We start from the raw sequence: 144,179 nt of genomic DNA on the forward strand, positions 1-144,179 counted from the left end.
ACACAGTCTGTATGCAGCAGAGGTGGGTGGGAACTGATTCCTTCTCTATGGCACTTCACAGAGGCCTTCAAATATCCTCCACTCCCACAGCGCTTCCCAGGCCTGGAAAGCATCCAGTGTTCCTGCAGCACCTGACTAGGTGACAGCAGCAGCAGTGAAAACAAAGCCAACTGGGGTAGGGGTCTTCAGAGACAAAAGGTGGAATTCAGTTGGGGTGGGGTGGTCCTGGGCTGCCACTTCTGCCTCTGTCAAATTAAAGGGGGCCAGGTGTGATGGCACCCTAGTGTGAGCTTTGCACAGCTGGACCTGGGCTGGGAAGTGTGTGGAGGGAGATGCTTACATCTCCTCCCCTTCCTGGAAAAATAACTTTGCATTTGAAGGGAGAAAGAAAGAATGAGTAAATCTGTAACCAGGATTTGTTGGCCTGGGGATTTCATTTGGCCCTTTAAAGGCACAAGGCCTTGCCTGTGTGTGTGTGTGTGTATTGGGGCGGGGGGGAGGGAAGATTACATGTGATTTTTTAAATTGGACTTTTATTTGAAATAAATGAACGTCATGGCTGCTACCATTTATGGGGGGCCTATTATGTGCCAAGCATTGTGCTGGACGCTTTAGAGGTATTATTTTTATGTGAAGAAAAAATAGCTTAGTGTATTGTTTTCATGCAGGTACAATCAAAGACATCGAGTATTTTTTCCCTTTCAGTTAAAATACAGTCCTCTACACTGTGATCAGATTTTGGGAGACGCGGGGAAGGCTGTGAGGACGGGCAATGGGCGGTCCCTGCCTCGCTCGTCTCCACCTTTTATTTTGACCCGTCCGAGGCGACAGGCTCGCACTAGGACCCAGGCGCCAGAGCGCCTCCGTCTGTCCTGTAGGTTCATTCAATCTCCCATACACACAGACCCACTGCGAGACCGACACACACTCACTCACAGTCAGGCACGCAACTGCACTCAGTGAGGCTTGGGAAGTCAGATCGCCTCCTCGCCTCGGCGCCTCCTCCGCTTCAGCCAGCCGGGTCTCCTCTGGGGCCCGGAGCTCCGCCGGGCCGCGCAGCCCTAGAAGAGGACGAGCTCGTCAGACCCCGGTCCCACCATGGGCAAACGCGGGCGGCCGCGCAAGGAGGCGCGCTGCGAGGGCGCAGGGCTGGCCCCCACCGCGCCCCCGGCTGTGGCCGCGCCTCAGCCCCCTGCCCAGCCCGAGGAGCCCGCGGGGGCCAAGCTCAGGTGCCCCTTCTCGGACATTTTCAACACCAGCGAGAACTCGATGGAGAAGCACATCAACACTTTTCTGCAGAACGTGCAGATTCTGCTTGAGGCCGCCAGCTACCTGGAGCAGATCGAGAAAGAAAACAAAAGTAAGTTTGGGTCCCCCGCTCCTCCTCGGCGTTCGGCTCTTTCTTCCTCGCCCACTTGGGCGACTCCTGTCGCCTGCTCGGCCCGCGTCCCCCTCCCCCCAACACACATCCAGCACTAGGCAGTAAAGCCGATGACACGGGAGAAAGGACACGCACGCACAAAGCTGCTAAAGATGTAACAAAGACGAGCGGGGGGGGGGGCGGGTGGAAGGGGGGTCTGTCCGTGCGTCTGTCTGTTCGTTTCCTGGAGGCTGGGAGGATCGCCCAGCCGAGAAGCAGGGGAGTGTTGTTGTTTTCTGACAACTGAGCCGAGAGCAGCTCATCTCTTCGAGGTCGCCTTTCTTCCTTTTTTTTTTTTTTTTTTTTTTCCGGAGCCTTCTCGGGCAGACAAGTGTTGTTTTTCTGTGCTCGTTCCTGGGTGGGGTGGGGAGAATTAGAAGCCGAAAGTTGGAAACCGTAGGCAGTGCTCAGCGGTTTCAGAAAGAAAACACAAGACACACAGGACAACAATAACAACAGCCACCAAAAGCCCCTCACGGCGTGGGCTCGGCTGGCTCGGCTGGCTCGGCTGGCTCGGCTATGCTTATCCCTTCTGTCTACTTCGCTTTTTCCTCCCCTGCAAGCCGGGCTGGGCTCAGGCCATCGCGTCCTCCGGTACAGTGCCCCTGCGCCTCTGTTGCCCTGGGGTGCCACTGCTCCGCCTCCCCCCCCCCCCCCCAAACTGGCTGGCTGGGCCATGCAGCGCCAGCAGGTCGCCCGGGACCCGCCGTCCTACGGGGAAACTTGGCGAGGGGGCCGTAGCTAGAAGGAAACTTTGGGATCTTGCAGGAAACAATAGTTGGGGAAGAAGGTGTGGGCTGTTGTGTGCAGTTTCTTTATTTTCCTAGTGAGCGCTCAGTGCTAGGAAGGCAAACGCCTTTCTGATCGATTTCTCCGTCCACCCTCACCCCTCACAACCCCCCCCCCCCCTCAGGTGGAGAGTTATGCGGTGGGGGGGAGGGGCTGGGAGCCCCACCCCGGCCTGGTCTCTTTTTTCGTATTTGTTTGTTTCATTTTTGCCCCTGCCAGCCGGGTCTCCCAGCCCTCCCCAGGCAGTTGACTCTGCGTCCTAACGGGGGCACGCGTGTGCGGTGTCTCCAGCATGGTCCTCACAAATAATAGCTGCGAGAAGGGGGAAGGGGCCTGGGCAGATAGAACGACAGGCTAGAGAAAAGCAGGCTGTTTAATCTGTCCAAACAAGTAGGAAGATCAATGAGAAGAGGGGAGAAAAAAAAAATGGCCCGATTGCAACGTGTCAGATCTTGTGATATCCCCCCAACCCAACAACAACAACCCTCAAACACAAAAACACCTTAGCAGACCGACACTCCAGTTCTCCCGGGATAAAGTAAGCGTGTTTTGGCAGCGCAATTGTGCAGAAGCCGTACGGGAAAAAGCAAGGATTTGTGTTGGGAGGTCGGTGGTGCGTTCTTTTCTTTCTCTTCTCTCTTGTTTTCTCGGAATGCTTGCCTCGGTTTCGAGAAAGGCGCATCGCCGGCTGTGTAGCTGAATCAGATTGTGGTTATTGGCGGGCCGGTGGTCGTGTCGGTTGTGCATTCGTCAGGAGAATAGTTTATGAAAAGCCAGAGCCTGTGGGGATCTGGGTGAAGACACGGTTTTGTTTGGTGTTTGCTTTTGTTGGAGGGGGAGGGGTGAGATTTTTTTTAGCGGGGCGGTGGGGGGATGGCGCGCCCCGGGTTCCCTGTTCTCTAGAATCTGTCCCGTAGCGCCGGCTCCTGCTGGGGGTGCACCCTAACAGGGCACCTTGGAAGTGTGTGGCAAACCTGGTTTGACCCCCTCCCCCAGTGAGGTGTACTAAGGAGGTTGCTGGAGCTTCCACCGCGTCCCACCACCCTTTCTCAACAGCAGACAATCGGAGACGTTCTCCACCTCCCCCCCTCCCCCCGGCCCCCTCCCCCCCGCCTCCCTGGCCGTCGCCACCTTCTTGTTTACCCCGTGCCGGGGCTCCGGCGTGGCCACCAGTCACGTAAGCAGAGGGCCGGGCGCGCCGGGCCGGCTGCCCCGCACGGGGCGGGACAGAAGCAGCAGAGCTGGGCTCCCGAGGCTGAGAAAGCCTAGGGGCTTCCTCGTGGTTCCTCTCCCGAGGCGTTCGCTAGCCCCCGAGAGGGGCTCGGAACCTCAACGCTCCAAAGTCAACTTCGAGTACGTAATCAGTCCCTCGGCCTCGCTGCCCCCACCTCCAACCGGCTCCCCGTGGGAGTATTTTTAGCTCTCTTGCCTCTTTTCGCCGCCGCTGTTTGGCTCTGCATGACGTGATGTCAACGGCCCCCAGATTTCCCCGAGAGCGTGGGACGCTGCGCCGTGCCCGACTCGGCTACAGGGATCCTACTCCAGGCCTTCGCTCCCCTCCCCACCAGCTCACGCAGTCCAGGGCGACCTCCAGCAAACTACCGGCGACCCTTTGCCGGGCCTCTATGATCCCCCTTGCAAACTGGAGAGACCCACGGTGGGCACTTTATCCACTCCACCCCCCCGGCCCCCCTCCCAGTGTGGGTATGGAAAACCGCGGACCCTACATCTGCCTTATTTTATTGGGGGCGCTTCTTCGCGCTGGCGGCGCTCCCCGTTGTTTTCTGCTCGCTGCACACAATGCCCGCGCGTCACGGCGCTCCGCGTGTGCACAGCAATAACGCGAGTCTGGGGGCGGGTCGTGCGTGCTCCCGGCTCGGGCACTGCGGGTCGCTCCGCGCGCGCGGGGCTTGTTTTGCTTCTGAGCCCGGCTTTCCGAAAAGCTTACATCATTCAGTTGTTGGGAGGAGGGATGAGGATCTGGGCGTTCCGATAGGATTCCAGCATTTCCCAGGTCCCTGTTTTTGGGGAGGAAGTAGGGATCCTGGCTTTTTAATTAATTTTATGAGGGGAAGGTTCAAGTTTTGTTTGTTAGGCAAGTTTTGGGTTTTTTATTTTAGGTCGCTACTGCAAAGGGCATTGCTGGCCGGCTCAGGTGCACAACCTCCCCGCCTTCATTTCAGCCAGTTCCCCTGTAATCACTTGATCTTAGTTTCTCCGCCTCCTCCTCCCCCTCCCCGCTAGAGACACATGGTTTCCACATGGAGACAAACTTCTTTCCTCTGACTGGACTTGACCTAGCTGCGTCGTTCAGCCAATCGGCAGCTGCAGCTTCCTATGACGTCACGTGTTGCTGAGCCCAGAGACAGGGGGTGGGGCCAGGAGGCAAGCCAGGAAATCTCTGGGAGCTGTAGTGCGGCCAGCTGGTACAATCCCTTCTTAAAGGGACGCTCTTCTCCCTGGAGATGGCTGTTGAGTCTCTATTCCATTCTTCATTTCGGGTTCTGTAAGGCCTTCCCGAAATGCACCGATAGACCCTGGTCATAAGTCCACACGTTCCGTTTTTACTGTTGTTTGCAAAGTACTTAACTTGGCAGGAGCTTGCCTTATTTTCCATTGTCGCCAGAACTGCTTTTCATTGACTAGCTGAGCTTTCCGAACTAGGAGTGTTCACCGAGTTGTCGCCACAGTGCTGAATTATTTCCAGTAGATACGGTGCGTTTTCTTGGGGGGAAGGTATCCAAGTTAAATCACCTAGTATTCACTGCTCTTTGCAAGGCAAAGATTCCCTATGCAGGTACATTCTCAAATTCCAATTGATGTGAATCCTTAAGAATCTCAAAGTCCTCCAAAAACATTAATCATGGAGACTGTGACCCTGTTTTCACAAACTCAGAATTTATATATAAATAATCTCGAGCATCAACACCTATTTCGGTTTGGGATCCAGTGGAGGGGTGGCAATTTAGGATTGACTGATAAACAAACATTTGCTTCCTGTTTTGGAAAAGGTTAAAACCGAGAGAAAAAGAAAGCTTCACAAAGGGATGGTGTTCATAAAAGCTGTTCAGTAGGTAAGTGGAAACCACTGTAACAAGTAGAGGTCTAGAGGGCAAAACTGGGCTTCTCAGTGTCTGGGGAAGGTGACTTTTGGGACAATGCTTAAGACAGAGAAAAATGACTGGATGGAAGTAGGGGGCATGGGTGGCTCTCTGTAATGGACTGCCTGGGTTTGAGGGTGAGGTGCTTTCCTCGGGGCATAAACTGGCCAAGGAGCTGCCTTTTCCTCCTCCTGGAGGGAGCTGCTGCTGTGTGGTACCATTCGGCCCTACCCAGCCCTCCTGACTTAATCTTTTCTGCTCCTGCCCAGCAGGCTCACCCGCAAGCAGGTTCACAGTCATGCCTCTGTGCTCAACTCAGACGCTTCCCTCTGTCTAGAGTGCCCTCATTCTCTTATTTCCTTGGGTTTAGGTGCATCTTACCCACCTTTCAAGACCTAGGTCAGTTCCCGCCTCCTCCAGGAAGCCTCCCCTGGCTATTTCTTAAGTTGGGGTAGTTGAGAAAATGAAAACTTCACGGTCACAAGAGTGGGAAACAAATCCCTCCTTCCCTGCTTACTGGCTGTGTGATCTTAGGCACAAGTTACCTAACTTCTCTGAAGTCCCATTTCTTTTCTTTGTAAAATGGGGGTAACAATAGCGCCAGCCTCACATAATTGCTGAACGACTAAATGAGGCACTCCCTTTAAACATTTAAAGTACCTGGAATATAATAGGTGCTCAATAAACAGTCACCTTTCTGTGCTTTGATAATCAGTACTGTGCAATTCTCTACTAGCTTCCTGTGTTAGCATCTTAAGGGAAAAAGATCACCTACAGCTCTTCAGTATATGTCACTGTTGCATATAGCATATCACTGGGCATACAGTAGATACTTAATATACATTCTTTGATTGGTTGGATGTGTCATTTATTGACTATGGCACAGCAATCAGGTTTGCAGGCCAGGAGACATATGACAGACTTTCTGAAGACTTGGAGAAGAGTTGGAAACGCTTCTCTCTCTTTCGAGGAGGAGGGTGTCTCTCATAATCTACACAGAATTCCCTTGGGCTGTAAAGACCAGGGCCAGCAAGGAGGTAGTAGGTAAGGCCTGGAGAGCTGAAAGCACATACTGAAGTCAGCTGTGACTGAGAGTGAATCAGTTACTGGCTTGGAGAGCAGGTGACTAGGGCAACTTATGCTGAATTTGAGGGCTTTGATGGCAACTAAGGTTCAAGCAGGTCATACTTCTATGTGGCAGGTGTGTTATGATTCATTCATTCCACAAATATGCATTGAACACCTACTATATGCAATTGCTTTTTTTTTCCTGAAAACTCTCTGGATTGATTTATGCTGAGGGTGGAGTGGGATATTTGTTTTTGGTGGAGTTGTATAAAGAACATTCTTAAATGCGGCTATTTTCTCTGCATCCTAAATTATATTCCCTGGATTCAGCTTTTTTTTTCTTCTAGTTTTAAATATGATCTCTGCCCACTGGTTAAGTGCCAGAAGTAGATTTTCAAGGATATTGTTGTGGCTTTTAGAGTCCCAGGATTCCCAGGGACTAGGTACTCTGTGGAGGGGACCCAGGGGAAAGGGAGTAGGGCCTGAGGAAGTTGAAGTCGAATTGAGACATTCCTGATTTTGGGGGAAGGGTGCTCCATCAGCTACAAGGCAAATCGACTGCTGCCCTCACCTACTTTCCCCTCTCTGACCAAAACACGCTCCCACTGACATACCCAGAAATGGGCATTTTCACCTGAAGATGGCTGAACAAAAGTCTGGGGGTAAGAATGAAGGAAGTGAAGAGGGTGCCAGCGTGCAGCAGCAGCAACTCATTGCATTGCATAGTATCAATACTGGCTACCATTTATTAAGCACTGACTGTATACCAAGTATGGGGCTAAACACGTGCATCATCTCCTCCAATCTTTACAACAACCCCTTGATACAAGCACTTTTATTACACCCATTTACAGAGGAGCCAGGATGCTGGGTGACTTACCCAAAGGTCACATGGCTAGTAAGTGGTAGAGCCGAGGTTGGAACCTAGGACTCGGGTTCCAGAATGAGCCTGAGGTCTTAACCATTTATGCGGGTATGGATTTTACAGCCAAGGAATGAAGTCTAGAGAGGTGAAATGACTTGCTCAAGGTCACCCAGCAACCTGGAACAGAGCTGGTATTTGAAACACCCTGTTGATTATCAACGTCTTCCTACACACACCCTGCTCAAAGAAGGTTGAGAAATGAGGATGGAGTCAGAATAGCTAACCAGAGAGGTTTTCTTGTTTTTCAGAGTTGTTCAACGCTCCTGGCCCAAACTTGAGTTTATGCTCCTAGTAAACAACACCCCTGCCATGCTGTCTCTCCCAAGTCTGTCCTCTGGACATATTAGAGGACTTGGGGCTGTTGCTATGGTGCTGGAGCCAACAGCAGGTTCATCAAAAGCTGGGTCTTTTGCCTTTAAAAAAGCCTGGCCCTGCAGAAACGAATTGGCCACAAAGATTTGCATCAGCCTTTGTGGCTTGCTCTGTTTTAGATCCCCCTGCCTCTCCATCCCACCCCCTCTGCCCTACCACCACCACTTTCTATAAATACAGTTAGATAAATATTGATTTAAACTGGGTTTCTGGAGGAGGAGCACATGGTTGCCCTGGCCTGGTCCTAGATACCACCAGTATGCCAGGCCTGACACACCTAACCCCTGACAGCTCTGGCTTTCAAATGACCCCTTTGGGGGAGGTGAGTTGTGGTTTTGTGGCTTTTGAGTTTAGAGAGAGGGAGGGAGTAAGAGAGAAAGAAAAAGAAAAAGAAAGAGAGAAAGAACGAAAAGAAAGGAGAGAGAGAGGAGAGGAGAGAGAGGGAGAAAAGAAAGAAAAGCACAGCAACAACCCAGGAAGAAAGGAGGCAGAAATGGAGGGAGGTTTATTGCCGTGTGGCCTTCTGAACTATTCTCTTCCCTTCCCCATTCTTCCTTCCACTCCATTTTGGATTTTGTTTAGAAAGGAGGCAGGTGGTAAGACAGAGCTTCAGGGCCAGAAGGAGCCCCAGAGGTCACAGAACATCCATCATCCTCACTATACAGATGGGGTGGCTGAGGCCCAGAGAGGGACAGTGATCGCTCAAGAGGACACAGCAGAGGCCGGACCAGGTCCTTCTAGGCTGTGTTCTCTCCTTCCTGACATGAGAATGGGTCCCAGGAAGGGCACCAAACTGGGCTTCTGTTTTACAGGTCAGGTGCTCATAGTGTCAGCAATTCTCAAACCTGGTTTACGGATTCTAGGGTGTGTCCGGTTATTGCAAAGGTCATTGCAACATTCTCAATAGTCTTTCAAAATGAAGCTCATTTGCATTTGCCATTTAGAAAAAAAAAATATTTTCTTTTATATTGGGGTTGGGGATGGGGACCAGGAAGGCAGTGGCAGTGACAGGATGGCTACCCAAGTCTTAACTGAGGAAAAGGAATTCAGGTCTTCCCAGAGGGGCCTCTTGCTGGGGGTGGAGGGTAGAGCTCCGGGCTCACACTGGAGAGAGGCTTCGGTTCTGCAGGGACAGACACCTGCTCTCTCTGGCTCTTCTGCTAAACTAAAGGGAAGTAATTATCTCTGATATGATATCATTGTCCCTGAGTGGCCTGGCTGGAGGTGTTAAAGCTGTCAACAGCTGACTGGATTTCTCTGGCCAAAAATAATGGGGCATTTGCCACCATCCCCCTGAGCTAGAGGTTCCTTCTTTACTTCCTCATCTTGGCAGAATGCTGTGCTGGGCCCCTCACTTATGAAATATTTTGAAAGTACAGGTGCCTCTTGCTTTGAGCAATAAATCTCCATGAAACATATGTAAATAAGATCCCTTTAAAAAAAATTTTAGAGAACCTCTCCTTAAAAGGCCCTTGTGGCAAATACTTTTATAAAATGTGGGATTATGTCACGTGCCAGGAACTCTCCCTAATTTCTTCTGTGAGTTTATTCATTCATTCATCCAACTGGTATTTAAGGACACATACAGCTTACGTCAGGCACTGTGTACAGGCCCCTTCCTTATGGCGTGTGCACTGTATTCCAGCACCAGTTGTCCGAAAGCGAACCTGAGCAAGGTAGGGTTTTGCATGTAACTTGGGTTTTGTGTCTTTGGTTCTAACCGTCATTATAGAGAAATCAAAAATGTATCTTGGGCTTCCAAAAGGAATCGTTTCTGCCCCCATACATGCTCCTCCAGTGTTTAAAATCCTTTGTGTTTATCCTTGTAATTTTTATGGATCTGACTTTAAAAAGAAAACTGCCTGAGCTTAGGAAACTATGTATCATGTAAGCAGCCTGGTAAATAAACACATTCCACTCTTAGTTCTTCACAGATCGGTGCAGTCTGTACTTGGAGGACTGTCCCTGCCAGTGTTCCCACCAAAGCCTGCGCTTTCATACAGCATGCCCTTGGCCACGTACCTCTAATGTCCAGCTCCAGTGTCTGCTAAGGGAATTTTAAACACTGCAAAATTAGAAAGATAAACAGTGTACTACGGGTGAGGGAGATGGGGAAACTCAAACTAAACCCAATGAAAGGGGACTTGGATTACCTACTATTTGAGATATTTTACTCTGTATTTAATTGCCATTAGCAAGGATACTCGAATAAAGATGCTACAACAGTATTAAAATAGAGGGCATGCCCGGGGCTGCTGCGTTTCTGGCCGTGGGTGGCAAGTAGGAGCTTGTGTGACCTTTATTTGTATTTCTACAGGGACCCAGAACTACCCTGTCATGTCCCTGTGTCATCTCCTTATCTTCACCACACCTGACCATCTTTACCATCTTTCTTTCTTTAAAATTTGATTTTGGAGAGAGAGAGGGAGAGAGAGAGAGAGAGAAGGGGGAACTCATCAATTTGTTGTTCCAGTTCATTTACAAATTCACTGGTTGATCGATCCTCATACGTGCCTACCCAGGGATAGAACCTGCAACGTTGGCGTATTGTGACAATGCTCTAACCAACTGAGCTTCCTGACCAGGGCTTTACGGTATTCCACAACTCCCAGGACTCTGAGTGTCTTGCATACAATTTTCTTTCATTCTTCCTACCAGCTGTAAAACTTAGCTCAAATCCACAAATAATGTCCGTAACCTGCCAGGAGCTAAGCACTGTGCTTGGTGACCCCAAAAGCAGTATGTGTTGTGTCCAGTTCTATATGCCAATGCATGTGGTAGACAAATAGAGACCAATAAATAATTCTTGTCTTCTGGGAGTGCGATAATCTGTGTCCAAGGAGCTGCTGAAAGTCTGTTTTCTAAAGGAATCCTGATAATGATACCCCCTTTTACTGAGCAGTTACTTTGTGCCCATACAATGCTAAGCGCTTGATATTAAATCCTCACAACCATCCAATAGGAGGGTGCTTTAATTATCCTCATTTTACAGACGAGGAAAGCCTGAGCCTTAGCAGGGCTGACTGACTTTCCCAAGGGCACATGCTGACAGAGTGGAGCTGAGACTCAAACTCAGGTTTCTTTCTTCCTAGGAGAACCTAGGGCTCTAGGAGAAACCTTAGGAAGACAAAGGCAAGACATGGAATCTAAAACGTTTGAAGTTTAGGCTGAGAGTGCCCCCCTGGGAATGCCTTCCAGGAGTGACTTCTTTTATTTCCCACTCATCCTAGGGCAGAGAGAAGGCAGTCAAGATCTTCCAGAGCTCTTTGGGTACGGCCAGACAGGGCCCTTTTCAGGAGGGCCGTGGTCTAGGGTATCGCTACTTGCATATGCGTACTACCTTGCCCAGCACCCCCTAGGGAGCTCACCCAACCAGTAGGGCTCCTGTGGCTCTGCATATTAGGATGTCAGGGGTGTGAATCCATACCCTGTCAGGTGTCCTTAGGGCTTCCAAGATCACAGACAACTGGTCCGGCCCTTGCTTGGAGCCAAGGGCTTCTGCCAGAGAAGCCAGAGGGGAGAGGCAAGTATGAGCTGCAGGGATGAGCCTGAGGCCCTGGCTGCCACCGCGACAGCACGGGCCAGCTGGTTCCGGTCAAACGGCGTAGGTCCAGCCTCTTCCTCTCCTCAATCAAGATCTAGGAAACCACAGTAATGGTAAATGTAACTGGGTTCATGTCACTTACTTGGTTAAAGCCCTTCAATAGTTTCCTTCCTGGCTCCCTTAGAACAAAATTCAAATTCTTTGTGTGGCCTTCACCGTACTGTTTAGAATGAGTGCTCTCTGCAGATGGGGAAACTTGGCGTCCCCCGGGAGCTGGTCAGAAATGAGGCTCCGAGCTCCCAGCCCAGACCTGCTGAATCCAAATCTGCATTTTACCACAATTTCCGGGTGATTTGTGTGTTCATTAAAGTTTGAGAAACTGGCTTAGACAGCCCTTGTCATTTCCCTAATCCTTCCACCCACCTAAAGCTACCCCCCCACCCTCATTTATCCCTTATCCAACTTATAACAACTTAACAATGCTTTTACTTGCATATAATCAGTCTGTCAGACTAGAACACAAGAACCTTGACAACAGGGACCATATGTAATTTTGTTCATTGTTCTATCTTCAGCATCTGGGTTAGTGCCCAGCACATATTAGATACTTAAGCAATATCTGTTGAATGAATGATGAGTTCTCTGCCTTTAACATTCTGACCTAGTGTCTTTCAACAAGGGGACTATCGGTGAGAGAGTTTTTGTGCAGATTTATCCAGAATACTGCAGGATTTAACATCTTTGCGTCCCACTCACTAAATCCCAGTGGAACTCCCAAGTCATTGTGACACTCAAGGAAGACACTGCTGCACATTTCCAAAGCCTTCTAGGGGAATGATACTACCCCTGGTGGAGACCACTGTCCTAATTACTTTTGTTTGACCCTGTGCAATTGAACATGCCCTGATGTATGCTGTGGGGTCCAACAGTTACAAACTCCGGGTTTGAATCCATGCACTACCTGTGTGACCTTGGGCAAATCGCTTAGCCTTTCTGGGCCTCATCTGTGGAACAGGAATCTCAAAGGCATGCTAAGGAAAACAGGAACCGACTCTAGAAGCAGCACCACGCACATGGTTGGCTCTCATGACCTGACAACTAGTAGGCAAATGGAGGCATATTATTCTAAGATCTCTGGAGAATCCCAGAATCCTGGAGTCAGAATGCTGGAGTTGGAAGAGATGACAAGATCACTGTCCTTGAGCAGCCGAAGACCTGGTGTTTTTATTCTAAATGGTACACCTGAGGCTGAGAACTCAGCCATAAGGCAGCAGGGCTGGGTGTGTGATTTAATGTCCTGGCTGGGCTTGAGAGTGACCTCTGCAAGTTTCTGCTGCCTGGAAGGGAGTGTTGATGCCAGGAGGTGGGGGCAGGGCAACTCTAGGCAGGCTCCTGGCAGGGGATGGAGGGTTACCCAGGGCTGTGGCAAGAATGTGGGACATCCTCTTAGCAGCAGTGGAAGGCCTCTGGCAGTGTTTTTATTTTTCTTTAAGGTTTTAAAATCAAGTTGCCTCTAACTTGGAATAGGTCATTGCATCCAAAATCCAGTACATGCCACAAAAAAATGTGTAGTATAATCTTACTTTTGAATATAGATGCAAACATTCTAAACAAAATATTAACTCATGGAATGAGCAATGTTTCAGAAGAGTAACATACCATGGCTGACCGGGCTATATGCCAGAGATGGCTGAAAGTCACAAAATCTACTACTATAAATGATTATAACCAAACATTAAAGGAGAATAATATGTGAGTGCAGCAACAAATAATGAAATGTCACTTGAAAAAAATATTTGGGAGGCATTTGTAATGAAGGAAACTATGTTCTTCCATACAATAAAGATTACTTACCTGTGGTGCTCTTTTAAATAAAGTGGTGGATAGTGTGAGGCCGAGCCCATGGCTTGTGAGCATCACCAGCAGAGGAGTTGATTCTGACGCCATCCTTTCCTTGGGGAAGAATGAACCCTGAACAGAAAACAAAAGCACAGGCCTTGGATCCCTTTGGAATGTAACTTGATCTTGATATTTCAAGAAGTGGGGCTCCACAAATTTAAAAGACCAGAAAACTCACTCTATTCTATTTATGTATTTTTAAAAACATGAAGTCAACTAGAAAAAGAAGAATGGAAATAGATAGAGAGCACAAGGCAAAAGTCTGTAGGCCTGAGGCCTAACCCTTGCTTGATAGCTCTGTGGCCTTGGGTAAGTTACTATACCTCTCTGAGCCTCAGTTTTCCCACCTGAAAAATGAAGACTGGATTGAGCAATAAGCTTAATAATATAAACTTCTACGAAATAAACCATGAAATACTATTTGGGGGAACATTAATTTAGCACGGACCTAGCAAAATCCTCCCAAATTACCTTATTAGTTGAACCCCCAAATAGGGTGTTCCAGAGTAAGCAAGCTTCTTAGAGGTGAATAATAATTGAGCCCTGCAATGCAGATTTCTTCTTGGATGAAAGTTAATGCAAAAAAAAGAAGGAAAGTGCCCTGGCTGGTGTGGCTCAGTGGATTGAGTGCGGCCTGCAAACCAAAGGGTCTTCGGTTTGATTCCCGTCCAGTCAGGGCACATGCCTGAGTTGCACACCAGGTCCCCAGTGGGGGGTGCGTGAGAGGCAACTGCACATTGATGTTTCTCTCCTTCCCTTTCTCCTTCCCTTTCCCTCTCTCTAAAAATTAATAAAATCTTTTAAAAAATAAAAGAGACTCCAGAAAGCCCCCTCCCCTGTTTGGAAAAGAAAAAAAAAGGACTATTTGATTTGAGAGATTAACAAATAACAAATCATTGAAATACATTGCTTATTACATAGGGACCATTTAATAAAATGTAAGAAGCCCCTTTTGCCCTGGCTGGGTAGCTCAGGTCGTTGGAGCATCCTGATATGTCAGGGTTGTAGGTTCTATCATCCCCAGTCGGGGCACACATAGGAGTCAACCAGTGAACGTGTGGGTGGGTGGAGCAATGGATCAATGTTTCTCTCTCTCTCTCTCTCTCTCTCTCTCTCTCTCTCTCTCTCTCTCTCTCATCAATATATTTAAAAAGAAAAAAAAAAGAAAAGAAGCTCTTTTCTTTACTGGGAAAGAGATAGGTCAGGATGCACATCAAGTGCAGCTGTTTGAGCCTCTGCCAGTGGCCTGATCTCACCAGAAAACTGAAGTTAAAAACAACAAACTTCCAGATTCAGAGAGCTCGGATGGAGACTGCCTTCCCCTGCTGTTTCCTCCCACCCCCTCGTCCTTTCTTTCCCTTTCTCCCTACCTCAGGCACCTGGGTCGATTGGTGCTTTTCCCTGTGTTTGGGATGTCATCCGACAGCCCTGGCGACTGGAGCTCTGGGAGGCAGCAGCTACCTCTCGGGTTTAGCATTACGTCATCCCTTCTAGACCCAAATTTATCTCGGCTGCACACAGACCCACAGCTCTGAGCTGCTGCTGACTTGAGGAGAGCTTACGCATGAAGTTAGGCAAGGCTGACTCACTGGGCGGAGGGAAAGGTTTTCTGCTGCCCTTCACGTTTCTGGGTTTTAAGGGGAGGGGAGAAAAGGAGGCTGCATTTGTCATTTCGGGGTGGGGAGATGAAACGATGTATAACTGTTACTGTTCTCATTTAGGAGCTCGGGACTCACCCACTTCCCTGTCCCCAATCTTGATTATTTGAAACCCCCTTCCTTAAAGGTAATTGCACAAAACAGTGCCCTGTACAGTAAGCACCTTGCAGTTTCAGGGAAGTTCTCTTAAACCCCAGATGTCACCAACACAGTGACTTTCACCTCATGGTCCCTTCCCTTTTTTTGATCTCTTTCCATCTGTGTACAAGATATAACACAGACCAGCCTCCATTGTTCATGAATATGCAATAAATCATCTGAAAATTTGCACTGGGTAAGCTGTGCAGGGAAGGGACCCCTAAGAACAGAGAGTTTTGCCTGGTTCCTCCAGAAGGCAGATTGTTCACATCAGGCTATGTTTGTTATAGGCTTGGGGGACTCTGGGGGACTTTTTCCATCTTTAGTGAGACTTCCTGAGAGAGATACTTTAAGGATAGGACAAAACCAGAGACTGTAGGTAAGATTCCAGGTTCTTTTGTGAGTAGACTTTGGAAGCCATGCTTTTTCCTCAGTTTCCCCATCTGCATTTGCAGTGCAAGCAGATTCATGTGAACAAAAGAAAGGCCACGGCTGCCTCTGGGTTCTTCTAGGCTGGGACTGATGCTGAGGGATGGTTTGTGGCTGGCATCACTCTCGAGGCTAGAGCCTCAAGCTTTGTGTTTTGTGGGAGGCCCTTATGGCCGACGTCCAAGCAAGAATTCCAGAGTCACCCAGAGCAGGGAGTAGGTAGTGGCACCTTCAGTTGCTATTAGAAAGGGCTACATATTTCTGTATATAAACCGGTCTGTAACACTGTCCACTTTCCACCATCACCATCATCTCATCTCTTTTTCAATATATGCAGGTGAGCTTTTGGTGGCTCTCATCCTAGCTTTCCATCTCCTAATCTCCCTCTTGGCTATGGCTCTAAAACAAAGGACTGGTTGAAAGCAACAGTTTACCCCGGCTGGTGTGGCTCAGTGGATTGAACACTGGCCTGTGAACTAAAGGGTGGCTGGTTTGATTCCCAGTCAGGGCATGTGCCTGGTTTGCAGGCCAGGTCCCCAGTTGAAGGTGCATGACAGACAACAATACATTGTTTCTCTCCCTTTCTTTCTCCCTTCCCCTTTGTCTAAAAATAAATAAAAATAAAATCTTTAAGAAAAGAAAAAGCAACAGTTTACCTAGTTTATACATACTCACCCGTTTTGAAATATATACTAAAAGACAAGGACATAGAGTTACGACTTTTAGTTTATCTGCATGTTTCTCTTATTTCATACTTTTTATTTTATTTTATTTTACTTTATTTTTATCATTGTTCAAGTACAGTTTTCTGCCTTTTACTCCCATTCCAGCCCACCCACCCATCCCTGCCACTTCCCTCCCATTACCACCCTTATTTCATACTTTTTATATAAATTCACTTTTTATATAAATGATATTGTTAAAAATCATTACAGAAATGTTGAATCCAGCTTAATCCTTATGTATCTACTTTATAGGATTTCCAGTAATAATTATTCTTTCTAGGCTAAATGAAATTTCCAGTATGTTTCAACTAAAAAAAACTGATTATTTTTTCCCCAATACGAACAATAAAAATTTCAGGAAGAGCCTTGCCTGGTGTGGCTCAATGGACTGAGCGCTGGCCTGCAAACCCAAAAGGTCACAGGTTTGATTCCCAGTCTGGGCACATGCTTGGGTGGCGGCAGGTCATGCCCATGGTTGGGGGCATGCAAGAGGCAACCAAATAATGTTTCTCTTGCACATTGGTGTTTATCTCCCTCTCTTTCTCCCTCCTTTCCCCTCTGTCTAAAAGATAAACAAAATATTAAAATTTTCAGAAAGACAAAAAAGAAGGATTGGTTAATTCATCTGGAAGTCAACTGAGAAAGGCCAGGCATGTGCACCAACCATCCCATCTTTCTCTTAATAACCTGGTAGGGCTTAGGATCTATAAATTCAAACCCATCTTGAACCTCTGTGTGTTTTCAGCTTTTACTTTTTTCTTGATTCTATTTCACATGGTTTACCTCTCACTGGCTAGACTTTTATTTGTCATAAAACTACGGTACATCTTTTAGGTAATTCAGGTAGCCCTTAGCAATTTGGGATCTAAAACTTAAAGGGGTTCCACAAGTGGCAGAAACTAACTCTCAACCTAATAATTTCTATCCTCAATAACAGATGTTCTGAGCGAATAGGTATTTTCTTTTAAATTATTCTATTCTTCCCCTACCCAACATGTCCCTTTTGAGTGTGGGGGTTGGTTGTTACCAACACCCAATGGGAAAGCCCAAATCTGAAGCAACTTAGCCAACAGCTGAAAAAGCATAGTCCCTGTTTTAAAGTCTTTACAAAAAAAATTAATTCTCCTGTGGCTTGTGAACACTTCTCATTTTGGGTCTCCCTGCACTTGATGGAACATCTCTTTGGTTCTTAAATGTGGTGCCAAGTGTAATATTTAAAAGGGCTGGCAGAATATTACAGTTTTTGACCTCATTAGAAATCTTACTCACTTTGAAAAAAAAAGAGAGAGAAGGTATTAAAATGCACTCTGAGGCCCATGACATTTTTGAGAGTAAGATTTTCATCCTGAGATGGTATTTTCTGCAGTAGCCACTGGAATTTCTCCCCTCACCAAGAGCTTCCTGTTATTTTGGATATCTACCAGCAGGTTAAAATAATCAGGGTGGGGGAAAGTTATGGATGTTTACAAAATTCCCAGCTTGGCCCTAGAGCTTTCAACATTTATGACCTTCTTGCCTTTTCCTCTCCTTAGATCAGTAGTTCTCAAACAGGAGTGAGTCAGTGCCTCAGAAGACATTTGGGCAATGTCTAGAGACAATTTTGGATTTCACATGTGAGGGTTGGTGGTGTGCTACCAGCATCTAGTTGATAGAGGCCAGGGATGCTGCTGAACCTACCACAATGCACAGATAGCCCTCTTCCACCTCCCAAAGGAATTATTCACCCAAAAATGCCAGTAATGCTGAAGCTGAGAAACTCTGGTCTAGACTTTTGAAGGCTTGTTAAATTGAGGACTTGGAAAGAGGGTGATGGTGAGGACAGTCTTTTAATGTGGTCCCAGGAGTCATTAACCACTGCTTTCAGTTCTGTGTCTGGAAAACATGAGAGGAAACAACTATCATATCTTCCATTTATTGAGTGTCATGTACTAAGTGTTGGAATTATTTTCATTTAATCTTCAAAATAAATCCTACCAACTATATACTCCTTGAAAGCAGGGTCCATGTCTGTTTCTGTCATTACAGCACACTTTATGTCTAGTACAGTGCCTGGCACATGGTAGGCCTTCAGCGTTTGGATATCTATTTTACACAGGAGAATGATGAGGCCTGAAAGTCCACACAGCTAATATAAGTAGCAGAGTCAGGATTTGAACTGACCCTGTGTGACTTCACCAGATCGCTTACCCGCTGAATCATATCCTTCACTTGAAGCACCGGGGAGGTTTTTTAGCCTTTAAAACCCCTAGTGAGGGGAGAGAAGAAAGGTTAATAAAATAAGGTTTAAAAGAAAACATCCACCTCTGTGTGGAAACTGAAGTGGAAGAAGGGCCTTATGAAGCCATCTCTGGTTCTGATAGCACCTTCCTTCGTTTCTGAGCAGCGACTTTGGCTTTTCAAGTGTTTCTGTTTGTGCTGTCCCAGCAGCACATTTTGCAGAGGGAGAAACTGAGGCACAGAGGTTACGTGAGAAAGTAGTTGATGACAGATGACTTGAAACTTCGGAAAAAGAATGCTCCAGCTCTTGAGCACCCGCTGGGAGTCGTTGACAAAAGGGCTTTTTGGGAGTAGACACTCAGCTAGGTCAAATCCTTCCTGACGGACGCAAAGTCCAGAGAACTTAGTGTTTCTACCCTGGGTAGAGAAGCCAAGCAGGACTACACGTCCCAGTGGCCCTTACGGAATTCGGCTGGGCGCAAGAGTACTAAAATAGTGTGCATACTACAATTCCCGGCGTGCAATAGGCGGGGGGGGGGCGGGACTACATTTCCCAGGAGGCAGGGGAGGGGCGGGAGGGGGCGGGCCGCGGCGCTGCTCCCGCCCCTCCCCCGTGCTCGCGCGGAGAGGTAAACAAACCACGCGCGGGCTGCCGGCTGCGCGACCAGTGCAGAGGGGCGACAGGCGCAACTGGACCCGGGGGGCGGTGGACAGCGCGCCTAGCTGCGGCCGGGCTGGCCAGCCCGCCCGCCGCGCATGTCCCGGGGCGCTGCTGGACTGTACTGGCCGCGGCGCCTCCTGTCGGCCGGGGAAGGGAGCGCGGAGAGGCCCTGGTAGCCGCGGTGGTGCCGATGGAGCGAGTGCGGATGATCAACGTGCAGCGCCTGCTGGAGGCGGCGGAGTTTTTGGAGCGCCGGGACCGAGGTAACGGCCGGGCACCACCGCCGGACCCCGAATCTGCTCCGCGTGGGGATCGCGGTGCGGCGTGTGAGAGGAGGTGCGCGTGTGAAAAGGGGTGTGCGCATGTAAGGGGAGGTGCGCTTGTGAGGGGAGGGGTGTGCTCGGGTGAGGGGAGCTGCTTGTGTGAGGACGCCCGTGAGCGTGAGGTGTTTGCGCCTGTGAGGGGAGGTGCGCGCTCGAGGAGGGTGCACCTGTGAGGAGTGTGCGCGCTCGAGGGGAGGTGCGCGCCCGAGGAGAGTGCGCGCGTGAGGGGAGGTGCGCGTGTGAGGAGTGTTGCACGCGGGAAGGGGGTGTGCGCGTGTGAGGGGAGATGTTTGTGTGAGGTGTGTGCACGTGTGAGGGGTGTGCGTGTGTGACCGGGAGGGGTGCGTGCATGAGGAGGGTGCACGCGTGAGGGGAGATGCTCGTGTAAGGAAAGGCGCGCACGTGAGGAGGGGTGTGCGCGTGTGAGGGAGGTGTGTGTGAGGGAGGTGTGCTTGGGAGGAGGCGTCTGTGAGGTGTTGGCGAGTGTGAGGAGGGTTGCTCTCGTGAGTGGGGGTGCACCTGTGAGGAGGAAGGTGCGTGTGTGGGGGGAAGTGCGTGCGAGGGAGGTGCACAAGCGAATAGGGGTGCACGTGTCAGGGTGGCCGCGCGTGTGTTTGTGAGGGGAGGGCTGTGTGAGAGGCCCCCTGTGGGAGGGGCGGGGCGGGGCGGGCGTGAGGAGCTGCAGGGGGGACCCGAGCTGCGGAAGGTGAGGGCGGGGCTGTGGGCGGCGGGCAGGTGGACCCGAGGAGGGAGAGACCGGAGACCGAGGCCCTGGAGGGGGTGCGGGCGGGGGAGGCGGGGCTGAGAGCGAAGGGAGGGAATGGAGAATGCCTGCTGAACGGTGGGGAGGGCGCGCACCCCGTGGGGAAGGGGACCTAGGTGCTGTGACTGGGGGTCCCTTTGGGGACGGGGATACTGGAGGAGGCGCGGAGATGGGCTGTGAAGAGGAGGAACTCTGGGAGTGGTGGTGTGAGGAGGGAAGGTGTCCTCCTAAGACTGGGTGACTGAACTAAGTACAGGAAAGTTGTGGGGCTTGGTGTGACGCTTTCTGGAATACAAAGAGTTGAAGGAAAAGGGGAATTTTGAAGTAAGGGAAATAATTGAGGTGAGTGGTAATCAGGCTCAGAAATTAGAGTGTTTAAGTCCAGAATTCTTGGAGCAAAGCATTTTGTAGAGGGATAAATTACTTGATTTAGAGGAAGTACCGGTACACCTTTCAGGCACTTGGTTGGGTCTGCATGTAATGTCACAGGATTGATGTCCAGGTAAGGACTGGAGATTATTTTGCCTTTTAACCGAAAAGAGTGGAAAAGTATGACCTCTTTTTCTTCTGTTTTAACAACCTGTTACTCTAAGGACTTCAGATTTGTGGTTCCATGGATGTGGGTATATCCTCTTATCATATCTTTTTTTTTTCTTGCTGTCTCTTTAGAGTGTGAACATGGCTACGCGTCAACGTTTCCCTCCATGCCGAGCCCCCGGCTGCAGCATTCAAAGCCCCCACGGAGGTTGAGCCGGGCACAGAAACACAGCAGTGGAAGCAGCAACACCAGCACTGCCAACAGGTAGCAAGCTGGGGAGGTTTAGGAAGGACAGGGGAGGGAGGGGGAACACATTGGGGCAGACGTGCCTCTAATACCAAGCCTGGAGCAACACGGAGAGCCAAATGGGTCCCTTTACCACCACCTCTGGGGAATGGCCCTCTTAAAGTAATAAAGCCTAGGAGTAACCCGAATTTGTGTGGAAGGAAAGGAATAGAATCTGGAACGACAACCGAAGAAGTTCTTGCTGAGATTATTTAGTGGGGAGATCTATGATTTAGAGGGACAGTAAGTTGAGAAGTTTTGCAGTGTGTGTCTATGCATGCAATTACATGCTAAAAGTAATTTGGGCCATGTTTAAACTTGGATGATCCAAGAATTTTTAAAATTCAGAAATATCTCAGGAAGTATACAAAGCAGAATGAAGGGTTTTGTTAAAGGAACAGAAATACTACTAGGTAGAGCAAGGTCTGTTTGTTGTTTAAGGATGAAGGGGAAGACTGCTATGAAAGTTTTGCCTTTTATTGAATGATAAGAATGGATTGCTCAGGGAGCCTCCTCCCCGCCAAATTTTATTTATTTTTAGAGCGAGAGGAAAGAAAGGAGGAAGAGAGAAACATTGATGTCTGGGAGAAACATCAATCAGCTTCCTCTGGCATGCCCCAACTAGGGACCTGGCCCCCAACCTAGGGATGTGTCTGTTGGGGCATTGAACCAACAACCCTTCAGCTCACAGGCCAGTACTCAGTCCACTGAGCCACATGACCCAGGGTAGTAAGGGAGCTTTTAAAACAAATAAAGAGCCCTGGCTGGTATAGCTCAGTGGATTGAGCGCTGGCCTGTGAACCAAAGGGTCACTATTTCAATCCCTAGTCAGGGCACATGCCTGGGTTGTGGCCCAGGTCTCCAGTAGGGTGTGTGTGAGAGGCAGCCACACACTGTTTCTCTCCCTCTGTTTCTCCTCCCCTTCCCCTCTCTCTAAAAATAAATAAAATTGTTAAAGAAATAATAAAATAAAGAGAAAAAGGAAAGGTGCTTATATTTTATTCAGAACAGATACCTAGAAAATGCTTATCTGGATATACTCAAGATACAGTTGATTTCTGTTTAAAAAAATTTTGGTAGTGTGTGGCTGTTTCTTCTATGGAATCTAAGGAATCATCTCATGAGGTTTTCAAAAGTTTGTTTTAAAAGAAAATCAACAGATGCTGCCGTTTCCATTGATAAAAGGAATTGAGACCTTTTTTCCTGATTCCCAAAGTTTTGTGTGGTGAATATAAACATTCATTTTGGAGGGGCATAGAACAACCTCTGGGTAACTAAATTTGCTTGAAAGCTTTGGAGAACTCCAGACAGGTAGTTGGGTAGTCACCTAGGAAGGCAGCAGGACTGGGAGCTCTTACTAATTGATGCAGAAAATCTGAAGCTCCTATAGATCACATTTAGAGCTCAAAAGGTTAGATATTTTTTTAAAGATTTTATTTTTATTTTTAAGCAGAGGGGAAGGGAGGGAGAAAGAGAGAGGAAAACATCAATGTGTGGTTGCCTCTCACACACTCCCTCATGGGACCTGGCCTGAAACCCAGGCATGAGCCCTGATCTGAGAATCGAACCTGTGACCCTTTGGTTCTCAGGACGGCACTCAATCCACTGAGCCACACCAGTCAGGGCTAGATCTTTCTATTTTGCTTTTATTCTGCACTGAAGCAAAACTAGGATTCACCCTTTCTCTTCGACTCATCTTTAAAGCTGTATATTTTCTCTATGGGCTTTTATTCTTCAAGACTAGGTATTTTTTAAACTTATTCTTAAAAATAATTAGCTGTAAGCTTAGTATGCCATATTTATGTGTATGTGTGGGCCTAGAGGGTTTGTTGTGGTATGGCAGGTTTGGGATGAAAATTATATAGTATGTTACATAGCATTTAAAAAATAGAAGTATAAATTTTCTTGCTCTTTGTAGTTTTTTCTGGTTAAGGTATGAACAATTAAGACCTACAGTATGTTCAGGAATTTATGGGTTTTTCAAGCCATGTGTAGATTTAAAAAAAGGTGTTTTTTTTTTTTTAATTTGGAGACTTGGGAAGAGTACCAGATAGGACACCAGACCTAGGTTCTGTAATGCTGTATGTATTTATTGTCTTTTTATCTTCTAGAAATCAGGTATATGATTGCATTTTCTTTCTGTTCCTTACCATTCTTATTTGTAAAATGAGGGAATAGAGACTATATACTTCCCCAGGTCCTTTCTTCCCTGAAGTTCTTTGACAAGTGATTTATTGACAGCTTTAGAGATCAGTTACTATATTGGTGATTCACTATACCATCCCATCATTGAAGAGGTGACATTTTTATTAACAACTCAAAGATTACAGAGACATAAATAAATGTGAATTTCTAGATTTTACCAATTATGTTACAGGTCATTAATGAGTCTTTGAGATCTTTGACCCATACTTTGCTCAGCTTGGGGGTTTTGACTAAGAGCAGTTTCTCTTTCATTCTAGTGTTCCTGTTAGGATTCTAATATTGTATGTGACACCACAGTGCTAGTTATTGTATGTTTTAACATAGCATGTCAGAAAATTTGTAGAACTACAAGCATGCCATTTTCTTACAGTACCCAAGGGAAAATAACTACATGTACATTGGACCACTTAAGACTAAGGAAGGTAAATTTTCATGTGGATATAAGTAGAAAGGGAGATTTTAGAATTTATTGGCTCAAGGTTTACTAATGTGTGGGATTTAGGCTGGGGCCTATAGATAAAAACTAGTGTGTTAAGGTGAAACACTAGAAATTATTCCTCCTTACTATTTAAAAAATCTGCTTCACGAAGTAGGGGAGCCAAGTATCAAATTCTAATACTGGGGTACTTGGAAAATAGTGTTGTTAGTCCATTTGTAAGGGGAAACTGTGAACTTTCTGTTAGCTTTAAGCCTATTACTGGATTTAATAGAGATTTTTGTTATACTGGTTACCTAAAGCAGAAAGAAAGACAACTTGTAAAAATTTTTCATTTATTAGTCATCTGAAACAAGGAAAGGAATAGACTTGATGAGCATGTATATCTTACTTTCCTGATTAAAAAGCTACCTATGTGGAAGTTGCTTTTCCTGTTATGCATTTTGAATATTGGTCTTATATGTCATAAAGTAACATTTGTTTCTTTGGCATGGTAGAATCTTTAAGACATAATGGTGGTTGACTTTTTTCCTAATATCCTCAGGTGTAATAATATATTCCTGATATAAAATGTTATTTTATAAATTTATGTTGCTATTTGACTGATAATACTATAAATTCCTATTCTTCCTTTTCCCCAAGTCTTGAAATATTTTCACACAAGTACAAAGGAGAGAAAGTAAGTGATATAGCATGTTACAAGCTTGTACCTTGAAAATCCCAGTAATTTTATCATTTGGGATCCTTCTAACTGACATTTGGAATATATAACAATATACGAGGTCTGTCTAGAAAAAGTCCAACCATTGTTGATATAACAAGAATGGTTTGCTTGATATTGATGTAACTTGGCAGCCAAGGAGAGCGGGCTGGAATGTGCATGTGTGAACAATGATGACTTCACTGTACTAGTCAGTGGGGGCAGTAGATGCCATTGAGTGAGCATGTGTGCTGTGTGGTCATCACATTCAAAATGCCTGAGGGAGTAGAGCAACGAATCTGCATCAGATTTTGCATTAAGCTTGAACATTCTTCCACGGGAGCTATTCTGATGATTCAGAAGGCCGCAGGTAGGGCAGCTGGTGATTGGCACCTTCATCACAACCATGTGCCTGCCCGCCCATGCATCACGTCTGGTGCAGAGTTTTTTGGCAAAATATTGAATCACCCAGGTGACTCAGACCCCCTGCAGCCCAGATTTGGTGCCCTGCAACTTCTGGCTTGTCCCAAAACTAAAATTACCTTTGAAAGGTAAGAGATTCAGGAAAATACAGTGGGGTAGCTAGTGGAGATTGAGAGAACTGTGTGAGGTCTCAAGGTGTCTACTTTGAAGGAGACTGAGGCGTTGTTGTCCTGTATACAATGTTTCTTTTTTTTTTATAAGGAGTCTTTTTTTAAATATTTTATTTATTTATTTTTAGAGAGGGAAGGGAGGGAGAAAGAGAGAGAGAGAGAGAAATATCAATGTGCGGTTGCTGGGGGTCATGGCCTGCAACCCAGGCATGTGTCCTGACTGGGAATCGAACCTGTGACACTTTGGTTTGCAGCCTGCGCTCAATCCACTAAGCTATGCCAGCCAGGGCTACAATGTTTCTTATATCTTCTTCAATAAATGTCTCTGTTTTTCATCTTACATGGCTGGATACCTTCTGGACAGACCTCATATAATTACTTTTAAATATATGGTCTACTTCACTGAATTTTTGGTTATGGCCTTCTGGCACACTTCCTAAAATCACCCTTGCAAAGATATTACTGCCATTAGAGAACCTGGCTACAAATGCTATCTGGCTTGTTTCAGAGCATCAGGTAAGCTGAAATTCCTAGCTGCTTGACTGTTTTGTCTCACAACTGAAAAAAAATCTCAAGATCTGTTATCTCTAAAACTCTACTGACTCTACTCTATGTGTCTTCAGTGCGTAACACTGATTTTCTCCTAAGGATCTCTTCAATTTGCCTTCTATCTTCATGGCTGCTCTTCTAATCTATGATACCATCATCTCTCACCTGGACAACTGCCATAACCATAACTAGTATCCCTGCAACCACTCTTATCCAAAATATAATTCTAATGAATTATATTGGCCAATCTTTTTTTCAATTTCAATATACCATGTTTCCTCCTATATCTTTGCATATACTCTGTTCTCTGCTGTGAATTGTTTTTCTTCCCGTTTTGCCAAGCCATCTTTGCCTAATAACTCTCTTCAGCTCAACCATAACTTCATTAGGACAGCTTTTCTTTATCTGCCAAAGTAAATCAGATCTTTACATACCTTATGGCACCCTTATTTTTCCTTCTTATAGCTTACAGAAATACGGTTATATGATTGTTTAATTCTTGTCTCATTTAGTAGACTAAAAACTCCATGAAAGCAGGAACTTGAACCTCTTCTTTAAGCATTATTTCCAGAACTTATCACTGTGCACTGTATACAGTAGATGTTTCTTAAAAATGGAAGGTTTTAAAATTCCAGGTAGACTGTTCTAAGTTGGAACTGACTTTCTCTTTTGTGGTGAGTACTATATTAGACTTGAAGGAGAAATGATGGAAGAATATGCAATACTGGCTTTGGCAAACTCATTGATTACTTTGTATTCTAAAAGACGTTAATGATAATAGATTTGGAAAGGAAAACAATATGTGATATTTGAAGAATAAAAATCTTCAAACCACCAGTTCTATACAATGCTACAATTAATTTAAAAGAACTCTTATTGTCATCCTATGTCATGAAAATAAAACATCAAAATTTGTGTATGCAAAGAACATATGTCTGTCAAATATTGGCAATAAATACTGGTATGTGCCTGTGAAATATACATAATAATTGCATTATTTTAAAGTGATCTAGAAAATAGTACCACTTTATGCTTGAATTTCAAGCTGATGAAAATTACTTCTCGTTAGTATCTTTTAGATACTACATAACAGCAGCAGTATTTCAGTTCTACCTGCTAAGCTTGAGGACACTAAAAAACAAAGCAAAACAACTTTCCTTTTGCTTATGTGGCATTAGTTTAACTTTTCAGCTACAGAATAATGAAATGTTTTAGTCTTACAGGAAATGAATGTATTGTTATATTTATAGCTTTATATCTTTTTTGGCTGTCTTATGGATTATTAATTTTTAGGGGGGATGGCAGTGAATTCTTTTTCTAGGATAGTTGCAGAGGATTTTTTCCCCACTGAAAGTAGTTTGAGATTTGTTATATCTTCTGCTTTTATTTTCTCTCTCTTTTTTTGCATTTTTATAAATACTTTTAATATCTGACTTACTAGAAGATAGTTGGATTTTGCATCTGCTTCTGCATTTAATTTGTTGCAGTATCTTTTGTTTTTATTTTTAAACATGTTGTACCTAGTCACAGAATAATTAGATAAAGACTTATTTTTGTGAAGCTTTTTTTTTTTACTATTGTATGTTTTTCAAATTTTCTATGTATTAAGAAAATAGTTTCTGGGTCTTTGTCCAACAGAAAAGTCCCACAGTTTTAGGACAAATGTGAAGATTAGTAGCAGTTAAGCTCTTAATGATGTTACTATTGTTCTTCAATATTTTCCAAATGTTGAGTGATTAAAACATCCTGTGTGATATGTTCTGTGATACTCTGTCTTCCACTAAAATTGAGCTTAAATGAAAAGTTCTCATGAATTGTATATATACACCTCACTCTAAACATACTCTTACTTTCCATTAAATGCTTCTTTGAAGCGTAAGTTTGCTGTTGCTGGGGTTCTTAAGGATATATTCCTCTGTGGGAATATCTTTTGAAGGAGACTTAAATGATCATGCTTTATAAGTCAGTAGGATAACTGCTTCTGTTCCTATTTGATGAGAGGCCTTTTGCAAGAATATTAAATATATGATATGGAAGATCACAAATATAGAAAGGGAACTCAGGATTTCATCTGGTATAGTTCTTTGCTTTATGCATGTAAGATATTATACTCATTTTATGGTTAAAACATATGTGGCCTAGAGATGGTGAGTGATTTGCCCAAGCGTGATAGCTGTAGGTGGTGGTTGAGGTGATATAAACCATCCAGCTTGTAAAATCCATTTACAAGCTGGATTTTAAGCAGTATATGCTCCATTCTAACTAGGCAAGACTGTTGACTTGAAGAAAGCATTCTCTCCTAAATTTCTCTTTACAAATGAAATAGCATTGCCTCCTTTTGGATATAGCATGATTCTTTGTCATTTGTTAAGTGAAGACAGTTTTCCAGATATTAATACAATAAAAGATGTTTGATGGTATTCTTTGACAAAATAATATGTCCAGACCCCATTTTAGGTCAATAGTGCTGATGTAATTTGAGCTTGTGTTTTTGTGTGTCTTTCTGCTAGATCATTTTTATTTTTCATTTTGGCTTCCTACATTTAAAATATTAGCATACTGTTTTTCTTCCTCTGCATGTATGTGTATATGTGCATCACTCTTACCATCTAGTAAAGGAGACTCATGTTATCAAGTAAACATAAAGATATTATTTCAACTTGTGATGAGCTTAATACAGGGAAAATAGAGGATCCTATGAGGGATCTTCGGGTTGAACATTTTGCAGTCTTGCTTTTACTTATCATGAACAGTTTTTCCTGTTCATACATATCTGTTGATTTTAAATTATAGCATGATATTTTATTTCATGTATGTGCCATAATTTGTTAAGTCATTCATCCACCGATGCCATTTAAATTTTTAGATTTTTTTTTTCGCTCCAAACAGGGCTACTGCGAACATCTTTGTACAGATATTTTTGTGTATTTGTCCACCTAGATCCTTGGGATAAACATGAAGAATTAGAATGCCCACAAAAAGACTTGAGTGTGAATGGTCATAGCATTATTCATAATCACCAAAAGCTGGAAACAGCTTTTGAAATTGAAATATCCATCAGCTCGTGAATGGATAAATAAAATATAGTACTGTATGTTTTATACAATGGAATACTACCTAGCAATAAAAAGAAACAAACTACTCATACATATAACAAAATGGATGAACCACAAAAACATTATGTAAACAAAATCAGATACATAAGAGTACATATTGTGTGACTTCATTATATGAGATTTACAAAAAAGGCAAAACTGTAGAGATAGAAAGCAGACCAGTGGTGGGCTAGGGAGTGGGAGTGGAAATTGACTGCAGATGCACACGAGGGAATTTTTGGAATGACAAAAGTGTTCTAAAACTGGATTATTGTAAAGGCTACACAACTGTATGAATTTACTGAAGCTCATTGAACCGTACACTTAAAATGGCTGAATTTTACAGTATTTAAATTATACCTCAATAAAATTGTTTAAAAGAAAATCTTCACTGTTTTTATTTATTGCAGTAAGATAATGAAGAGTCTTAAACATAAGACGAATGCTAAAAAGAACTGAAGGTGTAATGAATGAATATTAAGCAATGATTCCTTTAACACTTGAAATAAATTAATAGGTAGGGAGTGTAGCCAATGAAAGAAGGCATCTCCACTTCCCTGCAGGTCCCCGAGCAAGGAAATTCAGCTATCTTGCCAACCTCGCCTCCCTTTGAGAAGCACTTTTCTGTGTGATGTACTTCCCTTGACAAGGCTCCTGTTTGCCCTCTCTCTTTTTTAAATTTATTGATTGTTTTTATAGCAAGGGAGGAAGGGAGAGAGAGAGAAACATTGGTTTGTTGTTCCACTTATTTATGTATTTGTTGGTTTCTTGTATGTGTTCTGACTGGGGATTGAACCCACAGCCTTGGAGTATGGAGACAATGCTATAACCCACTGAGCTACCTGGCCAGGGCTTTGTTAAGATTTTTTATGTCTATGTTCATGAAAGATAGCATTCTCTGTGTGTGCATATGTGTGTGTGTTTCCAATGTAATTTCTTTGTCAAGTTTTTGGTATCAAGTTAATAATACTGGTCTCAAAATGAGCTGGGAAATGTTCCCTCTTTATTTTTTGAAAGATTTTATATAAGACTGGTATTATTTATTCCTAAATGCTTGGTAAAATTTACCAATGAAGAATTCTGGGTCTGGAGTTTTCTTTATGGGAAGGTTTTTGATTTTGAATTTAATTTCTTTAATAGATGCAAGTCTATTAAAGGTTTTTATTTCTTCTTGAGTCAGTTTTCACAACTTGTATTTTTAAAGAGTTTGTCCATTTTATAAAAGTTGAGTTTAGTGGAATAAAGTTGTTCGTAATACTCTCTGATCATCTTTTTAATGTGTGTAGGGTCTGTAGTGATGTGCCTTTTTGCTCTTAATATTATTTTTTGAACATATTAATTTTTGGTTTTTTCCTTCATCAGTCTTAGAAGAAGTTTATCTATTTTTACTGATGTTTTTAAAATCAGCTTGTAGGTTTATTGATATTCTCTGTTGTTTCCTGTTATTTGTTTTGTTCACTCTTGTTCTTGGTCTTACTATTTCTTTCCTCTGCTTCAGCGTTTTTCATCCTCAGCTGTATTGACATTTTGGGCCATATAATTTTGTTTTGATCATAAGATGTTTACAAGCATTGCTGGCTTCTCCTTAAAAAATGCCAGCAGTATCTACCCAGTTGTGCTAACCAAAAAATGTCTCTAGATATAACCAATGTATTCTGGTGTGCAAAATAGCCCATAGTTGAGTGTTGTTGCTCCTCTTCTTTTGGTTCAGTTTGTCTGTTTTTCTAGCTTTTAAAGGTGGAATCTCTGATAATTGGTTTTGGGCTCCCCCTCCATTAACATAAGGATTTAAAGCTAAATATTTTTCTGTAAGCACTGATTTAGCTACATCCAATACATTTTGATATGTTGTATTTTTATTATTTTTCAGTTCAGGATATTTTCTGATTTCTCTGCGATTCATCTTTTGATTTGTGACACATTTTCCAAATAGTGATTTTTTCTAGTTATGTTATTGTTATTGATTTCTGATTTAATTCCATTGTGTTTAGAAAACTTACTCTGTATGACTTTTGTACTTATAAATTTATTGAAAATTGTACTTTACAAAGTGCATAACTTAGGGATATTTATGTAGTTTACCAAAGGACTTGTCAGAGACTTAAATTAGGGTGTTTGCTATAATTGAAAATGAATTGATTTTTACAGAATTCAGTTTATATGTAATTTCATTTTTTTCTGTTTATTGAAAATGTACATATGGAAAAGTGCACAAATCTTAAGTGTATAGCTTGATGAGTTTTCACAAAGGTGAAGAAATAAAATATTACAGACTCTTAGAAATTCTTCTCTTGACTCTTTTTGGTCACTGCCTCCCCCTCTCTTGAGGTAACCACTATTCTGACTTTTGATACCATAAATTAATTTTGTCAGTTTTGAACTTTATATGAATATAGTTACATAGTATGTATTTCTGTGTCTGCCTTTCATTCAACATTATTTTGAAATTATGAAGATTCATCCATGTTATTGCATTATAATTCATTCTCAGTGCTCTACAGTATTACATTATATGAATATTTCACAGTTCATTCTACTGTTGTTGGATATTGAGTTATTTCAGTTTGGGCTAGTGAAAAAAGTGAGCATTCTTTGCATGTCTTTTGGTGAACATATATGCATATATTAGTTTTGTATATGCCTGTAAGTGGAAATGCTTAGTTGTAAGGTATGCGTATATTCAGCTTTGATATGTAAGTTTTAAGGAAAAATTTATTGATTGTAGTTTTTGTTATGCATCCTATTAGGCACTTGTTTTTTTTTGGGGGGGGGGGTCTTAGTTATTGTAGTGGTGATGTGTTTTTGTCATTGTTAAAGAAGAAGCAATAAATTTCACCCTGGCCTATAAGGCTTGGTTGGAGAGGCGTTCCATATGCAAAAGGCGAGGTTTGGATTCCCAGTCAGGACACATACCTAGGTTGTGGGTTTGATACCCTTGTCAGGGTGTGTGTGGGAGACAACTAATCAATATTCCTTTCTCACATTGATGTTTCTTTTTCTAAAATCAGTAAACATTTTTTAAAAAATCAATTTTTATGATGCATTTTTTTCTAAAAGTCTGCAATATTCAAGTTTTACTGTCTTTGATGATTTTTAAAAAACGTATACCTTTTGGTGATAGCCAGAGGGAAAGGGGTGTTGGGGCTAGGTGGAGGTGGACAAAGAGGGGGATGGGGGCAGAAAGACACTTTGGGGCAATGGGCTCACAATGCAGTGTGCATATATTTTGTTGAGTTGTATACTTGAAACCTGTATGGTTTTGTGTACCAATGTCACTCCAATAAATTCAGCTTAGAAATATGTACCTTTGATAGAAACATGTACAAAACTACCTTTTTGAAAGAATTACTGTACTGGCAATAAGTGTGATTTTCTTCTGTTACAGTGTTCTTCAAACTCTATTGACTACTTTATTGTACCACTAGCAGTTAAAATAGTTTGTATTTCTAATATATGTATATATATTTATAATTATATACATATATTACTATACTAATATTTTATAAATACATGATAAAGTTTGGAAGAATAATAAATTTAAATAGAAGTTTTACTATTCTCCTAATTATTTTTAATCTTCAGGTATTTACTTCACAGACCCTTTCGCTAATGTAGGTGAAGTTTTCTGCTTTTCTTGCTTTCTGAGTATGTATATATGAAGTAAAAGCTTTAGAACACAGTTAGGAGATACTCATTTAGCTTCACTGAATGTGTGATTTTCATTGTGTGGAGGACTACATTCATTAGGCACTTTAGGATTAGGAAGTAAGTGAAACAAAAAGGTTAATGAATTGGGAGTTGGCTCATTAATTCATCGAAAATAGTGGTCTTTTCTTTTTCTAGAAGTGAATGTTAATTCTAGGAATGGGAGCTTTTGTTTTCCTTCCATGGTGGCACTACTCTTAACTATTTTGTGCAGTTTCAACTCCATGCTTCTTTACATTGGCTGTCACCAAACTGCATCTGAAAGAATTAAAAAGTTTATGTATTATAGCTGTGTTGTAGTCAGTGGAAAGCCATGGATCTAATTGGGATTAATGACTCCCAGTCACATAGGGAATGCGCTAGCATGTCTCTCTTAGAGGGATGTTATTGGTGAAGAAGATCACCTGTGATTCCATGATAAAATGGTAGAAATGTCCTCTCTGTCCTTTGAAGCTGTCGAGCATTCAGAGTAAGGAAAAAAAGACTGAGTGTCTGAAAGAAAGTTCATTAGTGTTTGCTTTCAGAGGTGTATTTTATTTGCAGAAGAAGAGTGGGTTAACTAGATGGATTATTCAGAACATCTCAGTCTTACAGGGAAATGATCATAATTGTATATTTCAGTGGCACATTATTGGAAGGGCTTGGTTAGACACATAGGCTCAGAAGAGCAAAGTTGCTTCTGAGTGTGCTAGTACGTGATCAGTTCAGTTACTCATGTGGTGCCAGCACTATGTGGATTATTATTTTCTCTGTGTACATACAGTTAGGCATCTTTCTGTCATACTCTAAATCTTGTACTGCCCTCATAGCTGGCTAAATAATGAAAATACCAATCTTCTCTTTCAGTTTCATTTTTCATCATTATGGTTGTTTGTTTATTTCCAGGTTAATTCCAGGTATTATTCAGAGCCTCTCAATTTGTCCCACATAGGATACTTACTAATACTTATTTAAAATAATAAGAATATTTGCAGTGGCTAACATTTACCAAGCACTTATTACATGCTGGATGCTTTTACCTATTTCTCTCTTAATTCTCACAGTAACCCAGCCAAGGCATGTGATTTTATTCCAGTTTCACAAATGAAGAAACTGTTAATCAGAGAAGTTAGAATTTGTCCAAAGTTACACAGTGTGAGAGAGTTAATATTTAAATTCAGAATTTTTCCCTCTAATACCATGGACCTTGCTTATGCTATTCTTTCTAGTTGGAATATCCAAACTCTACCAGGTCCAGCCTCCACTAGTCACATATGTACTCATCACTTAAGCCCCATACTAAATGCCACCTTTTTCTAAAATTTACTTGGATAACCCCATTTGGAAGTAAATGCTGCTTTCTTTAAATCCCCACCGCACTTTGTACCTTTCTTCATATTTTTATTTTACCTTGAGTTATTATTTCTCTACATACCTTAATTTACCAACTAGAGATTCTCTTTGTTCCCCACAGCCTAAGACAGCCTTGAACATTTAAGATACTCAGTATTTGTTGATTTGAGATTACAGGCAAAAACAGCCATCAAAATATAAGTAAATACTATTGGTGCTTTTTCTGAAAGTCTGAAGAGCATGGCAGTATGATAAAGATTCGTATGTATAATCATTTTTGCTTCTCGGTATATGGAAATGTTGTTAAACTTAACTAGTGGTGTAACTAGAAAAGGCATGTATTTCCTGGTTTGGTGAAAAAGTTCATATTCTTAGTTATTTTATATTTTTTAGAAAGAAGATAAAGTCTGAGAGGTTGGAAGAACTTGCTGTTTTAATTTTGTTAATAGCAAGGGGTCAGATTATGTTCTTTTGGTGCTTCTTTGATAATAGGCTCAATATAATATTGTAATTCAACAGTTAGTTTTCTTTGGGTATATTATCTTTTATATTTATGGCCATATATTGGACTGCCAGACTGTTCAGAATAGGTTTATAGCACATAGTCTACTTCTCTCTAAATAGATTGTTTCCATTTATTACTTACTCTTGTATTTCATTGCTTTTGTTTTACTTGTTCTAAGTTTTCTTCTCAGATAATGGCAGTTAAACCAAAACTAATAGTGAGTGGGGAATTTTATTGTTGATTACCCATTCAAATTTTGAATGATATTTTTTGTTTTCCTCTTTTAACTTATTAATTTACTTTGACATTTCAGTAAAATAAAAAAGAACTGAAAACTTTTTATAAACACATATGGTAATAGAGATTTAGTTGTAATAAGATTTACTGATTGGGTTTTGACCTCTTCAGTCTCTGTAAGACTAAATGTTCTGTTTTTATAGTTTCTTTCATCTGACTTATACATATACTTGCCTTTCATTTGGCTGATCTCTAGAAGCATCGTAAGATTTTTTTTAACCTTCTTTGAGTGAGAAGTCCTTCTATTAAGATAATCTCTTGAAAATGAACATCGGTCTTTTTCATCCTGTGTCACTTGGACCTTATGAAATTGCCAAAAAAGCAAATGGTGGATAGGGGACAGTAACTCAGAGAAGCCTTTTGGCTCTTGAACTAACACAGTGGGTAAAATTTCCACAAAATTATGATATTGATAAAAACACTATTGAAATTTAGAAATTTGATTCTTAAACATCCACTGGAATTATAAATCAGATTGAAGCCATCAGTAATGTAATATTCTAAAGGCCTTTGACATTAACCAGGATACACTATATTAAATGGTTAAAGTTTTAGTTCTGCTGACAAGAACTTAAATTTTTCTTTATAAAATTCCTATATTATTAATGCTAAATTATTGTAAAAGTAATATATGTTTATTCAAGAGAACTAGTATAACACAATTCTAATAGTACCTAACTTTAGAGTTTGTTATATTTTATTGTTCAGTGTAGGCTTTGTTTATTCCTATAGTGGTAATATGAAGTAATGTTATTTTTCCTAGTTCATAGATGAGGAAACTGAGCACAGAGAAATGAAGGGACTTTAACGAGGCCACACAGTGTTTGAACCCAGGAAGTCTGGCCTTAGAATCTGTGCCCTTAACCTCTCTTCAGTATTGCTTGTCAGCAGGTGGTTTAAGAGCTTGGGCTTTGGCTGCTCCCTATACTCTTGGGCCAAGAGCATCTCTCTTGACCTCTCTGAACCTCAGTAATCTTGTTTATAAAACAAGGGCTGTTTGGGGGATGAAATGAGATAATGTATGTTAACTGCTTGGTACATTCATTAGCAGACACTTTGCTTCCTCAGTAGGTGGTATTATTATAACAAATACTGACAAAGCAAAAGGAAAAAAATCATGAAAATAATCATTGTTAGTATTTTGAGGCATGTCCTCCCATTCTTTTAAAAAATGTGTTCCTTGATTTTATTATCTTATATTTATGTTGTTTTCATTTCTTTTATAACTTTCTCTTGTTTATATTTTACACAAAAGGCAGAAAGACTTGAATTTTTCTGTATTACTTAGCAGTAAGGCAAAGCTGTTTCAGCTTCTACACTAGCTAAAACTTTTCCCTCCCTGTGTTTAGTAGTAAGTGGAGATGGAAGAGAACATAGAAGTACATACATTTTTTTAAATTTTTAAACAAGAATGAGATTGTTTGAATTAAATTTTTCGATGTAATGTCTACAAATCACCAAAATGTGAAATACTAGAAACAGGCAAAAGAACATGTGCTAATATTAATTTTAGTAAAAGAACAATGAAACTCCAGTTTCAGAATATTTACAGTTATTGCTGTAATTTTAGGACTATAAGATGCATTGGACCATAAGACACACCTAGGTTTTAGAGGAGGAAAATAGGAAAAAAAACTTTAAAGCAAAAAATGTGGTAAATTATTTAATAACCTGTGACCCCACTCCACTGCCATTCTTCCCCCACCCCCACCACAGCGAGCCAGGTGAGCTACATTTGGACTGTAAGATGCACCCCCATTTTCCTCCCAAATTTGGGCAGAAAGTGCATCTTTTATAGCCTGAAAAATATGGTAACTAAACACACTATATCTGGATGAACAGTCCTAATGAATGTAGACTATTCTTGATGAGTAATATTATAGAAGTCTGGTCATATATTGCATTGTTAAATAAATTCACTGAATGTGGTATAGCAGTAACTAAACTAATTCTCCTTTCTATAGCCCTGGCAACAAAACATGGCTAATGCTCTTTTTTTCCCTTTCAGGTCTACACACAATGAGCTGGAAAAGAATCGGTGAGTCATTAATGAAGTGCAGCTTTCATTTATGTTTAAAAAGAAAACTCAACATTTTACCTGTGAAAATAATGTAATAATGCATATGTAGTTATACTTTTCAAGAAATGCATAGCATATCATGATTCTGATATATATATATATATATATATATATATATATATATATGTAATTCTCTCAGAAAAATGACTTAAATAGTAAGCTTACACTATCCAAAGTGGAAATACATTTTTAACTTCATTTGAATTATGAGTTTATTGTGATAGGCTTATGGCTTAAATATGGCCTTGCCTAAAGGATTAGGTGTCTGTAGTATAGCCAATACATGTTATGACAAATTGTAGAACATTGAATTTCTCCTTCTTTACAGTTTGTTCACTTATTCATGCATTCAACAGATCTTGTATCAAGCATGAACTGTATGTCAGTGACAGGCAGGCGTAATACTTTACATAGGAAATGCAAGAATGTATAAGATAGTTTCTGTCCTTAAGGAACTTACAACTTCCTGGGGGAGAAAGACAATACTATGTAGTGTGGTGAGTATGGAAATGGAGAGGCAGAGGATGCTGCAAGATTATTTTGCACGGTCACCTGGTTCTTTTCTGAGGGAGTCTTGGAAGGCTCTACAGAGGATGGTGAGGAGACGCTGTATATTGAAGAGACTCTGAAAGGTTCAATATGAGCATAACAGATTGTAGCACGAGGCAAACCAGGCCAGAGATTGACAGCTATGCTGAAGAGTTTGGACTTAAAAAAAAAAAAGATTTTATTTATTTTGAGAGAAAAGGGACGAAAGGGAGGAAGAAAGGGAGAGAAACATTGATGTGAAAGAGAAACGTCAATCAGTTGCCTCTCATGCTTGTATGCTCTCGACTAGGGACATACCCACAGCCTAGCCATGTGCCCCAACCAGGGACTGAACCCACAACCCAGGCATGTGCCCCTCACTGGGAATCATACCGGTGACCTTTCGCTTTCCTGATGACACCCGACCAACTGAGCCACACCAGTCAGGGCAGGTTTGGACTTTTTTCTGAGAGCAGTAGGGGGCAGTTGAACGATTTTAATATGGGCTGTCATATGATCAGATTTGTGTTTTGGAAAGCAGTTTGGCTGCAGTGTGAAGAATTGGTTGATTGAGAGAAAGGATCTCGGAGACAAGAACACTCTTGGAGGCTATTGGAAGCCTCTGTGGTAGGAGATGATGGGGGCCATCGGAGATAGGAAAGTACACAGAACAAAGAGATAGTATGGAGTAAAATCAATATAAATTAGTGATTAGTTTGCTATGGAAGGTTAAGTATTAGGTGGTATTACTGTTTACTGAGAAAAGGAATGTAGAAAGAGGTAAGTTGAGGAGAGAAGATGAGGATTGTATAAATATTTTTTTTCTGATAGAGATTAAATTAATAACCAACAAACTGGAATTGCCTGCACCAGTCATTTTTGACAAAAAAAGGTCTCTGTGACTGTCAACTTTCTGCCCTCCCTTTTTTAAATAGAAGGGACCTTACAGATTGACTAGCCTAACTGCCTCACTGCAGATGAATTTGAATGTCAAATTCTCTTGAACAAACTTAGTATAGTCCTCCAGGCTGACTTAGTGGCTTTTAACCAGTTCATTTGTGCAATGTTCCGCTCGCATCTCTCTTTAAAAAGATTTTATTTCTTTATTTTTGGAGAGGGAAGAGAGGGAGATAGAGAGAGAGAGAGAGAGAAACATCAATGTGCAGTTGCTGGGGGTTATGGCCTGCAACCCAGGAATTTACCCTGGCTGGGAATCGAACCTGTGACACTTTGGTTCGCAAGCCCCTGCTCACATCTCTTACTCTAAAACTTAATCAGGTAATAGTATCTGTTCATATGCCTTTTTCTGTCAGATGACTACGAACGATTTCCTCAAAGGCAGGGGATTCTGTTTTGTTCAATTTTTTGTTTGTTTTGTTTTGTTCAGTTTTTCATCCTCAGTTCCTAGCATTTGGTGTATAGTAGATGATGGTTTCACTACTGAGTGGAGGATAAAAGTGGAGCAAAGTTCTGTGTTTTAGTCGAAGTTGTTTCCTACTTTGTGGCAAAGCATTTTGGCAGGAAACCTTTCATTTTAAAGAATCTCTTTTCTGCCTTATAGCTAGTTAAAACATGGCAAAAAGACCAAGAAATAATGACTCTGAGGATTCAACAAATAAATAAAACTTTACATTGAACTTTAAATTAGAGTGTATTTTGGGCCACACATTTTAAATATTGATAGACGTGGATTTTATAATTATTTCAGCCACCTGAATGTGGTCCTTGGGAGACCCTTATAGGAAACTTGACAAAAGGTTTTTTTAAAAAAAAACAACAAAAAAACACTGGAGTAAAGAGACTTCAGTAAACTGTTTGGAATGGAGCTCTTTAAATCTTGAGTAAAGTTTGTTTAATGCATTCTGCATATCAATTCTGATATACTCTATAAGTTGTTGAATCTAGTGTCTGTGGCACTGGTAGAACATGCATGGCTTTTATCTCCTGAACTGTACACAGTCTCCAGTGTCTCCAGTGGAGGCTTTTATTCTAATTTTATTTACTTATGTCTGAGACTTCCCAGTTCGTTTCCTACCTCACTTAAAGCATGGTTCCCTCATCATCTTCTGTCCTCTTCTGATAGTCCTAGATAGCCTTTATTTCTCAAATTATTTCTTCTCCCTTCTTTCTTTTATCACTCCCTCCTCCCTCTCTTTCTTGAGGCTTAATCGAATTAACCTTTGCAAGATGAATTTGTTTTTAAAAGGGCTATTTGTCAACATAAATAAATCTTATTTAGAATGTGTCAGAGACTGAGTGCCAACAAAGAATCCAATTGAATAACCCGTACTTCACTTCTGGGAGGTTACTGGCTTATGATCCACGAGAAAAAAAATACATATATATGTATGTAGATATAGGATAATTTAAGGGCGGGTGGGTTTCAGCCAAACTTGCAAGAAGTGAAACATAAAAAATACTTAAAAAATTTAAGCCTGTATTGTTATTATATTTTTAAGCCCCCTCATAGTTCTATTTAATAGTTCTTTGTTCCCAAGGTACCATTTTTATTTGACATTTTAAAGAAAATATGTTAACCTTGCTTTAGCATCCTTTAAAGTAAGTAGAATTTTGGTTTTACCCTTCCTTTTGAGTGTGAGCCTATGTGATGAAAGTAATTTACTATCAAAAGAACAATTTGGTCTTGTCTTCATTCTGAAAAATGTTTTCCTGAAGTAATTCATATTTGAAGTTTTGTCACTCTACATATATGTTGATGTTAGAAGTTTTTTTTGTTGTTGTTGCTTTCTTTTTTGCTCAGTTCTAAAATCTTTCATATAAAGCTGCTTTGAGTTAGTGTTTTCTACTGGGGCAATGAAGTGAGAGTTAGAGTGGATGACTTTAAACTGTTAGTTAATGACAAGAGTAATTCCAGATGGCTATCTTAAACAAAACTCCAAGACTGTTGAAGCCCGCCCTGGGTTTGTCCTTGAGGAGACAATAGGCAACAAATATTGAGGTTCATATTCCCAGATCTTAGAGATAAACCTGATGGTGGAGATTTGGGGTCTGGCAGGCCCAGGGCAATTTGTCTTGGCCCACAATCACCCTAAAATGCCTACAGCCCATTAGAGAGTTTTACATAGATTCAGGACTGATAAATTCAGGTTCTTTTTTGGATAGGTCCTGGGGGCCTTATTTCTGCCTAAAGTCCTGATAGTTACACTGAGCCTAGTTTAGATGGTTTAGAGCATTTGTTATTTGGGTACTTACCCTATATCCCTAGGCCTATAGCAGACTCAGGAGGTAGAGGAAAATGAACAAATCTTTGAGATTTAAGAATTAAGAATTTACATTAGCTTACCTTATGTGTTGGATCCTTTGCTAGAGTAGAAATCAGTACAGATTTTAGATTGCTTCATTGTTTTTTATTTTATTAAAATTACTGATGATGTTTTTAAAAGAAAACAACTTTAAGAGGACTTTAATGGTCAAGAACCTTAATGCTGATGACAGAAGAGGCCATTCAACCTTAATAGCTGCCATTCCATTGAAACAAAAGGCTCACCCTTATTGTAGTTTTGGCAAAGCTAGAAGGCCCAGTAGATGATAGTGGATTAACAGTGCCTTCTTAGGCAGAGAAGAAGTGCCTGAGTATTTTTCATAAAAGAAAAACATGTCCAATGAATGGTAGTAATTGCTATCTTCATGCTGAGACTTTCTCATACTTCTGAGGCATAGATGAAATAAGCATTTATGGAGTACTTACTCTGTTTCCCCACTATGCAATAATATTTTAATCATATAAAATAGGAACCCAGAAAGTGTAGGGCAAAGTATTATTAAAAACCAGCCATTTTGTGGAAGGGCAGATAAAGTGCTTCCCAGATAAGGTCAAGTTAAAGGAGTTCGTCATCACCAAATCCTTCCTATATGAACTGTTAAAGAAAAAGAAGATAAAAAATATGAATAGTAAGATGACAACAAACTCGCAGCTAACCTATTAACAGCTGAACCTAAAACAGAAACAAACTAAGCAAACAACTAGAACAGGAAGAGAATCACAGAAATGGAGATCACATAAGAGGGTTATCAGCAGGGGAGTAGGAGGGGAGAGAAGGGGAAAAGGTACAGAGAATAAGTAGTATAAATGGTAGGTAGAAAACAGACAGGGGGAACTTTTTAGTATAGGAGATGTAGAAACCAAAGAACTTATATGTATGACCCATGGACATGAACTAAAGGGGGAGATGCAGTTGAGAAAGGGATATGCAGAGCTGAAGGAAAAAAGGGGGGGAATGGGACAACTGTAATAGCATAATCAATAAAATATATATTAAAAAAAACAAACTAGCCATTTTGACCAGCATAGCTACAGTTTGAAACAAGACAATGGGAACACAAAACAGACCTATTCATAATCCTGTGGGATCATCAATATGATAGCTGTGTCTATTATCAGTCTTTTCCTTCCATAATGATTAATAAATATAGTGATTGGCATGATGGTAGATAAAATGAAGTGTAAGAGACTGACCACATCCTTTTCTTAAGGTTAATAAAGGTCATTATAGTTTGGTAATTATAGGTTTCATCTTTCAATACCAGGATCTAGCTAAGTTACCAGTGAATTCTAGAAAGGTGGCTAAAATTGGTTTCAAGCTGAAGGTTGAAACCCAGTTGTGGTCTGTGTAGTCATTTTGAAAAAGGAATAGAATAGAAAATATCAAAGTGTATTGCTTGAAGTAAAGTTAAATGTAGAACACATGATGTAAAACCCTGGTCATAGTCAAAAAGCCACTGCTCTGGAGAATCAAGGAAAATGTATGCTGAGCCATGAAGAAGAAACAGATTTTGAATCTAAGCAAAGAATAAGGAAAGGGGGCAGTCATGGAAAGCAGGAAGGTGGCGTCAGAAGCCATGTTTAGGAAGGCGTGAGAAGATCATTCTGAGATGCAGAACAGAGTCTATCAAATTAATAGTGGGAAATGAGGCTGGAAAGGTGGTTTAGAAATAAAGTGTGGAGTGTTATTGAATGTCAAGGAATTTTTATTTTCCTTTGTTGACAGTAGTGAGTTTTTGAGGCATTGGAAGCAGAAAGATAGGCCTGAACAAGGCATTTTCAAAAAAAGTACAAGGTCTCTCTAGAAAGTACCCAGCCATATACTATGAAAAATAGAGACATTTATTGAAGAAAATATAAGATATAAGAAACACTATACATAGGACAATGACACCTCAGTCTCCTTCAAAGTAGGCACCTTGGGACCTCTTCCCACAGTTCTCCCAGCATCTCTTCTCTGTTCAAATGACTCTGCAAAATCCTTTGTTGGACTCTCCATCAGCTGCCCTGCCATACGTGTATTTTCCTGAATCTCACCATCTGAAATCTTTTCCCTTTCAAAGGTGATTTTAGTTTTGGGAAAAGCCAGAAGTTGCAGGGCACCAAATCTGGACTGTAGGGGGACTGAATCAGCTGAGTGATTTGATGTTTCACCAGAAAAAACTGCACCAGACCTGATGCATGAATGGGCGCATTGTCACGATGAAACTGCCAATCACCAGTTGCCCATTGCCGTGGCCATTTCATTGTATGCGTCTCTCAACTGGTGAAGAACATTGAGGTAGAACTCCTTATTAAATGTTTGGCCTGGAGGGGTGTACTCATGATGCACGACACCTTCCCAATCAAAAAACACAATTAAGATGGTCTTGATCTTGCTGCAACTTTGCCATGCCTTCTTTGGGCCTGGAGAACCAGGTAACATCCATTGGGACAACTGGGCCTTCATTTCCAGATCATAGCTGTAGACCCATGATTCGTCTTTGGTTAGGTCTACTTGAGGAAATCTGGTTCATTGGTAGAGGTTTGAATCAAGTCATTATCAACTGCAGCACAATGTTCCTTCTGTTCTGGTAGCAGAAGCCGTGGAACAAATTTTGCCATGACATGTTTCATGCCTAGACCCTGTGTCAAAATCTTGGACACAGTAGTTTTTGGAATCTCCAGATTCCCCTAGAATCAGCTTCTAGTTCTCACACTGTCAGTTGCCAAACTTTGTTGACCACCGCCCATACACTTTCAGCATTCTTATGTTGTCTGCTTGTTGCAGGCCTAACAGAACATGGATCACTTTCAACAGAATCTCAACCATCTTTGAAGTTTTTGTGCTATACTTTTATTTGTGTTACACGCATTGCATCATCCCCAAAAGCCTTCTGAACCATTCAAATAGTTTCCACGGAGGAATCTTCAAACTTAATGCAACCTTTGATGCAGATTTGTTGCTCTACTCAGTCACTTTGAATGCGAAGGGCCATACAGTACACATGCTCACTCAATGACGTCTGCCACCCTCACTGACTAGTATAGTGAAGTCATCATTGTTCACACATGTGCATTCCAGCCCACTCTTCTTGGCTGCCAGATTACATCGTCATGCAAACTGTTATTATATTAACAGTGGCTTTACTTTTTCTGGACAGAACTTGTACAGTCTAGCTATAGAAGCAGAGATTCTAGTTTGGATATTATTGAAGTAGCCCATGTGGTAGAAGGATATAAGAATCAGCAGTCAGGTGATGGGAATGGGAACAGAAAGGAAGAGAGAGGACTAAGAAACCATATAAAGAAGGAACGTGGTTCTCCATCAACGGCTACTATTTATTCATCCTCATGTTTCATCTTCACATAGCAGCAACAGTGATCTTCTCAAAGGATATATTATATCCTGTCATTTTTGTTTATAATCTTCCACTGGCTTCCCATTGCAATTAGCTAAAATCTGTGGTCTACAAAGTTTTGTCCCTCATCTCCTTTGGCCCAGCTGGCACTGCTTTCTTTCCCCACACTCCCTCAAACACACCATGTTCATTTTCATCTTGGGCTTCTGCACTTGTTCTTTCTTTTGCTTAGAAAGTCCCTGCTGTAACTCACCTTCACTATTTAGTTCTCAGGTCATCTCTTTAGAGTATAGTGGTTGCCCTCCAGTCCTTCTTCTATCCCGTTGTCTTTTCTATCACCGTCTCATTTATTTCTGAATTATTTGTTTGAATTATCTGACTTCTTTCACTAGACTGTAAGTTTCAGGAGGGCGGGGATTTTGTCTTATTTACCCTTAGCATATAGCAGTCATTTAGTAAATGTTCATTGAGTGACAAACTGATTCTGTGTACTATTGAGTATATTTATAACCAATAATGTATGTTATTGAATTATAATGACAAGTGAAAAATGACAAATATATAAAATACTCTTGAGTGTAACAGACATTATAATAAAATAACTTCATATGATATAAATGGAAAATTTAATGGATTCTTAAAATGTAAATTACATGAAAAAACTTGGTAAGTGGGAACATCTTAAAGGATTTTTACTATGCAGAACTTATTCCTGCTTATAAAAAAAGTCAGTAACCTTTTTAAAGAGGCTAATTGATTTTTTCAGTTGATTAGGATATTATGTAGTTAGTATAAAGACAGGTGGTTTTGTAAAGGGGAATAGTTTACCTGATGGAGTTTATGCTCCACTTGTGAAGTCTTTATTCTTTTCTCATTGCATAAGTTGAAAATGGTAAGCATTTTATGAGGTGAAGATTTGGAGACTAGAATATCAAAATAATTTCAATTTTTTTTGGTGTTAGAATTTTTAATGTATTAGTTATACTTATTCCAATGGTTTGGACATGATAATGAATATAATATTTTTTTCTAGATTATCTACATGTCCCCAGTTGACATGGAAATTTTAACAAAGTGATTGTTTTAGTCTGCCTTATCTTATAACAATGCATCAGAGTAAATCTTTGTGACCATAGGTAAGGCAGTGGTTTCTTAGTACATCATCACCTGACTATTTATGATTCCTTGGCAGGAGGAACATATCTTAACTGGTGTTAGCTGTATATTTTGGGTGCTTATATGACATTTATTTAAAAAGAACATACACTTTTATATACAGTTTGCACATTCTAGAAAAAAATGTACATTTGTTTTATTAGGAGGGAAAAACAGTGCAAGAGTGGTTTGGCAAAACTTGTATTAAAAACAAGTTATGAGGTTAAACCTTTAATGTAGGTTTGATAATGTCTAACTGTAGCTGGATCAACAGCCCATAGTGTTGGATTGAATCTGATAATTATGGAAAGTTTAATCAAATGCTTTTATTAGCCTTAGTTTATTACTAAGATACAAATCTCAATATGAAAATGCCTTATAGTAACTTCCTTGGCCTGGTAAATGACATTTATGAAAAACCCGCAGCTAACATCATGTTCAGTGGTAAAAGACTGAATGCTTTTCCCTAAGATCAGGCACAAAACAAGGATGCCTCCTCTCATGATTTCTCCTCAATGTTGTACTGGAGGTTGTAGCCAGGGCAGTTAGGCAAGAGGAAGAAATGAAAGGCATCCAGATTTGAAGGGAATAAGTAAAACTGTTTCTGTTTGCAGATACCAGTCTTGTGTATAGAAAATCCTAGGAATGCACAACAAACTATTAGAATTTATATACGAACTTAGCAAAGTTGCAGGGTTCAGGACTGACACAAAAACAGTTGTGTTTCTATATACCGGTAATGAACAATCTGAAAATGAATTTCAGAATATAGTTCTTTACAATAGCATCCAAAAGAATAAAAATACATAGGAATAAATTTAACCAAGGAGGTGAAAGATTTGTGTATTGAAAATTGTAAAACACTTTAAAGAAATTAAAGAAGACATCTTTGTTTATGGATTGGAAGCGTTAATATTGTTAAGATGGCAGTACTCCCCATATCGATGTACAGATTCAGTGCAAGCCAAATCAAAACCCCAGCTTCCCATTTTAGCAGCAATTGATACTTGATCCTAATGTTTATATGAAAATGCAAGGTCCCCAAAATAGCCCAAACAATCTTGAAAAGAACAAAGTTGGAATACTCATACTTCCCAATTTCAAAGCTTACTACAAAGCTTTGTAATCAAAACAGAGTGAATATTGGCCTAAGAATAGACTTATATAAATCAATGGAATAGAATCCAGAGATACTCCCTCATATTTAAGGTCAACTAATTTTTGGCAAAGTGCTATGACATGCAATGTATTTTCAACAAATGGTGCTGATACAACTAGATGTCTACATACAGAATAATGAAGTTGGATCCCTAAGACAACCCAATATAAAAACAGACAAAGGATTTGAATAGATGTTTTTCCAAAGAAAATATACAAAAGTCCAGTAAGCACATGAAAAGATGCTCAACATCAGTAGTCATTAGGAAAATGCAAATCAGAACTACAAGATATCACTTAATACTGACTAAAATGGCTAACTAGTGTTGCTCACCAACTTTGTGGTCATCCGTTTATCATAGCAGCCACCATTGATTGGAGGAAAGGCCCTGAAAAGTCCACTAACCTTATAATTTGGCCCTTAAAAAGTTCTGATGTCATCATCATCTGATGGCACTGCACAAATGACTCAACTTTTTACAATTACTTAATACACGTAATTAATCAAAGATAAGTTTACGGTATACTATATGGTACTGCTACCTAATGTAGTTTACTTGATAATGAGGAAAGATTGAGCTCTGTGTATAAAAAGGGTATATAGTTAAAGGTTTTTAAGAGCCTTTAAGGTATAATGAAATCTAACAATTAAGACCATATATTGAACAAATGTGGTAATTGTACCAGTTTTTCTTAAGATACAATAAAATACAGCTTGATTGTATTTGTTAGATCTTGAACAACAAAATTTAGAAGTGTAATTGTGTAGGGATGGGGAAACAGCATTGTCCAGAGACCAGGAAATAACTGCTGATCTGGTTTGGCAAATAACTACTGATTTGGCAAATAAAATTAATGGTTACTTTCCTTTTTTTAGTCTAAAGATGGAAAACTGACACTTATTTTTAATTTATGTAAAAATCTTAAAGAAAAAAAAATTCTTTGTACTTTTTGAACAGTGTAAGTCCAGTTATAGTATTGAGTTTTCAAGTGTAAGTATAAAACACTAAAAAAGTAACTAAACATTAGGAAGTACAGGACACTTCTTTAGAAGAATTTGACTATTTATGAAGCTATAGAACTAGATAAATATAGAAATTAACATTACTAAACAGTATGCAGAGTACTATTATTTGTTAGAGAGACATGTAATTGGTGCATTAATTTTTGTATGCAAGTCAGTGAATATTTTAACTGTATTTTTATATGGGTAGGAATTCTGAAAATTGTAAACTAACAATTAGAGAGACAGTTTAGTTTAGTTTGTCTAACTAGTTTAGTTAGACAAACTAAAAATAGCTGTTAGAGTACAGAAATAGGCACCTGTTAGCATTAGAATTGAATGTTATATGAGATAGAGATGAAATAATGGGTGGGTTTTGCAGATAAAATTGATGGTTAATAGAAGAAGCATAGCCAGGATAAAATTACACATCTAAAACGCAGCCTATGCAATGAAGTCATTGCAGTAGTGTCTAGATAGATTCACAGTCTCTATATTGACCTTTGTCAGAAATAGCTCATTAAGGCTAAGCTTTCCACTTCCTGACCCAGGCTGCAAGGTGACAGAGGCTGACTCAGACAAGGACTGCATTCTAGAAACCAAGTGTTCTCAGAAGTTCAGCTAGCTATCCAGTTCCTAAAGTTTAAATCAATTCTACAGCTGATACATGGGAAGAGATGAGATCATTAGTCTTAAAAATAACCCAGAAATATTATAACTTGACACTCAGATTCTAAAATTATGTCTGGAATAAACAAATAAGTCAGACTTCAAAATATTGTAGTGAAGATATAGTAGCTTTTTATCCAAGTAATTGCAAAGTATATGTCTCAGTGCAGCTATAACTTGCCTAAGAAAATACTTCTTCTCAAACTATGAATTTGTAATTTAAAAAAGGAATAATTTAATAGATTTTCTTGATCATTTTGTATGATACTGTATATAAAATTTATTTTGAGGACTGTGCTTGATACATAAAACTGACTATACCTTTTATACTGGTGCTCACAGGAGCAAAATTCTACTAAACTTTAAGACAATATGATATTTTATTAAATTCCTTTGCTGCATATAGTAGTTACTGCAGTATAAATGTTCTGATAAACATTGGTTTAATAGTAAATTCAATTCAAACACTTTTTCTTAAACTAACATCTTCATCTTAAGAAATTTCTGTTTTGGTATAAATTTTGGCAATTCAGGAATGCCAAGAGGTATATCAGTCAGAAATCTTTTTATTAACTGATTGACTTCTTCAGTGTCTTACATTTATTTATCTTTTAAAAATGAAGAGATTCAGATCCTTTCAATATATTTTACCTTTGCAGAGAAGAAGATAATATCTTGAACTTTTTATATTTTCCTGTATTCTAGTAGATACTGCCATTCGAAAGTCCTATGGGTGTTACTAGTGAAAAACCACAGGTCTAAAAAGGAGGATTCAGTAATAAGAATAGAATTTCCTAATATGGTTACCTGCTAACCAGTTCCTAAAGACATATTTACTTAGAAAATAATTAATTTAGCCCTGGGACAAATGTGTAACATATTGCTTATATTCATATCTTCTAAATCAAGAAAAGTTGAAACTTAATGAACTCATAATTAAATTGACTTTTGTTGTTATTTTGGGAAAAGCAAATGGAGAAAGGTAGTTTTAATACTATACATGGCTTGGGAGCTAAATTGTCAAAAAGATACCTGAAATCCAACACAGATGACTTCTTTGAGGATATGTAATACATTGATGTGAGAAGTGTACCAGAAATCAGAAGATAATTTTTCTTTTCATCTCTGCTACTGGTAGACTGTGGGTGTCAAATAAGTTATTTCAATTCTGGGGGCCTTGCTTTCCTCTGCTATCAAAGAAGGAGACCTAGATGACCTCTGAATTCCTTCCCTACATGAAAAGTTTTATAGTTCTGTGAATTTTTTTTTTAAATAGTACAAAATTAGGGCTTTTTATTCAGACAGGAGAATAAAGCTCAGCGAAATGGGAGAGTTATACTGTCTCCATGACAACAGAAAGTCTCATAAATGTAAAGTCCTGGCTTCTGTCAGGCAACTCTTCTGGTTCAAGAAAAACACTTTTAACTTGAGAGCAAAACCAGGCAGCCTGGCGACAGAGTGGAAGGGTGGCTGGGTGTACAGTGTCTGGTCAGTGTTGGAAGTGCCTGGTGAGCATGTCCAGCAGCTCCTGCTTCCTCATCCTGCCCTTCAGCCCATACACCTTGCAGGCTTCCTTCAGCATGGGCACAGTGAGCTTATCCAGCACGTCCTTGCTGGCATGGGCCTTCAGTTCCTCTTTGGGCCTTCAGAACCTTCATCATCTTATTTTTGCTTGAGAACTTTCTCCTCAGGATTGTAATGTGGTAGGTACACAGGTTCCTTAAGCTCATCCATGAGGTAACCCAGTCTTTTATCCAGTGCTTCAACCTTGGGCAATGTCAGATCTACCGCTTGTTCGGGCTCTGTCAAATTCAAAGCCAAGGCCTCTAGGTTCCTGAAGTGCTGCCGCAGCACCGGGTTCTCAGAGCTGTCACTTCTATATTTAAAGCAGAGCTTCTGAACAATAGCCTTCATCTTGTCTCCCTGCTCTGGGTTTGCCATGACTTTTTTAGTAAAGGGCACCTTCCATTTATCATCAGCATAAGGTAAGAAGACGAGCTGAAAGCCTGGGGAAAGCCACCTGAATTTTCTGATCATCCAGTTCCTTTTCCTCTGGCATCAAAGCCACAGAATAAGAGCGGGCATTCTGGCAAAGGGTGTATCTGCACATTACCATGACCTCCTTCTCCAGACACTTCATGAGTAGAACTCGGAACAAGGTTGAGCTCACATTACCCATGGACTCCTGAGGGTACACCGAACAGGGAGGGTCTCAGGTAATGGTGTTTCTTCAGCATTTTCAAGGACTTGAAACTGATGAGAACCAAACCTGGTTCATCAGACTGTTTTAGCTATTTCATTCCTCTCTCTCTAGTACAATCTGATGACTCAGATCTGAGATCTCTTGGTGGCTTCTAGGCAGAAGCAAACCACCTGTATTTACATTAAATGTCCACGGCCTGGTTTTCACTGGTTCATTTGTTTCCCCATAAAGCCTGATTGGAGAAGGTTTGAGAGCTTTCTGGACCATATTTTAATGCTGACAGTGAGCATTATCTTTGTTGAGCTTAAACTTGAACCTGCTGAGTGCTCACTTTCTGATGTCCTTGGCACAACCCTTCCTCGACCATCTAGCTTGCTTGATTCCTAAAAGTGAACCCCTTGGTCCTCATCTTCTGCTATGCTGAAGATATCTTTAAAATAAGGATATGTCAAAGCCCCTGTGTTTTTTCAGTGCAAAAGTCAAGGAAGATACCTGAGTTATGGAAATCCCTGGCCCTGCTGGCTTTGGCATTGTCATTGCCATCTGTGTTGGTGAGCAGCATGGTACTGTATGGCTCATCTTGAACCCACAGCACTCCATGTAGTCACATCCATAGCCAGTCAGGTCTTGGGAATGTTTTTTTCCCCTGCTGCCCCTTAAACTGGGCAAGCTTTAGCATTTGTTTAACTCCTGGATTATTCAGCTCCTATGCGATGTAAATATTTTTGAAACTCACTGAGGTTTTGTCCTTCTTGGTACCATAGAACACCACAGCCAAGAGCTCTTGATCATTGCTTGTGATCTTGCTGGTGTACATACTCTGGATACACTGGATGCTCATGTCAAATTGAGCCAATTCACCTTCACTCTGAGATTTAAATACTGCCCTAGAATCATCAACCAAAAAAAAAATTAAACTATCTCTTGCTGAATATTTATATTCTCCCTCTGCTTCAAGGACCTTCTCTTGTTCTTCCTCATTGTCCTTGTTTTTGTTGTTGTAAGAGTCCCACCCTGACATGTTGGCTATTGCTTGCTCAAGCACAGGGAAGAGATCCTGAATGTTTTAAGTTCCATAATTGTAGGCATATTAGAAACTTTATTATTCTGTTGTCTCCAAAGCATTTTCCTTGATATAAATACACACATACACATGTATATATGTAACAGCCCCCAACCCCCAGAAACACGAAATGAGAGAGCAGCTGGAAAAAATGAGCTTAGAACCTTATCTCATTAAAACTTTGAAACTTTGTAAAATTCATAAGTAATATTATAACACATGGCACTATAGCTACAATGATAAAAGATTATTTTACAATGAGTAATTATTTTATAGTGATAAATAGTAAATACTTGTATAAAGCTAGAATTCTCCCTGAGAAGCATAGACCTAAGGAAATGTAACAAGTAAACATCATTGTGCTAAATCCTGGTCACATTTTTTTTTCTATTCTTTGACAAGTTTGTATTTGCTCAGGCTCCAGAAATCCAGTCTTGTGGTGGCTGTTTTGTGATACTGCTGTATCGAATTAGTCATTTTAATAGGTGCCAGTGATCACTAGATGAAGGTGTGTCATACCAGGAGGGAGAAGCACACTGATGTTACACAAAATTCCAAGGAAGGATGACTTAGCTTATTTAAAATGTTGGTCTATAAACAATCTGAAGAGAAAGCTGCAGGTCAGCATATTGGAGTTTTTCTTCCTCACTATTTGGGCAATCAAAGTAGCTTTCCACCTGGGCTGGTGTGGCTGAGTGGGTTGGGTGTCATCATGCAAACTGAAGGGTTGTGGGTTTGATTCCAGATAGGGCTCCTTTTAGGGGCATGCGAGAGGCAACTGATTGATATTTCTCTCCCCTTTTCTCTCCCTCCATTTGGCACTCCCTAAAAATAAATAAATAAAATCTTTTTTTAAAAAGTAGCTTTTCAATAATATCCTCACTCTCTTGATAGTTTGCAATTCCATCTCTAATTTTAGGACATCTCCACTGTTTACTTTTTTTCTCCTCCAAGTTGCTAAGGGTTGCTGGAAATCAGCTATGCTGACTGGGTCAACTTGAAATTTATGCTGTCTTTAATTGCAACCTCCTTATGGATCAGCCATTTTACTTACTGTTTTCCTATATTGTTTATCATGGTAACTATTCAAACTTTTTAAAAAATCCCTTCAGCAGAGTGGGAGGTAAAGCACAAAGCTAGGCATTATCCGTATCACACTGTAGTTTTAGGGTAGGACTTTAGTTTTCTAAAATTAGGTGGTAGAATTAAATGATCTTTAAGATCTCTTCTAGTCTGGAAAACATTCTGAGATTTTAAGTACTGAATCCTACTTTTTATTTTTCAGAACTAGTTTTTGAACCAAGGGCGGCTAGAACCCATATCTTTCGACTCCTGGTCTAACAGTATTTCCCTATATGTTGTTGTGACTCCTATTTCCTCTTTTGCTGAAAATATGAACTTGGTTCGAACTTCTTTATCTTCCCCTATATTTTCTGCCTTTATGCTTTTGGCTCAAATTCCTTGACTCTTTTTCTCCCCACTCTCCTCTTGAACTTCCAGTGCACATAGAAGCATGAGCAAGAATAACAAAAGTGTTTATAATAACCAAAAATTAGAAATAATATGAATTCCTGTCAATAGGGGAATGGCTAAATAAATGATACTACATCCATAAATTTGAAGTAGATAAAAAGAATGATATAGGCCTCTATGTGTATATGTGAAGAGATTTCTAAGACATAACTAAGTGAAGAAAGCCAATTGCAAAATTATATTTCCAGTATGATTTTATTTATGTTAAAAAATACCACAATCTTGTATGTAAATGCATGGGAAGTTCTGGAAAGAGACATGTCAAACCGATGTGAAAGCCTCTGGGAAAGGGAGAGAGAATTGAGGAGAAACTACTGTGTTGATTTTATTGCTAAAGTTTTTGTAGTAAAATTATGTTACTTGTGAACTTAAAGGCTTTAAATAGGCGATAATGTATGGTAATCTTACCCATACATTTCCATAGGTAATAAAGCTGGAAGGGATCTTAGAAAGCCATTGTTATTTTATGGATAAGGAAACCTGAGTCCCTCCAAGTTATGTGTCCCACCAGGCTGATTAATGACAAGACAGGATGAGAACCTAGATTTTCCGATTCCCAAACCAGAACTTTTTCACACTGCCTTCCTATACAGCTGATATGTAGGTTTTTCATGAAGTCTTTCCTGATTATCTAGAGTGGTATCTTTTCTAAATTCCTACCTGTTCACTGTTTGTGTCATTTGTATGAATTTTAACCCACACTACTACCTTATACTGTAATGTCCTCCCTTTCTAGATCACATGTAGTCTATGAGGCGACAGTAGACTGTAACTTACTCCTGACATGGTGTCTTACATGTAACAGGTGCTTAGTGAATTAGTGATGAACATTTTTGTTTGTTTGATTTTTGTAGTAATCTGTGTCCCTTGTGTTGGATTAAGAGAAAAAAGTTAAATGAGAAGTCAGATAAATAGCTGTGTTTGTGTGTGTGTATGTGTGCTTTGTTTTAGTTTGTTGTATGTGTGTATGAGACCACTTGGAGATAGAAAATATTTTAGGAAGGCACATAGTGAGATATTTGCTACCCTGCAAATATCTTCCCTTTCCAAGAAAAATAGTTTAGTCCTCCACTCCTGCTTCAGAGAGAACAGTTTGTCCTCATAGGATATTCTAGGTAATATGACCCACTTAGGAAATATGTGGTGATTGTGCTTCATAATGGGATCTCTGCTAAAGTTGTGTACCATAGGAAAATGCCTCTTGAGTGTGCTGGTGTTATACAGATGAAAGTACATTTCTTTCTGTATTTGAATTTGTACAGCTGACCAAGAAACACAATTGTGACTTAAAATTTTACTATAAGTAACACAGAATCTGTGACAGATCTTTTTTTATTGTGTAAACATTTCCTCAAGATGTTTGGAATTTATATTTGTCCAGTCCTTCATATATTATCGTGATTTGTCTACAGAGCTCTGTACTTGATATTAGATCTCATTAAATTTCAGCTTGCTTTTTGAGATACAGACTCTTCCTATGATTTTTATCTGCAGCTGTGTTAATACGGTTTTGCTTCTAATTTTTTTGTAACTTGGTTTATTTTGATAGCTGTTTAATCTGACATCATTAAAAGCCTGTATAATTATTTAAACAGATTCTTTCATGGAAGTTTCCATAATCAGCTGAGATTGTTCTTGGGTGGAGCCTTAGGAAGATTTATTCTTTTTTTGAAAGTTAATGTCTTTCTTAGTTTAGAATTAATAGCTTTAAGAAAACATCATAGAATGCTGGGAATTTCCATAAATACTTCTAGCCAAAGAGATTGTATTGAATTGGCCAATTGGATCTCATAGGTATTCATCTAGAACCATTTATTATGCCAGAATTAAAAAAAATATATGTATGTATGAATATATATGTATATATTTGTTTAAAAAGCAGTTACAAGTTTGGCTGTTTTGAAACTGAAGTAATTAAAATAGAGATAACAAGTGTTTATTATATAGGAAATGATCTCTGACTACTTCAGTATATTTTAAATATGGTATATTAAAACTTGTTCTTTCCCTGTTGAACATTTTATTGGGAATTTTAAAAATATTTTATTTATTTATTTTTAGAGAGAGGAGAAGGGAAGAGGAAAGATAGGGAGAGAAAGATCAATATGTAATTGCCTCTTGTGTGCCCCCTCCTGGCAACCTGGCCCACAACCCAGGCATACACCCTGACTGGGAATCAAACCAGTGACCCTTTGCTTGCAGGCAGGTACTCCGTCCACTATGCCACACCAGTCAGGGCAGAAATTTTTAAAAACTACGTTTAACATATTTTGATCTGCTGTGCTTGGAAGAAATATATTTGTGATTAGTTTTTCACTATTTTTGAGATCATAGATTTTTTTATTTTCATGTAGATAAGGATAAAGATATGTAGATTAATTTACTTGTGATAAAATTAATAGATATTTGCCTGTCATTTTCTAAATGTTTAATTTGCCTTAGAATCTGCTACGGTAAAAATCTTTTTATTTTAAAATTGTAGTCAATACTTAGTTTTATAATATTTATTTGAATGAAATAGAAAAGAATAGAAAAGATTTTTCAGTTGGTTGTCCTCAATGGAAAAGCCTTTTAGGAAACTAAGAAGTACTGTATCCTATGTCTATCTAGGATTTCTTAGTTTAGACATAGCAAAGCTGGAGCTCAAACACATGTTTGTACTTGGCAGCTTCATTTTGTTAAATAGCCCTATCTTTCTTGGCAAGTGAAGGTTAATTAGAGGTTTCTCAACATTTGTGATAGAGCTTTGAGTATGTTAGTACAGGGGGGTTAGATGCTAGTACAAGTACAACTGACAGTGATTAGGAGTAAACAATAACTAAGAATTATGTTTTAGCAGCAGTTTTACTATTTTCATTAAAGTGCAATTTGACCCTTCTCTCTAACTCTGTCCCCTTTCCCACTTTTTTCACTTTTATTTGTGATAACCAGGAAATATGTCGAAATTTTAGATTTATTTCAGAGTTCCTTGATCTTGAAAATTTAGGATTTGTTTTAAACTTCCTTTGAAAATCAATGTAGGATGACTTATAAGCAATGGGTCAGTTGTCTATGCTAACGTCTCTTAACAGTTTTATATACCATTAACCCCAAGATGATGTTTTATGATTTAAAATCATCGGTGGTAGTGAGGCTTCATTTGAAGTGGGTTATTAGTTCCTGGCACTGACAAAGGACTCCTAATGACAATTACAAATCAAATGACAAGCACTTATTAGGCACTAACTGTGTGCTGGCTGCTGGGGATAGGATAAAAGAAGTAGTCCTGGGCCTTGCTCTTGAGGATTTATAGTCTAACTAGGTGGAATACAAAAGATATCATTATAAAGCCCCTATAAGCAGTATATATAATTAAGTGCTAAGTTGTATGTGCTCCCAATGGGAGTTGATACAAACTCATGTTAGGGGATTATCACGGGCTGAAGTTAGTATGAATGACTTGGTTTTGAGTGATTATTCCTGTGACTTGCATGGTTCTAAGGGTTTGCCAAAATTGGTTTTTATCACATTTTTAGTATGTTTGAAAGGGTTTTCAGGAGAAATACTGCCTCTGAAACTTTTTTGCTCTGTCTTAATCATATGTTGTCACTTATTTTGAGGTGAAAGTGGACTTTCAGCTTTTCAGCCTGGATAAGATACACATGGGCCTGGGACTGTCTACATTTAGAGAGTATGATAAAACTTCTTATTCTCTTAATCTATGGTTGCTTTTCTGCTATGTCTTTAGTGGCAGCTAAAATATAGTATCATATTTAATGACTGTGTTTTCCCAATGAAAGAGTGCCTACTATGGCTCTCCCTCATTTATAGCAGCAATGTTGGTGAATGCCCAGGTGTCTTGTGCGAACAGCCAAAAGCTTCAGCGGGGACAGATAAATCTGCTATAGCTTCAGGTGAAAAAGGATGACTAATAATATCCACAGCTCTCCAGAATCTCTTAGATGTTATTTTGTTTTGGAGTACTGTTGAAGATGTTCATTTTATTCTAATAACTCCTATGTGATGAAGAAACTTTTGGGGTCATTTATTTACCCTTGTAACTTACATTTCATCTGAGTGTTTCCCGGTTTATCCTTTAATAGAGAACCCTGAATAAGATGTTTCTGTGGGAAATCATTTGCCTTTATAAACTTTCTGCCTGCTCTACTAAATCAACTTTATTTATTGACTTTTAAAAATTTCAATATAGTTTGCCTAAAAACTAATATGAGAAGTTAATAATAAGATTTTATGCCATTAAAAATCTACTTTTTCACAGAATGCTTTATTTTTTAATATATTTATTCAAAAGTAATTAGAGCAAAGCTGACCCTTTAAAATAATTTAAAATTAAATGAGAAAAATATGGGCCAATCTGGAAATGCAATAGATAAATTAGAATAAGGGAGAATTCTGGAAATTAAGAAAAGGTACACTAAGATTTTTTTTCATCAAAATTATAATAATTAGAATTAGGGAGTATACTCCCTTGAAGCTTAAAGGAGTTGTTTTTGAATTAAAAAAGAAGAAAAAGAAGATAGTCCTACTTTACACAATGAATGCTAGCTATATAGGGGCTAATTACCCTAATAAAAAATGAAAATAAAATCAAAGCAATTTAGATCTGTTCTTTAAAATATCATGGTTGTACTTTATTATAAAGATGTTAGGGGTATGTTTTTGTAGTATGTATGGATTGTTGTGGAGGACAGCCATCATAGTTTCCTCGAGCCATCTGTTGGTGTCACTGACAAACATACTCTGGCATTTGGGTCCTTGGTGTGACCAATTACAGCATTTTTCTCTAGGATTGTAACGTCTGTATGTTTTTCTCTCTTGATTCACTTTATTCCAGCCTGATTCACAAATTATAGAACAGCTTGTCTTTGGCATAACTATAAAAAAAAATCCAGTCTCTTCTAAATAAGGTTCTTTTTCCATTGGAAATTCCATCTTTGTAGTTAAAACATTTGTAAACATAACACGATTTAGATAGAGCCGAACAACTTTTCAAGAGTTGCTATTTTTGTAATGGGGGAAGCTTTCCTAAAGAGCAGTTTGGTGATACTGGTCTCTGAGAACTCCCTTGAAAGCAGTTGGACTTGGCTGCTGCATGTATTGGGTCATACGAGGAGGAAACATGAACTGTATTTACTGGCCTGAATGTTCAGGAAATACTGATGTGTTTAAAAGAAAATAATGACTAGATTTTGGGTTTTATTTTTCATCGTTTTAAAAGATCATTTGTTCCCTGAGATTAGAGATGATGGTAATCCTGAAAGCTGTTTTAGGACTTTCGTCCTGTAATATCTCTAATATTTGAAAGGAAATGTAGCCAAGTTGGGCAAATTTATCCTCCAAAATCTACTAACTTCTTTGGCTGGAGCAGTAGCTTTTATGTTCTTGTTGTTGCGATATACTTAGACAAGAGAGCCACATAGCCTGCCCTGACAAACAGCCAGGATTTTGATGGGCAGTGGTAACAAAATGAACATGTTCCCTCATCCTGGATTTTCCTTCTTCTGAAAGCCACAAAACAATATAGATTTTTTTTCAGGACCATTCTTCTGGAATCAAAGTGTAATGGTACTTGTGCAGCAGTCCTTCTTGGACAGAATACTATAATGGTATTGAGTTGAGAGTAGAATCACACAAAATAAATATTAGATCTCTGATTCTCTTACTTAATTTTTTCCTGGACTGATCCAGAGGAGAACCAAAATAAAATTCAGAAATAAGTCAAAACCTGTAGTGTTGCAACCCAGTCATACTTTTGAACCCAGTTTTTTAACTGGTAAGAGTTTATTTTTCAGGAGACTATTGTATTTGTTGTTAATCCATTGAATACCTTAATACCGTTTCCCATTCAGAAGGGTTTTAAAAAGTGAAGTAGTTCTTAAGGTATGCTCACTTTCTACCTGCCTAAAAAATGTTAATCCGTCAGTGCCCAAATACAGTACTGAAGAAAATTTTGCTTTATCAGAGAACAGCATGCTCAGGATTGATGCCAGGTGTTATGTGAGGCTGCCTCCAAAAGCAACTCAAAAAGTACTCTTCAGTTGGACCCTTTGTGGTCAGAAAAAAAATGTGATACAGTATAATGAAAGAGAAAGATCAGGAGAGTTAAGTAACTTTGAAATAAGATGATATACCAAAACATGAATTCTTTCTCGGTCATTGTCAGAACTATGATGCTTAAAATTCTCTGAATCTTATTTTTTTAGAGGTTCCAAATGCCCAGTGGGTTTTAATTACAGATTGGCCAAACAGCTGCTCCTGGTGACTTTTTCCTGCCCCAAATTTTGTACCCCCCCAAAAACACAAAACAAAATAAATAAACAAAACTCCCTGCATTTTGATTTGGGGGAAATTGTACTAAAATGGGACATTAAAAATAATCCCTAGCTGACTTGACTGAATTGGCAGATATCCAGCTATGCTAAATCATTTGCCGTCTGCCAGTAGTGAGCATGGCCACCACTTTTAATCATTTAACTCCCTATTTCAGGTTACTCACATTCAGTACACATTGTGAATATTCATCTTCCAGGGACGCAGCAATTCTTAGGCCAGAGTGTTCCTGTTAATAAAACATGTCTTTCCTCCCAAGTGGATACACCCCCTTAAAATGAACTATTACACGAATCATCTTATTAGCAGGGCCATTTTTAAAAGGCATTGTGCTATTTTCATTTTATGCTTCTAAACAAATATTTACATTACAAAGCATTCTTTGAGTGTACTATTTGTGCTATGTAGGCTCACCATTTTATTAGAGATCAGTAACAATATTTTTTCATTTCCCTCTGCCATTCTGAACTATAATTTGATATAATAAAATAATTCCACTGGCCTGTGGATGGGAATGGACTTTGAGAGTTAGGCTTAAACTTAAAAAACAAACTTTTATAGCAGAGTAGACCAGTGCTTGTTATGTGCATTTTGCATATGAAACTAGGGCAGTGTCTTACAGAACCTTATCACTGTGTCTCAGATCTGACTTGCCAGCACGTAGGAAGTTTGTTTTGGTTTCAAAATGTACTTTACCCCATGGTGGCTGGCAGGGTACAATACTATTGACATCACTGTGTTTCAAATAGAAAATTAACAAGTAGCTACTGTTGTGATTGCAGATTGCCTTCCCAGTCCCTGTGAGAATGCTTTTTCTTTTGGGCAGCAACACTTCTCAGCCCCTTGGTACCATTAAATCAGCCAATGGGGGCTGCCAGAATAGGGTGAACACCAACAAAAGGCTGAAGAGTAGAAAAACTGCTAACAATGCCAAAAATCTTTAATCAGTTTCCAAATACATGTGAAAGGTAAATAATTTTTTTAAATTTCTCTTCCACTCACAGCTGAGTTTTGACAGTAGGCCAGGTTCAGAGCCTGATCTCTGCTGATCTCTCCAGAGAAGAGTATCCTTTCCCTCCACCAAAACCCCTGGAGAGTTGCCAAAGGAAAATAAGCTATTTTGTATTTAGAACAAATTGCCACTGTTTTCTCCAGTGATGTAGCCCTATTTCCCAGACTTTGAAACTTGGAATACAGAAAGTTCTTGTGTGACCAAAGAAGAAATATGGTGAATGAATAAGTTTTTTTTTGTTGTTGTTATTTTGTTTTTTAAACCAAATCCTCATAAACATAGAGGGGATGAATCTAAATTTAGCTCAGAGTGGACATCAAGTGAACAATTTCTGTTAAATCACTTTGGAGATTGGGTTCCTTGTGGGAGTTTCAGTGAATAATAGATGCCTCTGGAACCAGATTTTAATTATTTTTTTTCAAATGAGTCTGTCAAAAGTCAAGTCTTCCTTAGAGATGACTGCATGACACTGGAAAAAATAATTTGTTCGTGTGTTCTGCATTGTAAGCTCCATCTGATCAGCAGCCCTGGGATCTTGTAAAATTTTGCAAACACTAATTTCTCATATTATCAGTTGGGATAAAAACTGTTCAGTTAATTTTTCCCTGTGCATTATAGAGTACTTCTTTTTAGACTTTTCCCTTTCGTACCTGGGTTTTCTTCGCTGTTTCTTTTCCATTTTCTCCTCAGTAACTCCCTTCGTACCATTATACTTGTTATTATCACTATTTCTTGAACAAATGGAACAGAGGCCCAACTTAAATACCAGTCAGATTTTCTATTTGCTAGGAAGCCTGTTAATAACATCTAAAAGTCAAAATTGGTGCCAAGAAAATTGGAGACTTGAAAAAATTATTTTTTAATTTTATTAGACATTGTTGTCATCACTATAAATCCTTTGATAAGTCACTTCACTGTAATACCTGCAATTCTTAACACTATACTTCACTATTGAAAGAGATGCCGACTCTAATCAAGAGTTAGGTTGGAGATTGTTGGTTACTCTACATGCAGTCATCTTTGTGGTGACCTCAGCTGCACACAAAAAAACCCAGTGTCGAATTCTGGCATCCATAGGCAGATCTCTGATGAATGTTGGCCTAGCATCTGATTATCCTGGTTAGAGGCCCCAGTATTGTTACCTCAACTTTGGTGAGCTACAGAGTCCCAGATAAATCCACTGGAAATTATGTTACATTCTTCCTCCCCACTGTGGTTCATTGTTTTTGTTCGGTATTTGATGGACTGAAATGACTGAAAGTGTGAATTCAGTCTTGTCTAGAAGATAATTAAAATACAGTGTGATTAGTGTGAAAATCAAGTATTAATTATGTGAGGGACGGGTATGGCACGGAAGGCCTCATGGAAGAAAGAATACTTGGGCAATGGGCTGACAAATGAGTTAGATGCTCACTGGATGGACAGTGGAGGGGACATTCCAGATGGCGAAATCAGTAAATACGGAAGCACATTCGGTTTGTGGAAGCGGTTTTCAGGAGGTGATAGGAAATGGGGCTGGAAAGGTGGTACGCAGAAGGCTAAAATGAATGAAGATTAATTACTGCAGGCCTCTTTCAAAAAAATCTTTACATCTAGTTCAGTGATAGGATAGGGTGGGGCCCATTGTTTACTGTTGACCGTTTTTATTGCCTGAATGGCACTTCATCTTCTTCGTATCTCTAAGATGTTAAGACTAAATACATTGTAGCCAACATGGATTCTGTATAGTTTGAGAAAGAGTGTGTCACTATTTTCTCATCATTAATTTACTGAGTACTCACATTGCTTCTCTTTTCTCCCCACCTCCCCACTACTCCTCCACTCTTCCTCTCTGTCTAAACCTTTGAAAGACATACTTTCAGTTATGACTCAGATGGGTGTTCTGAGACCCAAAGCTGTGATGGTGATCTGCAGTAATACGCTCCGGTAGTTTCAGCATGGATTCCTGGAGATCATGGGATGCAGTTTGAGATTTATTTGAAGTCTTTTTCATCATAAAAGTATATTGTTAAGACCTATGCTTGTTTTTTTTTTATAAAATAGTGTTTTTCTTCCAAATCTTAGAGGAAAACTACGACTTTGGGAAGGCACACTGTATTTAACCTTCTGGCTTTAAATACTCTCTGGCTCCCTACTCTAAGAACTACTTAGATTTTATTAGGAGAAAGTGATTTTTAAAAGTCTTTCAAGAGTGACTAACATGTATCTCAGCCTTACTGATTTTATTTATTTGTATATAAATGAGCCCTTTAGTACTTAGGTGGACAGTGTGACCATAGAATAATTTATATAAATTGTATTTATAATTTGAAACTTCATTACAACACTTGGTAATATTCCTATTTTGTTATTTTACAAGATACCAGTTGAATTAAGAGGAATATTAATGAAAGCATCTTTCTTTGAAAATTGAGAAGAGGGTCCTAGCTATTCTCCTGAGTTTTTATGTTGTTGTCATTAAGCCCCATTACACCTCAGTCAGTTCTGATGCTAGGGAAATGCCCTTTACCAAATTACTACCTGGGAGTTTATAGTCCCATTTATTTTTTGTGAAGGAGATAATATATAAGTTGTAAGTGAAACATAATATCATATGCTGTTTTATGGGAACCACTTGTCTAAGCTTTCTTTTTAAAATGTTTTAAAATTTATTTTCTTTTTAGACAGAGGGGAAGGGAGGGAGAAAGAGAGGGAGAGAAACATCAGTGTGTGTGGTTGCCTCTCATGTGCCCCCTACTGGGGACCTTGCATGCAACCCAGGCATGTGCCCTGACTGGGAATCGACCCAGTGACCCTTTTGTTCTTAGGTTGGCACTCAGTCCACTGAGCCACACCAGCCAGGGTTAAAGCTTTCTTATTTCACAAACGGAATAAGCTGAATGGCAGAATGTGATATTTGTTTTTGTAAATGAAATTCACTAGCAGCACAAATGTGTTTGATATTTCGATCCATTTTTAATGTCATTTTTCATCAAAGCAGGAAGGCAGATTTGGGGGAGAAATTTTGGAGATTTTCGGAAGATTCTCAACACATTGAATTTTGGAGAAACGTTGGAATATAAAATGTGTAGGATAAGCAGCTAGTTGCTGTCGTGTGCAAAAGTGTTGTGTAACAAGTTGGGAAACCTGGCCACAACCCACTGCAGCTTTGAAGAATGTGGCTCAAGGGAGGACTCAAAACCCATTGCGTAATATTCAGTAGAGAGGAAAATGCAAAATGCAAGTACTGTCCCTATCACTTGACTTGTTTTCCATTTTGATTCACTTACTTGGCAAAGTCTTGGTATCTTTTAGTGAAGGAATGAAAGACAAGTTCCAGTGAAGGACCATGCCTTCAAGGGCATCAGCCAGTGGATGGTTTGTGAGACTGGGCAGGCGCGTTAAATTTCTTATTGTTGGGCAGCGGGATTAGAGTTTCCAGAGACGATTTGAAAAACATCATCGTGTGCTACTTGCAGTTTTTCTCTGAAAGGGAATTCTTTCTTTCCCTTCAACACTGTGTGCTTCTTGTAGTTGATATACCTGTGCTTTAAAATGTCACAACTACTAGGAGGGGCCATTTAATAGCAAAATCATTTCCCCTCATGTTCTGTGATATTTCAGTTTGGCAGTAGAGTTTACAGGGTTTGAAATCAAAAGCAGCTTTGGTTCCCTCAGAGGAAAATGATCCTAGTCTACCAAAATGAAAGCCAAACAGACTCTAATTGTTCCTTTTCCCACAAGGGGCTTGCCCTTTTTGAAGGTATGGGTACTTTTGATAGGACCCTCTCTCTGACAGGCTTAGTCACTGGGAATTGCCTCTTCCCCTGGGTAAAACCCACTTTTAAATCTCATTTTAAAATAGACCTCAAAGCATCTTTGAAAATAAAAGTACTTTGGTATCTCTCCGTTCTCTTGCTCCTTGTCTCTCAGCAAGGAAACTGAGTTTTCTCACAGGGCACTTCCTGCTGCAGTGTGTAACCCTAACTTTACAGTCCCTCGTGCTAAATTAGGACAGACTTTAGTTTTATCATTTTTATCGTGCCATTCATGTGTTGTGAAAGGGTAAGTAAATGCTAACCAGGGAGCTAAACTGTTTTCTCATTTTTGATCAAGTCTAGTTCCATAGATTTGACGATGTCAGGTTTTTTCTTTTGGTTGCTAGTAGCCTAGTGTTCATCAGCCCGGCAGCCTTAACTTTCCCCAGCCTTCTTACCCTGCTTTGTAAAGGTGTGTAGGTCATGCCTAAGAATCCATGTTGTCTGTCAGCTCTTCCACTCTTTGGAAACTTGGAAAACATCATGTATATGATACTAGCAATTTTTTTTCCCCTCAGGACATAAGGATTTTCAAATCAAACCAAGCTTTTTTCTTCTCTGTCTCCTGTCTTCTTTTCTCCCACCAGTATCTTACAGCCTAAGATTTGTCAAACACGTACAGGAGTCTCCTGAGCTACCAGTCACGTGATAATGAAGGCAAGAAAAGAAAGGACCAGATGGCATCAAAAGATATGCCTTTCTAGGTCGTTGGTGGTTAAGCTTGCAATCTGGTTACCAGCAGGGAGACTATGGGAGAAAGGGTGGAGAATAGCAAAGCGCCATTGTAAGGGAAGAAGAATTTTGCCATACAGTTTACAGTCACAGGGTGTCCATTGCTCTCGAAAAGTGTGTACCTAAGTGCATTAAGCACATATGGAAAACTGGGTGCAGTATTTGGATGGCACCTTTGAAAAGTGTGGGTGGTGTCCCCTTGGTTAGCTGCTATCCTTCACCTGCCATTAACCCTTTGTCATTCTACTCTCAAAATGCCTGATTCAGTTACAAGTACAAAAACTGTAAGAAAAGACATTTGGCTCCCACAGATACACCTCTTCCCACAGGAGGGCAGAGGACATCATTCACCACTTATCCTTTGTACTGTTACCTATTTTGAGGACTGTATTTATAAAACGTAGAAAATGGCATCATTGGCCTTTGTGTGACGTGATAGCTCAGGATAGGTTTTATTGGTGTAAGCTGTTTCTTGGAGCACACTTACAATTATTTGACTGAAGAAATGTTTGGCAGTAGCTAATAAAAAATAGTTTGCCTTCCTTGTTCATTCTTACGCCTCACTCCCTTGGCCTGTGTCTCTCCTGGTTTGACTGTGCTCCTGCAGATCCCCAGACTGCTAAACTTGGCTTATATATTTTTTATAGAATTCCGAGTCAGTTGCTTTCCCTTGAATGAAAAAACTAAGGTATTTTAGGTTTTAGGTTTACACTTGGTCCCAAATATGAACTTGAACTCTTTACTCTTCTTTTAATTACCTTGAAGAGCCTTGCTTTTTCATAGACAAATTCAATATCCCCAAAGTCCAAAGTCAAGTTTCAGCCTTTTAGGTCTACCTCCTCCAATTACAATCTCTTTTTTATTCAGATTCTGTTGCCCTTGCTATCTGTATGACTCATTTCATTATGAACCAAATGAAACAAAACAGTATATTCTGTTCTCCAGTCTAGATTATCCAGTCTTAAAGTTTACTTTTTTTTTTTTTACGTCTCCCACTCAAGCAAGCATCTGGTACATTGCTGAGTATACAAAAGTCATCTAATAAGTATACAACTGCATGATTAAAAGAGAGAAAGAGAGAGAATGTAGACATTTTAACATTGTTAGTCGATTTCTGCCCAGATTTTAATGACTTTAACTTATGTCTCACAAAATAGAAAATTGACCCACCCATTTTTTCCATGATGTAAAGATATCATTGTGAAGTCTCTTAAACTAAAAAGTATTTCCTATATATACACTGAATTTTTTGTTTAGAGCAATTTAAACAAAATTGGCAAGTTGTTATTGTGCCAACATACTTGTTAACTTTGCCAGTTAGTTGCTTTGTTAACCTTTTTAGATGACTTAAGTCAGAGCCCCTTGGGGGCCTCTAATTATTAGCAAGGCTCCCAAGGCAGCAGTAATTCTCTCCAACCTCCAGTCATGTCATCAGTGCAGTTGTTAGGTATATGCTATAATAATCCTAATGAAGAGTTTAAGGGCATTTTTTACTGTGGGTTTTCTTTTGTTTTTAGTCTGCTCAGCAAGAGCACGCACTCTGTGATCACGTGAGAGACCTCACCTAAAAGGTTTTCCAGTTAAAAATGAATATTTTGTTAAAGGGTCTGTGATTTGAGGTAGCACAGCAGGGGAGGAAAGCAACTTTTTAATTATGAAATCACAGTAAGGGGAATCTGTTGATTTAGGGAAAATAAAAAACTCTTTTATCCACATCAGGTATGTCAGGTTTCAGCCTGGAGCTAATTATTAGAGTTGAATTATTGAACTCAGTAGATTTGGAGTGGAAATACTAACAGACCTTTATAGCTAGGCTAGTGGATACTAGAAGAATCTTAATGATTCATTAGCCAAATCTCTGATTTTACTACCTTTAATCATCCTTGCTTGTATACCCCTCTTTCAGAATGCTAGCATTTGAGAATTTCACTTCATATTATTTAATGTGTATTAAGCCAGAGAAAGCATAGTTTGGTGAGTAAGCTAATGAAACTATTTTGGCCCCCTTTGAGGAAAAAGTGGAAGATGTGTTTGTTCCTGGTACATTTGAGACAGTTGTTAAATGTTCAGTTATAGCTCTTTAAGAAGTAGGGGTAAACTAGGAATGCATTTGTGAACATTGTTTTCAGATATATTGTTCTGAATTATGTTATACCTTATGAAACACAGGTACAAAGATGTGGACTAATATTGTTTTATGGTGGAATTATGTGCCCAGAACTCTCATCATGGTGATCATAGTTCCTTTAGGGTACAGGGAAGGTAAATCCATAAGGCTGCCTGCTAGCATTTCCAGGAGAAATTTCCCCTAACTTGCCCACAGGATAGGTAGATTAAAGAATGCAATGACTTTCAGTAAAGAATTTTTCACCTGGCTTTTTCCCATATATAAGAGAGTGGAGAGGGAGAGAGACAAATAAAAATCAAAAACCAATGAATTGGTACACTTAGATATTAGGAAGCAAGGGGCTGTTTTATAGATTGTGGTTTCAGTGGCTAGAATTGATCACAGACCCATGTATTTTGCCTAATCCTATTTTCCTAGCTGGTCCCAGAATTTTGCTGTTTTTATTATGTTGGTTCTCATGAAGTTGTCATTTTTATAAGTGAGAAATGGTTGAATATCATAAATTTGATATGGTTCCACCTGATACATAATAACATGTAACACTGTAGGATGGCTGTGTGTGTGTGTGTAAAAGATGGAAGGGGGGGAATGGAAATCTTGCGTTCAATAACTCTACTTGGGGGTACCCTAGCTGAAAACCTGTATTCTAGCCTGCAGTTCTAGGCATTCAGAATCAAATACAAGTGCCCTAGTATGCTTTCCTACTTCCATTTGAGATAGTTTATGGGGTGGGTTCAAATTAAATCATCTCTGACAGAGATTACCACTGGCGATACTACTCTGAAGTGATCGGTAGCTGTAGGGCGCACAGAAATGGCAGGCTGAAAATCAGTGGGCATGCCTGCACTTGCAGATAAGGAAGAAGTAGGGATGTCACATGGTAATAGACTAAATAATGTACAAATTGTTATTTGTCTTAAAATAGGTTTTAGGATGTTTCTAGTGGACTATCCAGACTGATTTGACTTTTTTGTCTTAGACGAGCTCATCTGCGCCTGTGTTTAGAACGCTTAAAAGTTTTGATTCCACTAGGACCAGACTGCACCAGGCATACAACACTTGGTTTGCTCAACAAAGCCAAAGCACACATCAAGGTGAGAATTTTAACTTTCATGTTTGCCCATGATTCTTTCAGTCTTGGTTTCATTAGAAGCAATGATTCCTATTCATATACATCACCTAGCTCACCAGGGCCCTCCTTAAAAACTAACTCAAGAGAAATCCAAAAACTTGTCAGCTAATCCGATGGGAGGGAGCAACATAGCCTGCTCAAACTGAATTGTTTTGACAGCATGGTCATTTGAAGAGCTGGGAAGACTAGAAAAAATAACAATTACTCTGATGATACCCAGAGACAAGGCAGTTGTGCCCTCTGGTGGAGATGACTTCATCTGGCTGGGTCCCTTAGTGTTTTTCCATCACACTACACTGCAGAGCAAGTTCTCTTTCCTGGAGATAACTTTACAGACTTTGGGAATTCCTCACTGTTCTAGTAATGTGACATTCATTATACACAAAAAAGTGAAGAAAAGCTATTTTTGATGTTTAAAATATGTATTTATGTATGTTTTTATATGCACATACACATATATGTGGGGGGTACCCCCAAAAAACAAGTTATCTTTTGGAGGGCAGACCCTTTGTACTAACAGGCTACCCCCACTCGGTGAGTGTTCTAGTAACCCATCTGTATCAGTGTACCAACTGGCATTGTTGTGAGAGGCTGTGTTCTACATCAGTGAATTTTTGGGGGGAGACTCAATTAATTTGCCTGTTTCATGATGGGTGATGGGAGTGTACCTGCCTACACTGTGCTGATTGTTTAGCAGTTTTTGACCCCAAAAGGCATGACCCTCATGCCCCACCCTCTCTATTTACCTGATCTGGCCCCCAGCAACTTTTTTTTTGTTTCCCTGGATGAAAAAAGTCCTCATAGGGAAACATTTTGCTGATGTGGAAGAGGTGAAACAAAACACAGTAGAAACACTTAAAGGCATCAAAATCAATGAGTTCAAAAACTGTATTGCATCAAATGGAGAGTACTTTAAAAGTGATTAAAGTTTAAACATGTAAGAATAAATACACAATTTTTTATAAATAAATTCCAGGTTTTTTGGGGTCCCTCCTCATACTTGTATATTCATTCATGTTTGCCAAAGAAATCTTTTGAGATGTTAGGTAAAAATCAGTTTTACTGTTTGTACTGGACTATACACGAGCCTAAATCTCATTTTAGAAACTTGAAGAAGCTGAAAGGAAGAGCCAGCACCAGCTAGAGAACTTGGAAAGAGAACAGAGATTTTTGAAGCGGCGACTGGAACAGCTCCAGGGTCCTCAGGAGATGGAACGAATACGAATGGACAGCATCGGATCAACTATTTCTTCAGATCGCTCTGATTCAGAGCGAGGTAGGCAGTGTGCTTCTGACCTAATGAAATACTAAGAACCCCTGTATCTGGATTTAGGGAGGGTAGGTTTGGAGGCACTATATTTGCTTTTTTCTCTTTGGCCAACACTGTAACATTCTAGGTTTTATGCAATCACAACATTGTCTAATAATGCCCATGTGAACTATAGAACTTTTTTTATTGATTATATATATATATTTTAATTTTATACTTTGAAAGAGTTTTATACTTGGAGAAAAGTTGTAAGATTTCTGCAGAAAATTAGAGTTCTCATATGCATATAACCTTCACCTAGGTTTCCCTAATGTTAACATCTTATATAACCATAGTGCAATTATCAAAACCAGGAAATTAACATTCATGCAGTACTATTAATCTATAGATCTCACTCAAATTTCACCAGTTTTTCTATCAATATCATTGGTCTGATACAGGATCCACGGCAGGATTTCATGTTGCATTAGACAGTTCTTTCATGACCATGATATTTTTGAAGAACATTGGCTCATTATTTTATATAGTGTTGCTCAGTTTGGGTTTGTCTGATCTTTTCTTTTCTTTTCTTTTCTTTTCTTTTAAGATTTTATTTCTTTACTTTTAGAGAGAGGGTAAGGGAGGGAGAAAGAGAGGGAGAGAAACATCAGTGTGCAAGAGATACATCAGTTGGTTGCCTCTCACGCACCCCTAACTGAATGCCTGGCCCACAACCCAGGCATGTGCTCTCACTGGCAACTGAATCAGTGACTTTTTGGTTCACAGGCCTCGGCTCAGTCCACTGAGCCACACCAGCCAGGGCTGATGTTTTCTTATTTTTAGATTGAGGTTATATATTTGGGGGAAGAAATACCATGGAAGTGATATTGTGTCACTTGTGAACAAGTGATATTGTGATATTGTGAAATTGTATCCGTCTCAATTTATTGTGTCAGGGAGATACATGATGTTGATATGTCTTAATACTGGTGATATTAATTTTTTTACCTATATTTTAAAATGCCGTACCCTTCATTTCTCTTTGCATCTGTCCTAGAACACTTATCTTTGGCAGAATTTGAGAAGAAAAGCCAACCAAAAAGAAATTGCTTGAATTTTACTAATCTATTCATCTGTAGCTTCTACATCAGGCCTCAAACCACAATAAAAGATCCCAGAGGTGCTCTGGTGATTTTAAATTTTACATTTGGGAAAATCAGGCTCATGAGATTCTTGAGAATTCAAGATTTCTAAAAGAAAAAAATTTTGCACAATTTATTTTGACTTTATTATGGAAAATTTCATACATCCACAAAAGTGGAATAGAATAATGAAGTCTCATGTACCCATCATTCAGTTTAGACAGCTGTCAACAATTCTTTCATTTTTATTTCATCTGTTTTCCACCACCTTCACCCTCATGATTGTTTTTGGAATGTTTTAAATCAAATCCCAGATAACATTATCATATGTTTTCCCTAAATACTCAGTATGCATCTTAAATAAATAGGACTTTAAAAAATGTAATCAGATTATTATCATATCCCACAAAATTAATAAATCAGATGATCTTATCTAATGTCATGACAGATTTTCTCAAAAATGACATTTTACCAGTGGTATGTTTAATCCAAAGACCACATTGTATTTGTGCCTTTTAAGTACTTTTTAATCTATAAAATTTTCCCTCCGTACTTTTTTTTTCAGTACCATTTATTTATTGTAGAAACTGAAGAACTTAGTCATTTTTCTTAAAGAATTTCTCACATTTTAGATTTGGATGATTCAATCTTCATGATATCATTTAACAGTATCTCATATTTCCTGTAAATTGGTTGGTAGATCTAGTTGCTTGATTAAATTCAGGGTGTTTTTTGTTTTGTTTTTTGGGGGGTTTTTTTGAGGCAAGAATACTTCATAGGTGGTGCTATGCACTTCCTGGTGTATCAATAGTATGTCTAGTTGTCCTACTCTAGTGAAGACACTGGTTAGTAGGTTCAGGTGTTGTCATCTGGGTACTTTTATGAAAATATATCAACCTTTCACTTAATAGTTTTAGCAATCATTGGTGATTATCGCTCTGCTCATTATTTCATTAGGTATTACAAAATAGTGATTTTCTAATTCCATTATTCTTTTTTTTTTAAGATTTACTTATTTATTTTTAGAGAGGGAAGGGAGGGAGAAAGAGAGACAGAAACATGAATGTGCGGTTGCTGGGGGCCGTGGCCTGCAACCCTGGCTGGGAATCAAACCTGCGATACTTTGGTTCGCAGCCCTTGCTCAATCCACTGAGCTACGCCAGCCAGGGCCTAATTCCATTATTCTTATATTTAACTTTTTCTTCTATAAAGAAGAGCATTTCCTGAAGTTTTTGGTTACTGTGAAATTAAGTCAATACAGGGAAGATGGGATAAATGCTTGGTTTTGCTTTATCAGTTTTCTGAATAAGTTGGTGCCTTGGCAACCTCCAGAGGTAATAGGGCTTTTTGTTTTGCAGTTTTTTTGTGATTATCTTATGAACTCTTGTTTTCATGTACTGAATGTATTCAAATCCATTGTAGGCTTTCTTTTTAATACTCAAATGTCCTATATTCTGTAGGAGCCTTTCAAATTGGTTTTTGATCCCTTTTGACACACATTGGGAGTTCTTGGGTTTATTAGTTTTATTGTTTTGCCTATATGAAAGTTTATTTTTATGTGGCACTCAGTTTTGAAGAATAGAACTTTACCGGAGGCAACAGCAAGAACCTCTAGGACATGCTACATTTATGACAGTGAGGTGTAGCAGAAATACTCCTCTGAATTTTAGGGGGTTGTCTTTGATCCTAGTCTTTTCTCTACTGCTTACTAGCTCTGTATCCTGTCAGGTCTTCAGGGATTAACTGCTCTTCCTGCTTTTATCTCCTCCTCGTACCTACCCACCTCCAAATTTTAGAGAGGGTGTATCTTCATCACTATAGTTGTTTTTGTTTTTAGTATTCCCAGTATGGTGGTACCTTATCTAGTACTGTTCTTGTTCTTATCTGTCAGCCTTCTTTCCCAGTAACTTTCAGTAACATCTCTAATCCATTTGGCTAGAGCAGTCTCTCATTTTAGTTTGTTTTGATTGAGTTCAGCATGCTCTATTAGATTGGCTGTCTTCATTTTATTTCTCAATTATAGTTTGGATAAGTGTTCTCTGATACTGGGAAACACTAAATAGCCTGTGAAGCATTATGGGTATGAAACAAATAGTTATGAATTCATAGGATTATTTGTACAGCTTGTTTGGACAGCTGCCTGCATTTTAAAAACAGATTTCTAAAACTTTTTGAAACAACAAGCCCTTTTGAAAATTATGCTCTTTGAACTAACCTACTCTGCCTTCTTGGGCTCAGCAAGAATTTACTTTTCCTAAAGCAATTGTGATTAGTGTGAACCCTTAAAGTCAGTGCCAACTGTCTGAAACATTAGGCATTGAATTTGTTTTAAGAGAATTGAAGAACCTTGAATTCATTCTGGCTGTTATGGGAGAAAACAGTTTTCCAGCTGCCTTTTATTTTTTAATTGTGTATTGATTTTTATTTATTATTGGTGATTGTGTATGTACTATTTAACAAGATATCTATTGATAGCTGGGTCATATGTATTTAGGGTTTTTTTCATCATATTTGATTTTTGAAGTAAAGTTAAATACCACCACTGAAATAAATGCCTTTACTATATAATCTTTACTATAGAACTCAACTACAGTCCAGAGACTTAAGCATCAGGCCATCATTTCAAGCTATATTTGATTGTGAGAAAGTTAAATAAAAGACAAACCCATAGAGTCCACTTTATAGGGACTGGCTTATTTTGGTTATTGAATAGTCAAAGATCATTTTAATGAATCCTAGAAGTCTGAGGAGCTGTCTGTAGAATGATACTACCAAAGGCCTAGATGGATAAATTTTCTAGTTTGCCTATATTAAGTTTATGCTTTTCTCCCCCTTAAAGGCAATTCTGATTAATAAACAGCACTAAGAATTAGTTTCTAGTTTAATGCAAAACAGATGTTGTTAAACCACTTGGGGTTGGGATCTTTTAATATTAAGTACTAATTCCCAAATAGGCCAAGTGCTTTTTGGTGGGAGGTCCAGACAGACTGGCGTCAAAGGCTTTAGTAAACTTGCTGCCTAAATTGAGACCACCACTGTACACCAGACATTCCCTTTTGCAAAATTATCCCTGTGTCTCTTCACCTTTGGTTTCTTCTGTTCTCTAGACATCACTGATAGTAAGTTTGTTCAACAATTATTTTATACTATAAAAAGTAATCACTTTTCCTCTGGTAGTTTTTTAAAGTGCCTATATGCTAGATTACTAATGTTCTTTCTTTTTCCCCTTTGGCAGAGGAGATTGAAGTGGATGTTGAAAGCACAGAGTTCTCCCATGGAGAAGTGGACAATATCAGTACCACCAGCATCAGTGACATTGATGACCACAGCAGCCTGCAGAGTATTGGGAGTGACGAGGGTTACTCCAGTGCCAGTGTCAAACTTTCATTCACTTCCTAGAACCCAGCATGATATAACAGTGCAGGGCAAAACATTCACTGGGCCAATTCAATCCAAACAATCTCTTAAATTGGATTCATGATGCAGTCTCCTCTTTAAAACTAAACAAAATCATACTTGAACAAAAAGGTTAGAAGACCTCTTTTTAAGCAAATACTTAGCAAAAAGCGGGGTAGAGCCTCCCCAACAGAACAAATATTCATAATATTTATTTTTGAAAATCACAGTTTCTAATGGCAGCAGAAAACTTGTGTGAAATTTTCTTGATTTGATTTGTTGATTTGAAATTGGAAATTCCATTCTTTTTTTCTTTTCTAGTTTGCTCCTAGTATATTGTGTAGATGTATTTAAGGATGGGATTATGAACCCTTCCTGAGTTTATGGTCCTAAAAAGAAAATCAAATCTCTAGTGATGACAAGATAATCAGGCATTAATCTTGCATAGCTAAAGAGCTATTAATACTCAGCCTGGGCCAGCCTATCATGAAGCCTGTGGATGATCAATTCTTTAATTAAAAAAAATAAATAAAAGCTCATTTCATGCTCTGCAAAAGGAGAGACTCCCATGAAGCCTTTTGAAAGGGATCATCATGCAGCTCAGCTTTCTGTTGGATTCCATGCTAAGCAAGCTAACCTTATCCTGCCTTGTTAGCACTAGGGCAGCAACCCAACCGCCAGCTCCACAGTTAGCCACCCTTGAGGCCCTTGGGCAGCATGGGGGCAGTCCATGCATGGCAGCCTCTACCACACAGGGCCTATGCATTCGGATCGAGGGGCCAGAAGGGAAAGTTCCACGTGCCTCTTTGTCTGCGTGGGCCAGAAGGGTTGTGCACGCAGATTAGCAGGCCAAGGTCTGAGCCACAGCAGCATTTTTATTTCAGATTTTGATAACTGTTTGTATGTGTTGAAAACCAAAATGACATCTTTTTAAAGCTTGTCCATAAAAAACATAGATGTCTTTTGTAGTGGAAAAATGTGGGGAAAAAAATCATCTATTTTGATGCAGCATTTGATAATGATAAAACCCCTCACACCTCACTCTTTATAGTGCACAAAATGAATGAGGTTTGGGCTAGGTAGAAAAAAGGTCAATGCTGTTTTTGTTTTCTTTTATAATCATTATCTTTTACCAGCTTTTAACCATTTCATATCTATAGTAGACACACTATCATAGTTAACATAGTTAAGTTCCGCACTTGTCTCATTTTAATGTAAAGATTTGCTCCTGTTTTTCTACAGGCAGTCTCTCTCCTTCCTCACAGTCCCACTGTGCAGGTGCTATGGTTGCTCTTATTAATATTTTCATAAACGTTATTTTAAGCAAAATTTCTAGCCTGCACTTTGATGTCATGTATTCCCTTTGTCTTTCAAATTCCCAAGTTTTCCCCTTGCTCTCTCCTCTCTCCCTTACCCCAGGAAGCCTTCTTGGAGACCTTACCCCTGGCTCTTTGAACTTTGTATACTTTAAATAATTTAACTACCCTTAATTACTTAAAAAAAAAAAGCTTTATGGTTTTCATAACTTATTGCTGATTTTAATGGGTTGTTAATTTCAGTCCTGTAGTTTTATTTTGTTTAGATAGGGCTGGGCAAGGAAAAAGAAAATAAAGACAACCTTATTTAGCAGTGCAGTTGAGTTGTGTGTGTAATGTCAGACTATCCTTTGTAAGTAGCACTTTAACAACGTTCACTGCTTCTATATATGAAGTGTACCATCTTGATCATACACAATGCCTCAGCATATACTTACTTGTTCTTGTGCTCTTCCTGTGCCTCCAGAAATTTTATCCTTGATTGTGCTATGTTTGAGTGGAAGAAATTCTTTGAAGTAGATGTGTGAAAAACTGCATGCCTTTAGAAGCCCATTATTAGAACTTGCTACTTCAGGTGCTGGAGACTTAAGGGAAATCATAAATTGATTTCTGTGGCCCAGGTAAATTATTTCTGGTTTCATTTAAAATTGCTCTTGGCTGGGTCAAAATATTGCTCTCTATATTGTAGTTGCTTACTTTGACTTTCCCAAGTATAAGACAGTTTGAAGACTCTGCTAACTACCATGGAAAGTAAGCAGAAGCCAGTGGCTAAGCTTCCATTTTGTTATCCCCACGGCATTCACTTGCATCACTTGCCTCGGGCTGGAACTGGGACTTCATTCAGGTGAACTTGAGGTGCTGCCATTTTGTTGTATATGTATTGGATGGTGGGCTGAGAAGCCTTTGTCACACACCTAGAGTACCTATTTCAACTGCCCCCTAAATTACTCCTTCCCTGGGTTGGTTTTACTTGGGGGAGGGGAGGTGGATTGTATGAGTAAGAAGTATTTTTTAAAAGACAAATCGACTTTGAAGATACACGTTAATTGCAAGAAATAAAAATTGTGAACGAAGAATACCTGAGTGCTTTTTGTACCCCCCTTCTCTGTGAAGGAAAAAAAATATAAACAAGCATCCACACTTTGAGAGGCAACTGTCACCTACATGTCTGTGTTGATACTTCAGTAGTCCAGAACTAACAGCAATTTGAATCTTCGTCAGTTCTACAACTGAAACAGGTGCTTTCTTGATAACTCTTCCTAACATAACTGCACATGGTTTACTCTATGTGGGAATCTGTAACTGCTTCAGGTAGGACACAGAGCCATTTGTCATTGCCTGTTCTCCAAATACTTTTAAGGGATCCCTTTGGTGTAGCACATATTCATATTGAAAACAAGTTTGAAGTTCCTGTTTAGTCCCAACTGGCCTGACCTAAGGTACCCTGTATGTAAAACACCTGAGTGATGGTACAGGTAAATCCTATCCCAGCGCATATTACCAAAGATGCAGATGATGTCATTGTTAGTTTCTGACTAGAAAAGCTGTAACTCTCCCAGTGACAGTGATAGCTTTTAGGATTATGAAGGCATTTTTAGTGATGGTTATTGAGGCAAAGCTCCACACAGCTTCCTGGGTCATTTCTAATGAGAAAATTGTTTAGCCCCTTAGGAGAGGTTTTCTGCTGAGTTTTTCTTCTACTTGGAGCAACTAGCTGCCTTTTTCTTTTACCTTACACCTAAAAAATTTCATACTCTCTACCAAAAACAGCATAAGATGGTAAGAACAAGGGTTTTGGTCATTTTTAATTCCCAGTTCTAGTATTTGCTAAGGACCCTGGGCAAGTTAATTTCTTCATGGAGACTGTTTCTTCCTGAAAAGTTGTGATAAATACTACCTCTATCTCAAAAGGTTGTAAGGATTAAAATTGATACATGTAAATTACTGCCCTCTCTTCAATCTAGGAGTTTGTAGTACCAAAATGATATTAAGAGGTATGTACTACTTTCTCTGATGAATGCAATCTTCTGATCTCCCCATCCTTGATCATGAATTTTAGTTATTCTGACTGTAGGTCTTGCAGAAGACAACTTTCTATTAAATAAAATGGTTCGTTTTCACAGAATTCCATGGCAGGTTATACTTTGTAAGAAGTCAAGTTTGATGTCGTATAGAATTTTTTAAATAAAGCCTTTATAAGATGGACGTATCATCGGTGTTAGTGATTACCTGGTCTTCCTAAAAGAGGGGAGGGGGGACTAACCTCAGCTTGAGCATGTCATTCACTGATAGTAACCATTGCCATTAATAATTGAATGCCCCAGTTAATATGTAGTGCTCATCACCTTGCCAAGGGGGGGAATCTTCCTGGCTGATGTACCAGATCTAACAGGAAACCAGTTTTCTTGTGGAATACATCTGATTATTTTAATCAACCAGTATAATTCAAAATATATGTATTGGCTGACAACTTTCTTGGTTCTGTTTTACCTTGATATAGAATCATACGTTATCAAGGGAAATGGCTTTAAATGAAGCTCTTTTAAAATAGCCAGCTAATTTCCTAGAATTTTGCAGTTTTCTTCATTTCCTCAATCCCTGAGCTATGGAAGAATGCTTAAAGTCTGTATTGATAGGGCAATATTGGGTTGGCCAAAAGGTCCTTTTACTTTATGTAAAATAAGACACATTTTTTTTTCATTTTCACCAGTAACTTTATTCATTTGTGTATTGTGTGTTAGCTATCTCCCGCTATTGGCTTCTAGTTGTGTAGAGGCCATTGGTGCTCTGAACATCTTCTAATGCCTGAGACAGCCCCACAGCAAAGAATTATTTGGCCAAAATGTCAATAGTACCAAAAAACTTTGCAAACCACTTTTGACATGTTCAATCAGTCACAGCACGTTCCCCATACATCACATAAATCTTTTTTTCCATTTCAGTTGCATTTTCACCTTTCTTGAAATAAGCATAGTATGCCAAAAAGTTGTGTATTTTCTTCCATCTTAAATATTAAAATGGCTGCACAGAAATTCATCAATTTTGATGTGGTTTTTTTTAAACACACTGATATGACAGCTATCGCAATACATTCTAACAAAATTGTTTCCAAGTTAAAGACAACTAAGCACTTACGTAGCCATTGTAATGAAAAACTAAAACTTTTTGGCCAACCCAATAGCTGGGACATTTTAGATTTCAAACCAAGGCACAGAATAGCACTGTGAAAACAAAACCACACATGTCTGTAAAGTGTATATAAATACTACAAATTTAAGTCATTGGTTTCTTCTAAGTTACCAGCTTTATTACACTTTGAAAGCTAGGCCAACTAAACCTGACAGTACTTTAGGAGGGCAAAACTGGGCAAAAGGAACCAAAGGGATACTTACTCTTGCTTCCTGCATACTTTTGAGTAATGAACAATTGGACAATTACCATCTATTAAAGACTAGCCTAGCTACAGCTCTCAGGCTTCAACACTTAGTTTTCCAAGGACTTAAAAGAGTCCAGCGTTTCCTCCAAGCCTAAATTCTATTTCTCTGGTCAGAAATATACTGCATCTTGCTAAAATGAGTACGGGCTTGAAATGGGGGGAAGAAACAAAAGGCACATCAGTTTCACTGAGAAAGGGAAGTCATGAGACAGCAATGGACTTTTGGCCCCAGGCTGAAAAAGAGCCCTTCTAACAAAAGGCAAACCTTTTCTCATAATGAGTATAACCATGGCTTCAGCTATGCTCTTAAAGATTGAGGTTATAAATTATAATTTTAATATATCCAGTAACAAGTCTGCTCTGCTTTCATAAAAATGAACTGGTGAGGTGTTTGGTGGAAGTAAATTATCAGTTTTTATATCCTGGGAACTGAAAGATAAGTATCTGTAATTAGATATTTTTAGCTAGTTGAACTGTCAACTACCACAAGCCCAGTGTTCCTCTCAGAGCTGCTTTATTCCACTGAAAGGCCACTAAAGAACCACCTCTGTATGTATAAGCTGAAAGGCAGAAAAGGCATATTGAAGAACTTCACAGAAACCTAACACTTTCCATCTTATGCTTTTACTATTTATTTTCAGCCAGGCTAAAACAAATTCTTAGCATGTCAATATTGGTTTCTGAACCTAAGAACATATGTATACACAGATATGCTTTTTAAATATAGTATAAGGAGATTTAGTTACTTGGGTTTCCGTTCATTTCAACTACTGTATTACCTGTTATTTTGCCTGCTATGCTCTTCTCCACTGCAGTAAAAATTCAGTTTAGCTTGCAACTCAAAAATCCTAAAGAATGTTCACATTTACTTTGTAAATTACCATTTATAGTGATTGGTTGCTTCATAGTATATTTAACACAAATTGGTCAGGCATTTATCGAACTCAAGGTTTAACTGTAAAACTTTAGTTTTAATTAACTTTCATTTAATATCCAAATTAAAGCAGAGTCAAAGCTTTAAAAATATTTTTGGCTGAATTTGCAAATGATTATTTATCACTTTTTATAATTACAATCTACAGACACAATTTACAAAAAACTATGGTTTCCCTTTGTTACCTGATTGTTTTCCTTTGCTTTATTAAAGGCGAACACACTCGTTAAAACTGCATTGTGATGGAAACATGGACACCCTTGTGTGAAAAACAAGTTTTTTTTAAATGAGTTACAATAAACGGATGCATTTCATTTTAATTTAATGCCTAGTCTTCATAATTGGGGCTAAGAAAACTGCCACTTAAGGAAATTTTTCCTTCCTTTCAAAAATTAAACACTTATATGGGGTGGGCAAAAGTAAGTTTAGTGTGTATGGAAAAAGACATACAAATTATGATTATTACAATAGCTTTATTAACTCAGAATGCCACAATGGCACAGTAAACCTACTTTTGCCCACACTTGTCTACCCCAAAACGTGGATCTCAGCCAGGAATGCACATCAGAATCACCTGTGGAGTGAAAGCTATACCTTAGCTTAGACAGGTCTGGGGTAGTACCTAGGAATCCCTATTTCTTAAACAAGTAATAACCTGTACTCCCTTCCCATTAAGAATTGTGCCCTAAGATATTCTCATACAAAATTTTTAAACTTTACTAGGCTATACTACTTACAAGTTTGGTAATTTGACATTTCAGTAATGTTTATAATTAGGGGCCACAAATTGTAAACAATGGGTATTACTCATTTTAATATGAATCACTGTTCAAATTAAGGAAAAAAAAATCACAAATTCACCATTACCACTCTGCACAGTAACAGTCAACACTTTTATAGTGCTTACCATATGCCAGGTACTCTACTAAGCACTTACACATATTAACTCACTCATCCTTACAACAATGAAACAGGAATGAATTATTCATTTTACAGCTGAGAAAAATGAAGCAGCGAGGAGTTAGGCACACAGGTAATAAGGGAGCCAGGATTCAAACACAGCAGTACGGCTCAAATCCTTGCTAATATGACCTTTCTACATGTTAATTTTAAAAGCACGTTATCTGTGATTAATACAATTTTAAATTGTTTATTTTGGGGTGGTAGGACTGTTCTTTCCTTGAACTCTTCAATAACAAAATCAAATGTCAAGTTTTGAAAAGATGCATGCAATCATAGCTATTTGGGGGCCCTAAGTGACTAACCATTGGATCTGTCAGTCACCAAGCTTATCTAGTCTCCTTTCTTACCAGAACTCTAAACTTCGTAAGACCAAGTGTTATACCTGGTTTCAGAACACTGAGAGTTTAACCACCTTCATTTCTAAGATACTATTGGTATAAGATGCTTCTCATTAAGCATCTTCTCAACTTCAACACAAGACAGGTAGTCTATCACCCCAGGCATCCTAACTTTTTATTCCAGAGACACTATCATCCTGACACTATGTCTTTGACACAAAGGCTCCTGATCTCAATGTGTATATGCCTATTTTTTTAAATGTCACAGAATATGATCACCTTTACTCCTTCTTGTCCTACTGCAAACCCTCCAAAAAAAATGAATATGCAGAAAAAGTCCATAGGGTCAAACAAGGTACAAGTCTTAACACACAAGCACCAGGTGAATGACAAGCATACTAAAGTGATCTCACCAAAACCCATTTTGGGTGGTCACTCAATTATACCAAATGTCTGTCCTGTACTTTTTAATTAAAAGGGTTCCATTGCAATCCTTCAAGGATATTATTATTAGCATAATACAACTAGTAACAAGAACATTAGTATATTTAGTAAGTTTTTCGGGCTAAGTGGCCTATTTTTTTTACTGTAATTTGGACCTTGTATTTAAAACACACTTCACCTTTTATTCTATCCCTGTGGCCATAAGTTAAAGGAAGTAAAAGTAATCTCCTGGGTTGGCGGGTAAAGGAGCACGATGAAAAATTCTACCTCTCACCACTATCCCCATGAAAGTTTCAATTTACCAAAAAATTAAAATTCATGAAATAAAAAATTCTTCCCCTTTTACCAAAAAGTTACCAACTCTATACAAAGCTCAAGTCCTTGAAATAAAACTGGTTTAACCTTCAGAATCCAATTTCTTATGGCTAATGGAAGAGGAGTACAAAAGGGTTTATTGAAATCTTTTATCATACTCATTCTCTTCTGTGGAAATGATGTATGCAAGTACACTGAGGCTTAATCATTATCAATGCTGGCAGCTAAGCCTTTACCTTTCTGAGGACACACCCTGGAGGATTTTAAAGCATTTTATTTAATAAAAGTTAAACATACAAAAACTGAAATGAACACATCCTAAAAATCACCATCTTCCATTAATAGAAGATCCTTTTCTACGCATGTATTTGGCTTAAACTCAACTCGAGATAACTGTGATGTTCACTCACACCAGCAAATGCTGACAACTTGATCTAGTTAACAAAAATTCCAAATTCAGCTAACATGAACATAATGTACAGGGGAAATTATGGTCAGATTAATGCACAAGAAATACAGTAAATTTTTAATGACGAAACATTCAGTACTCTTGTTCATTAATTTAGCCTTGGTTTATGGTTTTTTGTTTTTTTTTTTACAAAAATAGTATCTACACTGTATACAGGGCTATACATCAGCTTTTTGTTTTCTCATATAAACATTTCACATCCGAAAAAATGGTACCACTACACAGGAAAAGAGCAAACATACAAAAAAGAAAGAGGGGGTGGGGGGAAGCAGGTGAGGGAGGGGCGGGGGGGAGAGGGGGAGAGAGGGAGAGAGAGAGAGGGACATTAGAAAAGGCAGCTGGTCCTAAATGTGGTTTCTTACGTAAAACTAAAACTCAATAAAAAAGAATAAAAGAGCTGGATCAATTTTAGAGATGGCTTGGGAAACAAGTTATAGAAGGAAAAGCCTCAAAACAGACTTTACCATTTACAAATTAATCTATTTTTAGGTTTAACTGGCCAACAGCTAAGTTTAAGGAAAAAAAAAAAGATCTCTGTGGAAGTTTGGTGTTTTGCTTGATGTTCCACTGAATTGCTAGAATATGTGGCAAGTTCAAAGATTCTGAAAGTTTCAGGTTAGGACTTTACAAAAAGCATATGACATCAGGTAAGTGGGGGCGATATTAGGAAGATCAACAATTCATTTAAGTGCTTTATTTAAGCACCATCTGTCTAGAAGAGTTGCTCTACCCAACGAGCTTGGAGGAAACCGTGGTGGTGGTAGTAGTAATTAAGAAAGTTAAATGAATAGCAGTTATCAAATATGCAATTTCTTCAAGTTTCATTCTATTGAAGTCAAACAATGACAAGGTATCTTCCTTACTCATCTAACAAATAATTTACCTTTAGAAAAATATAAGGATAAAAAGGTAAATGTAAAGCCCTGCAGAGATGAAATCCAACAGTTTTTCTGATTATTGAGGCATCAAATGCCTGACATTATATTTAGAGGTATCTTGATACTGTGTCATAGGTTTATCAGCAATTCCACAAGTTCCTACTCCAACTTTGCCAGTTACACTCTCAGGTGAAGCAAAAATACTCCGCTTTACCTAGGGAAACAAAATAGAAATCATTCTTGATTAGTTTTGGAAGCAATAAAAATTGCAAAATACAGTTAGAAGAAAAAGTGTATCAAGGGAACCTGAGTGCTCTTTTAAATAAAATCTACCAGTGATGTCCAGCATAAGGCATGTACAGAGCAGGTATGGTTCAACACACTCCCTTCTAAGTGGTAAGACAGCAAATAATTTTTCAAATTTTAGTTTACAGATTAAAAAAAAAACTAGATCTTTTGTAATTCTTGATATAAACTCATTCATAGTGTTTCTACTGCAGACAGTGGCTAATGAAGATTTTTTTCAATGAGCTAAACTGAAGATTGAAGAGGATTCTGAATTTAAGATCCAGTTATGGTATTTTTAAAAATCTATGTACCTCCTTCTTCATTTTAAAGCTATTTTAATGACAGTTGCACTTTTCAAATTTATCAAGTATGATGAAAGGATTTACTAACCTGGCCTTTTTTGTTTTTAGAATAGGCTCTGTTGTTAAACTGTTGCCATTTCACTTTCTGGTCCTCTCTCTCCTGCTCAAGTTCTTTTATTCTCTGTGCTTTTTTCAAAGCTTTCTTCTTTTTATATTCACGCTGCTGGGCAATCATTTCTTTTCTGTGTGGAAATAACAACTAAACGTTAATTCTTAAGATTTAAAAGATGACTTCCTTGGGTATATTTAGAAGTAAAAAACAAAACAAAAACAAAAACAGAAAACTAATAAACTTACGTACTCTTCTCCCCATGAAAAAAAGCACTAACATCAGTGCCAATCACCCAGTGCTAACAAATGTTTTTTGAAATACACAGCACCCTTGGAAACTCTGAAATACAGTAGCTGTAATCTATTACCCACTGCAGATATTTCAACTATGACTTTTTATCTGATGGCCACACAGCTTTGGCCAGTTGTGTGTTACAAATGAGTGTCAACAGATGTCTAAACCTTCTACCAATTTCTAAATGGACAATTAGCAAGTATAATAATGCTGCATCTGGAAAAAGTGTACAAAGATTAGATGAACGTAACACTAATTTCACTTAGATTGGAAGAGCACAGCAGCACAAAAGGAAATCACAGCTAACAATTCTTAAAAACTGGGGTTTTCCAAAAACAATAAATAAGATCAGACCCTAAAGCTCTCACAATAAGTCTGCTCAGTCAACTGACTTCTCAACAAAAAAGGACGAAGAAAGAGGTCTGTAAAAATAGGCAATAAGCCCTGGCTGATGTGGCTCAGTGGACTGAGTGCTGGCCTGAAAAACAAAGGGTCACCAGTTTGATTCTCAGCCAGGGCCCACACTTGGGTTGCTGGCCAGGTCCCCAGTAGGGGATGTGCAAGAAGCAACACATTGATGCTTCTCTCCCTTTCTTTCTCCTTCCCTTCCCCTCTCTCTAAAACTACAATCTTTTTTTTTTTTAAAAAGGCAGTAAGATCTAGATTCCTTTGAATCATATATTCATCACTATGAAACTAAGTGTGACTTTTTACAGATATCAAAAAATTAACATGGAGATGTTATGTTCTTCTACAATCTGATTTTCTTACTGGGGTCCTTAACCAAATGTTATTCTAATAGGCAACAATTTTCATAAATTCAAATATATTTATGTAGCAACTTAAGTTTTGAAATCTTTTGATAAATCCAAAAGACAGCCAATTGTGGCATATATGCAGAATTTAACCACAATATTGTTAATTCTGCCTCCTGAATACCTGTCAAACTGTACACTTTCCCACCTTCACTCAACTACTCCCTGGGTTCAGGCCACCATCTACACCTGGGGATTACAGCAGTAACAACCATCTCTCTGCTGCCAGTGATCAATGGAAAGCTCCAACCTGATCACGTCACATCTCCTCTACCCAAAGCACGGCAGTGGCTTTCAAGCTTTTTATCATTTGGCCGCTACCTCTCTAACCACTTCTCTTGTCAAACCACCCATCCTCAAGCCCCAAGTTTTCACCATAGGAATTTGTTACCTCTGTGTTCCCACCTTATTTTCCTTTTTAAAAGTAAACATTATTGAGATCTTACTACTTGTCAAGAATAATGCTGCACGCTTTACTAATGCTATTTAATCTTCACAAGCCGATCATGTAGATACTATTGTCTCTGATGTACAGATAAGTAAACAAGATAAGCAGCTTGCTCAAAGTCGTATCTTTTAGGTCTTGAGCTTCTAACTCCTTTTCAGATCTCTCAAGTGTAGATGTCATTTTCTCAAAGATATTTGTTCTAATGACTAGGTGCAGTTTAGGGACCTTGTTTGTTTTGTTTCCTTAAAGTAACCATTGTGTTTCCTTCATAACTTCTATACTTTACTATTGAAGTTCTTCTTTAGATATTTTGTTATCTAGACTATCAAATCAGTCAGGCCCTGGCTGGTACAGCTTACTGTATTGAGTGCAGGCTGTGAACCAAATGGTCACTGGTTCAATTCCCAGTCAGGGCACATGCCTGGGTTGCAGGCCGGGTCCTCAGTGGGGGCCAAGTGAGAGACAACCACACACTGATGTTTCTCTCCTTCTCTTTCTCCCTCCCTTCCCCTCTCTCTAACAATAAATACAATCTTAAAAAATAAAATAAAATAAAAATAAAGAAACTCAGTCAGGGCAAAGCCCACATTGGTCTTCACTGTGGTGGAACCCCAGCATCTGGGTTACTGATAGTATACATAGTATCTGCTTAAGAAATATTTATTAAATGCCTAAATGGGAACCCCACTGTCCATACCTTACCTAAGCATACAAATATAGAGAATGAATGACCTTATATTGCTAATTTTCAAAATAATGGTAAATAGTATTATAATCTTCTTACCTAAACTAACCTGCATAGATTCTGCATCCACCTCAAATACCTAGTTGGGAAAGATTACACTTGAAATGCTAAAAAGTTACTTACTTTGACATGGGTTTGCTGCCACTGTCCTCCTTTGCCTTCCTTCCTTCTTCTACAGGCTTGAGGTTCAACAGTGGAGTCACTTCAGCATTGCCATAGACAGCAAAGGTGATTGCAGCGGTGCCGTTTTCTTCATCTATCTCCTCAATCTCCGCTTCATAACACCTGTAAAGATATCATGGCTGTAAGCAGGTGAGTAAAGGTTTAATACTCAGCCTACAAGACTTATACTGCAGTGATTCAACAATTACATGTGTCTAAAACGGAAGTTCTATAATCAAATAGACCTTAGACAAAGTTAATGCAGAAGAGTACCTGGAGTTAGCCATCTGCTATCCTAAAAGGAAGTCCTAATCAATGCTGCCAGGGAAGTCTCCTGCATGTCTACTAAATGTGCTTTACTCAATCTCTTTCACAAAAGATATTTCTTATAGGAATTTCAGTGCATGTACTTCACAGACATCTAAGATAGCCAACCATTCACTCAATTTTCAAGTTGAGGAAAAAAGAATTTAGATTTTTTTTAAAATATCCATTCATTTTCCTCTGCTTTTAGTTTTTCTTTTCTCTAGAATCCTAGCCATTCTTCTGCCCCAAAACGTAATGCAAAGCTAAAAATAAAATTGTATTAATCGTAACCACCCAAGAATCAAATTGGCTCTATTAACCATATTGGCTATATAGAAAGATTAAAATAGGGTAGTTTAAACTGAATAAAAACATCTTACCATTGTATTTTATTATTTCATGTTATAGTTAGTTTTTTTCTACACTTACTGTCCATCTTCACTCCAGACTGCCATACACTTGTCCCCTACTTTCCATGAATGAGTAGGCTGAGCAGAAGCAAAACAGTCTGAACTTGCAAGAGTTTCTGAAGGTTGAGTTGACAGAAGATCTTTGGTTAATTCTATAACTTCCTAAAAAGGAAAAACAAAAACCATAACACCATTTTTATAATTCACGTTGTCACCTATTTTCAACAAGCAAGTTCTTTCATTTTTTGGTGACAGCTCTCTCACCATATAGCACTTATTAAGCATTCTACACATTTATTTGCAGTTCGTAACAATATAATAATGTAGGTACTGTGATTATCCCCATGTAGAAACTGAGATACAGTTGTTTTATACAGAGGTGGACCTGGGATTTAAACCCAGACAGCTGCCTTTCAACTTAATTAACCTCAAATACTAATAGAAGTAGGATAAACTTGAGCATATACCATGCATTTTTTTTCTAAGTGTCAATTTTGGCTAAACAGGTCTCTGTAAAGATGAGCAATAGTCAATTATGCAGGACTAAGCTAGAAACAAGATCACTTTAATCTCATATCATTGTCACATATAGTTCATGAAACTGTTTTATGGAACATTACACTACTATTAACTGCCTAGCCAACATGCCCCATAGCCCCCAAAACATTTGAAGCAGCCTTATTAATAAAAAATGTTCCTGCTTATACACATTTCCACTAAAATACTGTAGGCATATATAAAAAGCCATTAGTCTTCCTATTCATTTACTGCAAAGCTTACCTCATCTGGGTAAGCAAGTTACCAGGTGATATTTAAAGTATCCCAATACCTTAATGTTAACAAGCACATTAACACAGGCTCATTTAAAAGGAAAAATAAATGTTCACACACACAGGCAAGCGATATCTTTCTGTGTGGCAAATAGTTTTAGTAATCCAGGCTTACATTTATTGGCTTCATTCAAAGGTATTTGGCAAGGCTAGTTAAAAAAAAAACGTAAATAGTACAAATAATAGATCTGCTACCTATCTGCTATATTTTTATGCCAATGAAAACTCATATTATGCATCATCTTATTTAAGAACCTACATACATATTTCCCACTACTGCATATAAAATACCTAAAACATCACCTGGTATGTTTGGGGAGAAAAATGAACTCTGTACTGAGTTTTTTCTAGCTCCCATTGAAGTTTTATAAATAGTAGTTCTGGTTCAGTAGCCAAGAACATTAATTACCTCTTGCCCAAGAGTGTAAATCTTCCTGGCTATTTCTGAAAAACTAATATTTGAGCCTAGAAAGGGAGGGATGTTAAACCCTTGGAGAAAGGTCAGTTTTGTTAATTAAAAAATTTTGTGGAAAAAAACAAATATAAGACTCAGATTTGAATTAAAAATTTAGTATTTTTAATGAATTTTTATTAGGTGCCAAGTAGCCATTCAAGTAACTTTGAATTTGATGTTCCTTTGCAAATAAAGCAAAGAACTTCCAAATAAATATATCTGGTACTATACAAAGGAAAGTAAATTATCTGGTCTTGTTTTTAATTAACCAATTTTAGGGCCAGGAATGTAATCTAATGTAAGCCTGACTCAAGAACCCATACAATCTCCTGAAATGTTATACATGTTATAAAATATTTTCAGAGCCCTGGACTGAAATCACTTTTTAAAAACTCCACAACATTTATCCCTAGTTGTCCTTTGCCATATTTTACACATCCCTCCCAACAAACTATGAAGACTCTTCTGAGTTTTTTTTCTTCACATGTGCATATGGACCAAAGTATCAGAGAAACTATTTTATGTATGAGGGGGTTCTTAAAGGTACATACCATTAATTACTTTTCCTCCCCCAAGTCTGAGTTCTGAAACTGCTCCTTCATTGACAGATGGGCAGCAGTTACAGTAATCGGCAATTCCAGGAAGCATCAGATGTTGTGATCTACATATCAGCAGGTCAAAAGGGATGCACTCAAGCACTCTGCTTACTGAAGGAAGGCGTTTCGGGGATGCAGAGAGCCACTGTAATATATGAGACAAGTGACTTGACCCCTGCCTCCTTTAGAACCAGTTTTATTCAGCAAAACAGCTTAATAAATTGATTATTTTTGTGTTTATCATAGACTGCCTGGGGAGCTTGTCAGCTAGGTAGCCTGGATTTTACTATACCCATTCTTTTAAGTAAAAAAAGAAAGGCAAGGAGAACTTTAGTAGATCTAGATCAATTTGTTGCCTGCTGAGTACATTTATTCTATAGGAAAAACAGTATATAAGAGAGAAAAATGGAAGCCTTACTGGCAAAATGTAAGTCACTGAAAAAAGCACAGAAAGAATATTTGTCATAAATGAAAGGTCAAACCCATTCATAACCAGAATAAGTATATTCCATAAGAGGAACACACAAAAACAAAAGAGGCCATAAACTCAATGAGTCTGAACAGACTTTTTACCAAGTATAAAAGCCAGAATTAAATATCAATGACCTGAGGTACAGCCTAGGAAGGAGAGAAGAAAAAAACAAAATATTTAATACCCATTTTAAATAGAAGCTGTAACTGGAGACAACAATTACGAGATAGAAGCAGATATCCAACACTGTTCAGCATTTTATCTAATCTTAAATGTTGCCTTTCATCTTTGTAGTTTTTAGTTCAAAACAGACCTAAATCTAGTAACCAAAATGAAAATGTTTTTCATGATAGGTTATGAGGAAAAGAAAATGTGATCAAGTTTGGTCAGGAAAACATCCTGTATTATTAGTACTTGAAGTGTTAGAACTTAAGCTTCTAAACCTGTGCCTTCTAATAAGGTAGCCATATGTGGCTATTAAATTAAATAAAATTAAGAATTCAGGTTTGTAGTTACCTTAGCCATAGTTCAAATATTCAATAGCCACATGTGCCTAGTGGCTACAGCACTGCACAGCAGATACAGAACATTTCCATCATTACAGGAAGTTCTATTGTACAGTGCTGTTCTAAATGGTTATATAAAGAGAATGTTTTATAGATAAATGACCCCCAGGGCATTATTAACTCAGTCCTAAGTAAGCCATTTATGTGCTTATTACAAGGCCTACCCCATCGGTCTCTCCCTCTCTCCAATACTCCCACTACAGTTCATGTCACTACATGGCAATTCTGCCCAGGCTCTGACAATTTATTTTAGCCACATTAAAAAGACCTCATAATCATGATGCTGTTTCAACTTTCACTCGAAACTTTGCCTTGACCAGTGCCACACAGATCCTTTCTCCCAATGTACACAATCTTTCATTTTCTTTAAAGAAAAAAAAAAAAACAAAAAACTACTTTTAAAATGGTAAAAGATAACACGGGCATGCCTAGCTCTCTCCTTGAGACAAGAAAGTTAGCCTAGGAGTGGGGGCAAGTTTTCCCCAAATCTCTCTTCCTTATTGACTACCACCCTGAAATCCACTGGCCTGACTTCCATATATTGAAAAGGGATCCTGTTTTCTGTGTTTTTAAAAATAACGTACCAGTGTTGCAGGTTCGATTCCCAGTCAGGGTACGTGCCTGGGTTGCAGATCATGACTCCCAGCAACCACACATTGATGTTTCTCTCTCTTTCTATCTCCCTCCCTTCCCTCTCTAAAAATAAATAAATAAAACCTTTAAAAAAAAATGTACCATTGTAACTTCATGTAACTTTATCCTAAATATAGAATTTGAACCTGAAAATGTTCAACATCTTAATCATGCCCAGATAAGCTCTTCCAGAATCCTGAATCTGGACCCCCATGCCAAATAATTTTCATTTGTTTGAAGTTCTATTATCCCTAAAATATTAATAATTTTAATGGGCAAAAGATGATCAAAGAGAGAAAAAGGGTTACTTAAGACATAGATGATCAAAGTTCTATATTGACTCAGTAAAGGAAGATCATCTAATCAAAACACCTTTTAAAACCTTCCAAAACATCACATTCAAAATTTTAAGTTTTCAAATTTGTTAAGATGAAAAGTCATATATATTTACAAATCTTATTGTGTGATGTTTTAATTAATCAACTTAGTATTCTGCAAAATAACAGATATTTACTATTATGGCTTTATTTGTCTTGAACCCGCCCCCCTCACCCCACCAACCAGGATGGGTTTTTAAAAGTAGGTGTCACACCTCCTGAATTCCTCTGTGACAAACAAAACAAGTTAAGATCCCTTTCACATAGATTCAATTTAACTTCAACAAGTGTCAACAACTATACAGTAAAACCTATACTTAAGTTCAAATATTATGTAATGTTTATACAGAAAAGTATCTTTTATAATGTGTTTTCAATACAAGGTGTTACCCACTAGCTTTGACACACACTCCCGTTTTCAAAGAATCTTGTGGCATTAAAAAGAATCTTAATTAGGTTTTTTTTTTCTCCTTCAATTTTAGTTACTCTTTGAACTAAATCCTTTGCCAGGTCATTATATGTAAAAGCACTCCCCACTGTAAAGTTACATGTATCCCTTCTCTAATAGGTTTGACAGACTTCTAAAATAAACTTATTTTTAAAAGTTGTAAGAATACAAAACTTACATAACAAAGGACAATGCTCCACTCATTTTGATGTATGCAAATTGAGGAAGCAACCCTACTTCTACAAGCCATATATTCCTGTGGGAATATACACAAAAGGAGGGATAAATACCACCTTCCAAGGGATGCTTTGGACATCCAGAGGATGAGCAATATAAATCATCTGAAAAACACAGAACTACTCTTTTTGAATAATGTAACTATTAGTGTCTCCTCATACTTACTTGTAAATCTTTCTTTAATTTTAGTAAATCTTCATTTTCTCCATTTCCAGACAATGCAGCTTCAACTTGCTGGAGTTGAGCTTTGTAGCTTGCCAGCTGTTTTGCTAGATCCTCTGACATCTGGAGGGAAAAAAGGGTAAGGCCATGAAAACCGAACATAACAAGGCAAAAGCACCATAAAGAAAATAATTCCCTGTCTGCCTGAATTAACCTTACCAATTTTGCTCCCATCTCGCAATTCTCTGCAACTTAGTGTATCCCCATCACCTCTACTGGTTAGTTCAGAGAAAAGCTGTCTCTCTGAGCCAAACCACAAACTTCAAGGGAATGCATTCTGAATATTATAGACATGTCAGATACATTCTATACAGAAAGAGAAAAGAAAACACTTAGTGATGAGGGGGGAAAGAGAATTTCTAATTTTCTTAAAACTTCTGTAATGAGGAAGGCACTGTGTTAGGCTCAATTAACAGGGTTGTCATTCACCCCCGCCCCCCAAAAGCACTAATCTGTTGCAAGAGTCGAGACTCCAAAATATATATATATATATGTAAAAGCACTAAAGAATACTTCCGAAGCCAAATAGAAGTGACTTTTAGATTAACTACACAAATAACTCTCTACACGCACTATTCAATTAGTGAGTGTGTTTAGGTGCTCTTCTCCGAGCAGACGTATTTCCTTCAATAAAAGAAACAGCCCAAGTCCGCTCCCATTTAGGTATCCTAAGGAACGTGCCTTTCACCAAATCCGGATCCTCCTCCTCCTCCTCCTCCTCCTCCTCCTCCTCCTGAGCATAAGATGTCAGCGAATCCTTTCTCGATGAGCAACAAACGCACAGGGTTTCAGAGGACCCTTCCCTGTCTTACAGTTCCCGTCCAACGACAGCCTGGAATCTGGAAGGGCTCCAAGGCGGCGAGAGGAAGCCGGGCTGCTCCCCTATCCACGCAAGACCCCAAAGCCCGCCACAACTTGGCTGATTATTTCAGATCTCCAAAGCCAAACGTCACCTTCCACGGAAACCGAACGCACGAAGCGATCGGACGCCCGCGGGGCCGGGACCCCACAGCCCCAAAGAGGCTCCGCCCGAACTGTCGAGGTTGTCCTTCAGAGGCCTCCCGCGTCCCAACCCCACCCGACGGCCTCCCCGGGTTAGCCAGGTTCTCCGCCACGGCCCGGAGGCTCCAACCGGGAGTGGGAGAGGGGGCCGGGGCTCCCGACACTCCTGCCGGGGCCCGGACCTTTCCAGCGCGGCGGGCAACTCCGCCTCGGGCCTCCTACGACTGGGAAGAGGCCGCGCCCCGCGAGGCCTTACTCTCTCCCTCACGGAGTTCGTTACCTTGCTTGGGGTTGGGGACGGGGCGGCGGGAAGAGGTCGGGGCAAATGAGCCCGGGTGTAACAGCGGCGACACTGGCGGCGGCGGCGGCAGCAGCAGGAGCAATCTCCTCGACAACAAGGCGACTGTCTGGGAAGAACTCGGCCGGCGGTGGGGGGGGAGGGGAGGAAAGCCGGGCACTGGCAGGAGGAAGACGGAGGCGGGTGAAGTTTCGCGAGACGTTAAAACCCTTCGCGAGACCTCGCTAGACTCACGTGATTCTTGGCGCCCATTGGGCCGTCTTCCCTTATCACGTTGAGGACGCGGAGTAGGCGGGGTTTAGTAGGAAGGAAATGGCGTAGTTGGGCTGCGCCCGGCGCCGGTTGTAGGTTCGTTTTACTGGTTCCGGCTTTGGGGGGGAGGGGGTGTCGTGGGTTTGTTCCGTTGGTAGGGGGGCTGTCAGTCCTTTCTTGAGGTTTCCGGGTAGTAATCGTGTATATCTCCTTAGGCGAGCAGTGCTGGGAGATGGGAGTTATGGGGTTTAATGCAACATTCGTACCAGTTGGTTCTCAAAGTGTGGTCCCTTTACCAACCGCATCAGCATCGCCTGGTAATCTATTACAAATGCAAATTTTCAACACCCCCCCCCCCACCTCCAGACGTGACTCAGAAATGCTGGGGATGGGCTCTGCAACCTGTTTTAACAAGCACTCCAGGTGAACAGGTAAACTCGGTGTCCGCTCAAGTTTGAGAACCACCACTTTTTATAATAATCGCAGTAGTGGCAACAAAAAACCTGAATTGTGGCAGAACCTGTTGGAGTGATTTGTTTCAAACCTATTTTGTTAGAACCTATTTGGTTTAAATTAATTATATATGTTGATCTCTCTTGAGAGGGAACAATCACGAAGTTATAGTCCTGGGTGATAAGTAGTGGTGTAAGTAATTACGTTTATGTTTAAATGTCCGTTAAGTTTTGTTTAAATGTCCGTTAAGTTTGTGTGTTTCTAATGATGTATTACTTATGAACGGATAAGTTCACAAACGTAGCTAGAGATTTGAAGTGAGAACCAGATGTTTTCACTGATTACGCTTTTTACTATTTACCATTTTTATACGTATATTTTCCCCAATTAAACTAGTTATAAAAAAAAGATAAAGACCCATGACACAAAGAGGCTACTATATGAATGCCAAAAAGGCTACTACGTAAATACTAGAAACTAGTTGTCAAGAAAAATACAGACTTGTGACACAGGCTTGTGATATGAGTATCAGAAGAAAGGGTCTTAAGAACAACATCTTGCCTTAGTGCCTTCTTGGTTGGTTGGTTGGTTGGTTGGTTTTTCCTTGAAGGGGCCTTTCCTTTTACACCCATGTCCCTCCTATTGAGACAGATAATCTTCCAGATGGAAACCAGGTTTGTAATGACTGGAGTAACTATTTGCAAGTCAAAGACTTCCTCTGAAAATGCTGCAGAGGGCAGCAGTGTGTAGCTAAAGGGGGAAGACAAGCCAGAAAGACGAACTTTCCCTTAATATATAGTAGAAATTAGTAGAAATTTGTTTAAAATATAATGTTTTTGATAACTGCTCTTATTCTAGTTGTATTTATAAAATTAACCCCAGGAGGATCTTTCTTGAATATCAAGTGAAATTTACAGTTGTGTAAAAGTCTCTCAAATAACTCTTCATGAACCCCTCCAGATCAGAAAATAGGGAAATATTTGTTATAAGCTCCAGTATAGGATTGTTTTTTATCATCTTGATAGTTTTTGCTTTCAGGATTGCTTTTAATCTCTCCGTCTGTGCAACATAAATTATACTTGGAAAGAAAAGCTATATTGAATATTAGTTCCTCACAGAGAGATTGTGATGGTAACAGTTGTATACCAGGTACCATTTTTACATGCATTCATTCAATTTTCACGATGATTCTGTGCGCAGTGAAAGACAAAACTGGAGCAAATATGAGCTCTGACTTAAGAGTGATAACTTCAAATAGGTATTCTGACTTCCCACCTCCTTTGAAGTGTCAAAATATACTTTCAAGTGTCTGATTTTTAAAACATTCTCATTCAGATTAATCATGTTTGTTCTTCAAAAAGAACAGTATTTAAAATCTCTAGTTCTTTAAGCCTGGTATTTATTTAATTGAAACCCAGTAGTAAATGAAATTTAAAGACTCCAGATTATCATTAGAATACACAGCTATTTCACTTTCACGTCCCTTTTCAAAGAAAATTTTAAACTGCTCAGGAAAATTAAAGTATAGCAGCTGCCTTTGGAAATGTGCCAGCCCACTGCAGGGCACAATAAACTAATACATGTTGGTTAAATAGAAGATTGCATTCTTTAATTTAGCTTTTATGGTATTCCTTCCTAACTAAGAGTGGCCCCAGATTTGCCCACATTGTTTGCTCTTGACAAATGCCTAAGGAGATGAATTAGAGATAGGTACATAGTCATAATAACTGCTTATGTCCTTTGTCCTCTTTAGTCAGAATAAGTATTTTGAATGTTTGCATGGAGATGTGCTGCAGGGCAAGCTATTGGCTTTTTGTACTTACTGAGTATTTTCAGGTACAGTACATTGAAAACATACCCTGGGATGACTCTTACAAGGCCTCGTTTGTTTAAAGGTAATGGAAAAACAACCTTAAATAGATGCTGACCAGTGCAGGTGCTCATCAGTCATAGCATTCCTGATTTTGTTCACTCAGTCTGCACTGCCTTGCTAGTCTCAGGATATGCATTTTCATTTGTTCTGTTTCATGTGTACCACTAAAGAAGAGGAAAATGTGCCACTAAAAAAGAAAGCAAGGATTCTTTCAGTTTGGAAAAGATTATAATCAGAGGCTTTTCCAAGATCAGAAGTGGTAGAGTCATTCAAAGTTCTTTAGACCTATTTGAAAGTGGTGTTTAATAGTACTTTTACATACATTCTTTGTGGGATATATTCTGAGGGCAAAAAAGAACAACAAAAAAATACCATCACAGATGTATTACTAATAGTACTATTGGTGATGTAATTTTGAAACTCATGTCTAGTATAGATAAAGTAAATAATATATGTTGTTTAAAACTTTTAAGAGGAAATAAGAATAGAAAATGAAGAGTATGAGGGGAGCACTCTGATGACTTCTCTGTATATAGATACAGGGTCCGGCACAAATAACGCCCCCTTTTAATTATAAAAATCTTTTATTACAAAATCATAAGTATGTAATTCTGTAACAGAAATATCATGCTCAAGCACACTGTATGACATTTTAGGTGAAATGTTCAACTTGCTGTCCATCTCATGCGTGGCATTCACGTTCCCTACCAACTGCACTCATGCAAGCCCTACTTCTACCAGATCCTGTATATTTCTTAGATGTAATGTGACTCCAGTGGAGAGTGCCCCATATCTTCATATCTAGATGCCATCCCCCACAAAAGAAATAGCATGTCTCGGAGAAATGGTTGATTTCAGGTCTCAGATCCAGAAAGTACCAAAGTGAGCTTAGAACATCTTGCCAGAAAGCAAGGAAGTGTCCCCAGACTAATAAGATCAAGTCAAAAAGTCACAGACCAGCTAGAGGGGACTCCCCTAGCCAAACGTGAGTCAGTATGAGTCTTAAAAAGAATAATGACTGCCATTTATTATCAAAGCATTGGGTATGTTTTTAAAATCCATAAGTCCAAAGTGACACTCAAAATCAAAGGTGGGGGAGGGATTGTTTTTCCTTATAGAAGAATGCCAGCCAATAGATGTAGATGAAGTAATAGAAATGGAAAAATTACCATGTGCAATCCCCAGTGATTTGGGCACAGGTCATCCACAGAAGCTAAAACCCATCTTATAAGAAGAGGCAGGGAAAAGCAGGATGTTCACACTGTCAGAGTATCACCCCACAGAGTACTTAATTACAAAGGGGAAGATACACCTTATAATGAAGAAATTCAGCAGTCACCAACTTAACCTAGTGACCACACCACCACTAGTGGTGGAACAAACTGACTGCATAGGCCTTGTGATTTGATGCAATAATGATGTCCCAGCATCATCTGTGAAGGGATCTTACCAAAAATACTTAACCTGAATATAATCAAGCCTTTTATTTTAAAGATTTTATTTATTTATTTTTAGAGAGAGAGGAAGAGAGGGAGAGAAACATCAATGTGCAAGAGATATATTAATTGGTTGCCTCTTGCAGCCCCCAACTAGGGACCTGGCATGCAACCCAGGCATGTGCCCCGACTGGGAATCAAACCAGTGACTTTCCCGTTCACAGGCCAGCACTCAATCCACTGAGCCACACCAGCCAGGGCCAATCAAGCCTTTTGACCCAACTTCCAGTTTCCAGGAGATACAGAGACAGAGGAACAGTAAAATGACTCTGAGGGGAAACTCAGGCATATCCAGAATGTGGGACATTCCAAAAGAAGACGCCTAAATTATTCAAAAGTCAATGTCATTAGAAATAATGGAAGACTCTTCTAGACTAAGACAAAGGACAAATCAATTAAAAGCAATTGGGTAAATCTTGATTGAGTCTTGGTTTGGAAAAATAAAACTGTAAAAGAAACTTTGAGGACACTTCAGGAAATTTGAATATGGACTGGATTTTGGATAATTGAATTGTTAATTTTATTACGTGGGAAACTTACCTCGGTTACTTAGGAAAATATCCTATTCAGGTATTTAGGGATGAAGTGCCACAACACCTGTAACATAGCTTCAAATGGTTCAGCCAAAAAATTAGGTTGTACAATATTCATGTGTGTATGAATATATATGTATTCATATGTGTACGTTATATATAGAGAGAAAGAATTAAAATGTGGCAAAAGGTTGAGTGTCACTATAGGAGGACATACGTGTTCATTGTACTAGTCTTTACATTTTTCTGCATGTTTCAGATTTTTCAAAATAGAAAGGAAAGAATTATTCATAGGCTATCTTAGGATAGTTTTGAGGGGTGTTGTATGTTTGGAGAATGGCGGGGGAAAGCAGCAGACAGTTGAGCGGAACTCTAGGAGCTAGCAGTAGCTTAATAACTGAGAAGTAATATTGAATATTACAGAAACCTCTGTTGTTGTCAGAAACAAAAGGCTGTAAAAAGCCAGATGGGTCAAGGCCTAGCAGGAAGATGTGGGCAGTGGAGGCCAAAGCAGTCACAGGATCTCTTTGAAGGCCAGGAAGGAAAGCATGAGAAAGAATTACTTCAACTTCCCCACATACAGGAGAGATTCCGGTGGGTCTTGCTGTCTGATGTGGTGACGGGCTTTTTTTCATTTTTTTTTTCCACTTTCTCATGTAATAGCCTCCAGTGGTAGTCTTAAAATGGTCCTTCAGACCAGAGTTAACTGGACTCATCAGCACAGCCCTCCAAAGCACCCTCCTGATTATTGATCAGGGTGTTTCCCACCAGTAAGTTACCAGTTTACTTATCTAGAAAAAGTTTATCGCAGAAAAACCTTGGAACATTCCACATCACCTTTATGCACGGTGGATAATAGAACAATCTTCTTTTTTAAGGATACTTATATCCAACAACAGGTGGTAGGGGACATACATAGGTTTACAAATGTAAAGAAGAAAAAGACAACCAACATGACTTTGCAGAAGCCAAAATGAGACCCAGATATTTGCCACATTAAAACTATTGGCCCATAGTTTGATATAGTCACATTTAGCCATTTTATTGATACAGTTTCGACAGTTGTGGGTGGGGGGGACAACTGCAAAGTGGAGACCTTAATGCTCAAAGAGCCCAATAGGTGGCAGTGGGGACACAGGTATCTTTTGACATCCGATTGTTTCCTGCCCAGTGATGAAGCCTTAGTGAAGGGACATTGCCAAGGAGCTCTGCGGGGCAGTGTGACAGGGAAAAACAAGCAGCCAAAAAACTGTGGCTTCAAGTGTCCAAGTAATGAAGAACTGACATTCATCTGTACTCCTGCTCCTGGTTTTAATGTACACGTTTTTATTGGCCCTTGCTATGATTATTTTAATAAAATAACTTTACATCCAGAGTCCTTTAGATCATCATTTGTGTGTTGTTTACAGCCTCTCTGTGTTGTCAGTTTTAGAAAATAAGGCAGAAGTGTGGCTTATTGTGTTTAAGGCATCTTCATTCTCTGTAATTAGTGCTCATGAAAGGCTGTTTGTGGACCTGGTAGGTGGCACAGGTTGTGTTTCCAGGGAAGAGTACTCTGAGATTTCTGTGCAAGAAAGAGGTTTGTTGGGGAATGCCCTTGGGAACGTCACCTGTGAGAGGTGACAGAACAGCACTGGGCGGAGGGAGAAGTTGCTGTGAAGCAGTTGCAACAGAGGCCTCAGCCCAGTCCTCTAGGGGCTGTGGAGCGGGGAAGGCCCTTCAGAGATGCTCCTCACCCCCTCCCCTGCTTAAGTTAAGGGATCCAGGGCTTTATACCGAGCCCCAAATGATCAGCCAACAGATGCAGACTGCCTTTGTGAAGGGGCTAAGAGCAATTCAGCAGGAAACTGCCAGCCACCCACTCTCCCTAGGTCTGGGAGGATGGGAACCTTGGTCCTCAAGGGGGGATCTGGGCAGCCCACCACAGCATCCCCTATTTTTAGCATCTCTGATGCTGCCTTGCTTACAGGAGTTACTCATATGAGAAACTGTGAAACTGTCACCTTCTCAATATTGTTTCCTTGCATTGAAAGCCAGTGGAAAAATGCCTCAGTGTTTCCTGCAGATACCACATTTGTTTCAAGTTGATTTCTGAAATACGTATATGGCTTTAGCAGAGCTTGCTGAGGCCTGGGCAGCTCAGGTACAAAGACTAAGCGTTTTCGCTTTTGAAGAATGCTCCGGAAATTTTTGGCACAGTTGGTGATTATTTATTCCAACACATCAAAACCCTTTAGGGTGAATTTTATCTTTTTAAAAAAGGAATAAATAATATTTTCTGAAAATAGCCTCTTTGCAGGAAGAAAAATGCATCATCAACTATTTGTAAAGAAGTTTTTAAATTTATATTTTTGCCTGACTTTGTCTCCTTTTGTATTCTGCGACACTGAGGCTCTTCCTAATCATTTTTCAGTTTCAGCTGAAGGAACCGTTTCTCCCCTTATGCAGCAGTCACTGGACAAACCCCACCGCCTCAGTGTTTTGGGCGTATTCCCCCTCTTCGTGCCACAGACCAGGCTGTCATCATTTCTAGGCCAGCTTGGTGCAGTCGACTCAGAATGGGATTCCTTCTCTGAGATGCATCTTCCACGCATGGGTACCAGATTGATCTTCTGGGAACACTAATCTAAACATGCCTACATGTACCTGTTAAAATCTCAACTTGTTAGCCCACCATCTAAGGCCATGGACCATAGGGCCACAGTCTGCCTCTTGGCCTGAGCGCTGACCACATGCACATACCCCATGTACAAACCCTCCGTGCTCTCGGTTACCTCACTGATTAGCCTCTCATGCTTTTTCCCACTTTCCCGTCTGGAGGAACATCTTTAAAGGCCCAGTTCCGATGGATCATTGATGACTGCCCACCAGCTTTCACAGATAGATCACCTGGCTTCTCTCTTCTCCCTTAGTATTTCCACATCTAGTCAGGGCACCCTGGACCATTGGTGTGTAGAACAGAGCACCTCTAGGCATGCCATCCAAAAGGCAGTGATGGTATCTTGTTCTTCTTTGCATCTTTAACACTCGGCAAGGTGTGCCTGGCACTAGTAAAATAGAAAACTTGGAAGAAGCAAACTTTTGATAGCAGTGAATATTATATTTGACTTTGGAAAATATTCTAAAGATGTCTTGTAATTAATGTTATATTTCTCTGGCATGTGGGCACATGATATCAGTTCCTTCATATAAGGAATTAATATTTTGAAGCATTTTCTTGGAGAGAACTTTTTTTTAAGACTTTATTTATTTATTTTTAGAGAGAGGGGAAGGGAGGGAGAAAGAGGGGGAGAAACATCACCTGTGGTTGCCTCCCACATACCCCCCACCCATGACCTGGCCCGCCGCCCGGGCATGTGCCCTGACTGGGGATCTAACCGGCAACCCTTTGGTGCTCAAGCCAGTGCTCATTCCACTGAGCCACACCATCCAGGACTGGGAGAGAATTTCTGATTGATCCTAATTAATGGTGTGTCTCTTTGCAGGCAGTTAAAAGTGATTTTTACATAGATAGGAAAAACAGGATTGTAATAGCTTGATTATAAGCAGTTTAATCAATGTATTTCTGGTTGTTGTTTTCAGTGTTACTGATTAGCTGCCTAATTTGATGATTTCTCCACAGCAGAGTGAAGTAGAATCAATTAACCCAATAGTCAGTGGGAGTGCAACACTCATGCAGCTGAGACAAGAAAGTGGCCACAATTTATAGATTTGTGTGGCCATTTGTCTTGTGGTTTATGAAAAGTATTGAACACAGAGCCCATGTTTACTTAACTCTCTTTTGTTATGACTGGTAAAAGCGCCCATGGTAAAGTCATAACGTGGTCAAGTCATGTTAATTTTTCCTGTCGCATCTGAAAGAAAAAATGAGAATATTTCCCTGTATTCTCTTAAGACAAACAAGTTATTGTGAATATAATAGCTGCTTCTAACAGTTTGTGAATGTAGATTAAATGGTCATGGGCTTTTTTGGTTGTAATTGACATTCTGTTTTGTCTTACTGTTTTTCCTTTGCCTTGCTCCCAGATCTATTTTATGATCAAAGGAAGGCAAGTCAGCACGTTTGGCCCTTGAAACAGCGCACTGGACCTGCGACCTGTAGTTCTAGTGTGGATCCTGCTTCTCACTAGCTGTGAGGCCTGCAGGAGGAAGATCCTAACTTCAGTGGGCCCACGTTTCGTAACCTATGTTTCCTTGCAGCCCTGAGACTCGGATTCTTAAATTTATAGGAAGTCACGAAAGATGACATATAGTTTTCCCTAATTAACTGTACATAGATAGTTACTTGATCCTATCCCCATCTGTCCTTCCTGTGAATTTCTACTGAGGTGTATCAGGGCTACATTTTCTAACCAATATTAATCCTTTGATGCTAAGCACTAATAAGGGATTTCCATGTATGAAATAACATTGCATGCCCCACCCGCCGTCCCACCCCAGCCAGCTCTCAGGCCTAGGCATCTGTTGTAGACTCAGTACGTGTTAGCTAGAGGAGGAAGCTCAGGGACTCTATACCTGTCTGTTAAGTGTTGACTTCTCCTTTCACTTTACAGAGAAAAGAAAGGTCATTTGGCAACAACTTCCTTTGATAATTTCCCCCTCCAGCACATGTAGCTAAAAATTATTTGTGTTGATTCATCCTTGAAAAGATTTTTAGATGACTATATTAAAATTTAAATCATGTGTACAATCAAAGAATCATTAAAAAATTAAAGACAAGCCACAGACCATGAGAAGATGTTTGCATAATTAGTAACTGGAATATTTTTTAACATCCTATGTGTCAGTCCTGGCTGGTGTGGCTCCGCTGGTTAGAGCATTGTCCCGTAACGGAAGGGTTGTGGGTTGGACTCCCAGTCAGGGCACACACCTTGGTTATGGGTTTGATCCCCAGCCTGAGCATGTACAATGTATGATCCAGGTCTAGGCGCGTATGGGAGGAACCAATTGATGTGTCTCTCTCACATCGATATTTCTCCCTCCCCCCCTCCCTCTCTCTCTGAAAAGCAATGAAAAAATGCCCTCAGGTGAGGATTTTTAAAAATCCTATACATCAGTAAGAAAACCCAATGGAGAGCAAGTTGGCCTTATCTAGTAAGTAGAAAGCAGGCACCGGCACTTCTACTCTGAGAGAAGCTCTTGCATGTGAAATAAGGAAACATTAAGTTTATTACAGCTTTGATTTTAAAAACAAACAAAAAAAACCTTAAAAATCAACCTGAATGTCCACCAACAGAAAAATAGAGAAAAAAATGTGGTACATTTAAGTCCACAGATGAATAGATATTCATGAAATTAATAAGTGAATGAACTAGAGGTACATGTATGAACATGGATAAATCTCAATAATATTCAGCCAAAAAAAGCAAATTGTAGGATAATGTGTGCAGTAGGAGACCACTCACACAAACTTGAAAATCGTGCAAAAATACGTTATTTAGGGGAATCCACGTATAGTAAAGGCATAAGCCCAGGCAGGGAATAAAAAGCACTGAGCTTTGTCTTTGGGGAAGGAGGGGTGTCAGCATCAGAGATTAGTATGCAGGAGGCTTTCCACTACGTGTGTGACATTTCACTTGTAATATGTAATGTTTACTATATGTCTTCATTTAAAAACGTGATTTCTATACACGGCCTCTTTTTTACACCTTAGGAGAAGGTACCCATGCTGCAGAAGCACGGCTTGGACAATGACATTGTTAGTAAAAGGTGCCGACACAGCCCCACCTCAGGACTTGGGACTTGGAGGGCAGAATGGCCCTCTCAGTCAGCGGCTCGCATATGGGACAAACCCTACACAGCCATCTGTAGCAGCCTTGACTGTGTGTCACACTTGACTCTGCACATCAGACAAAACAAACTCACCTCCCTCAGAGTCAGAGTCAGAGTGAGGTCTCCATCCTCCCACCTGAGGCAAACCTCTGCGGCAGGGCTGAGCTCCTGTCTCCTGAGCTCCCCCTCTCTTCTGTCCTGTCCCATCATTCCTGCAGCTTCCGCCTTGCCTGCCCACTGCTGCCCCAGTCTCTGCCCATGTGTTTCTAGTTGCTGCCACTCCTTCCCACTGTGGGCTGCTTTTCTCTTCCACCACGTCACTGAAGTGTCCGTCATCCAGAGTCACCAGGCCCTCTGACTCTCAAAGTCAGAGGTCCACTCTGCAGTTCTCACCTCACCTGACCTTTGCAGTGTTGAACACCGTCCTTATAAAAACTCCTCTTGTGGCTTCTGTCACATTTTTTTCTCTTTGAGTTTCCTCCCTTTGGCTGCCAGGACCTTGGTCTCTCTTATAGGCTCTTGTTCTGCCACTCAGTCTGTGAATGCTAGTATTCCTTCCTCATTCATGTTTTCTCTTTACTTTCTTCTACTCAAGTGGCTTCCACAGTTACTTAGCAATTATTTATTGAACGCGTACTCCCTGCCAGGCTGTTTTCCCAGTCCTAGGGATGCAGCAGGGACAAGGCCTTGCCCTCGTGAGCTTATATTCTAGTGAGAGGAGACTGACAGCAAGTGAGAAAGCAGATGTGTAATACTTACATGGTGCCAAGTTCTATGGAGGAATAGGGGAGTAAGGGAAGAGGTAGTTCAAAAGGAGGGGCTGGGTTGTATTCATTTTATAGCACATGGTCAGGAAAGACTCACTGAAAAAATCAGCTCTGGGGCTGAGCCCTGAAGGGAGTGAGAACTGTGAACCATGTGGCTGTCTAGTAGAAGACCATCCTGTGCAGAGGGAATGGCAAGTGCAAAGGCTTGGAGTTAGGAGTGTTCCAGTTTGGGACATGTTGCGTTTGAAAGGCCTGTTATACATGAGGATGGAAACGCCAGCAAGTCAGTTGAGTATCCCTATATGGCTGTATCTGTCTATCTCTGTTTCCCAGCACTAGAATTCAAGCCCTATGAGGACAAGGTCTTGTCACTGCTGCATCCCTAGCACTGGCATGGAGTAGGTGCTCAAGAAATATTTAATTGAATGTTGAAACAACTTAACCTCTAGGTCAATATCAAAAGTTATAACATAGGTATAATTGTAATCTCCAAAGAAGATGAAAGATAAAATAATTCAGAAAAAAAATTTAGAAAATAATGGCTAAAATTTTTCCAAATTTGATAAAAGACTTGAAATTTTACTTTCAAGAAGCTTAGCAAACCCCAAGCAGGATAAGTAAATTAAATAAAACAAACTAAAGCTAGGCACATCATACTCAAACTGCTAAGAGCCAAAAGATACTTAATACTTAGGGAGCCCTGGTTGGTGTGGCTCAGTGGATTGAGTGCTGCCTATGAACCAAAGGGTTACCAGTTTGATTCCCAGTCAGGGCATATGCCTGGGCTGTGGGCCAGGTCCCCAGTAGGGAGCGTGCAGGAGGCAACCACACATTGGTGTTTCCCTCTCTTTCTCCTTCCTTTACCCTCTCTCTAAAAATGGATAAATAAAATCTTTTAAAAAATACATAGGGAGCACTATGTGCAAGTTATATTTTTGGCCACTGGAATAAAAAAAAATGCACAAGATAGTGTAGTCCTTATACTCACAGCCAATACATTTCTTAGATCATATTTTTAAATATCAACTGACAAGTACCTGGATGAGCTACCTCTCATACACATGTCTGAAGTAGAATTTATATTCTTTTATCCAAAGTTGCTCCTTTTTCTTTTTTCATTCTGGACTATAAAGCTCTTTTTAGTTAAAGTATAGTTGACATACAACCTAATATTAGTTTCAGGTGTATAACATGGTGATGCTATAACATAATGATAACATAGTTCACATTTATGCACCTTACAAAGTGACCATCATATTGCCTTTTTCAAGAAATTATGCCACCTGCCATTCTCCTACAAGAGGGAAGCCTAGAGTCCTGGGCTCATCCTTTCCTTCCTTCTCTACCTCACTGGGGCATCCACTTTATTCATTACATCAGTACATAGCTCAAACCCTTTCCCCCCCCCCCGCACAGATGTTATCTTAGTTCAGTCTTTTATCATTTATAGCCTGGAAGCCTCCTAAATTGTTATCTTGCCCTCTCAGCTGCCAGAATCGTTATTTTGTCAAGTCACTTTCCAGTTCTTAATTTTCCAGTGGTTTTCCATCCCTTTGGAAGTAGTTTCTGTAGCTTAGCATGACCTAGAAGGTCCTTCAAGGTCTGGGCCGTGCTAAAATCTGCAGGCTTAGTCATACCAAATCACTTGCAGCTTTCTGAATGAGCCATGGCATCAGACCTCTGTGGCTTTGCCAATCTTTTTTTTTTTTTAAGCAATAACTTATTAGATCAAAGAAAATTGAATCCTACACTAGAAGGTGAAAGCCAAAAATCATACCACTAAATGTCCTGAGGGCTCCTTTTTTTTTCTTTAAAAAAAAATTTCCACGCTACCCAGAGAAGGGCCCACACGGTGTTGGTCTCAGTTCCCATGTAACTTACAGGGAAACTTTCACAATGTCCAGAGCCCTTAATGCCCTGCAAATGAAGGAGGAGGATGTCCTCTAATTCCTTGCAGCAGGAATCCACTTAGGGGGCACCAACCTTGACTTCCAAATGGAACGGAACATCTGCAAAAGGAAAAGTGACGGCATCTGCACCATGAATCTGAAGAGAACCTGAGAGGAGCTTCTGCTGGTAGCTCATGCCATTGTTGCCATTTGCTGGGAACCGCCCTGCCTGGTTTCAGAAGCTGTAACCCCCACCAAGGCTAAGGCTGAGGGAGTGACCTTGAACCATAAGCCACCAAGGAGACAAAAGCTTATCTCCCTGGCAGGAGTGCTATTTCTGCTCCTTTTCATCCATAACTGGCCCCCAATGCTTGGTTGGTTAGCCAATGATGGGTAAGATTCCCAAAGGGGGGAACAATCTAAGACAGGCACAATCACGTGGGAGGCCCCCAAGGAAGGACTTTGGTGGGGCTACAGCAAAAGGGGGTGATGGATCCTCGCCCCTTGGCTTTGACAAAGGCTGAGTCCTCATTGTCTTCAAGGAAACTCCTAATCTCTTTGCTGTCTTACTTCCCTTGCTCCACCTAAGCCTGAAACAATGACAGAGGGTGATACAGCCCTGTGCTGGAAAGGGCAGGTTCCCCAGGCAATCAGACCTAAGAAGGAATATGAAAAACCCTGTGAAACCTGCTTTGTTTAGAATGCTCTTAATTAAATGATAAGGGTCCAAGCAAGAAGTAAGTTTGTTACTTAAAGTTTTACAGCTCTTTAGCTATCTGACCCTGACTCAAAATAGACCCTCAGAGCTCATTGTTATCTATTGTTTGATCCTTACCTCCTGGCAATGAGTAATAAGCATTACCTGAATTCTTGTGTAAACAAACCGCATAAAAGCCCATTGAGGAACAGGCTCCTGGCCCTTCTCCTTTGAGAGATTGGCCACCTTTCCTCCCCAAGCAGATCATGTCTTTGTAGACTTATTCTCACCCATGGCAGCCGGGGGAGCCCTGTGGGCAGAACCCCCCCCTCCCCCCCCCACACACAGCCATTGAAAGCCCTGTCTGTCATACGGTCCAGGAATACTGGCCAGCAAGCAGTGCTGAAGTTTGCTCTGGAACCACTCCTATTGCCAGCCGCTTCACTCCTGGAACCTTCACTGACCAGATCCAGGCTGCCTTCCTGGAGCCAAGACTTCTGGTGGTTACTGATCCCAGGGCTGACCACCAGCCTCTCATGGAGGTGCCTTATGTTAGCTGCCTCCCACTGCCCTGTGTAACACACTGTCCTCTGCACTATGTGGATATTGCCATCCCCTGCAACAACCAGGGGGCTCAGTCAGTGGGCCCGATGTGCTGGATGCTGGCCTGGGAAGCTCTGCACATGTGCAGCACCATCTCCTGTGAACATCCATGGGAGGTCAGGCCTGGTCTGTACTGCTACAGAGATCCTGAAGAGATTGAGAAGGAAGAGCAGACCACTGCTGGAAAGGCTGTGACCAAGGAGGAATTTCAGGGTGAACAGACTGCTCCGGCTCCCAAGTTCAGTGCTGCTCAGCCTGAGGTCACTGGCTGGTCTGAAGGTGCAGGTGCCCTCTGGGCACCTGCTCAGCAGTTTCCTGCTGAAGACTGGTCTGCAGCTCCCACTGTGCAGGCCATGGAATGGGTAGGAACGACCACTGAGTGGTCTTAAGCTGTTCTTCCACAAATTCTTAATAGGATGGGAATAAGGTTAACAGAGAATAGTTTCTAAAAGTAAAAACAAATTTGAATGTATTGGGGTAACATTGGTTAATAAAATTATATAGGTTTTAAGTGTACATTTCTGTAATACATCATCTATCTATATTTTTTTTCTTTTTTATTGAATTTATTGGCATGACATTGGTTAATCAAATTATATGTTTCAGGTGTACAATTCCATAATACATCTTCTGTACACTGTACTGTATGTTCACCACCTCAAGTCAAGTCACTGTTTATCCCCCTTCATCCCCTCCTACCTTTCCCACCCGCTTTCCTTCTAGTAACCACCATTCTGTTGTCTGTGTCTGTGAGTTTGTTTTTTGTTTGTTTGTTTTTTGCTTAGTCCCTTCATCTTTTTCACCCAGCTGCACAATCCCCCTCCCCTCTGGTAGTGGTCAGTCTGTTCTCCATCTATGAGCCCATTTCTATTTTGTTAGTTTATCTTGTTCATTAGATTCCACATATGATTAAAATCATATGGTACTTGTCTTTCTCTGACTAGCTCATGTCACTTAACATAGTGCTCTCCAGGTCCATTCATGCTGTCACAAAGGGAACGATTTCCCTTTTTATGGCTGAATAGCACTTCATTGTGTAAATATACTACAGCTTTTTACCCACTCATTTACTGATAGGCAACTTACACTGTTTCCAGATCTTAGCAATTGTAAGTAATGCTGCAATGAACATAGGGGTGCATATATTCTTTCAAACCAGTGTTTCAGATTTCTTCATATATATTCCCAGAAGTGGAATCGCTGAGTCATAAGGCAGTTCCATTTTTAATTTTTTGGAGTAAGTACATACTTCTTTCCATAGCATCTGGGCCAATCTGCATTCCCACCAACAATGCACTAGGGTTCCCTTTTCTCCATATCCTCACTAACGCTGTTTGTTGATTTTGTTATGATAGCCATTCTGTCAGGTGTGAGGTGACATTGTGGTTTTTGCATTTCTCTGATGATTAATGATGTTGAGCATCTTTTTATATGTCTTTTGGCCATCTGTATGTCCTCTTTGGAGAAATGTCTATGGGGGTACTTTGCCTATTTTTTCATTGGATTGGTTGATATTTTGGTGTTGAGTTATATTCATTCTTAATAAATTTTGGACATTAACCCCTTATCAGATGTATCATGGGCAGATTTGTACTCTCATTCAATGGGTTGTCTTTTCATTTCATTAATGGTTTCCTTTGCTATGCAAAAACTTTTTAGTTTGACCTAGGCTTTGCCAATCTTGATCGTGTGTGTGTGTGTGTGTGTATGTAAGATTCTTCTCTCATTTCCCTGACTAATCTGTACTCATCCTTGACTCCTCAGCTGAAGGATCATCTTTCCTTAGAAAAGTTGCCTGACCCCTTACTCCAGCTGGAATCAGATGTCCCCATGCTCCTCCTTTGTGATGTCATGGCAGCCTGTGCTTACTCACCTCTATTATACCCCATGTTCCACTGTACTCTCGTCATTGGTTTTCCTTTCGGGTCAGGTCTTATTTATCTGTAGGTCTCCATAATATGCCATACAGTAGGTGCTTGATGTTTGTTGAATGAGTGAGTGCCTAAATGAAATACTGTTTGAATTGATTACCTATATGGATCCTATCCATTTCATAGTCACTAAGATCTTGATAAACTTTCCAAGATATAAATATCTAGGTGAGAAAAGTAGAAAACAACCTGAGGCAACGGCTCAAGGAGAGGAATTTTGTACACATGCTTAGGCAAGGAGATCTGAGTAGTGAGGTGTACTGAGCTTACTTTCCCACCAAGAGGACTAAATATTCACCTCCTTAGGTGAACTCTTTTTCGGTGAAACTTGTTTTTGTCCTCTTCCCCGCTATATGTGATAGACTAGACTACCTTTATTTGCTTTTTATGCCACCTTTTGTGGAGTAGTCTCATGCCCATCATTCATATTCCTGGGGTCTTTGCCTCTAACCTATATTCAGTAGGCCCCCTTGTGATTTTTTTTTGTAGAACGGATTTAAGCAACTCATTTGCCAAATCAAGGCCCAAATTTTTTCAAAATATTGTCTTTCATTTTCAATCATTTTCACCTTGTCAGCTTGTTTAATCCACTATGAAGAGAAGACTGCAGAGTTGACACTAGGGAAATGATTCTCTCTGACTTAGAGACCAACTCAGACCAAGAAAGATGGTACCACAGAAAGGTTTGGCTCTCCCAGCTGAACAGGCAAGAGTCACCTTTAACTTTGTAGGGAGGCCTCTGCCATAGCATCACCCACGTGTCAGCTGCCCTCTAGTATAGGACCGCTCTTGGTTCTGTGCCATCTTCCATTTTCCAAAGCTGGTTGGGTACAGGGCTGGGAACCAAGTGAGCCAGCTCTTACCTCTGCCCTCACTGGCTTACGCCAGTCTTCTCTGTGGCCTGGTGTTTTCTTTCCAGGGGCTCCCAGGCAATAACCAGTCTCTTCCAAAGTTTATAGTCTGACACCCTACTTTAAAAGCATGCACATAGTTTTTTACTGCCGAACCTAACCGAACTGCTGAACATTTGTACTTTCTATAGATACCTCTTGATCTACCCAGAGTTCTGACCCTGAGCCCACTTAATACGTAACGTAGGGAGAGCTCTTGAAACCTGGGAGAGGCAATATTCCCCCAGAGCGTCCAGCCAAGACCACACATGGCAAGTCTGCTGCCCATTCTCTTTCCATCTCTGAGACACTCCTTTAGCATGAGGGAGACCCCTTGAGAGTTCACAATTTAGATGCAGCAGAAGTAGTAACAAAGAAGGTATACCAAAGAAGGAAAATAAGTTGTCAAGAACAATGAGTAATGGTAGAGTTTTTTTAAAAAATCAATATCTGTCCACATATTTCTATGCATGGGGAGCATCCATCAAAGTGAGTGGGCGACATGCGTCCCAGCCTGGCTGAGCCAGCGCTGCATGACTCACTTTCTGTGCTATCAACAACCTGCCAGCCTCTCGCCTGGGAGTTAGCAAACTCACTGAAGGAAACTCTATTCTGAATCTATCACTAATTGAATCTTTAAATGTAATCCAACTGCCAGCCAATTTACAAACTTCCTCCACATTCTCCTGGTTGTCTCTAACCTTCTCCTAATCACTTTTGCAGCCTAGCTAGATTCGATCAGGTCTATCTTGGTTTCCTTTGAGGAGGAATTAAATGCCTCCTTCTCAAAGATCACTTCACACAGGTTGAGTAGAGCCGAGAGGTGATCTCATAGGGTTTTTCCATCCAGTGATGCTAATTTTTAAAACAAATACGTGAAAGCCCCAATCATTGTCTGTTAAAATCCCCTTTGTGCTCGAAGAGGAAGCTTGGCGAATAGTTCCAGCAAAGTGTCAGGAATATCAGATAGCCTGATTCACTGGGTCCTGGAAACAAACCTCAGTTTCTCCAATCAATGGTTCAAGATGAGAAAACTCTAAAGATGAGAGAACTTCCCATTCTCACACACTAATATGGCAACAAACCAGAGATCAGTTTGTCCTCTGGCAATCATGACACATGAATTTGACAAGTGTTCCATCTTATTCTAACCGGCTCGTGCTGTGCCTTCAGGCTACATTGCTCCCCAGGGTTCCCTGTTCAAGTCTTATTTGTCTTTGGAGGTCCCACTCTCTCCCAGGAACCATTCCCAACTCACTGGCTTAGAGGGACCTTTTCCTCCCCTGAACTCCTCTGGCACATACGTTAAATTTCTTCATTGACATTTAGTGTAAGCTTTGCAGGGTAGGGACCAAGCTGAAATCTTACCGGCATGCCTATGGGGTGGTGGTACTTAGCTTACAGGGCTGGTGTGCAGTGCAGGCTGGGCATCAGAATCACCCCTATCCAGGCCCCAGAACAGACCTTCTGAACCAGAATCACTGCTTGGACGAATCTGACTTAACCCAGGTTGAGAACTGCAACTTTACCATTATGATAAGGATGACATGAGCTGATCATAAACAGCCACTTTTTAAAACTATAAACTTTAATTATAAATGTTCATTATGGTTTGTAATGAATGCTAATGCTGTACCCTAAGCCCACCCCTACCCCCTAGCTCCTACGCCCTTTCTTTCTAACAGAACCTGCATGTGTTCAGAGGACCACCCTTCCTCAACACAGTCCCCTTGCTTCAGGGGCGGCTCACCCACCCCCAGTATGAGGTGAGGCACTGAGTGGTCTGAGGTTAAGTCCATGGTTCAGGATTGAAACTGGCCTTTGAGGAGCCAGAAGAGTGCTGGAGACTTCTGGGTAGGGTCTTCCCCTTAGAGTGAGTTTTACTCTTTCTCTTGCTGTTACCCTAGTTGTCACTGTCAGCTACCGGTGATCTTTCTGCCTCCCCTCTCTGCCTTCCCCAGAAGGAGCAAGTCTTAGGGAGAACCTGTGGGGGGAAAAAAATCTGGGTCCTTAATGGTGGGTCAAGCAAACCTGAGTTAACTGAAGGCTGGACTTCCTCTTATGAAGACTAATAAATGCCTAATTGTTTAAGGCAGTTCTATTACTTGTGGCTGAAATATCCTCCCAGATACACTTGTTTTTATTTCCTCAGTCCCATGTATCATTGGGATTTGCTCTCTTTAATACATGTTCTTAATATAGGACATGTACTAAAGAATGTTTAGAAAAATGTTTTACTAGAATGTTTAGTATAAGCATTAGATGAATGAATGAATGAACTTGTCATTGAAGACTATATATGCCAAGTAACTAAACAAAGTCTCCATCATCTTGGATTTTATATTCTGGTGAGAATAACACTGCATGACACTGCATTTGTGGGTCAGTTTAGCAGCTTATCTAGAGAAATAAGCTTTATGTTTCTCCATTTGCAGAAAGGAAATGGGATCAACCAACTTAAGTAGGTAGGATGGGAACACCTGTTCCAAAGGACCACTGCTTAGAAATGCACCTGATCACCAGAGTGACCTTCTGCAGTTAAAGGAAAAGGAAACAACAAGTGAGATCATGAAGAATACTTGTCTCCAAGTTTATGACTCAAAGGGAAAATACAGGGCTCTCGTTATCATTTCTCAGCCCCAGAGCCTAAGACAGGTAATTGCAGAGGACCACATGGGGAGTAACAATCTGAAAGAGTTAGGAAAAGTTGGTTTTGATAAATGAATGGAATTTGGAGAAGTGAAACCCGACGACATGCTGAATGTCAATCTGTGACTACTTGGAAGGGAATCACAAGAGGTAGCGATCCGCTCATGTCCAGGTCTTCCCTCTGCGTGAAAGTGTTGCTTTAAAGATTGCCCAGTGCCAACTTAACCTGGAAGATGGCCTTCCTTAGAGATGTTTTAGTGTAGGATACAGACTCTCATTTAAGACTGCCTTAAATGTATTCTTTGTGCACGTGATGGGATGGTCTCATTACTTTCCGGGGGAAGTGAACACTAGTAAGAGCGAGTAGACCCCTCACTGAAGATTAAGGAAGGAATCACCTGGTGAGGGAAATGACAGATCTGGGTAGTGACAGGCCTCGTGATTCAGCCGGGGTGGTCAGAAAGCAAATGCAGCAGGTGAGGTAGGACGGAGCGGTCCAGCCAGATGAAGTGAGGAGCAACATCAGGAAGATTAACTGTGATGCGAGACAAAGGCGAACCGTCTAGACCTAGAGAGATGGGGCCTCACGGAGCAGGGCTCAGGAACTGTGAAGCCTGACATCAGAGAAACGGGAGTCAAGGACACTGACTGTCAGGTGCTGAGGTCGGGCCTTAGTAATGACACTGGGCACCAGCTGCGAGACAGGGGACTGACGGGCACCACGCCTTCCAGGGCAGCGTTTCCGCAGAGGCTTGTGGGCTAAGGTGCGTGGCCGGCGTGTGTAAGTGTTCGGTAAGCTCCTCTCGCTGCCCTGTGAGGTGGCAGCACTCAGTTCTTCCTCCTTAAGCTCTAAAATTGCACGTTCTTCTGGAACTGACAAAAACTTCAGTTCCCTGAAACAAAAAGACAATGGTGGCAGACATCGGGTTTTTTTCCCCAACCACTTTCATCTCTTTCCCTGGCGAGAGCGTTGCAGTTTTCTTTGGAAGACTGCTCCCCTCTGTTCCCAAACCACGTGACTCAGGTGATGCCAACTCCCTCCCAATCACACTCTCCCAGCCAGGAATGGGTGACTCTGCTTGACCAATGAGCATATCCCATCCTTCTAGACACAGCGGTTGGTTCAGGGATGGGCATGTGATCCAGGGTGGTCCAATGAGAGTCAATTCTGAGATTTTGCTGGAACCGCTGGGAAGAAGCACCCCATTTTCTGCTGGCATTGCTGAAGTGTACAATGTAGAATGTGAGCACAGAGCTGGCAGAAGCCGCTGCAGGGAGAGGGCTTGCCAGCAAGTGGAGCCAATCCAGTGGGAAGCAAAACAAAGAGAGAGAGAAAAGTAGAAACTGAAAGACAATTCTGGTGATACAATTTGAGTCTCTCATGCCAGCTGTGACTGAAGACAGGCCCACTCCTGGTCTTCGGTCACCATTGCTAAGCACAACCTGGCTTAGGTTTCTAATACTTGCAATTTGGCACCCCGAAATGATAAGTAATGGAGACCATATTATGATAAATAACTTTGCTTCCCCATCTTCTCAGATGCATTGATGAGATCCAGCCAGTCAGCTTGTATTTATGTAGTGTTATCTATTGCCAACTATAGCTGTAAGCACTGGGGATATAGCCATGGATAAAATAGGGTCCTTGCTTTCAAAGAATTTACATTCTAGAAGGATGAGTCAGCCATTAAGTCAACAGTAAATACATAAGTTTAGCTATAGATAAGAGATACCAGGAAGATTAAATAGAATCACAAGGAAGAAAGGCTGTTTTTAGTGAGGGTAGCCAGGGTCTCTCAAAGGAGGAGATGATAAATATTTGAGCTGAGGTCATAATGGTAAGGAGAGGTAACCATTTAAAGACTGGGGAAGAAGGTTCTCAACAGAAAGGAGAGCAAAGGTATAGGCCCTGAGCCAGGAACAAGACCGTCCTGTTTGGGAGACAGAAATAAGGTGAGTATGGCCCGAGTGTGCTGAGTTAGGGGGCAGTACAGAGAAATGACACTGGACAGGCAAACTGGGGCAGACCCCTTGGCCTTGTGAGAGTGTGTGTTTTATTCTGAATGCAATGGGCACTCACTGGAGTGTTAACAGGTCCTGACTTATCTTTTATGAATAAAAACAGTATTCCCATTGTTGGGTGAAGGTTGGACTAAAGGAGACAAGGGGGAAGAAAGAAAGACCTATTGGGAAGTAATGAAATAGTCCAGACAAGAGATGATGGAGGGACTCGACCACAGTTGAGGCAATAGAGATGGAAATGGAGGAAGGTGGATGGATTCAGGATACGTTTTGGAGGCAGAGCCAATGGGATGCACTGATGACTAAGTTTTAGCTTGAGCAGCTAGATGGCTGATGGTGCTGTTTACAAACTTGAGGAAGCCGAGCTGGGGAGCAATCGGGGTAGGAAAGAATGTGTATTTCTGTCTCGGCTGTGTGAGACATCTCAGTCGAGATGTCTAGTGGGCAGGCGGTTAGCCACACCTGGCGCTCAGGGGAGACGTTTAGGCTGCAGACACTCATCTGCAAGTCACAGACGCAGGGATGGACTGGATGAGGTCACCCAGCTAGAGAAGAGGGATGGTCAAAAACAGAGTGCTGGGCCCTGCACCAGTCAGGGACAGCGAGGAGGGGCCAGTGAGGTAAGAAGAAAACCAGACACACATGACGTCAGGGAAGCCTAGACAAGTGCTTCAAGAACAAGAGGGTCGTCATCTAGGATGAGTGCTGCCTGGAGGTTGAACGAGATGAGGACAGAGAACCACTATTGACTTTGGCAAGACAACCCTGATAAGGGACCTTTCCATGGAGGGACAAGGACCAAGCCCTGTGACGCAGCAATGAGAAGAGAGCCAGAGGAAAACCCCCAAGGGGCAATCGATGCCAGGCTTGCTGGCCAGGTGCTGTAGGGCTAGACGTGTGGAATGTATCGAACCTTGTTATGGAGATGCTCTTTTTATTTTTTAGTTGAATATTTTTACAGTTTATTTTTTAGTTTAAATTTACATATAATGAAATGTACTTATCTTAAGTGATGAGTTTTTTATTGAGGAATAATTTACATAACATACAGTTAACCATTTAAAAGTGAACAATTTATTACATTCACAATGCTGTCCAACCATTGTCCAGACATTTTCATAACTCCCAAGAGAGACCCTATACTCCTTAATGGGTGTGCGGCTTTTTGCGTGAAGTTGTATTATATGCTTTCTTAATACTCTATCTAATATACTCCAAGAGAATAGAAGATTTATTTTTTAGGTCCAAATAGCTAAACTCCACAGAAAACAGCTCTTGAGTGAAAGAACGTGAGCCAGGCTAAAGTAGTCCATTGTGTTAGAAGTCAGAGTCGTGGTTACCTTTGCAGAGAGGGGACTTTGTACTGAATGGAAGGGGGCCTTCCGGGATGCTAGCAACGCTCTATTTCTCGACGTGCTTGGTGGTTACATAAGTGTGTTCACTTAAAGATAATCAAGCTGCACATTTTTGGTATGTATAATTATTGTATATATACTTCAATTAAAAATTTTTTTTAAATATCTAGGAATCAGGAGGTCTGGGCTTCAGTTCCAGCGCTGAAGCTGTGTGATCGTACGCAAACCACTTACCCTCTCTGGACATCAAGTCCCCCCACCTGTCCACGGAGGGGATTGAGCCAGAGGCCCCCCAAGGTCCCTTCCACCCAACATGGTCCACAGGAGGCTTCCTGCGTTTGAGGTCGGACCCTTGTGCTACTGAAATTGGCCTGAAGCCTTTGCTGACCCTGGCAGATGGGGAGTCAGGCCTTTTTAGGGCTTCCTCCTTTCAAAAACTAACCGCTGTGGCTGACGTCTCCGTGGTGCCACTTGTCTCTGGCAAGGCAGCTGTGAAGTTAATGATAGTGCAAATAAAAAGCGCTAGTAATTAGGCGGCTGGATGTTCAAGCATTACTGTTATTTTAAAAAATCAATTAGCTGAATAAGACAATGCCACTGAGACAAACATTTATTTTTCTCTCCAGCTTGGCTCCAGCTGGGCGAGAGGATAACGTGGTCAGTTCCAGAAGAGGAAAGTGTGTTTCTGATGTACTGGAGCTTAATGTGTGTTTTAAACCTGCATAGGGAGAGATAGAGGCTTTTAATTTTTAAAAAAAGTTTTTGGAAGGGAGAAAAAAGCTTCACATAATTACCTGCGATTTGGTACCCGCTGCTACCTTATTAGCAAGCCTCCCGCTCTGGCAATGACTGAATCATTTCCTCCTTTTAGAAGCCTTTGCTCACAAAAATGCTTCTAGGACACCTGGGGTCATGGGTCGTTGTTCCTACCTGGAGGAGAAGACCTGGACGGTCTACGAAACAAACCAATGAAGCAACAGAAATTTTTCCCTGAACTGCTCTTGTTCACTGTTCGGATGACTCTGTTTAGCTAAGCAGGTAATACAATATGTGAGTGTATGTTTAGCCCTCTCTTCTAAAGACTACCTGTGTCTGTGTCCTACATTAGCTGGGTGACTCTGGACCAGTGACTGAAACATCCTGAGCCTTAGTGTCCTTATCTGTAGGAGGATGCTGTTGGTGCCCACCTCGGGGGAGGGGGGTACATGTGTGCACATACATACGCACACGAATTAGTTAACATAATCCACAGAAAGTGCTTTGCTCAGCGCCTGACAGGTAACAGACACTCAGTAAATATTAGCTGTTTTTACTCCGGGAAGAAAAGGTAGTTCTTAGGCCAGTGGGGGAAAGCAGTTCGAGGCAGCAGAAAGTGGATCTGTTTTCCTTTTGTGTGGCCTTGGGAGCTCCTGCATGCAAGGGCTTTTGACCACTGGGGCTCATAAGACCCCCAGCAGGGCTTTTCGACTTCTCTGTGCTTATCAGTTTTTAGTCCCTGCTTGTTGCGCTTTTAGAACTACAAATAGCCCTGGAGAGGGAGTCAGAAGTTCTGACTCTTCCCCTGTAATAGATGGTGACCACACCCCCTGCCGCCACAGCTGGTGACACAGGCTTTTAGCATAATGGAAGGCATTTGGGGATCTATTTTTCTCCCGGGCGCAGAGCATTACTCACCTCACTCCTCTGTGTCACAAGGAAGGAGAGGGGGGGAAACACAATAAACTGCCAAGGATGAGTCAAGTTTCAATAGAGCCTCTTTGCTCAGGAGGTACTGCTGTTTCTTATGCATTCCTGAGATTCAAATTGCAAAGCAAGTCCTGAACTCACGCTCCTTTCCTCCTCCTTTTGTGGGAAGGGCGGCAACGGGAACCGTGTCGTGGTTGTATTCTTTCTAGGCTAGAGAATGAGGGGAAGAGATACTCTCAGAACTGGCTTCTTTAGGGCTTCTGGGAGTCGTGATCATGAACACAGGCCGGCTCTTGCTGCCCCAGCTCTCGCCTTTCTGCCCTTGTCTTCCAGGGGTGGCCCCGGCCACAGTGGCTTCTCAGCCGGCTCCAGATTAAAGATGAGCACGCAGAGGTCCTCCTTCCCCTGACCAGCACACCGCTCTGGTCTCCTCAGCAGGCGCAGCATCTCACTGCTGCTGTGTTCATTTCAGCTAGCGGGCTGGTCAACTCCCACGGACGTGCCTGTGCCTGCACCTGTGACCCTGACCTCCCAGCCGTGCTCTGTCCTCAGGGTGGCGGGGGATGTTCCCCCGGAGGAGTCAAGAGGAAGGAATGCTAAAGAGAAGGAAGAAATGCAGTCATTTTTATGATCATTTGGTGTTTAAGCTAAAGGATTTTTCTTGTAACGTATTGTACTTGCATGCATTTTCTTATGTCCATGGTTCACAGCAATGGAACAATCAGAAGGACGGTAAGGAATAGGGTCAAGTTCAGGATGTAGGGCAGAACGTAAGACACTGATGAATTAACCAGTCTTTTGTCCGGCATGAGTCATGTCTTGAGCATCTCCAAAGGCCATAGGAAACAACATTGCAGAAAACATTGATCTTTAATGGGAGTGGTGTGCTTGAGGCCTGCAGTTCCCAATTTCGGCCAAGCGTTAGAGTCCTAGGGAGCTTTCTGGTGATACACGCTCTGGGCCCTGCGCCAGGGAATTCTGAGTCCCTGGTTTTCAGTGGGACTCTTCACTGTAAAAGTTCCCCCGGGTGGTTCTGATGACTGGTCAGGATTGGGGACGAAGAAGCTGGGCCACGTTTTGAGGGGAAACGATCACGCATCATCTGCCGTCAGGGAGGCAGTTCAGTGCGCCTCCGTGCCTTTGCTGTGGAATGCACCACGCTGCCGAAAAGCACACAGAGCAACACCAGTGTCCACCTCCCCGGGGAGAAATAGAAAATTGACGACCAATGCATTTTTTCACAACTAAACAAAATCTTGAAATTTTCCCTATTTATAAGTCATGGGAGCTATTCCGTTTCTCTAGCGTCTGCATTGTGAGCCTTGGGTTTTAGGTGTTTCTCTCACACTCTCTGGCTTTTTTCTGACTTACAGAGCTATCTTTTCACACTTCAAAACCTTGCACTTGCATCTTGTAATTAACCAGGAGTCGGAACTTCGGCCTCAAACCCCAACTCCTCCACTTTCCTGTAGAGCGATGGGTGGAGTTACTCTTTACCTTTGGCCCCGAGTTCTCACCTGTAAAATAAAAAGAATAACAACATGTACCTCATAGGATTTAGGTTTATTAGAGCATTAGATTTATTGAGAAAATTCAGTACTGCCTGGCAATGTACAGTTTTTCTATTAAATCCTGTTTTCACTCTGCCCCTCTCTGAAATGGCTCTTCCCAGAAATTATCCCCTCTCCCCCTGCACCTGGGCCCCGCGCCAGAGGCCCGTGTCATTTCCATCCATATGGAGACTCATGCCCTTATCTCTCGCCTTTAAAGGAAACGAGCAAACAGACGAAATCCTCCTTGACCCCACGCCTCTCTCTTGCCATCACCTCATTTTTCTGCTTCCCTCCGTGGAAAAGGTTTGGTAATTACCGTCTCCGCTTATTCACAGTTTCCTCTGCTCTGCAGTTGGGCTTCTGTTGTCCCTAAGCCACTGAGACCACCCTTGTCCAGAAGATCACGGTCTGCCTCGTCCCAGGCCAGTGACTCCTGCTCTGTTCTGAACTTAGTTGGCCTTTCGGCAGCATGGGACAGAGTCGACCGTGCCAAAGGCAGAAGGAGTGGCAAGCACAGAGGCCCTGAGGTGGGTGTATGCTTAGTGGGTTCCAGAAACAGAAGAAAAGGCTGGCGTGGCTACAGCACAAAGAAGGAGGGGTATGGGCTGAGGAGGCCGAGGGCTCCGGGGGCCTCATCACATGGCACCCCATCACCTGGAGTGAAGCCTCAGCTGTGGGCCTGGCACAGAACAGGTGCCCAGTGTTAGCTATTGTCATTGTGACGATGATGAGCTTAGGAGCGCCAAGTGCGAGAGAGGTGGGAAGGGGGCTGAGAGGACGCCAGGCCTTGGAGAGCTTTCCTTCGAGTTGAGGGTCTTATATCCGTTACTTGGGGAACTGACCAAGAGCCTGTGAGCGATGCCTTGATGGTCAGTTTGTTGCCATTGCCCTTCTCCCACCCCCGCACACTTTCTTGGTGAAATGTGCCCCATCCCGTGATTCTCCCTGGATATTGAAGGGTGAGTTCCTCTCTTGAAAGGGAGCAAAAGTGGGCTGTGAGTCCCAGTGAGGGAAGAGATGACTAAGAAGATACCAACCATGAGATCACAGTGTGGGCTGGGGACGCAGACCAGCCCTGGTGTCCTCTCTGCTCTTCCAGATTACTCAAAGTAACCTCTTCCAAATAAACAATAGCTGGCCTCTGCCGTCTCACTTGTGCTGAGCGGCATGTCACACAAAAGAAAGCAGAGTTTGGGAGCAGCCCTTTGGAGTCCTGACGCAATACTATGACCTAATGTGGGTGTGTTTTTATTCTTTTTGCCACTCACATCCCTATCACGGGCACACCTGCAGGCATGTGTGCACACACATACTCCCAACATATATACATACTTAACATGAACACTCAATGCACATACACACTCAACCCAAAGACATTTAATACACATAGACATTCAACACAGTCAACATTTGGAACCTACAGACACCCCCAACACACATAATAAGTAGTCAGCACACACACAACCTCAATCCCCACACGTACTCAACATACTACCCAACAGATACACACGGGCAATACACGCACACTCACCCAACACACCCATGCCGAGCGCCCACACGTTCAACACTCACGCCAGCATTTACGCACAACCTGAATATTCATGATGCGAGTGGACTGTGAGGTACTTCCCATTTCCTTGCCTCTCTTGCCCAGCAAACCAAAAGTGGGACAGGGTGGGAAGCTGAAGCAGTCAGGGAAGATTCAGCACTTCCAACCATAATTTTATGCCACTCGTCGGCCCGACCCGAGTTGAGGGGAGAGAGCAGGGGAAACGAGCACGTCACTCTTGCACATGCAGACGCAGCCGGCACAGTGCACTCGCCTTTCCTGTCTCTGCCTGTCTGTCCGTTTCTGTCTCTGTCTCTCTCTCTAATCATGGGAAAGTTGGCCCAGAAGAGTGACCCATTTAGGACTGAGCTCAACAAAACATTAATGTGCACTGTGGCCTTTCAAGGAGACCTGTTTAAAATAGGCCACGCTGAACTTATTCCCCCAAAGCTTGAGCGTGTAGAGACTAGTCCAGTTACCATACAGGCAAATTCACGGACGTTGGATGATGTGAAACCAAAACTTGAGTGGAGAATGCCATGAACAAGCGGAATAGATTATCTTGTCACATCTAAAATTAATTTGCTTTCGTTTCTCAGCTCTGATGCTAGCAGACTTCTTCCTCAAAATGATAAACCCGCAGAGCATCCTGATGGATGGCCTGTGAATGAGGAAGATCGCTCTGTTCCCCGTGTTTCGTGCTGGTAGCCCGCTCAGACGGCAGATCTGCCAGAGGGGGGTGTATTCCATCCGTAATCCGGTTGTTTCCAGGCTTTTCTGCCCGAGGACATTTTGTCATTACACTAGTTTTTGTTCCTCTTTTTCCATGTCTGGTAGCTTGAAATGCTTCTCTGTCGTGCTCTATTTTCAGCATTCCAGGCCAGCGCGGTGTCTTTACCCCACCCACTTTAGATTCTGCAGCCTCTGCCGAGTGTCTGAATGTGTCTGGCTCCATACAGGTGCTTCCCTTGAAGGAAGCCCAGCAGGGAATTCAAAGTCAAAGTCTCCGAGATTTCCTTGACCGTTGTCTTAGCACATTTTTGATTTTTTTATTTCTAATGTATAGTAATCATCTTATTTTAGAACATGTTGGTATGCCACTGATAGAAAAGGGGGTGGGGAAACGGTTCCTCACCCACAGGTCATTTGAGAAACAGTGATAGATACAGACGACATTAAAAATCAAGAAATTCTATTCATGGAAAGGCTCACAAAGGATGAAAGAGAAAGCCACAGAATGGGGGCGAGGGGGGGTGTTTGCAGCACACGAATGACTAAGGGGGTTGTAAGATTAGCCCAGAGCCCTGCGTGGGGGCTCCACATTGAAATGGGTATATTTTTATAGTTGTTTCTTGTACTTCTTTTTTATCAGTCTCATTTAAAAATATAAAATGGGCTAAAATGCACATTGCACAAAATACATAAGGTGAAAAGGGGGATACATGGTGCAAAAAATGTCCTTTTGCTCTGTCCCCATTTCCAGCCTCCCAGGCCCCTCCCCCAGAGGCAACACTGTCACCCTTTCTGCCAGAGACAGTCTGTGCACATGTGATATTGCATGTATATATAGCCTTGCTGTTTTTTTAAAACCTCACCCACTAGCATACTACACACAATGTTTGCCTTTTCACTTGATATTTTTGGGGAATTGCACATTTAGCTCCACCTTGTTAAAGGCTTCATACCCCTCCACTACTCAGAGGTTCCAATGGCTGGACACTGGGATTTTCCCCCTCATTTTTGTCTATTGCAAACGAGGCTGCTGTGAATAAGAACCTCTGTGTTTCAATGTCCTTCTCTAGACTGAGTTTCCGTGAGTAGTTATTAAAATGTCTAGTGTTTCATTTCTAAAAAAGAGGATGTGGGAAGGGAGGGGTCTTCTGTGGGCCTGCTGGGAAGTCAGGGCCCTGCTGGGTACCAACCAGCACATCAGCTCGGGAGAGCCGCCCCACACGTGGAGACAGCATGGGGAGAGTCTCCTGAGAATGGTCTGGGTGCAGTGCAATAACACGTTGGTCAAGGTGCTTTAAGAAGCTGCAAACATCATACAGGTACAATAAGGTGTCACTATAAACTAACAGAGTAGACACAACTGGAGTGATATGCTGGAACCAGTCACATTGCTTTATGTTTGTCCAGAATATTGAGAACACCCAGTTTAGACTGACTCGGGGAAGAACTGGAAATTTATTTTCTGTTCTAGAAGCTCATGGAGTAGGGCTGGCTTTAGGCAACACTAGATTCAAAGGCTCAGATGATGTTATCATGATTCAGTTTCTTATCTTGGCTCCATTTTGTCAGGTACGATGGTCACCTTTTATCCGTGGGCAGTACGTTCCATGATGCCTGAAACTGAAGACTGAACCAAACCCTAGGTATACTGTGTTTTCCTGTACATGCCTACCTGTGATAGTTTAATTTATAAATGAGGCACACTAAGAGATGAACAACAGTAACTGCTAATGGAAGAGAACAACTTCAGCACTAGATTGCAGTAAACGTTATGTGGATGTGGTCTCTCTCCGATAAACGGTCTGACAACTGGGACGGCCACCGAGTGGCTAACGGGCGGGTGGTGCGTGCAGCTGGGACGCACCGGACAAAGCGGTGGTTCGTGTCCCAAGCAAGACTAGGGGGAGAGGCCCGAGATTTTGTCACATGACTCAGAATGGCATGCAATTTAAAACTATGAATTGTTTATTTCTGGAACTTTCCATGTAATATTTTCAGACCGCAGTCAGCCACGGAAAACTGAAACTGTGGAAAGTGAAACCACGGGTGAGGGAGGACTACTGTATTGGCTGCATTCTCATTTGTCTCCAGCTTGTGGGGACGAAATGGCCATAACAGTCCAAGCCCCATGGGCCCTCGGACTTTTGTACAGCAGGAAAGGGGAAGAATCTTCCTCCCTCGGAACTGAAACCCGAGTCCCATGCTGAGGCTCCTTGACTCTAACTGGCCAGTCTTCAGTCAGGTGATCACCCCTGAACCAGCTGGAGAAAGTGATTTTCTGGTTGTCCCAACCTTTTCTGGGGCTCAAGGCTAAGTCAACTCCATGGAATCCTGTGGACTGAGAGGAGAAGAGTAGATAAATGAACGAAAACCCAGTGCTCATCTGGCATTCAGTGAAATGGGCATTTTCACTATGTTTGGGGACTTGCTGTCCATGAGCCTGTCATTTCAAAATTCTGGCTCGGACGGCTGCGTTCCCTTCAAGGAGTAGCTCCGCTTTCTGTTTCAGGGGGTGGTAGAAACCAGTAACTCCATGCATGCTGTGGCAAGAGAAATGTTTACATATTGAAATGGACTTTAAAAATGTCTCTTCCCTTATGAGACAGAAGAAAATGCTCCCTCCTGTTAGGTAAAGAGGTTTGCCCTTCAAAACGCTAGCAAAATGATTTTAGTTTTTGTTCAGAGTTGCAGGGAAAGCAAACACATGAGGAGCGAGCACCCTCTCCCTGCACGGCCGAGCAGAGATCACGTGCAGGAAACTCCTCCACGTGTGGAAGGACGTTTACATCAGAGCGAAGAGGAAAAAAGCAATTGTTTTGTAATCCAATGTGGGATTGCTTTTAAGATAAGCTCAGCCGTGCATTTACTGTCACAAAGGGAAAGGAGGAGGAGGCCTGTAAATAATCTCCCTCAACGTCAAGTTTTGGAAGAGCCAGTTATGGGATGCAAATGACCCAAAATTACGCTAGGAAATTCACCCTGAAATAATTGATGAGGGGGACAATGCTCCGATCTTCTTTTCTCAGCTCATGCATCTGTTTCAGCTTCATCCTGCATGTTTCTCCTGATTATTTGCCCAACTCCACTCCACCCCCAAATCTTCCTGTCATGGGAGCTTGTCAGTCTCACTGAGTTGAGGGGACCCAGCAGGGATGGCAGCCAGTGGACAGGCCCTTGTGTCACCTCACCATTCAGGTAAGCCAGCAGTTGCCACCCTGCCCTTGACTCTGATTTTGGAGAGAGTGGGGTGACTCTAGGGACAGGTGAGCTCTAATATGCAAGTTGGAGGGGGCCCCGGGGGCATGATGGGGAGCAAACTATCTGAAAGCCGCTGGGAGGAAACAAGACAGGAGGGGCTCCTTTGCTCTTTTTCTGGTTCTAGGTTCAAGCAGTTCCCAGCTTTCTCCTCCACATTTTTTTGTTTCCAGCCAAATTGTTCCCTGACAACTGAGTACCCAAAACTGTGTTGACCCTCAGATTTTGCCTTATTTAATCAGAAACAAGTTTTAACAGACTTTAAATATCTTTGTGTATAGTATACACACACACACACGCACGTATATCATTTTGTTTTCCACAATCCCCACCACTCCCTATTGCTTTCACATACCTGGTCCATTATACCTTATCTGACTCTGACCTTCAGCCGGTGGGTTCACTTTGACCACCTGATTCCCTCCCTTCTTTCTCTCTCTCTGAAGTAAACAGCCTCGAGGAATGACTCTCAGTCTTGACCATATGCCCTCTCCCATGCCTCCGCTGCTTCGCTGGGCCCCACTGGGTCCCACCCTTCACATCTGCCTTTCATGTCTTCCAACAGGCAATCCCCCCTTAGACATTCGGCACACATTCTGCACACAGTCAGGGCCCTCTTCGTGCCATGACCTCCGCCCCCACCTCATTAATTCATACTCAGCCTCCAGAACTCCACCCAACGGCACTTCCTCAAGGAAGCCCTCCCTGACTGCCCCAGACTGGGCTGGATTCTTCCACTTGCTCAGAACACCCTGCACTTCTGCTTCACAGCAACAGTCACCTATGAAATTCGCTATTAACGGATGTCTGCCTTCCTCCCCCCTCCCGCCCCAGACCCCCACCATCTCCCAGACGGGAGCTCGAGGAGGGCAGGGGCTGTCTGCCTTGTTCACAGCTGGGTCTCCAGCTCTGGCACGCTCAGGGGGCTCATTACTTACTGATGAGCGAGTAAGTAGATGGGAGGACCGTGAGGGCAGGGGGGAGAATTTCAGGGGAAGGACAGCATGCACAAAGGGCCCAAAATATCACAGCATGGAGCTCATGACGGCACCGTGCTAAGTCTAGTTCACGCGTAAATTCCAGCCCTCCCGAGGGAGCTGCGTGTCCCGAAGAATCTCAGCGAACCAAAGGCTGTCACTCTGTCATTCTCTCCCTTGACACTGTGTCCCGAGTGCCACCGTGTGTGGGCAAGAGAGGGTCTCCGGCTCCTGCGGGTCCTTTTCCTTGTCCCCAGAAAGTCTGTCTTGCACTCCCTTTGGTAAGCTTTTCTAACCCACTCCGTTTAAACTCTTTACTCCATTTCTTCCTGAAATAAAGGTCATTTGCCAAGATCTTCCTCAGTTTCTCTTTTTTCCATCTCAACTCTGGCCCTCAGCAGCACTTAGACTTAGTGGGGTAGGGAGAGCAGTCGTCCCAGGACGAGTTTTTCTAAACATCCGTGGTTTTACCCGAATTGTTTTTATTTGGGGTTTGAATGGATCCCTCAGTTTTTCTGACCCATTCAGCAATGTTGCTACTGTTACATAAAAAAGCGATGTGCCAAGAAAGAGCAAGCTGAAACCCCTTCTGTTGGTGAAAACCATCTTTGAAAAGGACAGGCCGCCTGCTGGAGGCCTGTTCAAGTCGTGGAGGGGAGGCAGTCGGGTGCAGGAGCTCGGCGCTGAGCCCGCTCCGACCCCAGGCCCTGACCCTGGCCGTGGCCCTGCATGGCACTGGCCCTCTGGGCACTCTGACAGGTTAGTTGCTCAGGGTCTGGCTCTCAAGTCCCTCTCTTACCACGATGACTCACCTGGGTCCCCAAACTCAGGGCCAGTGGATGTCATGCTTTCGCCTGGCACTGAAACCCAGGAAAGCCCCAGAGCGTGGGTCACCGTGTGGCCGTCTCAGGTGCTTGCCTGTGTCCCTGGACAGTCATGGTTTCAGTCTGCGCAGGGGGTGCATTTGAGGCCCCATTTACAGGAATAGAAGGAGATTGGAGAAGTGCCTCTTTCTGTGACCTGTGAGTACTCTAAATGAGCCAGCCTCTCCAATCCACCCACTGGGCCCGTGACTCAGAAGCTGGCCCTCATGGTTGGTGTTGTGGATTACATGTTTGTGAAAATTCTTGTTGAAATTCTAACCCTCTGTAGGATGGTTTTAGGAGGTGAGGTTTGGGGAGGTAATTAGGCCATGAGGGTGGAGCCCTCGTGAGTGGGATCAAGCGGCCTTATAAAAGAGGCCCTGGAGAACCAGCTCGTTCTCTTTCTGCCACAGGGGGACACAAGGGCAAGTCAGTCATCCGCGGCCTGGAAGAGGGTCCTCACCAGGTTCTGGCCGGGCTGGCACCCTGACTTCAGAATTCTAGCCTCCAGCACTTGAGAGATAAATGTGTGTTGTTTGAAGTCACCCAGCCTCTGGTCATTTGGTTTAGTAGCCTGAACCAACACACTTGAGTTGGGATAGGGGTTCTCTGCACACCTGGGGGCTTCCCCATAGTCCCTTCAGGGTCCCCCATTCTTTTCCCTCCTCTAGCTCTTGCCACCGCTGACTGGAATATGCCGAACACAGAGGTGGTCCACTATCAGGTATCTGCCTTCTCCTGGGGAGTGCATCATGGTGGAACATAGAAATTCCTGGAAGAGCCACTGGCCTGGGCAGTTAATAACAAAGTACCAGGCTAATGCATTCCAGGACTGGAGCAAGTGGGATCCATTCATCTCCGGGCCCCAGGAAGCAATGGCAACCCTCGAGTTTGGTCACCAGGAGGAGACGTGGGGCGGGGGTGGGTGGTGAGGGCATGAGATGGGCTCAGGACTCCACACGCTAGGTCACGTAAGCACTGCCGCCGAGTCATGCTGCCATGCCTGATGAGGGTCACAGCGCAAAGTGTGGCTGGTCTTCTGGCTCCAGTCTTGACCTGTCTAGACCCTTCCGCTCTTCCTAAATGCCTTTCATTGGCCTCTCCCTGCTCAGGAAACTTCATAAGTCTCTTGTTTTCTAAAGCAAGACAAATACGACCCCCCCTGCCAGGCCAGTGCTCAAGGCTGTCCAGGTCTTCCATGGTGGAATCTCCCCAGCCCTTTTCCACTCACCCCCCCAATAAGACATCTGAGGGGCAGTGAGGCACAAACTCCCAGTCCCCCGCTTTTTCTCCTCTAGTCCTTGCTTCCTGAAGCCTCCCCTAACTACCTGGTCCCCCTGAGCTCTGCTGTGGAAATGAAGTGCTGAACCCAGTTCTGATCCACTGGCTTGTACACCGTCTGAGGGCAAGGACCATTCCCATGTTGTCTACCAACGTACACTAACCACCATCTAGGATAGTGGCCGGCACAACCCATTAGCTGATGTCATGAATTCTATTTTTTGAGTTGTTTGTCTTGTTTCATGTATGCAATTGGGTTGCCCCAAGTGGACTGCAGGCTCTTCAAAGCCTAACCCTGGTCCATAACAGGTATTTGTAGAAGTCTTGTCTGTTGATTAAGGCGGACAGGAGAGCCCAGTGAGAGTAGTCACTGTGTGGGACTGGGTAAGACTGAGTATCTTTGCTGATGCTTTTATTACATGAATGCAGTTTGACAAAACAAATCGAGAACCTTCAAACTGTCCACATCCATTGATTTGGGAATAGTGCTTCTATAAATCCAAGTTAATGGAAGTAACGGACATGTTATCGGTGTCAATAAAACAATAGTGGCTACAAAATTACTAAGCACTTTAGTGCCCAACTCTCTGCTGCTGGCCAGTTTGCATACATGGTTTCACAGGATCTTCCAGGTGACCCCATAAGTACTGTGATCCTCCTTTCACAAGGAGGCTCAGAAAAGTTCATGAAACTTGACTATGGTCACATTCCTGGTAAATGGAAGAGCGGGAATTTGAACTGGGAATTTGTCTGACTCTAAAACCCATGCATCGCATCCCTATTATGGCAGTGGAACAATCTAGATGTCTGGCAAGAGGACACTGTGGTTAACTATGATATATCTACAATATTGACTACTATTAGCCATAAAAATAATGTTGCTGGAGATCTGTTCAATGGCATAGGAACTACTTTAGATATAGAGTGAAAATAATAAGATACTATAGTGGGTTTAATAGCGGCCCCTAAAAGATACGTCTATGTCTAAATCCTTAGAGCCTGTGAATGTGACCTTATTTGGAAAGAGGGTCTTTGTAGAAGTAATTAAGGATCTTGAGATATTATCACCCTGGAATGCCCAAGCAGGTTCTAAATCAAATGACAGGCATCTTTATGAGACAGGAGAAGACAAGGCACAGAGAAGTGTAAAGACAATGTGAAGACAAAGGCAAAGATTGGAGTGATGTCGCTACAAGCCAAGGAATGCCAGCAGCCATGAGAAGCTAGTGGAGGCCGGAAACAGTTTGTTCCCTACGGCTTTTGCAGGGAGCACAGCCCCATTGACGCCTTGCTTTTAGACTTCTGGACTCCAGAGCTGTGTGTGAATAAACTTCTGCTGCTTTAAGCCAACAAGTTTGTGGTGATCTGTTGCATCAGCCCCAAGAAACTACTGTAGATTTCTCAACATATATGCCCAGCCTACAACTCAAGCTGACAAGCATTCTGAAGGTTCTGCCTTACGGGTGGCCTAAATCCTGCCAGCCTCCTGTTTCTTTTTCTTTTTTTTTTTTAAGATTTTATTTATTTATTTTTAGAGAGGGGGAAGGGAAGGAGAAAGAGAGGGAGAGAAACATCAATGTGTGGTTCCCTCTCACATGCCCCTACGGGGGACCTGGCCCTCAACCCAGGTGTGTGCCGTGACTGGGAATCGAACCAGTAATCCTTTGGTTCGCAGGCTGGCACCTAATCCACTGAGCCACACCAGCCAGGGCCAGCCTCCTGTTACTAAATAATGTTTTATTAGAACCTTATTTAATTCTTGCTCATTCATGGTCATATTGACTATGGCTGTTCTCATGATACCACAGCAGAGTTGAGTAGTTGTGATAGGAACTGTGTAACCTGTAAAGTCTGAAATATTTTACTATTTGACCATTTGCAGAAAAAGCTTGCCGACTACTGCAGTAGACGGGTCCATGTGTGTGGAAGGAGCTCGTGAGGGTAGAGGGTAAATGCCTACAATATAAGGAAATCCAGTTTCTGGTAAAAAGTAACATTCAACTCCTTGGAGTAGCTATCTTTCTAGCCTTACTAATACTAGCAAAGACTTATATGGTACCTATTATGTGCCAGGCAGTATTTTAACTGCTTTACACATCACAACTGTTTGTGATTATTAGCATCCCCATTTCCTAGATGAGAAGCAGGAACAGAGAAATTGAGTAGCATGTCCCCAGCTCGCACAGCGAGCAAGTGGCAGAGCCAGTGGACAGAGCCAGGCACACGCCAGAGGCCGTGTGCGGAATGGCCTCCACACCGCTTCTCACACCCGCAGGAATTCTGAGCACTCATTCATTTCCGTGACAAGAATGTTCCGAGCCCTGCTGCGATGCAGGCCGGTGCTGGATCCTACACTGAGAGCCAACTGTTTCTGCTCAGGCATTTTCCTGGTAGCCCCCACACCCTGCCACTCGCTGGGAGCAGAAACACTATGTGCAGAACGGTGACTGTCTTTTGATACACTGGCCTTGGGAGGTCAGGGGAGCTGTGGCAGAGCAAGCGCAGGCCGTTTGCCAGAACAGAGACAAAGTGCTACAGCCAGGAGGCAGTGATCAAAGACAGAGTCACCAGCTGAGTAAGGGAGGGAGGCCGCGGGGCCCTGCGGTGACACCCTCTCACTCTGGCCTTGAGGATGTTTTACAGCCACAGAGGCTGCAGGACTCTGCTGAAAGCCACAGCATGATTAACTGGAGAGGGTGAGAAGGATGAGCAAGCCCGAGAGCTGTGGCATGGCACCCCCACCCCGCCAGCACCAGTCAGCTTTGTTCCGCAGCCCAAGCAACCTGGGGTGGCTTATTTCTCATCCCCTGCAAAGGTGAATGGTGCAAGAAAATAAGTATCTGGCATCTTGTCGGGAGACAGAAAATTTCCTGCTGGTTATTACATCTGAGGTCGGGGGAAACAAGGAGGCCACTCTGCCGGCGTTTGTCTAAGAGGAAACGAGCGCTCACTGGAGCAGGCGCCCACTCGCGAAGGTGAATTCACCAACCAGTCCCTGGCCTCTTGCCACTCCACCCCCAGCTGCTGGGAGGCTGGGAGGGGGAGAAGAAACTGCCTGCAGTCGGTATCAGCTCTCTCCACCCACAGCCGCTGATCCCCAGGCAGCAAGCCTAGGAGGAGAAAAACAGGTTGTACCTCAGTGCTTCTCAGCCACATAAATCCTCCCCCTCCCACCTCACCAGCCCAACACTGAAAAGAAGCAGAAAGAAGAATCGATGGCGGCTCCCTGGCTTTTGGGAGGATTGCACACAGCATCAGTCCTGGGGTAGTGGGTCTTGAGCTCAAAAAGAAGAAGAAGGAGGAGAATTAGGAGGAGAACAACAACAACACACTCTACCCCAGTTAGATGGAATGAAAGGAAAAAGCACTGGGGTCTGAGTAACAGGCTGCCCTCTCTAGGTAGCGCCACTGTCTGCAGGCAGGCGGCCCAAAGAACAGGAGAGGAAACTTCCTGAGCTGCTTCATTATTCCCAGCACCGCAGCTTTTGGGGACATTGACCTGTGCCCTCTGCCCCTGCAGGTGACCTCAGCTGGCAGCCCCTGGCACCACTGTTGGTGAGCTGGTCGGCTGGGGGTTTGGGAGACCCTCACAGCTCAAAGAGGCGGGCCCCAGAGAAGCGGGTGGAGCACCAGAACCCACTTCAAGGACACCCAGAGCCTGGCTTGGGCCTCAGCACCACTGAGCCTGCTTGGCTGGTGTTCCTGTTCTGAGGGGCCGGGTGCCTCTCCCCACTGGCCACCTGCTCACGTGCCCTTTGAGCCCAGAGCTAAAGGCTCGAGCAAGCTCCCAGCTGCAGGCAGGCCTGTCCAGGATTTCAGGAACGAGCTGGCCAGCAGGCTGTTTTGGTTCCAGGTGCCTGGTCCAAACCAGCAGATGCCACCGTTTATTTAAATCAGCCAATGACTGTGGAGAGTCTCCATATGCCACTCAGAGGCACCGGGGCCCAGTCCCTGCTCCCGCGGTACTGCATGTCTAGTTGAGGGACACGAACCCAAAACATCTAAATACAAAAACGTCAATGGCACTGTGTGCTCCGAAAGAGAAGAACCAGGTGCTGAGACGGGAGGTACCAGGGCCCCAAGTTAGTTGAGGACTCAAAGGGACTGTGGAGGCAGCTGTGCAGCCTTGTGGTGGGTGGGCTGATGAGGCTGGGGGAGGGGCAAGCTGTGCAGTCAAGAAAAAAACCACACCTGCCAGCATGTGGCTCAGGCCACCCAGAGGCCACCAATCACCCAATTTGGGTATGAGAGAGAGAGAGACGTGCGAGGAGGCCGGGAGCTCAGTGCTGGCCCAGTCTGATGTGACTTCTACTGGGTTTCCCGGGGGTTCAGGTCTCCAGTACCAAACAGTGCGCCACCCCCCACCCCCCGCCCCCTCCCCCCGCCCCCTCCTCTGCTTCCTCTCTCTTTCTCTTTTGTATTTCTCATCACACGGAAACCCAGATCCGGCCGCCTTCCGTTTTTTCCTGACTGTCTTTCTGCTTCAGTGCCACCGTTCGCTTTCTCTGAGCTATGCTGGCAAAGACACATGTCTCCGGAAGGAACCGAAAGACACGAGAAAGACTCTTGAGGGGCCCTAACTCGGGGGCTCCCTCCCTGGAGACCCCGCTCTCTGTCCAGTGCTGAAGGCAAGGCTGGTGCAGCGCAGGCGCAGGACGGGAGGGAGCCAGGGGCTCCGTTCCAGCCCAGACGCTGCTCCCAGCTGACAGCTGACCGACCCTGCGGCCTTGAGCAAGTCACTCACCTGTCAGGGCATTTGTCGCCTCACCTGGGAAATAAACGGATCCCAGTAGATCAAAGGGTCCCTACCTGGGATCCATGGGTAGGTTTTAAAAGGGTCCAAGAATCCCCAGAATTGTACATAAAATTGAGTGGGTGTGGGGATTATGCATTTTCTGGGGAGGGTCCGTGACTCTCAGATGGGACCAGGGCCCCAAAAAGGGTTACGAACACGCACCCTGGGCGCTGTCTCTGGGCCCACGGCTCTCGCAGCCGTCAGCCCGTTGTTGACCCTGACGTCTGGCCAGGGGTGCGCTCACTGCGAAGCTGAAGCCGCTGGAGCTTCCAGCTCCTGGGAGAGCGGGGGATGCTGGGAGCATTGGGAGCGGGGGAGGGGAGCCAGGCTACGAACGGGAAGCGTTTCCACGCGCGCATTTTGGGTAGACTGGCCGAAGAGATCTCTGAAGAAACACACCTGAACTGCCGGCCTCGGCCAATTGCTGTGATTCCCCCTAGTCTGAATATTCACTTTGTATTTAATCTTGTTTCCATAATGTTGTACTTCTAACATTATTATGAAGGAAAAACTCCACACTGCAAGTCTCTGGATTTGTTCTTGGGTCTAGAATGTAACCAAGATGACCCACAGGCCGTAACCACTAGCCAGGCTGGTGGCAGGCAGACACCTGGGGGTTGGGGGTGGGGGGGTCCCAGACTCAGGTGCTGCTCCCGTTGGCCAGCTCTCTGCTCCCTTGGCAACTTAGCCCTCCGGAGCCTTTCCCTCCTCTTCCTCTTCCCTTCCCTTCCCTTCTCCCTCCACTCGTGGATTCCAGGGAGTGTTGGAAATGGCCCGGATGAGGGCCCAAGCTCCCTGGGACAATGGCCTGGTATTTTTAACGTGGGAGTGGCGTGTGCTGTGACTCAGTCCTGCACCGGCCCAGGGACGGCGACACCTCCCTCAGAGTCGCCACTGCGTTTCGTTTCGGGCAGCCCAGCTGTGTTCTGCATGACCGAATCGGACACCTCTCACTTCCTCTGCGAACGGAACTCGGTATTCGGGTGACGCGCGAGCAGGCTGGTTGCGTAAAACAGCACATCGCCACCTCTGGTCTCCCCCCCCACCCCCAGCCCAACCCCACCCCAAGGCCTAACTGAAAAGGAAAAGAAACAGGAAAAAAAAAATTACAGCTGAAAGGAGTTGCCGACAAGGAAAGACTTTTATCAGCCACGGGTGCCGCCCTCGGGCCTGGAGAGTGACTAGGTGTGCGCTCCGGGGCCCGTCCAAACCGCAGGTCGGCGCCTTCCCGGCGGGCGGTGTGGCCCGGACCCCGCAGGCACCGCCTCCGGGAGCGGCCAGAGGCAGCCCGGGGGGTATGGGGCAGCCCCTGGCCCGCCGGCGCCCTCCGTGCAGCACCGTCTCCCACCCGAAGTGCAGGGTGGGGCCAACGGCCCCACTTCCGGCCATTCCCGGAGTGGCCACTCCCTCCAGGTCCAAGCGAAGCCCGGTCTCCTCGTGAGTCACGGGAGTCGCGGCTCCCCACCTTTACAAGACGCACAGGGGACAGAGGTTCCGGCCTCTGGACCTGCCCGTTTCCTTCCTGCTTGCAGGCTCGGCAGCGAGACCGTGACGTATGGGCGAACAAATCCTCCGGGAAAGATGCTGCTTTAAGGTGATCGAGTTAAATAAAAGAAACACGTACGTGCCAATACAAGGCACGTGAGGCAGCGCTGGCCGGGAACCTCCGCCGGCGGCGGAGCGGGGGTGGGGGGGGGGGGTGTTCTCGAACTCGCGCCGCACAGGGTGCGCGTCTCCGCCCACGAGTCTGCTCCGTCTGAAGAGCAGGGAAGACGAGCCGCAGTGGAAGTCACAGTGCAGGAACTGGGCAAGTCCCTGACGCTCTCGGGCCTCACTTTTCGCGACTCAAACGCCCACATCAGAGGAGTGTTTGGAGGATGAAAGGAACACTTCTTAGCTCAGTGCGGGTGCATAGTCGTATCAGCGTGTGTCGTTACCACCGCCTCCGCCTTCCCTCCTTCCTGAGCCGCTTCCCTTTCTCTGGCTGCAGTCTCCAGGCGAAGGGACTCACTCTCGGGGTCCTGCCAGCACCGGAGGCCTCGCTGTGCCTCCCCACCCTGTTCAGAGGCCGGTGGGCCCTCCTGCGTCTGCATCCCGCTGCTCCCCGGTTTCTTCCCCACACCCCACTTCTAGGCCAGGTCTCTTGTCTCTGGTCCCGGCTCCGGCAACCACTCCCCACCTGCCTTAGGGTGGCTCTGTGCCCCTAAACAGGAAGCTGTTCTGCCAACTCCTGGACTTTGTTTGCATGCCTGCCCTCCTCCCCTTGCACGGGGAGCTCCCGTAGGGACCTTCCCAGCTGGGGACGGTAAACGTAGCATGGGGTCAGGTCCACAACAGGGACCATTAGAAGGCCCCAGAGAACGACCAGCCTCCAGCCGCCTGCCCATCACAGCACGGAGGCTCCAGGAGTTCTCGTTTTTCCAGGAAAGAACAGGAGTCAAAGGGGCAGCTGGGCCTCCACCAGCTCCCTCACCCCAGGTGACTTCCTCATAAGAAAGAGGAGGGGCAGGAGGAGGAAGTCACAGCTTTTGGAGGCCTTTTCCGGGGAAGTTCTGGTGGAAAGAACCAGGGCTCTGTCTTCAGGAGTGTTGTAGGAGACTGCGGGTGGGGTGGGACCGCGGTCGGCCTCCACCCTCAGCCCCTCCCACCACCCCACACCCTCTTGACCTTGAGAGGGCCTGGAGTTCAGTCGAGGCTTCTCTCCGCTCTCCACACTCTCCACGCGATCATCAGGTTAAGTCTGCGTCACAGGCCTCGGGCTGGACAGCTGGCATGCCGTCTGAATCTGCCTGAGGATTGTCTTCCTCCGGTTTTGAAGTGTCTGCCAAGGAGGAAAGTCGCTGGGATGCAGCTTCCACTGGCACCTGGGCGGCTGGGCCTCCGCCATGAGGCTGACCCATGGAATAACGTGGTTGCCCAGGGTGGGCCATGGAGTCTCTGGTGCTCCAGCCGCCCTCTCCCAGTGAGCGTGTCCCCAAGACAGGCAGCTCAGGGTATGGACACAGTCTGTGGCTAGGAATGGTGACAACCACAAAAAAAGGACAATGGTAGCTAACCTATTAAAGCCCCTCCAATATACCAGTCTCCGAGCCGAGCACAACCCATGTGGGATCTAATCCAATCACCCCAGACAACCCAATCAGACGTTAGCATCCTCCATTTTACAGAAGAGAAACCTGAAGCTCTGAAACCCAGCAACTGGCCCGGGGCCACAGGGTGGTGGGGCTGTGCCCCGGGCAGTCCAGAGCCTTGCTAGCCACTGTACTCCGCTGCCTCGTGGGAGTGGAGTGAAGCTGATGCCGAGCCCACACAGAGCTCAGAACAGCAGGTTTAATCAGCGTGAATGACTGCGTGTGTGTGAGCAAGGCTGCCAGCAACCAGCGAAGGGATTCCCCTCTCCCAGGGCTCCAGGTGGAAAAACAAACAGGAGGGACCGGCCACTCCTTGCCCGCCCCTCCCAACCTCCCCACTGCAGCCCACTTCCTTCTCCCACATGTTTTCCAACCACCTCCCACCATCTCCCCGTGTCTACCAGAAAGGAGGAGAGAGATTTTTCTGAGCTCCTACGACATGTCAGTTTCCCTTTGTCGTCCATGTGATCCTTATCCTAGCCCTGTGGGGTGGGGTGTCATTCTTCCAATGTTATCGATGGAGAAACTGAGTCTCCGAGAAGGCAAGCAGCTTGCTCAAGGTCATTTCATTGGAAGGACTGGGCTAGAGACAAAGCTAACCCCGACCTAGAACCTGTAGTTCGGCTGTCACACCACGAAAGAAGAGAACCTCTGGAAAGCAGCTGAAAAGATGTCAGGAGCTTGGAGAGCGGCTCTGGGCCTGACTGGGAAGGAAGGGGCGGTCAGGGAAGGAGAGATGTGCCCTCCTCTGGTGAGGTCAGCCCCTGACCCTCTCTTGCTCAAGCCAGCTGATCCGCCAGCCCCCTGCCGTGAGAGGGAGGCCGTGGGCCTCCAGGAGACAGGTGTCTGTGGAGGAAGCCACCTGTCACTGGCCTCCTCTGCAGTACGCTTAACACAAAGCAGTGAGAAGCACCAGACCCAGAGGCATGACTTCCAGATGCCACTGTCCACAGGCCAGTCATCCAGCCCAGGAATGCTCTGCCTCCTAGGACCTCAGACTGCACACCCCTTGTCCACCAGGGCCCCAGCAGCTCTCCCCGCTGCAGACCAGAGGTTCCCATGGCCAGGCCAGGCTCCATCACTTCCCTGTAGGGAGAAGCTTTACCTGGGGCCACCCAGACCACAGGCCCTGCTGCACCTGCCTGCTGCCCCGCACTGTGGAAACAGGTGGGCGGGAGCAGGCTGATGGCACAGGGCTTGAGAAACTTCAGGGAGGTTCAGGTAGCCATGGAGCCAGGCAGCCCCGGGGGAAATCCCAGCGCCGCATCCCCTACCCTGGGCACGTTGCCATGCCCTGCTAAGCCTCCGTGTTCACATTTGTAACAAGGTGTCGATAATACCTCTATTGTAGTTTTGGCTGAGTCAGAAACTAGGGGATTGTTAAATTAAAGCTTTTAATTTTTATTATGTAATTATGTATCTTCAAGATTCATGCAGCCAGAAAGAAGAGCTCCAGAATAATCCCATTTGATGGAGCCAAAAGCCACAGATTGAAATGTTCTCTGTGACTAAGAACGCAAAGATGGTTATTTAGTCTGGAAATAAGAGTAGGGTGATGTCAGAAGAGGAAAGAGGACAGATCCGTCTTAGGTGCTGTGTGTGGGTGGGTGCACGAGCACATGCGAATTTGAAAGAGGACACACACTCAATAGGCTAAAAGTTAGCCTCCATCTTCAAAGCATTTATGCCAAACTGAAATAAAAACAAATTTAAAAAATTGTCAAACTAGACATTTGTGAGGTGCAATGCGCCACAGCAATACAGAGACAGGACAGATAGGTGAGGTCCCGAGTGATCGGTGATGCTTCCGAGAGGGGTCAAAGGTGGCCATGGGGGTGGGGGCAGAGGGCAACACGAGAAAGCAGAGGGTGCTCAGTGACTCTCAGGTAATCCGAAAAAGAAAAAGCGCCAAATACCAAAATATCCATACTAGTTAGCTCTGTGTGGTGGGATTGATTTTTTTTTGTACATTTCTGAATATTCTAAATTCTCTAAAATGAGCATGGGTGATTTTTATATTTAGGAAAAAAATCATTTTCAGAGTCAGTACCAACAGCAAGATCAGCAAAAAGAGTTCCTTTGAGGCTGAAGGTAGGGAAGCAAGAATTTTCACCACTCCAGGAAAGGGGGTGGTGGAGGGGGGCTGGCGTCCACCTGGGGTCTCCATCTCAGCACTGTTGACTTCCCGGGCTGCGTCATTCTCTGTCCTGTGCTTGCAGCGCCCTGGCCTCTACTGGCTACATGCCCCGTATCCCCCGCCCCAGCTTCAACAGTCAAAACTGTCTCCAGACATTTGCCAAATGTCCCCTGGGGGGGTAAAAGAGCCCCTCAGTGAGAACCGCTACTTTAAGCCCTGGAATCTCTTTTTTATAACGATTTTATTGATTTATTTTTAGAGAAAGGGGAAGGGAGGAAAAAAGGGAGAAAAGGAGAGGGAGAGAAACATCCATCGGTTGCCTCTCACACGCCTCCAACTAGGGACCTGGCCCGCAACCCAGGCATGTGCCCTGACTGGGAATCAAACCAGTGACTTCAGTTCGCAGGCTGGCACTCAATCTATTGAATCACACCAGCTAGGGCTGGAAACTTTTTTTTCTGTTTTTATTGAAGCTCTGGAATCTTTGATGTGAAGGAAAAGTCATCCTTACCTAGCTCCCTCCATGGTCTGCTGAAATGCTTCCTTCTTTCACCCAGTCCCACCGCAATCCAGGAGGCGGAAAGCATAAACTGAGGTCTCAAGTCTTAACACCACCTACCTACCTGACCTTGGGTGAACTGAATGGCCACTCCGTACCTCAGTTTACTTACCTGTAAAGTGACAGTAAGTCACTGAGCTCTCAGGTCCCATGACCCTTGTGGCAATGCCAACCCCTTTGTTTTGAAGTGAAGAAAGTGACGTTCGGCAATGTTGTTTTGCCCAAGGTCACACACCTAACCATTGGCAGAGCCATTACTAGAACCCAGGCCTCCTGGTTTCCGCCTATGCCCCCTCCACCCCGTGCCCTTCCTTTCACGTCCTCCATGGGTTAGAAGCACTCCTTTCTTGTGATCAAGAAAGGAAGAAAAATGGAGAGTACCTGGGTCAGGTCACTTATATGTGCCACTGAGCGAGCAAGGCCACAGAGAAACCTCCTCTTCGTAACTAACAGCGGTGCCAATGACGTGACTTTCTGAATGAGCCACAGCAACGTGCAGAACCTCGGGCTCATTGGCTCTTTCGAGACAGCGGAGAATCTGGGGGTGATGAATTGCATGCTATTCAATGGCGGGTTGCTGTGACAGAGGGCTGCAAATGCCACTCTGGGGATGTGTTAATGAAGGCTCTGCATGTACAACACGAGAGGCAATTATTCTATTCTTCCTGGCACCGGCGCCTCCTGGCAGGAGAGCTGCCGACGGGGTTGGAAGGAGTTCAGCAGAAAGTTCACCAAGAGCCAGATGGAGAAGGAACAGAACTTGCTGTCTGGACCAGCCATCGCCAAACAGATGGAGTGCTTGTCCATCTGTGTTACCCTTCTCCTGGAGGACATGAGGAGGAGGTGGCATGGTGGGAGGAAAAGACTCAGCTAGCGGATGGAAAGCGATCGGGACCTCTCCCAGCTGCCTGGAAGCCTCCATCTCTGACGACTCTACAGCTTCTGGGGCTGCCTTCTTCCGTGGCCTGGAGATGCCAGCCACAGGGGTGCCAGAGCCATCCCAAGACAGACCGTGGCCAGGACATGAGTCAAGAAACGGGGGAGCAAAAGCAGATCAGTTTGCAGATGGGTTGCATGGTATTCACTTCCTGCACGGACCCAGCTTCTTTCTCCCAGGTTCCATGGGCGGGTGTGGGAGGGGGCAGAGGGAGGGAAGACGTCCAGGGCAGAGAGGCTTCCGGGTGCTGGGAAGGGGAGTTTGTCACCTTCCTGCTGCGTGGGACCAGCCGTGTGAGTGGAACCATGCAGGTGAATGCGAGCCCTGCCACATGTAGCTGCAGTCAGGATAAAGCCACCCTCCAGGGTTTCTGTGAATATAAGTTGAGTCAGAGGGCTTTGGGTAAGTGGGCCCCACACATTTCCTGGGGTGAGACTGTGCGCAAGGGGCAAGGGCAGGTTATAGAGTCTGTGGGGGGGGGGGCTATGAGCCCTGGGTATTAGCGGCAGCCTCCCCCTACCCCTCCTGCTGGCATTTCCCGGCCAGGAGGGGTCATTCTGTTTTCCTGTGCCCCACAGGTCACTTGTTACTGCCTCAGTGAGTTAGGAAGGCCTGCCTGGCTTCTCTCGTGTCACCGGCATCAGCCTCATGCCTCCCTTCTCTAATTCGAACTGTGCTTCAGGAGGTGGCTGTGCCACCTAACCCCCCTCCCCCAGGAAGTCACCGTCACTAACTCAAGTGAGGCATCACCCTGGGTCAGTGACCTGGTTAGAAAAGCAGTGCTGAGACTGTGGACAGGTCAAGATGAGGTTCACAGAAAGGGAGAGAGTGGAGTCTTCTTGGGGCAGCTTTTGCCGATGGAGGTGGTGGTGGGGGTGCGGTTGGAGGCCAAGATGCCCGCAGGATGAGTTAGCCCTAATCCTGACAAGAACTTGGGCTAGAATAATAGGGTCTCCACCCCAGGCCTCCTGAGGACTCCCCTGGGGACCTGGACAGCACAGGCCTGAGCCTGGGGAGGTACTGTTTTAGGCTCCCACTAATGCAGGCAGAGTGTTAGGGCAGCTGCCATGGGCCAGGAGCGCCCTCCAAAGGATGCCTCTGCCCAGTGAAGGCCCCCAAACTCCTCAGGGCATCATTCAGGCCCCCCTGCCCCTGGGGCCTTCTCACCTCATGCTCACCCACTGCAGCACCCACCCTTCTCCCCACTAAGTGGACAGCAAAGCCCAGCACAGGGGATTTCAGACTTTACGTGCATCAGCACCGCCTGGAAAGATTGTCAAAACCACAGCTTCTGGCCACCATTCCTGAGGTTCTGATTCAGTAAACTGGGCAGGACCCACGACACTGACCTTTTATCGAGCATCCTGGGAAATGCCCAAGCGTGTGTTCTCTGGGTGCCACTGTCAGAACCCTGGTTCCGTAGCTGAGCTCAGACTCTGAGGTCAGACCAGAATTCGCATCACTGCTTTGCCTCTTACCAGCTGTGGGGGCCTGAGTCTCAGTTTCCCTGTCCATGCAATGGGAATGATGGCACTTTCCAATGAAAATGAGGATCCTCGTGCCGTGAGCATGAAATAATACGATCGATGTAAAGGCCCAAAGACTGGAAGGCAGTGAGTACTTAATAATTGTTAGTCTTGTCACCAGTGGTGTCCTGACTCTTCCCTGCACCCCCCGACACACACAGTGTGTACCAGGACACGTACCAGAACATGTTGGTGGCTCTGACTCAAAGCTGTCCTATTCTTTAGGGGAAAATGATGCAGGGACTTTGGGGTGATCTGTTCACTGTTTGCAGAGCTATAAAGGAGGACCCCCTTTTGCTCCCCCAAGCATGAATTAAAATTCTGTGTTTGGCCATTTCCCCATGGAACAAAGAGATGAAAGACTCTCCTAGCACCTACACCCAGCCCAAGTGTCAAAAAAAGCTGTTTGACAGCGTGATGCCTTTTTTGGCTGTGAAAAGAAAACAGAAGTCAGCTTGTGAATAGCACCACCACCGCACAGGGAGCCTAAGGGGGCAGGCGTGGGCCGAGCAGAGCGGTGCTAACGCAGGAACCTTGGGAGGAGGGCGAGGCCCTCTGCAGAGGGGCTGCAGGCAGCTGAGCCCGAGGTGAGTGGACCCACCAGGGCAGAGCCCAGGCCCCTTTCGGCCAGGCCTCCCTCCATTAGCAGAGTTCTTACCTCCTCCTCTCCGGCTGCTCCTTGCCTCCAGCCTCAGGGACCCATCCTCTGGGCTCTTCTTGTCCTCTTGGGCTGCTCACACTTTGATAATCATGAACCAGGGGCCAGAGGCAGCAGCGTGTGCACCCCCTGGGGCACATGGGCCTTCATTCACCAGACGCCAGGCGCCAGGCCCTGGGGCAGGGCTCTGCGGGCCGAGGGCTCCGGGGACCAGGGCATCAGAAATGTGATTCACAGCAAGTTCTGTAGGTGTCCGCACCCCGATTCTGCCAGTGGCTCCAAAGCCTGTGGACACAGGGAATGCTGTGTGTGATGACCAAGGCCACGGACAAGGCAGGGGCCAAGACAACCCAGGAAGTAGCTTACAAAGTCTGCACAGAATTACTGTTTGGCCCCACACCCTGCCAAGCTTTCTCAAAAGCCTTGTGCATGTTTCTCCTGCAGGTCTGCCCGGGAGCAGCTGAGCTGTAAGACCGGGATGCAGTTACAGGAAGTGACAATCCGTGGCTGAACGGCACCTGCCCCATCTGATGCCTGAAACTGTTCCACAGGAGCGCTCCGGCGCCCGCAGGCTTTGGGCCCCGATTAGCCCCGCACGATAACCCTGTAGACTGTTACACGGAGCGTGTGCTCACCCTGTGCCTGGCACACAGTAAGCATGTAATCGTGGATTGTCAATAGCAGGAACAGTACGTGATAGTTATTATAATCATCTTTAACACTTTTGTGTCACTGAACTTCCAGTTCTTCACCAAGAACACTTATAAAAAAAAAAAAAAGAGGCAAACGAAGACAGCACCGGGCTTCTGAAGGAGAGAGGGAAGGATTCCCTAAAGATCGTTTGTAGAGCCTGTTAAGTCGGGCAGGCCAGCCAAATGCTCCGTGCGCCAGTTCCCCTCTTGGTATAGCAGTCACACTGGTTCTCTTGTCCTCCAGCTCTTAAAAAAACAATTTCAATTTTTTTTAAAGATAAAACAAGGGTATAGCTTTCTATGGGTTTGGAACATATTTGCCCAACATATATCTGCAAGGGATGTGATTCATAACTTCTGTCGGTGTCAGCACCCCGATTCTGCCTGTGGGCTCAGGGGATGCTGCGTGTGAAGACCAGCTGCGCATGACAGGGCCAAGGAGGCCCCGTCCACATTCCTTGCTCTGCTGGCAAGTCCTGACTCCTGTCGGCGGCTGAGGTCATACTCCGTCTGCGAAGTTGGAAGAGAACCACAGAGGGAGGCATGTCCTGGGCAGTGTGGGAGGGGGTTAAGAGCACAGGCTCACATCAGCGGTGTGAGCTTGGGCAAGTTCCTGCCACCCTGAGCCTCAGCTTCTCCTCTGTAAAATGGGACTCCCGGCTGGGCCGGGCTGGGCTGGGCTGGGGCTCCCCGGGGGTCTGCATGGAAAGCACTCAGCTCAGAGCCCACCTCGGGGGAGAAAAACCTGTAATGCTCATTGCTTCCTTTCTTCTGTCTGCACTTTAACATTTATTCGGCATGTTTTCCATTTATCCCTCTATGGAGGGAGAGAGACCACTCCTGAAAGACTTTCAAGAGGTGGGGCGGGCGGTTCCCCTTTCCACTGTGAAGAGAGGCTGGCCTCGGTGTGTTTACTCTCTCGCTCCCCAGGATCCAGGGAAGTGGCGTGAAGCAGATTCCCCAGGAGAATCCAGGGGCTGTGTCATCACTGGTCCCACAGGGCTGAGTGTCCTTCCTGACCTGGGCTGACTCATGTCCCCAGGGCAGGACACGTGCCCCGGAGACAGCTGCCCTTTCAGAGAAAAGCCCCTCCTGGCGTGAGGAAAGGAGAAACAGAAACCCACTTGACCTTTATCCAGAAACTCCCTGTATTTAATGAGTCTCTCTTCCCTAGGCTCCGGAGGGTCACCTTGTTCACTCCTATACCCTTGGCGGCCAGGGCAAGGGTAGAGACACACTGGAAAACATAAACAGACAAACGGATCAATAGACAGATGCACGGAGGAGGAGTTAGGACGCCACCCTTGGCCTGAGCAGCTCACAGGCCTGTGGAGAGGCCGATAGACCTAAAACAATTTGCAGGTGCAGAAAGTAATCTTTGCTTCAGCATCGGGCTGAAGGTGTGATTTGTAGAGCCCCGTGCTTTGGGGGTGCCAATGAGAAGGAGCCTCGCAGACCTGCAGCTATGGGAAGCGCATTCAACTGCGGGTTCCTGCTGCCGTGTTCAGAAATCCTTCACTGCTGAGGCCACGTGACCTTTGGGCTGCTCCCAGCCACCGACGGGGTCGCAGGGGCAAGGTGCCAGGCCAGTTGCTGGTGACAACAGACGGTCCTGACTGCTGAGGCCTTCCTGAAGCTGCCGAAACGTCCAGATGCTCTCACCCAACGTCCCTCCGCTCTCCTCTCCCAGGAAGGCGCGTCGATGTTGGATGGCCCTCCCAACCTTTCTGGCTCCCTCTCTTTTTTCTCGCACAAGTGTGTTCCCAAGTAAAACCCTGGTGTGTCCAATCCTCCGCTGGCACCTGTGCCTCAGAAGACCTGAACTAACACAGTTCGAGAGGGTTAAAGTGTTCACTCAGGGCCAGGGAAGTCAGAACAGGCTGCAGGAGGAGGTGGCACTTCCTCGATGTTCCTGGTGGGGGCAGGCAGCCCACCGGGCAGACCCTGGTCTGGGCGGTGGCGGTGCAGGTTGCTGCACTACCTGGCCCAGGAGGGAAGAGGCTGCATGGTCTGCTGCAAACCCTGCATCTACCTGACTCAGCACCAAGCTCACAGTGGTCCCCATCCCCGAATTCTTACTGGATAAACAGATCAGGAGACCCCTTCTTTCTCCTCTCCAGCACCTGAATGTCTTTTTGTTTGCCTGGGTCTGAGAAGCCATTACACTGTACTGTTACAGAAGTAGTGACTCATTTATCTCTGCTCCTAGACTGTTTGCTTCTTGAAGGCAAGGAGGTCTTATTCTGAAGACTCAGACGCTGGTCATGAGGATGTGGCTCAATGAATGGTCACATCTGAGAGGTGGCTCCTGTTTAAGGGCAGGGACAGAATTCCTGGGCGCTGGCCCGGG

The 144,179-nt window shown here is 42.4% G+C and overlaps 2 protein-coding genes, 1 long non-coding RNA gene and 2 pseudogenes across 4 annotated transcripts; 2 read left to right on the plus strand and 3 right to left on the minus strand.

Annotated features, from left to right (window-relative positions):
• Nucleotides 1–863: 863 nt before the first annotated feature.
• On the plus strand, nt 864–75,598 carry MXI1 (MAX interactor 1, dimerization protein). Of its 2 annotated transcripts, none has more exons than XM_045854143.1 (6): nt 864–1,360; nt 20,702–20,834; nt 36,281–36,310; nt 67,267–67,381; nt 68,524–68,695; nt 73,046–75,598. In XM_045854143.1, the coding sequence occupies exons 1-6, from the start codon at nt 1,099–1,101 to the stop codon at nt 73,207–73,209; spliced, it is 876 nt and encodes a 291-aa protein (XP_045710099.1). In that variant the 5' UTR covers nt 864–1,098; the 3' UTR covers nt 73,210–75,598. The 2 variants fall into 2 exon arrangements, with proteins under 2 accessions (XP_045710099.1, XP_045710100.1); XM_045854144.1 differs by lacking the exon at nt 864–1,360 and adding an exon at nt 18,913–19,209.
• LOC123828797 lies at nt 10,723–14,620 on the minus strand. The gene is made up of 3 exons (XR_006787515.1): nt 14,489–14,620; nt 13,074–13,190; nt 10,723–11,313 (listed from the first exon to the last, which is right to left on the minus strand). It is a non-coding gene; the product is annotated as an uncharacterized LOC123828797 (long non-coding RNA).
• Nucleotides 48,979–50,713, minus strand: LOC123829002 (annotated as a pseudogene).
• Nucleotides 75,599–79,679: 4,081 nt separating the features above from the next.
• Nucleotides 79,680–92,454, minus strand: SMNDC1 (survival motor neuron domain containing 1). Its single transcript, XM_045854454.1, has 6 exons — nt 92,299–92,454; nt 90,960–91,079; nt 86,201–86,343; nt 85,427–85,588; nt 82,978–83,131; nt 79,680–82,513 (listed from the first exon to the last, which is right to left on the minus strand). The coding sequence occupies exons 2-6, from the start codon at nt 91,077–91,079 to the stop codon at nt 82,376–82,378; spliced, it is 717 nt and encodes a 238-aa protein (XP_045710410.1). The 5' UTR covers nt 92,299–92,454; the 3' UTR covers nt 79,680–82,375.
• A 12,904-nt stretch (nt 92,455–105,358) lies between these two features.
• On the plus strand, nt 105,359–107,040 carry LOC123828967 (annotated as a pseudogene).
• The last annotated feature ends 37,139 nt before the right edge of the window (nt 107,041–144,179 follow it).

This window comes from Phyllostomus hastatus, unplaced genomic scaffold, assembly GCF_019186645.2.
Source record: "Phyllostomus hastatus isolate PE091 unplaced genomic scaffold, TTU_PhHast_1.1 phas_scaffold_1066, whole genome shotgun sequence".
In the NCBI taxonomy this organism is placed as follows: domain Eukaryota; kingdom Metazoa; phylum Chordata; class Mammalia; order Chiroptera; family Phyllostomidae; genus Phyllostomus; species Phyllostomus hastatus.

Bases quoted from the DNA above. Each gene is read 5' to 3' on its own strand.
- MXI1 (XM_045854143.1), top strand. From the start codon at position 1,099: ATGGGCAAACGCGGGCGGCCGCGCAAGGAGGCGCGCTGCGAGGGCGCA. The intron at 20,835-36,280 runs GTAGCAAGCTGG...TTTCCCTTTCAG, and splicing joins AACACCAGCACTGCCAACAG to GTCTACACACAATGAGCTGG. The intron at 68,696-73,045 runs GTAGGCAGTGTG...CCCCTTTGGCAG, and splicing joins TCGCTCTGATTCAGAGCGAG to AGGAGATTGAAGTGGATGTT.
- SMNDC1 (XM_045854454.1), bottom strand. From the start codon at position 91,079: ATGTCAGAGGATCTAGCAAAACAGCTGGCAAGCTACAAAGCTCAACTC. The intron at 83,132-85,426 runs GTAAGTAACTTT...ATTTCCACACAG, and splicing joins GGCAGCAAACCCATGTCAAA to AAAAGAAATGATTGCCCAGC. The intron at 82,514-82,977 runs GTTAGTAAATCC...TTGTTTCCCTAG, and splicing joins CTAAAAACAAAAAAGGCCAG to GTAAAGCGGAGTATTTTTGC.